The sequence below is a fragment of the Schistocerca gregaria genome, chromosome X (assembly GCF_023897955.1).
Source record: "Schistocerca gregaria isolate iqSchGreg1 chromosome X, iqSchGreg1.2, whole genome shotgun sequence".
In the NCBI taxonomy this organism is placed as follows: Eukaryota; Metazoa; Arthropoda; class Insecta; order Orthoptera; family Acrididae; genus Schistocerca; species Schistocerca gregaria.
In genome coordinates this window covers 476300889-476445067 of record NC_064931.1, presented here as the reverse complement: position 1 = coordinate 476445067, position 144179 = coordinate 476300889, and positions in this window count along the sequence as shown.

The following is a 144179-nucleotide window of genomic DNA, read 5'->3' as shown; positions in this document are numbered from 1 at the left end:
TCGCGACACCACTGGAGGCGGGCTGCACGATGTTGGGGCGTGAGCGGAAGACGGCCTAGCGGTGTGCGGGACCGTAGCCCAGCTTCTTGGAGACGGTTGCGAATGGTCCTCGCCGATACCCCAGGAGCAACAGTGTCCCTAATTTGCTGGAAAGTGGCGGTGCGGTCCCCTACGGCACTGCGTAGGATCCTACGGTCTTGGCGTGCATCCGTGCGTCGCTGCGGTCCGGTCCCAGGTCGACGGGCACGTGCACCTTCCGCCGACCACTGGCGACTACATCGATGTACTGTAGAGACATCACGCCCCAGGTGTTGAGCAATTCGGCGGTACGTCCACCCGGCCTCCCGCATGCCCACTATACGCCCTCGCTCAAAGTCCGTCAGCTGCACATACGGTTCACGTCCACGCTGTCGCGGCATGCTACCAGTGTTAAAGACTGCGATGGAGCTCCGTACGCCACGGCAAACTGGCTGACACTGACGGCGGCGGTGCACAAATGCTGCGCAGTTAGCGGCATTCGACGGACAACATCGCGGTTCTTGGTGTGTCCGCTGTGCCGTGCGTGTGATCATTGCTTGTACAGCCCTCTCGCAGTGTCCGGAGCAAGTATGGTGGGTCTGACACACCGGTGTCAATGTGTTCTTTTTCCATTTCCAGGAGTTTATGTCCATAGTGCACGTATGGTAGAAACACGGAAAACAATAATTTTCACTGCGTCGGGCACACTGTACAAATGAGGAGTTTTTATAGTTGTCACCTTAACATTGTACTCTGAACTCAATAGAACTGATCTGCAGCCAAGTTAAAGGATTTGCCGCGACATATAACAAGACATTTAAGCCGCCAGACATACTGGAACTAATGTACGAAGATTTGTGTCACGTCACAGCCGAACGATGGTGAAATGAGAACTGCACGTCGTAAAAGAGGAGGAGGAAATGTGGTTTTTTGGTTGCATAGGATTCTGTTGCTGATGGCCTAGTTGTCAACGTAGCAGTACTGAAATGCATTCCTTGGAGTTCGATACGAAAGAACATCGGAGATTACCAGACGAATGACTGCAATACCTTCCGTGGCTTCAATATTTAACTACATGGTGAAACCGCAGGAATGCGCTTTTACGTCACGCACAGCTTATTCAGAAAAGTTGTTAAAAGTCAGGAAACTTCATCACTCCTGTTTTTAATTGCAATACTATGTTAGATAAGATCGAGCGCCCAGTCACCTAAGAAGTGTATCGCCTGAGTTTTACATTATAAAATTTCCTTCCGTTTCAAAATTAACTGACATTCAAAGCTATGTAGTTCTCTGCTCGTCTGGTTTTACTTCTTTACTGCAACTCTTCACATTATTGCAGGTTAGTAGAATCACTTGCCTGGTCATTGCTGTGCAAGATAAATGTGCCGGTAAAGCTGTTGCACCGTATTAGCGCTGAATGAATGTACGCGCAACGTACTTGACTGTACTCGAATTAGCTTAAGCTCCCCGTGAAACGAAATACAATGAGGTGCCAGCAAACGCGGAATAATACATAGGGTAAAGTTTACTTGAGGTACGGAGTGTAGCATTCGTCTCATCACTTGCCTCCCGTGACTCATTCCTGCGCCCACCTGTCGCTTCGCTCGCAGCGGACTGCAGGGCTTCGCACTCACTCTTTTGTGTACCAAGTTTACAGGGTGGAAATATCCGCATTAGTCTGGCCCGCAACATACGTCGTCCTAAGATTTCCGCGTTCTTGCTATGATGTTAATTTCGTGATACAAATCCTTTACCGCGAATGGCTGAAGTACGTAGCCAGCCGCCCGTACGTAGAATAGCCATGAGTGATGGGACTAAAATCGGGACAAAATCCTCAGAAATACAATCATAAGATAAGGGTGATGAGGTCCTTCAAGTGCCCGGAAAAACTAGTCCTTGCATCTCTACTGAACGTAGTAAGTGTGCGTAAATGTTTTAAAAGAACAAAGTATAGCATAATCTACTGACATACACAATTTTTATGCAGATTATATTATGAGCCAGTAATAATTCTCAGTTGATTTGACAGAATTTATAAGAACAGTTTCCTTGCTTCCATAATTATAAAACTTTGCTTAACTCATTTGAAGTTACGAGTGCACTGTAAGATGCTCTCTACTGTTGATACAGCCAAACGATGCTGTTCTTCACTCCATTGAGCACCGATAACTGAAACAAATCTTTCAATCTTAGAATAATGTGCCCCAAGGTAAAATATATATTGCAATATATTTAGCAGTTCTGACTTTGGAGCATAGAGCTCTGAGTTTCTGAAAAATTCTAGCCAATTGTTCTGGGCGGGTAATACTGACTTCCTATTATTCTCTAAGGCTTTCTAAGCCAGCGAATTCTTCAAATGTACATATCGATCAAACGTTGCTGACTCACAGATACCTATTTCTTTTCCTTTTAAACAAACCACTCGAAAGTGTCATCTGATAGCTGATGAAACTATTTTCTCAGACAAGTAATGACAGTTTCATTAAAATCTTGTACGTCACTGTGAAATTTTTCGATGATTGGTTCAGAGCAATGATCTACGGCATTTTATTAAAAAATTCTTATTTTTCATACCAGAATAACAATTTTCTTCGTGTGGTGAAATTACTGTATTCTCAATAGTGACCCTCACTTCTATAACAGATACTCAGGTTTTCTTTATTTGCTTACTAAACAAACTCAACTGATCTTGAACAAACCAAACGTAAACCTCGTTTAAAGGATCAGAAAAAATATACCATGACATTCAGTGACTTTTCTTCTGACAAGGAAAAAGATTTCAGTTTCTCACAGTTATAAATTTTCTCTGCTGCAGACATTAAAGACAGTCATCTAGCTGTAGGGTGCGGCAATAGTTCTGACCACAAAGTTTTAAACACAATTGCCGCAATATCAACAGACAAAATGTCCGAAGCAGTTGAAACAGTGTTAAGTAAAACGTCTGCTGGACGGCCCACTCCTTCCGAGTTCTTCCCAAATTTCCTTTTCAAGCGATTTGATATGTTGTTTTCACTTCTACGGTTCAACCCCCGAAATTGGTGTTTCATTTGTAGCCGCAAAATAAGATTTCAGCGCTAAAATGCATAATCAAGCTTCATCAGTTTCGTATTTACAGCTTCACCTGCATAAATTACTGAACAACTATAGGCTTTGTGATTACCGCCATCAGTTACTAGTGCGTTAAACGGAGTTTCTTTCAAGTCCAAAGTGCTAATCGATACAGTAAGAGGAGCACGGGTATAGCTGATTATTGCTTTGGGTTTTGTTCTTGTGATACTTTGTTTTTTTAGCAATGACAGAATCGAGGTGCATTATTGAACACAGTTTCGTCGCGTAATGAAGTGACTCAAGTGAACTGTGATATTTTACAGTTCTGTATGCTGTTGTCAATTCAATGGTAGCAACGATCCTTTCCTCTCTTGTACCAAAACAATTACGAGTTTTGAACTGTGTGAGTCTCGTTGAGTTTTTTTTTTTTCGTGCTTTTGGGTCTCAATATGATGATTTACGTCAGATTTCGCACCATGCTCAACTGAAAAATAACAGTGGCAAAGTTTGCAAAATTCTTTCCCATCTGTGTTGTCTCATTTAATGAAAGGTCATATTTCTGTGTATCCATCACTGAAAAAGCTCTTACGTTTCTTTCTTGGCATCGCAAAACTATGAGAACTCACACACTGCTATAACACACACAGGCATTGCATAGCTAAACGAAATTATGGATCTCAAGTTACTAAACAACATGAGGAAGTGAATAATTGTTGTTATACGGCGTTGACAACAACAATCAATTTAACTAGGCACAGTATGAGAACAAGCTACTGAAAGTTGGTTATAAGTTATATATGAATATACTAAATCAGTAGAATAAAGTCTTCGAGTCTGTTACAAAAAAATCGGGACATTTAGAGTCCCGACTGAATTTTCCTGGGACACCAGGACAAAGAGTGAAAAATCGGGACATTCCCAATTAGTCGGAATGTATGGAAATCCTAACCCTACCTCGCTGAACCATATTAACACGAAATATGTCGACATTATTTTGTTCATTGTTATTATGATTATCTCTATTGTTATTGCTGTTCTAGCAATAATCACTATTTTCTCGCCAGCGATCTTCCTTTTTCAAATCTTTCTAGAAACGAAGGAAGGCTTTTATTATTTCTTCCTACGTATCTCTTCAAATCGTCTTGAGTCTTCTTGAAAGGCTCCCTTTTAATTTCGGATTGTGATCGTCTACTTCTCAAGTGTGTCAGTTTTCGGCACCATGATTCGCAGACATCTTTCATTAAGATACCGCCCTTATTGTCATACAATCTGGCCATTATGAATGATCTCTTGTTTTTGCTCTTACACAAATCCTCCGGTAAATTATTGCTTAAATTCGATGACAGTCATCCGGTCTGTGTTTAGATTTGTCCGCACCGTTTAGCATCATCTGCTATTTCACTGATAACTACATTAATGTTTTCCTGATCTGTTACCTATTCAGGAAATCCAATGGGTGCCAACCATTATGTCTTTCCACAGCATCAAAGCGTTCTTCGCCGTATAATACTTTATTATAACTTATTCTTATCACTCGCACTACTGGGCTTATCACTACTTTTCTGTTAAAGGTCACAAATTTTGTCTTGAATTTGCAAAGTGTTTTGATCTCACTCTTGTTCGCAACTCGTTACTTGTTTACCTAGTGCCTTATCAGAAGGCCGGTCGTGGTGGCCGTGCAGTTCTGGCGCTGCAGTCCGGAACGGCGGGGCTGCTACAGTCGCAGGGTCGAATCCTGCCTCGGGCATGGGTGTGTGTGATGTCCTTAGGTTAGTAAGGTTTAATTAGTTCTAAGTTCTAGGGGACTTATGACCTAAGATGTTGAGTCCCATAGTGCTCAGAGCCATTTGAACCATTTGAACCTTATCAGAATCAGATACCGTCTTTCTCAAATGTGAGATTTCTTTCCTACACTAGTCACCAATTTCGGTTTTCAGACCAAAAACTGTTTCGTTTACTTTCGTTACTACTGAAGGGTCTACCGTTTGTTGGATCTTTATGATTTCTGAATTAAGCCTTTCATCAATGATCTGCCCCTGCGTAGTGGCACCATTAGTATTTATGTTGTCTACTTCGGTTTTCATGTGCTCCATTTTATTACTCAAAACGCCACCTTTTTTGTCTGCTTTCTTAATCTGTTGACTATTAACTCCTTGAGTCTTAACGACATCTGCTTGAGTCCTGAGATTATTGATGCTACCTGTCCGTGCTTTCATTTGACTGTTAATGCTACTACGTTTTTGCTTTTTATTTGTGTAGAAAAAATTTTTCAACCTCAAATGTGTCCCTACTGGATCTTTTCGTATTTGCGGCTAACTGAATATATCACCCGATCCATTCACGTAACCACTATCTTCCATGTAATCTTTCTTGTTCGTTCTCTCTTTTGATTTCTGTTTTATTGGTGACGGGCTCTTCACCTGATGAATTTTTTCTGGTAGGGTTCTATGGCACCGCCGGCCGCTGTGGTCGAGCGGTTCTAGGCGCTTCAGTCTGGAACCGCGCGACCGCTACGGTCGCAGGTTCGAATCCTGCCTCCGGCATGGATGTGTGTGATGTCCTTAGGTTAGTTAGGTTTAAGTACTTCTAAGTTCCAGGGGACTGATGACCTCAGCTTTTAAGTCCCATAGTGCTCAGAGCCATTTTTCTATGGGACCAAACTGCTGAGGTCATCGGTCCCTAGGCCTACACACTAATGAATCTAACTTCAACGGACTTACTCAAAGGAAAACACACACACCCATGCCCGAGGGAGGACTCGAAGCTCCGACGTGGAGAGCCGTGCGGACCGTGACAAGGCGCCCAAAACTGCGCGTCTATTCCGTGCGGCTGTTCACCTGAATTTGGTCGCTTACATACGTAAGCCAACTGCCGTTTTACGGCGCTACTTGTGCACCCATTTCGATAACTGCTATCAGGGTCAATGATGTCTCTCGATACGCCTGGTACTCTCCTGCTCAGCTCACTTTGATCTATTAGCCATTTTAATACAGGAAATGAGTTACAAATTATTTTATTAAATCTTTTCACATTTACTATTATTTCGTTTATTGATTTTACTGAATGTTCGTGCCGCTTGCCGCTGGACACAGTGGCGTACTAAGAGTAGCGCGAAGGGGGGGAGGGGGGAGGGGGGAGGGTGCGGCCTGGGCCTCTCGTCCTATATGCCTCAAGATACTGGATACACCCCAGCATCAGACCATTTTTAATCAAATTCCAAGCAATACCAAAATGCGTTCATTAGATAAGAAGCAGTCTTTAGCTGGAGGCCTCATACGCATGCAAAATATAAACATAGGTACCTGTTAACCTACTTTTAGGCCATGGCAATCGCCTATGGGTGTGTTCAGAATCTTTAGAATTTTTGTAAAATGCTACATGAAACTTAAAGAGTCGAGAAAAATTACTAGCTTTCTGCTACACGTTTCCTGATGCCTATATTACTTTCACAGGTGTACTGTAAGTACAGTACAAAAATACGAGCTTACCAGTGATTTATTAATTTTTAACTAAAGTATTACATTCTAAAAATTACTTTTTCGAAGGTAATACATAATTATTGCATTGTTTATTTTACAAACATGAAACTTCAGCTACAATGAAGAGCCAAAGAAACAGGGCCCCTTCGAGCACGCAGAAGTGTCGCAACACGACGTGGCATGGACTCGACTAATGTCCGAAGCAGTGCTGAAGGGAATTCAGACCATGAATCCTGAAGGGCTGTCCTTAAATCCGGAAGAGTACGAGGGGATGGAGATCTCTTCCGAACACCACGTTGCAAGGCATCCCAGATATACTCAATAATGTTCATGTCTGGGTAGTTTGATGACCAGTAGAAGTGTTTAAACCTAGAAGAGTGCTTCTGGAGACACTCTGTAGCAATTCTGGAAGTGTGAGCTGTCCCAGTGTCCTGCTAGAATTGCCCAAGTCCGTCGTAAAGCACAACGGACAAGAATGGACGCAGGTGATCAGACAGGATGCTTGCTTACGTGTCACCTGCCAGAGTCGCATCTAGACGTTTCAGGGGTCCCATATTACTCCAACTGCACACGCTTTACACCATTACAGAGCCTGTACCAGCTTGAACAGACCCCTGCTGACATGCAGAAAAACGAGGATTCATGAGGTTGTCTCCATACCCGTACACGTCCATCCGCTCGATTCAGTTAGAAACGAGACTCGTCCGACCAGTCACCATGCTTCCAGTATCAACAGTCCAATGTCGGTATTGACGGGCCCAGGCAAGGCGTAAAGCTTTGTATCGTGCAGTTATCAAGGGTACACGAGTTGGTCTTCGGCTCCGAAAACCCATATCAATGATATTTCGTTGAATGGTTCGCACGCTGATACTGGATGATGGCCCAGAATTGAAATCTGGGACAATTTACGGAAGGGCTGCACTTCTGTCACGCTGTACGATTCTCTTCAATCGTCTTTGGTGTCGTTCTTGCAGGATGTTTCTCTGGCCGCAGCGATGTCGGTGTTTTGATGTTTTAGGGGATTCCTTATATTCACGGTACACTCGTGAAATGATCGTATGGGAAAATCCCCTTTTCATCGCTACCTCGGGGATGCTTTGTCCCATCGCTCGTGCGCCGGCTATAACATCACGTTCAAACTCACTTAAATCTTGATAGCCTGCCATTGTAGCAGCAGTAATCGATCTAACAACTGCGCCAGACACTTGTTGTCTTATATAAGCGTTGCCGACAACAGCGCCATCTTCTGCCTGTTTACAGATCTCTGTATTTGAATACACATGCCTGTGTCAATTTATGTGGCCCTTCAGTGTAGATTAACCAAGGGTGGAATCAGCTAGATTTTACGCTGGAACTAAGCGTGGAAAAAAAGTCTTGTAACTTTTTTTCTGCTGAACACACTCAACATTGCAAAATATTTTCCTAGTTATAGTCAGCGCCTTAAAGGGGTTCCTCCCACTCGCTCTACGGCGGTTTCGTCACTAACATAAATTACACAGAGGAACAATAAAGAAATGATTTGATGATTTCTTTCGTAAAAGGAACAACGTAGCTATTAATGAATAGCAACGAGAGCAGACAATCGTAACCTTAATGTCGAAAAATTACGTTATAGTTTGCAACTTATTAACACACCAAATGAACAAAGTAGCCGCTGCGGAACTTCTTCCTGATTTGCGTTTGAAACATTTTAGAGGAGGGGAAAACCCAAACACTCAGCTCGCACATGCACTCGTTGCCTTGGGTTTGTGTTAACTTCATTTCATTTAATTCTTCATAAAGCTCGATTAAAAAACCTACCTTGTATTATCGTGTACCTCCGACCAGTCCCAAAAGTAACCACCTGCATTTCTAATTACGTTATTGTTATCTCGAAATTTTCTAGTACATACTAACAGGATCAGCAATGTTTGGACGCTGTAAGTTCCATATCCTTTGCAAAAGTCAGATTCCTTCTTTACAGCCAGCCGGAGTGGCCGAGCGGTTCTAGGAGCTTCAGTGTAGGACCGCGCGACTGCTACGGTCGCAGGTTCGAATCCTGCCTCGAGCATGGATGTATGTGATGTTCTTAGGTTAGTTAGGTTTAAGTAGTTCTAAGTTCTAGGGGACTGATGACCTCCGATGTTTAGTCCCATAGTGCTCAGAGCCATTTGAACCTTCTTTACACTGTTTGATAGGAAATAATTGTTTTTATATAGAATGTGATGCAGTTTGTAGAACACAGCTGTTTAACAAACGTAGTAGAGCGTCGACTATACGAAGTGACTGGGGGACATGTGTGTTGCTGGGAAACGCATTTGATTCGGATAATCGAACTATATTCTTTTATTTACCAATAAAACTATATATATTTATAATAACATGAATTTCTTTTACACTACTGGCCATTAAAATTGGTACACCACGAGTATGACGTGATACAGACGCGAAATTTAACCGACAGGAAGAAGATTCTGTGATATGCAAATGATTAGCTTTTCAGAACATTCACACAAGGTCGGCGCCGGTGGCGACACGTAAAACGTGCTTACATGAGGAAAGTTTCCAACCGATTTCGCATACACAAACAGAAGTTGACCGGAGTTGCCCGGTGAAACGTTGTTATGATGCCTCGTGTAAGGAGGAGAAATGCGCACCATCAAGTTTCCGCCTTTGAAAAAGGTCGGATTGTAGCCTATCGCGACTGCGGTTTATCGTATCGCGACATTGCTGCTCGCGTTGGTCGAGATCCAATGACTGTTAGCAGAATATGGAACCGGTGGTTTCAGGAGGGTAAAACGGAACGCCGTGCTGGATCCCAACGGCCTCGTATCACTAGGAGTCGAGATGACACGCATCTTATCCGCATGGCTGTAACGGATCGTGCAGCCACGTTTCGATCCCTGTGTCAGCAGATGGGGACGTTTGCAATACAACAACCATCTGCACGAACAGTTACACGACGTTTGCAGAAGCATGGACTATCAGCTCGGAGACCATGGCTGCGGTTACCCTTGACGCTGCACCACAGACAGGCGCGCCTGCGATGGTGCACTCACCGACGAGCGGCAAAACGTCATTTTTTCGGGTGAATCCAGTTTCTGTTTACAGCATCATGATGGTCGCATCCGTGTTTGGCGACATCGCGGTGAACGCACATTGGAAGCGTGTATTCTCATCGTGAGAGGTGGTTGTTCTGGGTATTGATTTCACAGGATCTATGCACCCAAATTACATGAAAATGTAATCACATGATAGTTATAGTATAATATATTTGTCCAATGAATACCCGTTTATCATCTTCATATCTTCTTGGTGTAGCAATTTTAATGGCCAGTAGTGTAGAAATTTCGAACATCAGAAGCATCGCGCTAAGGCAGTTTTGCTACAGCGACATCTCTTCGAATGAATCCCACTCGGGAAAAAACTGAAACAAAAGTTTCAAATGAAACAGATTTCAGCGGCGCTATTGAGAATTATAGTAAAACAAAGGCACGAAGACATGTACTATAATACACACATAAAAAAGATTTGCATCACCTGTTCCCAGATCTCCTGAGGATAGACGTTGTCTGTGGATATTGTATCACAGATACAATCCGTCTGACTTTTCAGAGATGTCACTAAACCCGCCCAAAGATGTAAACAACCATGCAAGAGCAACGCGTAGTAGACGGAGGGGGCCAACAGCCTATCAGTTCCAATCATTCCACCAGGAAGGAGGTACACGGTTCTTGTTGTCTGTAGTTCAACCATGCCTAGACGGTCAAGCGTCCGCATTGTTACTCTATGCCAGGAAGGGCTCTCAACTAGGGAACTGTCCTGGTGTCTCGAAGTGAACCAAAGCAATGTTGTTCGGACATGGAGAGAGAGACAGGACCTGTCGATGACATGCCTCGCTCGGGCGGCCGAAGGGCTGTTACAGGAGTGGATGACCTCTACCTACAGATTATTGCTTGGAGGAACCCTGACAGCAACGCCACCGTGTTGAATAATGCTTTTCGTGCAGCCACAGTCGTGTTACGACTTAAACTGTGCGCAATAGGGTGCGTGATGAGCAAATTCACTCCCGACGTCCATAGCGAGCTCCATCTTTGCAACCACGACACCATGCCGCGCGGTACAGGTGAGCCCAACAACATGCCGAATTGACCGCTCAGGATTGGCATCACGTTGTCTTCACCGATGAGTGTCGCATATGCCTTCAACCAGACAAACGTTGGAGACGTGTTTGGAGGCAACCTGGTCTGGCTGAACGCCTTAGACACACCGTCCAGTGAGTGGAGCAAGGTGGATGTTCTTTGATGTTTTGGGGTGGCATTATGTGGGGCCAACGTACGCCGCTGAAGATAATGGATGGCGCTGTAATGGCTGAACGACCGACCGATAGTGCAACCATATCGGCAGCATATTGGCGAGCCATTCGTCTTCATGGACAACCATTCGCGCCCCCAACGTGCACGTCTTGTGAATGACTTCCTTCAGTATAACGACATCGCTAGACTAGGGTGACCAGCATGTTCTCCTGACATGAACCCTATCGAACATAACTGGGGTACATTGAAAAGGGCTGTTTATGGACGACGTGATCCATCAACCACTCTGAGGGATCTACGTCGAATGGCCGTTGAGGAGTGGGACAATCTGGACCAACACTGCCTTGATGGACTTGTGGATAGTATGCCACGACGAATACAGACATGCATCAACGCAAGAGGACATGCTACTGGGTATTAGAGGTACCGGTGTGTAGAGCAATCTAGAAAACCAGCTTTGAAGGTCTCGCTGTATGGTGGTACAACATGCAATGTGTGATTTTCATGAGCAATAAAAATGGCGGAAATAATGTTTATTTTAATTTCTATTCCATTTTTCTGTACAGGTTCCGGAACTCTCGGAACCGAGATGATGCAAAACTTTTTTTGATGTGTGTAATATAAATAATAAATGCTGTCTCGTACCAAGATTACGAAACTAACTTCAGTGAATCATTACCCTGTACAGCACTTATAATTCAATATTTCTTGATCATTTGTGTCTCGATGGAAGCATGCGAGCGAAAATTTTCTGAACTGAGACAAATAAAATCGAATCGAATTCGTCAGAAAAGTATTAAAATGTTCATACCTTTCAGACTCGTTCGAGAGCTTGAGTTTACGAGTTCTCCAAATGAAGTGAAAACATGTATTTATGATATAAATTGGAGGACTTTGTTTCTAGAAATACAAAGTAAAAGGTAACTTTCATATTCTATTTCTGATTATTTATTTGCAGTCTAACTGATGTTTGCCGTGCTAAATTCTCAATTGTATTGTTAGTTTCTCATCTACATAATTTAAAAGTGCTTTTAAGCAGTGCAACCTCCTTGTGCACTAGGTGCACCCAACATCTAATGTATGGCACATCTTCAATGGACACCAGCCAGTCGTATGTTGCAAATCCATTTGCTGCAGAAGTTGTTGCCCGGTATGGTACAGATATTTTAACTCATAAGGAAGTCACTTTCCCCAGTCAGTCAGCCAGTCAGTGTACACTTTCCCCTACGTATTGCAACCTATTTTCACCACACATGTTGTATTAAATTTTTCTTCTTTCTTTGATATTTGCATTACATTAATTATATTCAACTCAACTAGGCAGAAACAAATCGTATACAACTACTTTAAGAATTGTTAAGAACCCGCTTCTCTGTAACCTTCAGCTTTTTCCTTGGAAACTTCAACCTGTGAATTAGTCGAGTGTTTCGTGAACTTGTTCGCAGCTCGTGGTCTCGCGGTAGCATTCTCGCTTCCCGAGCACAGGGTCCCAGGTTCGATTACCGGCGGGGTCAGGGATTTTCACTTGCCTCGAGAAGACTGGGTGTTGTTGTGTCTCCTTCAACATCATCATTCATCCCCATGACGGTGGGAGGAAGGCAATGGCAAACCACCTCCAGTAGGGGCTTGCCTAGTACGGCGGTGCGGGTCTCCCGCGTTGTTCCCCTATGCTCTGTCAAGGTGTACGGGACTTCATCATTCGTGAAATTTGAAAAGTTGATAACTCTTTCTTCATTTCTTAAGCTTTTCATGTAAGCTGTGCAGTCTTAGAGAGTACTGTTGCAAAAATGTGCATCATTGTTTTTTTCTAAAGAATGTTGAAGAGCAGACCAGTATTTAAAAATATACTTTGAAAAAAATATTCAAAATCTAGGAGGGTATATTTAAACCACAGGCATCTCTTGTGATCGTTGCACTATAGTCTGGACTGCCAATTGTTTCAATTAAATCCTCTGTCAGCCTCAAATGGCTTTTGTGAATAGCTGATATTATTGTCGTGTTACGGATCCATCTTGTTTCACTGTCCGAAGGTGTTACTGCGTAAAGTCAAGCGCCAGCACGCCACTCGGTAATGAAAGAGAGGAGACGGCTGAGAGAAGACGTCAGCCAACATGACAGCAGCGGCCCCTACGTGGAGACGACATAAGCACCGCGACCGACTGGTGACGGACCAGTTGAATAACAACTTCAACATTAGCGAGTTCTTTAGCAGCTTCAAGATTAGCAAGTTAGATAGGAATGTCAACGCTAGTCACTTCGCTTGTACTCTCTATGTATCACAGACTTTGGGTTGTTTATACAGAAGAAGTTGATTATTTTGTATATCGCCCTTTGCTCACAACACATCTGTGTCATTGCAAAAATTAAGAATGGAATTTTATTATTGTAATAAAACTCATTAATATGACTATTTAATCATTTGTCCAGCGAACCGAGTATGAATGCTTCCTAGACACCACATATTTGGTGACGAGTTGGACGAATAGCACAGCAACAGCCCAGAGCCTGGCTGCCACAATTTTCTTTTGTCGTGGGCTTTTCTGTTTTGCTGGCGCCACAATTCAACCTTGTCTTGTCTTGCAGGGGTGTGTTTACAGTATTAACAGTGTCTCCTATAGTGCTTTTCATATTCACTGTTTCCAGGTGGACGTTGCAGAAATTTTCTTTCCTTCTGTGCTAATTTTTCTTGTTCGAATTGTCTGTTTATTGGAGTCACCTATTCCAAAATGGCCAACCCACCTCTCTCACCCCCTGCCCTGGTGCCACAGCTGCAAGCAATAGGTGCAATGCAGCTAACACAGATGTTTCAGTTTCAGACGCAGCAGATCGCCTCACTTCTGAACACGGTACAGCAGTTACTGGCAAACGCTGAGCGCCCAACAGAACAACAAGCAATACCTGCAGCTCCGAGTGCCATACCGCCTTTTCGCCAGTTTATCAAAACAGAGGAGAAATGGCTCGAGTGGTCGCAACATTATGAAGCCCACATCATTTCTGACAAAGTGTCATGTATTGTGAAACTACATTACTTTTTGTCAATGATAGGAAGTGCCGTCTTTTGCCTCATTCAGAAATGGTTCCCTAACGCCACTCTGAGTGAACTTCCGTTGATCAGGTTGTATATTCTCTAACAATTATGACCAACAAGTGAATGTGGTGGACTCTAGGTATCACTTCTTTCATTGCAAGAAAAGGTCATAACAAACTTATAACGAGTATGTGACAGATTTTCAGGGTATGATGAGGAAATGCAAACTCAAAAGCGCTTATGGTGCTTTATATTCAGATGTTATGTTGCGTGTTGTGACTGTGTACAGAGTAACTAATGTCAAACTTAGAGAACAGATTTTGAAACAGTCAGATCCATCATTTCATGACATAATGAAAATTCTCATTCAGTATGATTCAGATGCCGTGTTGGCCGATAAATCTGAGCAGCCACCAATCTGTCGGGTTGATTCGTCTCTTGTTCGCGACCAGCCCAGTAGGTGCAACAGCACATGTGCACCATGCCACATATACAGTTTTCCAAACAGGTAGCTAGAGTTAAGTCATGCCATCAGTGTTATTTATGGCACAAACGCCAAGACTGCTCGTCCAAACAAGTACAGTGTTACGCTTGTGGCAAGAAATGTCAAGTACAATCCATATGTTTACAACGGAACAAACCTAAGAATTCGGCCCACTCACAAAAATCTAGTCACAAGGCCCATGTAATCAATACAGTGTGTTCAAAGCCTGCTGCAGGCATTAGCAAAACTAGTAAGCAAACAGTTTCTTCAGTGCTTTGCCAGTCCAACAAACTTTTTGTTTAATTGCATATTAATGGAAAACTTGTGAAATACTTGATACCTATCCATTGCCACACCCAGAGGATCTCATAGACAAGATTAGGCGCTGGTCGCTACTTTCTAAAAATTGATTTGCACTATGGATATCTTCAAATACCGCTAGATGAAGAATCTCAAACCGTGAGTGTTGTGAACACTCATTTGGGCTTGTTTAAATATTTGCGTTTGCCTTTTGGCAGTACCTCTTTACCCGCCATTTTCCAAAGGTATTTGGAACAATTGACTACTCAAGTACCAAACTGTTCAAAATATTTGGACGATGTTGTAATTGCAGGTCGTACGCTTGAAGATCACAGTGCAAATTTACGTGCTTTGTTTCGTGTGTTATCTGATTCAGGACTAAACTGTAGATGGACAGGCGTGATTTTTTTAAACGTGAGTTGCAGTATCTTGGTCATGTTATAAACAGTCAAGGCGTACATGCTCTTCAGTCACCTCTGTTAACATACGTGACCTGCCAGTTCCTCGGAATGTCATAGAATTGCAGTCAGTCTTAGGGAAAACGAAATATTATATTCAGTTCATATCAAATGCTGAACAAATCGCAGCTCAATTGCATCGCTTGCGTCGCAAGAATGCCTCCTTTGTTTCGACAGATGAGTGACAAGTGACTTTTTAAAAACTTAAAGATACATTGCTCAGTGATCGATGCTTAGTTCACTTTGATCCTGACATACCAGTTGTGTTGCAAGTTGACGCTTCCGCTTAAGGAATCGAAGCAGTGCTTTCATACATAACTGGTGATAAAGACAGACCTATTGCCTTCGCATCAAAAGTTTTGTCCAAAGCTCAGTGCAACTATTCACAAATTGAAAAAGAGGCTTTGGCCATTGTGTATGGTGTCAAAAAATTCCACCACTGTTTGTATGGCAGAAAATTCTACTTACGAGGGGACATTCTGGAAGGTGCATCGAGTTATGAGCTCCCACTTCGCCTGCTTTTAGTGTGGATAGGCACCTATCATACCCTAAAATTGTAGGTGCCAATGCGGCCTCGTTTTTGAAATATTGCCTGTTTAAGTTTGGGCAGCTCTTTATATACAGAAAAGTTTCACTGTAGTGGCAAGTGAGCGCGTAGCCGAGTGGCAATGGAGCGAGGCTCCCGCACAGGCGACCCTGGTTTGAGTCCCATCTATGATACTTTTGTTTTCTTTTTTTTCAAATGCCTTTTTTAATTTATAATTAATCATGAAAATTACCCAAGGAATTGATTAAAAAAGAATTACAAGCCTTTATAAATCAAAATTACACATTGAATGTCAAACTTTGTTTCAATCTATTGCAATATTTCGAAAACGAGGCCGCATTGGCACCTGAAATTTTAGGGTTTGATAGGTGCCTACTCACACTATAAGCAGGCGAAGTGGTAGCTCATAACTCGATGCACCTCCCAGAAGGTCCCCTCGTTAGTTACGGATCACAAGCCTTTCCAGTCTTTGATTTATCCGGCGAAACCGGCTCCTGTACGAACTGCCCAAAAATTGCAAAGATGGGCTTTATTGTTGTCTCAGTAACTTTACGAGATTGTGTATCATCCGGCAGCTCAACATGGTAATACTGACGCACTTTCACGTCTTCGTATTGGCCCTGATATAGCTTTTGACGCTTCTGCTGCATCTTGTTGTCACATCGATGTTCACGATTCTGAATTGCTTCAATTCTTCCTCTGAACTACACTAAAATTGCACAGGCCACGAAAGATGATTCAGATGTGAACATTTTGCTAAAATACATTCGCACATTTTGGCCTCGCTCATTGCATAGCATAAAGAACTCAGTTGTGGGCCGATACTTTGCAATTCGGTATAGCCTCGCTGTACAGCAAGGTGTGATCCTTGTTCAGAATGACAGTGGATAGTCACGTTCGTTGATCCACAAAGCCTCGCCTTAAGAAGCATTGCAGTTACTTCACCAAGCACACTCTGAGTGCCGTAAGTCGGAATCACCATGGCAGCATGTGCACATCGACTTTGTGGGACCTTTTTGGAACATTCGTTGGTTGATTGTGGTTTCATAAAGCAGGTTTCCTTTTGCTGTGCCAATGGGCTCGACAACGTCACGTAGCACAATCCAGGCGTTGACTTCCATTTTACGGTCGCAGGTTCGAATCCTGCCTCGGGCATGGATGTGTGTGATGTCCTTAGGTTAGTTAGGTTTAAGTAGTTCTAAGTTCTAGGGGACTGATGACCTCAGATGTTAGGTCCCATAGTGCTCAGAGCCATTTGAACCATTTTAAAAACTCGAGTCTGCTTTCGGCTGCGGTGGGGCGAGGACGTCCGCTGCGCCCCGCCGTGAGCGCTTGCTTGTGTTTACCTTCTCGCGGCGCGAGTTGTACTAGTTCCAAGTTCAGTGCGACTATGGCACACACATGGCGCCACGATACGATCAAAATTGCTTTCCAACCAGATCACGCGCGTCCTCGAGCCTATGAAATAGAACAGTTCATACGCGACGATCTACGTTTAGATCCGGCGACTGTCGTCGGAATACATTTTTCTATAACGGCGAGAGTGGTTTACGTTAAAATGACCAGTGCAGAGGTCTGCGCGACAGTGGTGTCTAAATACTCGAACTCTCTCAGATTCAAACATTCTGACGGACATATCGGTGCAGGGACGGTGGATCATGCAGGCATGGGCTTAAGGACTGTGAGGGTTTTTGAGTTCCCCTTCGAGGTCCCAGAGGAAGTTGTCAAGGACGCCTTCCGACCATATGGCAATGTTATCAGCCACGTTGCAGAAAAGTGGCAAACTTTTTCGACGTATAAGGTCTACAATGGTGTGCGCCAAATTAAACTTGAGCTCAAGAAACATGTGCCGTCCTATTTGAACATCGGTGGCTGTCGTGCAATCATCATGTACGACGGTCAGCCGCGTACCTGTTCCGGATGTGGGCAGGAAGGCCATGTTCGATCGAGCTGCTTACAACGTCGAATTGCGCAGATACCAGTGGGAGCCTCCGTTTCCCCGACAGGGACGACAATCCTGCCCCTCACGTACGCTCAGACGACGATGCGCACCATAGTTGAGGACGAAACGGGCGATCAGCCACACCCATCGACGCCAGAATTACCAAGGGAGGAAGAGGAAGGACCCCCGATTCCAACCCATATGTCGACCCCTCCACAGCAACAACAGCAGCAACAGTCCCACGGACTCAAGACGCAACATAACATTCAGAACGCGATGGTTGTGGACTCGAACATTGTTCCAACCGCGGCTTTCCTAGAAGAAGGTGATACGACTCTGGATTGCCTCCCACATTCGGATACGGATGTCCACGTTCGGAAGCAACGTTCACCTCGACGACGGAAGCGACGTCGACGGACCCCTTCTGACGATTTCCTCCTACACACGGCCGGTCAAGAAGGTGACATCTCATCAGACGGCATGGATGCTGCGCCTGCTGAGGATCTAAGTGGTGTAGTTGGTTCACTTTCCCATACCACGAGTGCCAAGTTACTTCTTGCACCACAGATGCAGCAGGTAGCGTCGATGGATGGCGCTGCGTCTACCTCTACCAAAGACGACGTACGTGAGGGAGATTTAGGTGCCGATCAGCTACACAGCATGGTGTTGCAGCCACTGTGGTCGGACGATGTTGAAGAACTTCCTGAAGAGGGCACGGGTGACAGGGGAGGGGGTGGCATTGGGGATGCTACTCCTAGCATGAAAGACTCTTAATTTGTAGCTGGTTTGGCGGGGCCGGCATCTCTCGCGGTTAGCTTTGATTGCTATGGCGTCTACCCTAGGTGAAGAGGCTAGGCAGCACACCTTTCGCCTTGCCACAATCAATATCAACGCGATAAGGGCACCACACAAACTGACAATGCTACAACGCATGCTTGATGCGGTGGACGTCGACGTGGCCCTCTTACAGGAAGTATGTGTCGCTAGTTTCCCTGACTTCTACGGATATACCGCCCACATCTCCCACGCCTCTTCTACCTGTTGTGGTGTAGCTGTTCTGCTACGAGACGGTCTGACGGCTACGGACGTACTGTACTTACCGAGTGCAAGAGCCATGGCGGTAACTGTCAACGGTGTACGACTCATTAATGTATATGCCCCGTCAGGATCAGGGAGACGGAGAGATCGGGCCCGCTTTTTTTCGGAAGATATTATGCGTCTATTTATGGGCCGCCTAGACGATATGGTGATCGGAGGAGATTTTAACTGTACATTATCTCCATCTGATCAGCAGCCACATCACGTCCCGTGTGCGGAGTTGGAAATGGTAGTGCGTGACCTCCACCTGATTGACACGTGGCGTCACATCCATGGCCCAGCTCCTGGATACACCCATTATACAAGTCATTCATCAAGTCGGTTAGACAGGATTTACGTCACAAGCACCCGTTCGATGGCGACGAGAGGAGCAGAGCTCTGGCCCACAGCATTCACCGACCACACAGCCTATATTTGCACCACTGCCCTTCAACCTGCACGTGTGTGGCGCAGTGTGCCCCCCTGGAAACTGAACGTCGCCCATCTGGACGAGCCGGAATGTAAATGTGCTATCGAAGAGTCGTGGAACGCGTCCTTACAGCGTCGTGGTCGTTACCGATCGACCCTAAGTTGGTGGATTGAATGTGCGAAGCCTGCTCTTAGGCGCACCTTCATGGCTTACGGCCGGGAAGCGGCGGCATGGAGGAGGAGCACGGAAAACTTTTATTACACCATCCTGCGGGAATGTCTTGCTATGGAGCCCTCACCTGACCGGCAGATCATAGTCAATCGCGCGAAAGCGCAACTCATCTCCTTAGCACGCCATCATTTACAAGGCGCTGTTATACGGTCGCGTGCTCCAGACACGATACAATCAGAAAGGCCATCTATGCACCACGTGCTCCTAGAACGCAAGAGGTGCCGTAGGGCACTGGTAACCGACATGATAACGGACGACGGCCGACACGTGGCAGAACAAGCAGATATAGCAGAAGCCTTCTATGGGCATTACGCTCAACTTTATTCAGCAGTGCTCCCTGATATGGCGACGGTAGACACCGTTACAGCACATGTCCACGGTACAGTTCCACCAGACATGGTACCGACTTTACTGGGAGAAGTGACAGAAGAGGAAGTGCTCGACGCCATTGGTAAAGGTACTCCCCATAAATCACCAGGAATCGATGGATTACCATTAGAGTTCTATCGAGTATTTAAACAACTGTTGGTACCGTGTTGGGTTGCAATTTGTCAGGAATTGATGTCCCCGGGTATACCGTTGCCTGCATCGTTCTTGGAAGGACTGATTGTTCCCATCCATAAGCCGAAGGGACGGAATCATGTCCGCGATTATCGCCCCTTAACGTTATTGAACAGCGACTTCAAGATCTTTTCGAGGCTGCTATCAGGACGTCTTCGGGGCACACTATTTCACGTCCTGTCCAGCGATCAGATGTCCTTAGGAGGATCCAACAACATCAGAACTGCGTTATGTCGTTACAGAGATCTCATCTCCCTTGCACGGGTGAGACGTTTGCCGGCAGCCCTGGCGTCTATCGACTTTAGCCAGGCTTTTGACCGTGTGGGCCACACTTTCCTCACGGCCGTTCTACGGCACATGGAATATCCCGACCCCTTTATCACAGTGTTGACACGCCTTCTGCATGGGGCTACTTCTCGAGTTCTTGTTAATGGAAGACTGACGGCACCCATGCCGATCCGACGATCAGTACGACAGGGATGTCCATTATCAACGTTGTTATTTGCATTGACCTTAGAACCTTTGTTGTGTGGTCTCCGAGACAGGCTCACTGGGATACAGTTCGGCGGCTCCATCTATCGATGCACCGCATATGCGGATGATTTGATGATCGTCATACGAGGAGCTGACGATATGGCCGCGGCGTTGGACTGGATTGCAACCTACGGTACAGCTTCTGGTAGCCAAATCAACGTTGACAAGTCTGTCGCCTTGAGCATCGGGATTGGGCTACCGCAGGAACACATTGCTCCCTTACGCTTCAGTGATACTGTCCGCTTCTTGGGCTTAGAGTTCATGAACGACATGCGACGCGCGACGACGCTCAATTATCGATGCCTTCTTCACCAAATTAGGGCCGGAATTGCAAATCAGCGCTTGCGATCCCTGAACATTGTTCAGCGGGCGTATTATGCCAATGTATACCTTGCATCCCGCATACCGCATGTCGCCCAAACGCTACCCATTCCGAAACCCTTGGGTCGTAGCATTATGGCAGCGCTGGGATACTTCGTTACTGCTGGTATGTTACTGAAGATCAGATACGTATCTCTTACCCTCCCCAAGGGAAAAGGTGGTCTGGGCCTAGTCAACGTCCATGATAGGGCCATTGCCCTCTATGTTAGTTCACATTTATGTCTGCTACGCCGTTGTCCTACGAGCCTAACGAGTCTGGTTCAGACGGCGCTACGACCTGCTTCACTAAGAGCGCCGGTGCCACTACAGGACATCCCAGCACCCCTCTTTTATATAGGACGTTTCTATTTAGAACAAAGTTATTGCAGTGTAGCGCTCACGACACCACAAATGGCCACGACTCGACGCCTATATCACGACATGCTGCAACGCCGCCCCCTAAATGTGGTCGCACTAAAATGTCCTGACGTACGGTGGTGCGTGGTGTGGAAGACTGTACACGATGCCATGTTTGATTCCGACGTTGTTTCCCAATGGTACGTAGTAGTTAATGGGAAGCTGGTGACTCAAGAACGTCTCTACAATATCCACATGGCAGAATCTCCCAATTGTGTGGGTTGTAACACAGTAAATTCTGACGAGCACCGCATCAGCTGTGGAGAGGCGGAACCGGTTTGGCACCTAGTGCGGCAGATGCTGGCTTATCTCTTGCGAGTTAGGCCGGAGCATATATCTGCACGCACGTTATTATTTCCGGGTGAGACATTTTACCCCAAGACTCGAAGCAACTCCGTCACCTGGATACGTGGACATGCTGTCCATTACCTCTGTCGTGACGGACACAAGAATTTCCTTGACTTCTGGCTCTATTTGCAAGAAAGACATCATGCTATTTCCGGGCATACCAGATATCGACAATGCTTTGCAAACTACCTATGGCGTGCATTTCACAGCCCGCCGCGCACCTGGAATGTTCCAGGCAGCGGCAGAGGAGGTCAGAACGACCTGCAAACGAGCATATATTGAACAATCTTTATCAGTGGGCGCAGTCGCTGGGAAGCCTAACTACGACGTGGTAGCTTTCTTTTCATGTTATTTACGTTTAATATCTTCGATGGTGTCTTCATTCTGGTTTAGGTTTTCCAGGCTTGATTAATTATGACTGTTCGCACATTGATACCTATATAAATAAAAAAAAGATTAACAAAAAGTGGGCTGGAGACCTGCGTTTCCAATCCAAATAAATACACGAGAAAAAACTAAGAACAAAATGGACAACAAATAAAATATAATAAGGTATTATACCCTTTTCCTTTCTCCTTTTATTATTATTTTTTTATAAAAAGTTCAGAGGCGTATTTAATATTTCTTGCGTTGGCGAAACCTGAAGTGGTGGCGAACGGCAGTCCTAGTTAGCTTTAGGATGAAAGTGGCAGTGGCACTAGCTTTGTTTTTGTTTTTAGGCTAGATAGGTTTTGGGGGTAGTATGGGTGATAGGGGCCAACGCCTGAAGTGGAAGAGGTAATTTTCTTTCTTTATTTATATAAAAAAAGGTCGTCGGATCAAAAAAAAGAAAAAAAACGAAAAAAAATGTTGGTAGGAAAAAAAAACAAAAAAAGGAAAAAAATTAAAAAAGTGGCAATCGAGCGAGGCACCCGGACAGGCGACCCTGGTTCGAGTCCCATCTATGATACTTTTGTTTTCATTTTTTTCAAATGCCTTTTTTAATTTATAATTAATCATGAAAATTCCCCAAGGAATTGATTAAAAAAGAATTACAAGCCTTTATAAATCAAAATTACACATTGAATGTCAAACTTTGTTTCAATCTATTGCAATATTTCGAAAACGAGGCCGCATTGGCACCTGAAATTTTAGGGTGTGATAGGTGCCTACCCACACTATAAGCAGGCGAAGTGGTAGCTCATAACTCGATGCACCTCCCAGAAGGTCCCCTCGTTAGTTACGGATCACAAGCCTTTCCAGTCTTTGATTTATCCGGCGAAACCGGCTCCTGTACGAACTGCCCAAAAATTGCAAAGATGGGCTTTATTGTTGTCTCAGTAACTTTACGAGATTGTGTATCATCCGGCAGCTCAACATGGTAATACTGACGCACTTTCACGTCTTCGTATTGGCCCTGATATAGCTTTTGACGCTTCTGCTGCATCTTGTTGTCACATCGATGTTCACGATTCTGAATTGCTTCAATTCTTCCTCTGAACTACACTAAAATTGCACAGGCCACGAAAGATGATTCAGATGTGAACATTTTGCTAAAATACATTCGCACATTTTGGCCTCGCTCATTGCATAGCATAAAGAACTCAGTTGTGGGCCGATACTTTGCAATTCGGTATAGCCTCGCTGTACAGCAAGGTGTGATCCTTGTTCAGAATGACAGTGGATAGTCACGTTCGTTGATCCACAAAGCCTCGCCTTAAGAAGCATTGCAGTTACTTCACCAAGCACACTCTGAGTGCCGTAAGTCGGAATCACCATGGCAGCATGTGCACATCGACTTTGTGGGACCTTTTTGGAACATTCGTTGGTTGATTGTGGTTTCATAAAGCAGGTTTCCTTTTGCTGTGCCAATGGGCTCGACAACGTCACGTAGCACAATCCAGGCGTTGACTTCCATTTTTTGCCTCGAAGGTTTGGAGGAAGTCATAGTGTCGGACAGCAGCCCTCAGTTCACGTCAAATGAATTTGAAACATTCTGTGAACACAGTGGGATACAGCATCTAACTAGTGCACCGTTCCACCCACAGTCAAACTGCGAAGAGGAACGTTTCGTCAGAACCTTCAAGCAACTGATGACCAAACGTCGCACCGCACACACCAGGAATGAAGCATTGCAACTGTTTATCGCCGCCGGCCGGTGTGGCCGAACGGTTCTAGGCGCTTCAGTCTGAAACCGCGCGACCGCTACGGTCGCAGGTTCGAATGCTGCCTCGGGCATGGAGGTGTGTGATGTCCTTAGGTTAGTTAGGTTTAAGTAGTTCTACGTTCTCGGGGACTGATGATCTCAGATGTTAAGTCCCATAGTGCTCAGAGCCATTTGAACCATTGTTTTGTTTCTCGCCTCCTATCGTTCGCATCCACGAGATGGACCATCGCCGCCGGAATTGCTTCAAGGCCGCCGCTGCGAACACTGCTCCACTTGCTCAACCCTCCTGAGCATCCGGCGCTGAAGAAAGGCCGCAAGTGTCGGTTCGTCCCTCAAGATATTGTGTTTTTCAGGGATTTTATCAGCAGCATACTGTGGGCGCGAGGCGAGATCGTCCGTCGACTTGGTGCATGCATGTACCTCATTTCAGGCCCAGACGGACTGCAGCGCCGACATCATAATCAAATTTGCCACTGTCATGTGCACGGTGATCCTTCTGTATCTCGTCCCCCAGATTCAAGGTTCCCGAGGACAGAGTGGCCACAGCAGCCGCCGGAGGGTGTCATCACGACACCGCAGGACGGCCACACGGAGACGGAGCCTTCGCCTCCTCTGCCTCCTCTTGTTCTACCGATGGAGCTGGACCCGCCCACTCTGCAGCAGCCAATTCCTTCATCATGGTGTAGCCCTCAGGAGGTGGACGCGTACCCTTCTGGGCATTTTTCAGGAGACGTATCCACCAGAGCGAAGGCTGGATGGTGAGATACGACGTCCCGTGCAGCCACAGTTTACGGTCCATCGGAGTGTCCAAGCTCCTGCCTCCCCTTCCATTGTTGTGCTCCTTGTACGACGACGGTCTGTCGCTTTTTTTTTGGGGGGGGGGGGGGGGGGAATGTACCCTCCGCCACACACCGTCAGGTGGCTTGCGGAGTATGGATGTAGATGTAGATGTAGATGAATGTTATGGCGTAGAGTCAAGCGCTGGCACGCCAGTCGGGAACGAAAGAGAAAAGACGGCTTTGAGAAGACTTCAGTCAATCGCACGCTGACCGAACACTCTCCAGGACGACAACGCTACATCAGCGGCCCCTATGTGGAGAGGACGTAAGCGCCGCGACCGACTGGTGACGGCCCAGTTGAAATGCAACTTCAAGATTAGCGACTTCTATAACAGGTTCAAGATTAGCCAGCTCGACGCCAACTCTAGGCACTTCACTTGTACTCTCTATGTAGCACAGACTTGGGATTGATTATACTGAAGAAATTGTTTATTTTGTATGTCGCCCTTTGCTTGCGACACATCTATGCAAATGTAAAAGTCAAGTATTCAATTTTTTATTGTAATAAAACTGATTACTTCGACTATTTGATTGTTTGTCTAGCGAACCGAGTATGCATGCTTCCTACACACCACAGAAGGAATGTGTTTACCAAGACCGTCGAGAATTGCTCTGCGTTTGAATGACTGGTGGAACAAACCAGCAATACAACGAAGCAAGGAGAAGAAAATCCTTTCAGTTTTTTTTTACAAGAACAGCTCTGCTGCAAAACTAAATCTAAACAATGTGTAAAACAGAGAGTAAAACGAGTTTGGGAGATAGTTTCACGGATCTTATCATGCAGGTCATTTAATTCTGCCGGCTGAACTGAAGCTCCATTGTAGTTTGCGGCACCAGCTTCTTCTATATCTTAATTTCGAAACACGCCACTTAGCCCAGTGAATAAAGCAGTACCAGTTCTAACTTGACTAACATCAGGAAAATCAAGAAAATCTTCTTGAGCGTCTCCTTTGGAATCCACTAGTTTCACAATAATAAAGCATAGTGACATTTCTGAGACGGCTGTTGCTTTGTCGCAACAGAGTCATAAAATGTGGTTCCGTCCAAATCAGAATCCATATATTCATAGATATCTTCATTTATGCTTTCAATCAATTCATTATCTCTAGTTTTAAAAAAAAACAGAAGTAGACCCTTTTATCCCAGTGTGCTATCAAATCCTCCTTTCTGTTTAGTACAAGTTTAAAAATGGCTCTGAAATTTATGGGATTAAGGTAATTTCCCGCTTCATCATGACCTCTCGAAACCAGTTATACATTCATGATACTTCTGTTAGCTTTCAGTTCAGTATTTTGTCTGATTTCCATCAAATTTTGATTTTCATTAAGTAGCTTTAAAATACTAAACGCTGGTTCCAATAGTTCTTTTTACTACATAGATGATCCTTAGAACAAACAAGCTGTACAAACCTCTAAACAAATTCTTCAGGTTGTCGAAACCCTTAGTGGAACATACAGTTTTTCTTGTGATTAAGAGCAAACGTGACCAGCAGAATAATTCTCCTTTTGTAGTGCCAGCGCATGACCACTAGTGTTACTCATGCCACGAACTTCGCAAAGCATGAGTTTTGAGCTTGAATTCCTGAAAAAATTGTAGCTCCGGTTTGGATGCACATTCTTCAAAATTAATTGTCGTTCAGTTCCATATCTCCTTGAAAACGAAAGCTCCTGCGGGGAAGTAATGATTTTCCCACTCGAAACCATTACATCAGTACTGATAAAAGGCTGGGCTTCGTTCAGGTCCACTTCACAATTGACAACAAAAGCAGGAAAAACCTAGGAAGGCGGCACCACTGCTGCTGACCTCTCATAGCATGGAAGCGCAAGGCAACACAGCTACGACAGGTTGTATCCCCTCTTCATTTCCTTGCAGTGACGTCATCGTTACAATTAGAGCTCCTATATACACTCCTGGAAATTGAAATAAGAACACCGTGAATTCATTGTCCCAGGAAGGGGAAACTTTATTGACACATTCCGGGGGTCAGATACATCACATGATCACACTGACAGAACCACAGGCACATAGACACAGGCAACAGACCATGCACAATGTCGGCACTAGTACAGTGTATATCCACCTTTCGCAGCAATGCAGGCTGCTATTCTCCCATGGAGACGATCGTAGAGATGCTGGATGTAGTAGTCCTGTGGAACGGCATGCCATGCCATTTCCACCTGGCGCCTCAGTTGGACCAGCGTTCGTGCTGGACGTGCAGACCGCGTGAGACGACGCTTCATCCAGTCTCCGGACACTGCGAGAGGCTGTACAAGCAATGATCACACGCACGGCACAGCGGACACACCAGGAACCGCGGTGTTGGCCGGCGAATGGCGCTAGCTGCGCAGCATTTGTGCACCGCCGCCGTCAGTGTCAGCCAGTTTGCCGTGGCATACGGAGCTCCATCGCAGTCTTTAACACTAGTAGCATGCCGCGACAGCGTGGACGTGAACCGTATGTGCAGTTGACGGACTTTGAGCGAGGGCGTATAGTGGGCATGCAGGAGGCCGGGTGGACGTACCGTCGAATTGCTCAACACGTGGGTCGTGAGATCTCCACAGTACATCGATGTTGTCGCCAGTGGTCGGCGGAAGGTGCACGTGCCCGTCGACCTGGGACCGGACCGCAGTGACGCACGGATACACGCCAAGACCGTAGGATCCTACGCAGTGCCGTAGGTGACCGCACCGCCACTTCCCAGCAAATTAGGGACACTGTTGCTCCTGGGGTATCGGCGAGGACCATTCGCAACCGTCTCCATGAAGCTGGGCTACGGTCCCGCACACCGTTTAGGCCCTCTTCCGCTCACGCCCCAACATCGTGCAGCCTGCCTCCAGTGGCGTCGCGACAGGCGTGAATGGAGGGACGAATGGAGACGTGTCGTCTTCAGCGATGAGAGTCGCTTCTGCCTTGGTGCCAATGATGGTCGTATGCGTGTTTGGTGCCGTGCAGGTGAGCGCCACAATCAGGACTGCATACGACCGAGGCACACAGGGCCAACACCCGGCATCATGGTGTGGGGAGCGATCTCCTACACTGGCCGTACACCTCTGGTAATCGTCGAGGGGACACTGAATAGTGCACGGTACATCCAAACCGTCATCGAACCCATCGTTCTACCATTCCTAGACCGGCAAGGGAAGTTGCTGTTCTAACAGGACAATGCACGTCCGCATGTATCCCGTGCCACCCAATGTGCTCTAGAAGGTGTAAGTCAACTACCCTGGCCAGCAAGATCTCCGGATCTGTCCCCCATTGAGCATGTTTGGGACTGGATGAAGCGTCGTCTCACGCGGTCTGCACGTCCAGCACGAACGCTGGTCCAACTGAGGCGCCAGGTGGAAACGGCATGGCAAGCCGTTCCACAGGACTACATCTAGCATCTCTACGATCGTCTCCATGGGAGAATAGCAGCCTGCATTGCTGCGAAAGGTGGATATACACTGTACTAGTGCCGACATTGTGCATGCTCTGTTGCCTGTGTCTATGTGCCTGTGGTTCTGTCAGTGTGATCATGTGATGTATCTGACCCCAGGAATGTGTCAATAAAGTTTCCCCTTCCTTGGACAATGAATTCACGGTGTTCTTATTTCAATTTCCAGGAGTGTAACTACTTTTATTAACGTAGATTTAAAATACACTTGTCTCTCCCGCAGGCTATTGCCCATCTTTTTCGTCATTCCGGTTCACTAGGAAATCTAAACACATGAAATCCAGTTTTGCAGTAGTTAGTGCAGTTGACGGCTGAGCAGCCACCCATATGTATGACGAATTCTTCAATGCATTTAATTAGAATTCTCCACTTGCATCGTGACTTGTATGTAAACAAGTGAATAACTCATACTTTGGGGAAAACATGGTGGATAGTTCATCTCAGGTTATGGGAGTCTTAGTTACAATGGTGAACGAGTGTTTACAGGTTGCCTGTCATGTGCCAGGCGCCCTCGACATATGCTTTGCGCCTCCGCCTCTCTTATGTTAGTGATAATCTTGCTCAGTAGTGCTTGTGTTGTAGAAGTAGTAACACAAGCTAACATTTCTCACTCTCACTGAAAAATTATGTTTATGTTTATTGTAAAAATAGTTATTTTTGTGTTAGCAGAAGAGTCAACACCGTGTTACGAGTGGAGGCCGAAATGGAAGCGTTTTAGTTCACGCAGGCTGGCGTGAGGAGGGAAGAACTATACTGACGTGAGGTCTGGAACATGACAACGAATGAGACTTCAGAAAGCGGAAGTAATTAGTTTGACACTTTAATCCATTAATGATGAACGTCGCTCTTGACGGTACATGATTCACAATATTATCTGTTCAGAATACATTCTTGAAGTAATTATAGTAACTGAATATGGCGCCTTGCTAGGTCGTAGCAAATGAAGTAGCTGAAAGCTATACTAAACTGTCGTCTCTGCAAATGAGAGCGTATGTAGACAGTGAACCATTGCTAGCAATGTCGGCTGTACAGCTGGGGCGAGTGCTATGGAGTCTCTCTAGACTATACCTGCTTTGTGGCGGCGCTCGGTCTGCAATCACTGATAGTGGCGACACGCGGATCCGACGTATACTAACGGACCGCGGCCGATTTAAAGGCTACCACCTAGCAAGTGTGGTGTCTGACACCACAGTTATTAATACTACTACTACTACCACAGAGACTAGAGGAGGCCCGACCTCCCTTGCCTCCTCTGATCAGGCGTCATATTTCGGAGCTGTCCTTGAAGTAACCGATTTATAACAGTTCGTTGTGTAACTGTTGTGCCAACTGCTGCTGAAATCGCTGCTGCAGAAGCAGACGATGCGCCGGAGCCATACGTCCAACACGGTGGTCTTCCCACTCAGAAATGTAACATAGCCGTCCGGATCCTGGCATTGCGACCGTACATTCTTGTGACTACCACTGCCAGACAGCATCTTTAAAATGCAGAAACACCCCTATCATCTTACGTTTATGTCACACAGCTTCTCCCTGGAGTTACGATTTCTTTCTGTCATAGTATTCATCACCTGTTCACCGTAAAAGTACATTTCGTTCCTCACGGTAAGCCTTATAAGTAATTCTAGGTGGTCCTCGGCCTGCCTTTTGCCACAGTCTTGCTGATTACACATCGCGTGTACCCCCAGCTGCCTCCCGCTGTTAGGCCACACAGGCCCGTTTTACCTGCATCTGCACCTTGATCACTGTACTGGCATGCGTGCTTCTCTGTGGATTTGAATCGGAACACTCGGGCGCACATACTGATAGAGAGGCATGCACCTATACATGGTGCCTCTATTTGCGTCTGTGGCAAGCAAGTGCACGGCGAATAGGCGCAAGGCAAACAGATGCAAACGCACCGTTAAGTATGTGCAATTGAAACTACTAGAGAGTAGCATACAACATTATAAAGACTAGATCTTTCTGTTCAGCGATTACGCCTATATAATTCATTCTTTACAAAATGTACCCTAGAATACATAACTATCTAAACAGACTGGGGACCACATTTTGTTTTGCCGCCCCTGGCCTCTGACAGGCTTTGTCCGCCACTGTCTGAACATTCAGTGCTCGTAATACGTTTGTTGCTGTGGCCGCCCACTTTATACATCGTAGCGCCTACTGCATCGGCATCCCACTTCACATCGAACCAGCACGGGATGCCTGCATCACAGAGCGTGGATTCACCAGAGAAACCTACATCGTCTGTGTTGTCAAAACAAATGCTTACCGGCGGCCAGCACAACACCACCAGATCTCCACCAACGGCAGCCACGGACCGCTGCCCATTCGCGGAGCCTACAGAACTGCTTCATCAAAGGTCGCAGTTATCCCAGGAACTACTTTGATACGCCAGGCACATGATAGCAAATAGTTCCTACAGATACATCTACCAACGGTCTTTACAAGGCGGTACACTGCCGGCAAAAGGCAGTTCGACGTACCGCTTGATACAGAGTTGCCGCCCCAGCAGCCACGGCCAGACGCCTCTTCTAGCTGCCCGATGTCTTGCAGACGGGCTTGGTATAGTCGACGAACCTATTGGCATTGTAGAATTGTTTATTGTGTTCACTCCCCGCTAAGAGTCGGGTCTTTTCTATTATTACTTGTTATTTTGTATTTATGGCGATCCGCAGTTTGGGTCGAGTCGGTTGTTCTCTTGGAGATTGTGCTGTTGTTTCCTTTGGGTGAGTCCAATAAATTATTTTCGCAATTGTGTTTTCCGCATTTCTATTCCGTTAGAGCAATACTTAATTTGTTTTGAGCTTAGTATATTTGTTTCGATTTGTATTTTAGTGTATAACAAGCCAAAGAATGTCCCGTTATGTGGCGATAAGTATAACTCGCTGCTAACAGCACTATTAGTCTTGTCACGGAAAAGGCCAAGAACAACACTATCGGCTATTGAAGAATTCGCAATTCGCTGATAATGTTACTCCTGTGAAAGGACTACAGTTTGACGGTGATCGGCTGTAATGTAAAGGTGTCGGACTGTTTTAGTTTTTCGAAAGATTACTACTGAAATGCAGCAGTAGTGCCACAAACTGGAATCGAACTGGGGTTCGGCAATTACGCAAAAGACAACGGTCACCAACCTTATTACGCAAATTTGTACCAAGTACTAACACTGTTTATAAAGAGAATTAACTATTGTAAAGGACTTTACTTGATACTGACGTTATGTTTTCCAAATTACATACGGGACAGTACCACACTTTAGGAAGCAATGTACTAGTGATCTGACATGAACAACACAGGCGTACTAAAACAATTCGCTCTCAGCAACACTATTACTCATACATGTTAAAGCAGAAAGCTTATAAACAATGCAGATAAATGAGTCCTGGCGGTGGGGCACTGCTAATTTGGGCATGAGGATCTTATATCAGTTCAATTATTGGGAAATACTTTCACTGCAGTGGTATTCCGATCTTCAAGTTACTTGTTCAAACTGCTACTTGTTTTATCAGGGAACATTTACTTCTGTATACTGAATAAAGCACACATAAGTCATGTGGTCCTTTAACCTGCAGTAATTTGAATAGTGGTAGCACACAATTGTTATAAAATTGTTAGTTGCACTTCATTAGTACAGTAACTGTAATATGGAAAGCAAAGCTGGTCCACCAATTTGTACGGTGGGCAAGAAACTGCGTCAGTAATTAAGATCAAAGCTGACTAGTTTTGTTACAACACAGTATGAAAAACCTAAACATTAAACATTCCTCAAGCTGATCTATCAAGTTTACTAAGCAGCAACCACCCTGACTGATTAGTTTTATGCAGGTAACTTTTATACTATACTGATATTTCAATAAGAATGACATTTAAGCAAAGCACTTTAGATATTTTCTTGGCAATTCCACTTCGGTGAAACTTTAACTGTCCTTCTGCAAAAAACCGTTGACTACCTCAGAAATAGAAGTCACTGATGATAAAGAAATGTATTATGCTACAAAAGTTATTAAATGTTGTTACAATAATTAGTTATTTTTCAGTTCAATAAAATACGATTATCGGTGATATCGCAGAATTAGGAATAGGACACTGTCTAGGTGAATGACTCAGAATAAAATATGTGTCCTTAACACAAAGATTATGCAAACAATATTATTATTTGGATAAGAAACCAAATAACTGTTCCATGCAATTTTACAGAACTTAGCTGCATTTATTTGCGTCGAAGGTGCTGACTCACACGACCACCTGTGACTGCTGAAAAAAGCGGCAATAGTATCCATGGCTCTTGCTGTATAATAAGCTCTGAAAATCCTCTTTGTAGTACAGAGCTAACCAATCCGTATCTTGAATAATGAACCAAATTTCTTCCACCAACTGAGTCTTGGCACAAAAGAGCCTTGCAATTCGATCGCCAAATCAGCCTTGTTTATTACCGCTATGCAGATTTCCTAGGGGAGAGATTTCTGTCCATGTTTTACATTATTACAGTCCTAGATATCCTGTGCATGAATCAGTATTTCAAGTACAGTTTTAACACTTCATTCTTTTACATGACACTACTCTTATTTTCAAATTCATACATTAATTACAATGACATAAATAATTAATAAAACATTTAAATAAATGTTACATTAAAGAGCTTTGTGCTAGAGAAGTCACTTTAAGTAAAAACTGACAAAGAAGTTCGAAAAGATAATAGGTAAGATAGTAGGTAATATCGATGACATTATTGTGGCCGTATGATGCACCTAGATTGTTTCTCGGGTTATCAGCAGAGTCAAGGCGTCTTTCTGCTGCAACTTTCCGACAAGTTTCCTACTCGTCCTCTTCGGGCGACATGACGGGTTCATGTCCATTGGATTTCTTCATAGCCGCTGGACATCAGGCTTCTCTACTTTGCGTGCAACGGCTTTGAAAGTCGCAATTGAAAAGCGACGTGACATCGAAACAGACCGTGTCTCGTCGCTTTTCACTCGGGTACCATTAGAGCGACATTACTAGGGAGCCACTTCGACCAAAACACAGCGGAATTCTTCCGCCACGCGCTCACTACCACGTACTTCCAGTGAGGTGGAAAGTTCCACCTACAGTTAGACGTAGTAACAATAGGATGCCCCCTAACGCAGGCATCGCAAACCTATATGTGGAGCACTTCGAAGACGATGATGATGATGTTTGGTTTGTGAGGCACTCAACTGCGCGGTTATCAGTACCCGTACAAATTCCCGATTTTTTCTCAGTCCAATCTCGGTACTTTCATGAATGATGATGATGAAATAATGATGACAACACAAACATCCAGTCCCCGGGCAGAGGAAATCCCCAACACGGTCGGGAATCTAACCCGGGTCCCCGTGATCTAGAGGTATCAACGCTAGGCACTAGACCACGAGCTGCAGACCACTTCGAAGAAACGGCTCTTGAAGCTGCGCGTCTGAAGCCGGTATGTGGACGACACATTTGTGGTGTGGTCACATGCCGAAGAAAACCTGTAAGAATTTCTTGACCGCCTAACAGCATACACGACAGTGTAAAGTTCACCATGGAGGTAGAAGAAAACGGATGCCTACTTTTCCTTGATATACTGATAAGGAAGGAATCTGATGGCACGCTGGAACTTTCTGTCTACAGAAGAAAAAAAAACACATGCACATGGACCTTTACCTAAACGCCACTAGCATCCACCATCCAACTCACCATCTTGGAGTGCACAACACGAGACATATGTGATAAGGAGTGTCTGCCCACCGAGTTGTTGCATCTTCAGAAACCTTTCGCTGGAATGGATATCCGGAAACACGGATATAAGACGTGTTCTCTACCAGAACAATAAGAAGAAAGAAAACAACCTGGAAGAAGACACAAAGTGTCTGGCGTTCTTTCCGTGTGCTTGACCACCCACGGCCAAGACTGCCAGGATTTTGGAGAAAAAAAAAAACAAAAAAAACATCAGAACCATTTTCCGCTCATCGGCTGAGATCGAAAATACGTTCTGCTCAATAAAGAGAAATTAGGGCTACGGACAAGGGGAGTCTATAGTATCAGTTGCGAATATGTCAAACAATACATCGGCCAGTCACAGCGTTGTATTTCATAGTGTCGCTCAGAAGATGTGAGAAGCGTTCGCCTCAGCCAAACGGAAAAATGGAGTGTCCTGCCCATTCCCTCGACTTAAATCCCATAGGGAACTTGTCTCATACGTTGGGTAGACGTATCGAAGCACGTCCACATGCACCAACGACCATCCAGCAGTCGCCAATAGTGGCGGTGGAGGAATGGAACACCGTATCACAATAACGTCTTACCAACCTTGAGGGAGAGCATTGCAGAACATGCATTGCCTTCCATGGTGATCACACACCCTATTAAGGACCATTTCTCGCCTTTACCATGTCCAGGGAGCTATCACGAACAGCGGTGACTTCGTGTAATGCTCGTCTTTGAGTAAAAGTGTCAGCTCTCTTCGTCTCATTGCGTTTTTGTAATGGGTTAGAGGTGCAGTTTCATATTATCAACTGTTGAAAACGCTCTCTAACCTTCTTACCCTCGCTACTTCACGACCTAATCGTTTGATAACATTGGGTGTTCTACTGGATGTAATTAACTCGTTCGTTTATTAATTAAGCAATCGCTATGTTTTATCTATAAATTACGACCGCCTTTTATAAATTTATCGCAGTTTATTTGAAACCATATGCTGCAGATGGATAAGTTGTAGAATAACCTATTTCCGACTCTTCAATAACGAAAATCACACTCTGCTTATTTGTGCACAATGCTAACCACAATCACAGAAATACTTTACAGTGTGCCTAGATAGCGACCCAGCTTAAACACAGGTAAACGGAATCCAAAGACACGACACACTGTAAAATGAGCGTCAATTAACTCTTCTCTTCCTATCTGCTTTGATCTTCTTCTCGAGTTTCCTCATTGGGGGAAGTGCAATAGATGCATATCCAGAGAAGAGGTGCTACTATCCATTAAATGCCAAATCAAAAATTTATATACTTAACAACTTAAATGAGTTCTTTGATATGAAAAGTTAAGCTGGCTCAAAACTTTTTAATGATTAGCTTTAATTTTGAAAATGACGTCTAAAACTTTATCAAAACTATTAATTCAGAATACTTTTGTTAAACTTTATTGACTTGGGACATGGGGACATAGTGTCATTGTACTCTAACTCAACTTTAATCATTCACCAAGAAAAAAACTGTATGTACGTTACAGAACTTTTCAGTATGCATTTAATAGATTCATGTAAGTGTGTATGTGGAGTAAATTGAAATGGCGAAGCTACAGATAGTTAAATTGCAGGCACTGTTTTATTATAACTGCTACCTGACCAGTATAGGTAAATGGATGCTCTCACTTTGGCTTTAACACAACAGTTTTCAGTGACTGTAAAATGAGTGATTCATTAATTTTTACTGTCATAAAATAATTCTGCTAAACTTCGCTGGTAATCTGTGAGCAATTCTTTCAAGATTATAAAACTGAAAAACTAATGAAATTTCTGCTTCCTTTTGCATTCTGAAATATTTTTACTATTTTTTATTATTGGCTGTACTTAGCTATTGTCACCGTGGTAGCTTTAAATCAGCAACAACACTTTTCCCAACAAATATTGCAGTAACACTTTTCTTACTTTGATGGCTAGCTAGATGTTTACATAATGGAAGGGAAATATCTTATTCTGCCTAAAATTATGCCACAGTCTTGCCTTACTAAGTCCGTAGTCGAGAGTCAAGTGCTCAAATAGTGTTTCCTTTTTATATATAGCTAAATCTGCTTTGTTCATGTCCGTTAACTCATTCCTCATTCAGTGATCATTCTGAGATTTTCCACTCGTCTTGAAGTACGTGTTGTAAGATATTTATTAGAGGCTGGGAAATAATATTTAAAGCAGAATAATCTTCTTGAACATCCTACCGTAATTTTCTTCTTGCCTCACAGCCACACACGAAGACACACATTACTATACTTCCACACGTAGGCTTTACTTTGTCCACAAAATAACATAACTTCCCACTGCTCAGTGTTTTACTGAGTCTGTATAAAGCACTTTCAACATAATCAAGCTGCTAAGTGCTCACAATTATGAATTTTAATTGCGAGCATTCAGTGGAGATGTTAAGTACTCTACGCTATAACACCAACTGCGTCTTTGTTTCTTTCTGCAAAATGGGGAGCTCCCTAAGCTCCCCGTCCCTAGCGCTTTAAAGGCGTAGTTACATACAACCAATATCGATCGGCTGGTACTTTCCACGAGTTTCTACGAAGTTACTTTCTTTGCCATATAATTCAATAAATTCACTTAGGAAAAATGTCATCCAAACATTTGTGAAATTAATTAAAAAAGTACGTAGAAAAATGTAGAAGGAGGTGAATTTAAAATTTTATCCGAAAAAATGTTCAAGGTAATTTATGGTTTTTGGTTTCAGATTGGTATATATCCTTTACAATTTCTTTAAATTACCTCTTTTACTGTACTGTTGCAGTCCTTTCTATTTAGGATCCAGGTTTCATTGAGCTACCTTACTTGGCAATGACAAATCATCAAGTCATGCGGAACTTACGTTTGTCCTTACGTTTTTCACACCAGTGGAGAACCGTTTCACTAGAGGACGTTCGGGGAGCAATTCAGTGTTTAAAGAGTGGCGAAGCCACCGACGCGGCAAGAAGCGCACAGGCAGCAAGTGTCATATATGACAGCATTTTTGAAAGAATGTCTGGCGCAAGGAAGGGTGCTTGACTAATCGAAGACCGCTGATGTAACACTTTCAAAAAGAAAAAAATTCTCGCTACGTCGTAGTAGCATCCAGGCACCTTTCGTTCAATTGTTGTGACACTTCCTTTTCGCAAGGTTCGGGGAGTTGAGATATAGTTTTGGCTGAGTCTGTTACATTACTGGAAGAAACAGAACGTTCAATGGACCATCCAGGTAGTTGCACCAAGAAACATCACAAGAGGGAGACCACAGAACTCTACCTGTGAGCCTACCTTTGGGACGCATTCACTGTGTCAATACTTGAGCTACTGGAACTAAATTAAGAAGGTATAGAAGTTCTGAAATATGCAGACTAAAAGAAACCATTGCATTTTTTGAGAAGTAGGTTGTCAAATTACGGAACCCAAACTTTAGCCTGAACAACGTGTCAGTCAAAAGGGAACAGGTTATTACCTAGACGTGGGTCTAACTTTTAAAGGACCACGTAAAGACAGTGACCAAAAGGGCAACAAAAATATGCACAAGATTGCTAGTACATTCATAGTTCAGTACTGAATACTACACGAAACAGTCAGACAGTATGATGAGGCTATCCTCATAGCTGAAGTTTCATTAGGAGCCAGTGACTGGGCACATAAACTGAGGTTGGGAAAGCTGGTCAAAATCATGGGAAGAATGTAGAGGAGACTCACAGGCACATACATGTCAGCGCTAACATAGCTTTTACTAGTAATTCTTGGAATATGCTCCATACATCTGCAGATTAGAAGGAGAGGAGCCATTTGTTGAATTCGAAGAGGAAACAGAGAAAATACGGACCATAACTGATGAATTATTGGACAGCATAGAGCCGGTACGGAAATGCGCAACGTATGTGAACCAATACATTTCCTGGCTAAAGGGTACGTTTACTTCTGCGAAATATGGGCATGGCCCCCAGCCCTCACAACTATACACGTTTAAGTGTAAAGACGACCACAGGCGTGTGTGCGTGGACGAGGAGGGGCGGAGGGAGGGGGGACTAGTTATTTTGGGAACCCGGAAGACGTCATTATTCTTTGTAAGAACACAGACCGTGGTACTGAACGTTACAGATTTGCTGTCTCAGCAATGACGATTTACGAAATACTGCAATTGGAAGAGGCGTATCGAACTTCGCAGAGTCTTGCAGATACTCTCTCGCAGGCATTTCTCACAGCAAGGGTTGCGAGGTGATATGCCGATGGCGGCGGTGGCAGAAAATTCGAACGTTTGACACTACAAGGACACGACTCGGTCACCGCGGAGATTATGACAATCTTGCACAAGGACTGCCACAAGACCTAAAGCGAAATGTGGCCTCTCTGGGACCTCTCAGATCGTGGTAATCTGCCGAAGGATAATTCCGAGGAGTCTGTCGGCGAAGCGAGAGACAATGGCGACATAGACAACTGACCGTGAAGAGGAGAGCTGCAAGTAGAGAAGATGTGAGTGAAGAATCGCGGTTCTGTGATAAATGCACATACCTTCATCTGATCGCTTCACAGTTCAATGCAACACTAGAACATGCAGTGACTCCAGTGGTTACAGACTGGTTTATACGTTGACAATATTCTTTACGACAGTTGTTTCTTTGATATTAAAATATCTTTAAGAGAATTACATTCTAATTTACGTTTTGGGTAGCTTTCCGGGCTCTTTCATTCCCAAAATATCCAGAAATCAACGTAGCAGTCTCCGCTTTCCCACAAGTTTCTTTGCAGTACACGAAATGCCTAACTATTACAAATTTAGTATGACCTTTCATAATATAGAAATGGAGTACCATGCTTCTTGATAGAGCGAAGGGCAATATGCGGGAGATCCGCACCGCGGTAATATGCTACGTCCTAATGGAGGTGGTTTGGCGTTGCCTTCCTCCGACTGTAATGGGAATGAATAATGGTGATGAAGGCGACACAAAAACACCTAGTCATCTCGGGGCAGGTGAATATCCCTGACCCCGCCGTGAATCGAACCCAAAACCCCGTGCTCGGGATGCGAGAACTCTACCGCGATACCACGAGCTGCGAACTTTCATATTATAACCTATATAAAAGGAAGCAGAAAGATTTAGTGCAATGGTTAAGGCACTGGATCAGCTGTTAGCCTTCGTGTGTGAAGCACCAAAAGGCTAGCAGGTCACATATTTAGCTTATTCTGTCTTTTTTTTTTACATAGTTCAGATCTGAAGTTACTAGCAGTAGGATGGATAGGATGTGTGCGTGCTGTGTGGACGCAGGAGGAGCTGGCCGCAGTTCGTGAACAACTGAAGAGCTTATGGCTACCGTAAGTCACCTGTAGACTGCGGCCTCGGAATGTGGCTTCAGCAGAAAAACTGGCGCGTCACATGGGACACTTCAGATGTGGCTTGCTTAGCCCACGGGCTCCGCTGTAGTGGTATCTCCCAGTGTACTTGACGGGGGGGAACCGCGATGACTGCAGCGTGAGTGGCGGCTTATTACGCGGTTGCGTCGTTCGATGCGGTTGGGCCACCCTCTCCCCAAGGGGAGTGGCGGGTTCAGCGGCGTTCGCGGCGCAAGAGGCGGAGGGTCAATGTGGAGGCTGGCCGTGTGGCATCGCCCGCTCTGCCTGTGAGTGGACATGTGGCTGCTCCTTCAGCAAGGTCCGAGCAGGCACATGGGGGGAGGGTTTTATTAGATATTGGGAGCTCCAACGTTAGGCGGGTGATGGGGCCCCTTAGGGAAATAGCGGAAAGGTCGGGGAAGAAGGCCAGTGTTCACTCTGTCTGCTTGCCGGGGGGTCTCATCCGAGATGTGGAGGAGGCCCTACCGGCGGCGATAGAGAGCACTGGGTGTACCCGACTGCAAATTGTTGCTCATGTCAGCACCAATGACTCCTGCCGTCTGGGTTCAGAGGTCATCCTCAGTTCGTACAGGCGGCTGGCGGAGTTGGTGAAGGCGGAAAGCCTCTCTCGCGGGGTGGAATCAGAGCTAACTATTTGTAGTATCGTTCCCAGAACCGATCGCGGTCCTCTGGTTTGGAGCCGAGTGGAAGGCTTAAACCAGAGGCTCAGACGATTCTGCGGAGAGCTGGGGTGCAAATTTCTCGACCTCCGCTATCGGGTGGAGAAATGTAGGGTCCCCCTGAATAGGTCAGGCGTGCACTACACGCCGGAAGCGGCTAAGAGGGTAGTGGAGTACGTGTGGAGTGCACATGGGGTTTTTTTAGGTTAGAGAATTCCCTCCCTAGGCCCGACAAGACGCCTCCTGAGACGCGGCAAGGCAGGAGTAGGCAAAATGCAACAAGGAATAACAATATTAATATGCTTATAGTAAACTGCAGGAGCGTCTATAGAAAGGTCCCAGAACTGCTCTCATTAATAAACGGTCACAACGCCCATATAGTACTAGGAACAGAAAGTTGACTGAAACCAGACGTAAACAGTAATGAAATCCAAAACTCGGATTGTAATCTATACCGCAGAGATAGGCTGGACAGTGAAGGGGGAGGCGTGTTTATAGCGATAAGAAGTGCAATAGTATCGAAGGAAATTGACGGAGATTCGAATTGTGAAATGATTTGGGTGAAGGTCACGGTTAAAGCAGGCTCAGACATGGTAATTGGATGTCTCTATAGGCCCCCGGGCTCAGCAGCTGTTGTGGCTCAGCACCTGAAGAATAATTTGGAAAATATTTCGAGTAGATTTCCCCACCATGTTATAGTTCTGGGTGGAGATTTTAATTTGCCGGATATAGACTGGGAGACTCAAACGTTCATAACGGGTGGCAGGGACAAAGAATCCAGTCAAATATTTTTAAGTGCTTTATCTGGAAACTACCTTGAGCAGTTAAACAGAAAACCGACTCGTGGCGATAACATATTAGACCTTCTGGTGACAAACAGACCCGAACTATTTGAATCAGTTAATGCAGAACAGGGAATCAGCGATCATAAAGCGGTTACTGCATCGATGATTTCAGCCGTAAATAGAAATATTAAAAAAGGTAGGAAGATTTTTCTGTTTAACAAAAGTGACAAAAAGCAGATTTCAGAGTACTTGGTGGCTCAACACAAAAGTTTTGTCTCAAGTACAGACAGTGTTGAGAATCAGTGGACAAAGTTCAAAACCATGGTACAATATGCGTTAGATGAGTATGTGCCAAGCAGGATCGTAAGAGATGGGAAAGAGCCACCGTGGTACAACACCCGAGTTAGAAAACTGCGGCGGAAGCAAAGGGAACTTCACAGCAAACATAAACATAGCCAAAGCCTTGCAGACAAACAAAAATTACGCGAAGCGAAATGCAGTGTGAGGAGGGCTATGCGAGAGGCTTTCAATGAATTCGAAAGTAAAGTTCTATGTACTGACTTGGCAGAAAATCCTAAGAAATTTTGGTCCTATGTCAAAGCGGTAGGTGGATCAAACCAAAATGTACAGACACTCTGTGACCAAAATGGTACTGAAACAGAGGATGACAGACTAAAGGCCGAATTACTAAATGTCTTCTTCCAAAGCTGTTTCACAGAGGAAGACTGCACTGTAGTTCCTTCTCTAGATTGTCGCACAGATGACAAAATGGTAGATATCGAAGTAGACGACAGAGGGATAGAGAAACAATTAAAATCGCTCAAAAGAGGAAAGGCCGCTGGTCCTGATGGAATACCAGTTCGATTTTACACAGAGTACGCGAAGGAACTCGCCCCCCTTCTTGCAGTGGTGTACCGTAGGTCTCTAGAAGAGCGAAGCGTTCCAAAGGATTGGAAAAAGGCACAGGTCATCCCCGTTTTCAAGAAGGGACGTCGAACAGATGTGCAGAACTATAGACCTATATCTCTAACGTCGATCAGTTGTAGAATTTTGGAACACGTATTATGTTCGAGTATAATGTCTTTTCTGGAGACTAGAAATCTACTCTGTAGGAATCAGCATGGGTTTCGAAAAAGACGGTCGTGTGAAACCCAGCTCGCGCTATTCGTCCACGAGACTCAGAGGGCCTTAGACACGGGTTCACAGGTAGATGCCGTGTTTCTTGACTTCCGCAAGGCGTTTGACACAGTTCCCCACAGTCGTTTAATGAACAAAGTAAGAGCATACGGACTATCAGATCGATTATGTGATTGGATTGAGGAGTTCCTAGATAACAGAACGCAGCATGTCATTCTCAATGGAGAGAAGTCTTCCGAAGTAAGAGTGATTTCAGGTGTGCCGCAGGGGAGTGTCATAGGACCGTTGCTATTCACAATATACATAAATGACCTGGTGGATGACATCGGAAGTTCACTGAGGCTTTTTGCAGATGATGCTGTGGTGTATCGAGAGGTTGCAACAATGGAAAATTGTACTGAAATGCAGGAGGATCTGCAGCGAATTGACGCATGGTGCACGGAATGGCAATTGAATCTCAATGTAGACAAGTGTAATGTGATGCGAATACATAGAAAGATAGGTCCCTTATCATTTAGCTACAAAATAGCAGGTCAGCAACTGGAAGCAGTTTATTCCATCAATTATCTGGGAGTACTCATTAGGAGTGATTTAAAATGGAATGATCATATAAAGTTGATCGTCGGTAAAGCAGATGCCAGACTGAGATTCATTGGAAGAATCTTAAGGAAATGCAATCCGACAACAAAGGAAGTAGGTTACAGTACGCTTGTTCGCCCAATGCTTGAATACTGCTCAGCAGTGTGGAATCCGCACCAGGTAGGGTTGATAGAAGAGATATAGAAGATCCAACGGAGAGCAGCGCGCTTCGTTACAGGATCATTTAGTAATTGCGAAAGCGTTACGGAGATGATAGATAAACTCCAGTGGAAGACTCTGCAGGAGAGACGCTCAGTAGCTCGGTACGGGCTTTTGTTAAAGTTTCGAGAACATGCCTTCACCGAAGAGTCAAGCAGTATATTGCTCCCTCCTACGTATATCTCGCGAAGAGACCACGAGGATAAAATCAGAGAGATTAGAGCCCACACAGAAGCATACCGACAATCCTTCTTTCCACGTACAATACGAGACTGGAATAGAAGGGAGAACCGATAGAGGTACTCAGGGTACCCTCCGCCACACACCGTCAGGTGGTTTGCGGAGTATGGATGTAGATGTAGATGTAGATGCAGAGAGTCCAAGTGGAGCCTGTCCGTCTGTCCCCGCCCATTCTTCCTCCCCTTAAGGAAATAACATTCAGGACCAGAACAAATTCCAATGTGGGCCTCATCCGAGATGCGGAGGGGGCTCTGCCTGCTCCTATCGAGAGTGCAGAGTACAGAAGTCTGCCAGCCGTTGCTCATGTCGGCACCAATAACGCCTGTCGCTTGGGTTCTGAGAACGATCTCAGTTTCTACAGGTGGCTGGTGGAACTGGTGAAAAGTGCTGACCTCGTTAGCAGGATGCAAACAGAGCTCATAATTTACAGCGTCGTATCCAGAGTCCATTGGAGTCCTTTGATTTGGAGTCGAGTGGAGAGTCTCAACCAGAGGCTCCGTCGAATCTGTGACGGTTATGGATGCAGATTTCGGCACCTGAGATTTTTTTTAATCCTAGGTGACAGTTAGTTGTACTCTGATGAGCACTTGCCAGCTGCGTTTCAGCAGGCGAAATCAGATAGTGTTCAGAGTAAAGACATTATCAAAATTTTATCCGTAAATTGTCGAAGTATTCGTAACAAAGTTCCCCAAATTGCTGCCTTCCAGGTGATTTCTTGTGTTCAAATGTTTCTCTCGACCGAGATCTATCTGAAACCAGAAGTAGAAAGCTCTGAGATATTTAACAAGTTATGGAATGCATAAAGAAAAGACAGATTAGGGAAGTGTCCATTGCAGTTGATAAAAATATTGCCTGTATTAAGGGAGAATATGAGTGTGGCAGTGAAGTTACTGTGCGCGTGTAACAGATGAAGGTGAAATCAGGTTACAACATTACGACAAACGTGACTTCAGCCGGCTTGTGGGCACTGAAAAAAATCAGTGATAAAGGTTGCCGCAACCGCCTCGGCCATCTGTACACGATTCACGGGTGACGCAGATTCTCAAGCACCGTGCTGTTCATAGCATTCGCTAAGTCCCGCAAAGGTTCGGCAGATTTGGTGCGTCTTCAGGGGAAGTACCTACAACTGTCCTCGCTCATATATACGTATATTGAAATGTGCTTTAATTGTTGGATGTTTTTATCGGCCACCCAATTCCACTGTGACATTTTTAGAGTCATTCATTGGAAGTCTACGCCCAGTAGCGCCTAAATACTCAGTTCATGCAATATTAGTTGAAGGTGACTTTCAACAACCGAGTATAGACCGAAAAGTCTACGGATTCACAGCAGGTGGTAAGGACAGACAGCTGTGTGAAGTACTTCTCAACAAGTTTTCTGAAAACTGTCTTGAATAACTACACTCCTGGAAATTGAAATAAGAACACCGTGAATTCATTGTCCCAGGAAGGGGAAACTTTATTGACACATTCCTGGGGTCAGATACATCACATGATCACACTGACAGAACCACAGGCACATAGACACAGGCAACAGAGCATGCACAATGTCGGCACTAGTGCAGTGTATATCCACCTTTCGCAGCAATGCAGGCTGCTATTCTCCCATGGAGACGATCGTAGAGATGCTGGATGTAGTCCTGTGGAACGGCTTGCCATGCCATTTCCACCTGGCGCCTCAGTTGGACCAGCGTTTGTGCTGGACGTGCACACCTCGTGAGACGACGCTTCATCCAGTCCCAAACATGCTCAATGGGGGACAGATCCGGAGATCTTGTTGGCCAGGGTAGTTGACTTACACCTTCTATAGCACATTGGGTGGCACGGGATACATGCGGACGTGCATTGTCCTGTTGGAAGAGCAAGTTCCCTTGCCGGTCTAGGAATGGTAGAACGATGGGTTCGATGACGGTTTGGATATACCGTGCGCTATTCAGTGTCCCCTCGACGATCACCAGAGGTGTATGGCCAGTGTAGGAGATCGCTCCCCACACCATGATGCCGGGTGTTGGCCCTGTGTGCCTCGGTCGTATGCAGTCCTGATTGTGGCGCTCACCTGCACGGCGACAAACACGCATACGACCATCATTGGCACCAAGGCAGAAGCGACTCTCATCGCTGAAGACGACACGTCTCCATTCGTCCCTCCATTCACGCCTGTCGCGACACCACTGGAGGCGGGCTGCACGATGTTGGGGCGTGAGCGGAAGACGGCCTAACGGTGTGCGGGACCGTAGCCCAGCTTCATGGAGATGGTTGCGAGTGGTCCTCGCCGATACCCCAGGAGCAACAGTGTCCCTAATTTGCTGGGAAGTGGCGGTGCGGTCCCCTACGGCACTGCGTAGTATCCTACGGTCTTGGCGTGCATCCGTGCGTCGCTGGGGTCCGATCCCAGGTCGACGGGCACGTGCACCTTCCGCCGACCACTGGCGACAACATCGATGTACTGTGGAGACCTCACGCCCCACGTGTTGAGCAATTCGGCGGTACGTCCACCCGGCCTCCCGCATGCCCACTATACGCCCTCGCTCAAAGTCCGTCAGCTGCACATACGGTTCACGTCCACGCTGTCGCGGCATGCTACCAGTGTTAAAGACTGCGATGGAGCTCCGTATGCCACGGCAAACTGGCTGACACTGACGGCGGCGGTGCACAAATGCTGCGCAGCTAGCGCCATTCGACGGCCAACACCGCGGTTCCTGGTGTGTCCGCTGTGCCGTGCGTGTGATCATTGCTTGTACAGCCCTCTCACAGTGTCCGGAGGAAGTATGGTGGGTCTGACACACCGGTGTCAATGTGTTCTTTTTTCCATTTCCAGGAGTGTAGTTAAACACACACGCAAAGGAAACATTTTAGGTCTTTCAGCTACAAACAGGGCGGGCTACGTCGAGAGTTTCAATACAGAAACAGCGATTAGTGATCATCATAACGACGAGCCGGACGCTGTGGCCGAGCGGCTCTAGGCGCTTCAGCCTGGAACAGCGCTTCTGCTACGATTGCAAGTTCGAATCCTGCCTCGGGCATCGATGTGTGTGATGTCTTTAGGTTAGTTAGGTTTAATTAATTCTAAGTTCTAGGCGACTGATGACCTCAGAAGTTAAGTCGCATAGTACTCAGAGCTATTTGAACCATTTTTGTTAAGCCCCATAGTGCTTAGAGCCATTTGGACCAAAACGACGATGGTTAATAAAATAATAAATCCGTCAAGAAGGCCAGCAGAGTGTTTATTCTAGAAAAAACAGATAAGCGGTTGTTAGCATTCCACATAGACAACGAATGGACATCATTTAGCCCCAGTATGACGGACGTAGAAGGATTATGTTTAAAGTTTAAACTGATTGTAAATCGTGCTCTGGAGACGTATGTGCAAAGTAAGTGCAGTAACGATGGAATGGACCCTCCGTGGTTTAATAATAGAATTCGGATAATGTTGAGGAAACAAAGATTGCTGGGCTCTCAGTTAAAAAAGACCGCGCAAGTGTTGACAGGCAAAAGTTAGTAGAAATACGTGCGTCCGTAAGAAGAGCAACGCTCGAAGCGTATAAAAACTTCCATCGTCATACCCTAACGAAAGATATTGCCGACAACCCGAGAAAATTCTGGTCCAACGTAAAATCGCTAAGCGGGTCGAAAGCTTCTATCAAATTACTCGACCACGGTCACGGGTGGCAATAGAAGACAGCAAAAGGAATGCTGGAGTTTTAAATTTCAAATTTCAGAAATCATTGTCGCAAGAGGAGCGTATAAACATTCCGTCGTTTGACTTTCGTACAGGGTCCCGCATGGAGCACATAGCAAATTGGCATCCGTAGCGTAGAGAAGCAACTGAAGGAGTTGAAACCAAATAAGTCGCCAGGTCCGGATGAAACCCCAATTCTGTTTTATATTGACCCATTACTTACAATGCATTTACAGCGAATCTCTCGCCCAGCGAATAGCCTCAAGCGAATGGAAAAAAAGCGCAAGTGACTCATGTATATAAGAAAGATAAAAGAACTGACTCGTATAATTACAGACCAATACCCTTAACATCGGTTTGCTGCAGAATTCTTGAACACTTTCTGAGTAAGAATCTAATAAACTTCCTTGATACAGAAAAATTTCTGTCCGCAATTCAGCACGAATTTAGAGAGCCGTCACTCGTGCGAGACTCAGCTTGCCTTTCTTTCACATGCTATGCTGCAAACCACGAGTGAAAGACAATAGGCAGATTCCATGTTCCTCGATTTCTGGAAAGAATTTGATATGGTGCTCTACTGCAGACTGTTGTCGAATATCCGAGCATGCGGTTTAGGTTCCCAGATATGTGACTGGATCGAAGAGTTTTTAAGTAATAGAACCCAGTACGTGGTCCTCGACGGCGAACGCTCATCAAACAAGGGTCCAGTGTATCGCCAGGGGTGTTCCAGGGAAGTGTGATAGGATCGGTATTATTCTCTACATACATAACTGACATGGTGGACAAGGTGGGCAGCATTTTACGACTGATTGCTCATGGTGCTGTTGTGCACGGGAAGGTGTCGTCGTTGAGTAATTGTAGGAATATGCAAGATGATTTAGACAAAATTTCTAGTTCGTGAGATAAACAACAGCTTTCTCTAAGAATAGAAAAATGTAAATTAATGCAGATGAGTAGAAAAAACAGTACTGTTCGAATACTGTATCAGGAGGGTGGAACCTGACGCAGTCGATTCGTCTGAATTTGTAGGTGTAGGCATGCAAAGGGATATGAAATGGTATCAGCATATCAGATATACAGTAGGGAAGGTGAATGCTCGTGATCTGTTTATGGGACGAATTTTAGGAAAGTGTGGTTCATCTGTCAAGGAAACCGCAAATAGGTCACTAGTGCAACCCATTGTTGAGTACTGTTCGAGTGTTTGGGATTTCCACCACGTCGGATTAAAGGAAGACGTCGAAGCAATCAAGAGGCAGGCTGCTAGATTTGTTGCCGGTAGGCTCTAATAACACGCATGTTTTATGCAGGTGCTTCAGGAACTCAAATGGGAATTCCTGGAAAGAAGAAGACGCTCTTTCCGCTAAGCACTATTGCGCAAATTTGAAGCGTCTCTGCATGAGCCTCTTCATCATTTTGTTTAACAATTTAACTTAATGTACCCACCTCTCGAACCTCAGTTCTGGGCGCAAACTGTAAATAAATAAATAAATAAATAAATAGATAAATAAATAAGAAAGGTTGAGGTGCTGAGTGTGTCTACAGTGGCTACAAGGTGTATTAGGGTAGAGTGGGGCCAGTTGAGCAATTTTTCAATAGATTGGTTCTAGCTCCTCAACGATAAGTCTTAATGGTTTCTTATGCATACTGATGGGTAAGTAATTTATCCCTCTGCAAAAGTGTCCATAGTAATTTGTTTCTAACAAACCACATTTAAGAGCTAGAACTGTTTATATGCAAACAGTCAAGTACGCTCAACGAATCCCATAGGTGAGGTAAGTTGAGCAAGGGTAAGGGGAAAATTGAGCATTTAGAAATCTAGCCAAACCATGGGTTCAATGTAAGCTAGACACGAAATAAAATTTCTGTTTGACAATCAACGTTTTATTTACAGTATTTTAATGAAGTAACGGTAAAACTAAAAGTAATTTTCTTTTAATAAGAAACAAAAAATAGAATCAACAAAATATTAACTTATCTTAAGATTAACTTTTGGGTTAGACTCAGTCTTTCTATTCAAAATCAGACTTGAATATTTATGTAATTATCAATACAGATTACATTGAAAAGAAAATATTAATAAGATCTTGGAAACTTAATCGTCGTTGCCATTGGCGCAATTTTCACAAATGAAAGTAAGGTCAGCGTCTGGCGCACCTTTTAAATATGCCCATTGCCTGCAAAGTCGACACTGGATCCATGTTTCCCCTGGTAAAGTTGCAGAATAGCCTTCGCAACACATCAGACAGAAACAGTCACCATCGTTGCTTTCCTCACTTGACTGAAGTACTTTTTTAGAAACACTCTTCTTTCCTTTTTTACGTATTAGTGCTCTTTCTGGTCTTTTTAATTTTTGTAGTGGTTTTATTTTGTCCCTCTTGCATTGCGATGTTTTCTGGAGTGTCTTTTAGAACACAGCTTTCCTCTTTCTTCTATTAGTTTTGGTTGTTTTTCTACGAGCTGCTTTTGGATATGGTCGAACAAGTTCTGGAGAAAATATATGCGTTAGGTCGAACAGCTCGTTTTCTTTATTGCTTGTACGAGGTTCGGGTTCAGTTTGGCTGGTGGACGTAAGAGTGGGATTAGTTTCAGCATTGGACATTAGGCTTATAGCTTGCTCTGGACGATCTTTTTCTAGCTCGACAGTTTCTGGATCTGGAGGGTCGGTTACAAATGATGGTGATAACTCATCCTCACTAAAAATGTTCGCATTATACGAGAAGATGCCAGTCTTACGGAACCCGTTGACAATATTTATACTTGTCTGAGCCATTGGCAACAAATCAGCGACAATTTTTGGTGTATCGTAAATAGTTAGGATCTAACCCGGGTTATTTCGTAGCCATGTATCTTGAGCAGCAGCGAAATCCTTTTTGAATGGTCCAAACACTGAGACATCCAATGGCTGCAACTTGTGCCTACAGTGCGGTGGAAAGGACAACGTTATAACTCCTTTCTCTTTGGCCAAATTTAGTGTCATCACGTTCAAATGAGAGGTGTGATTATCTAATAGTAACAAAACACGGTGCTCCATGGACGGTTCCATATGTTTTATAAAATGTTGCATAAACTGATGGACTTCTTCGTCTGTAACCCATCCAGTGGCATTGCCTGCTCCTATACAATCAGAGGGACGGCCATTAAGAAACTCTCTCTAAAAAAAAAATTCTGGGAAACACAAACATAGGAGGTACTGAATTTACATAAGCAAATACAGCAATACTGCAGTTACTACTTTAACGTTAGTCCCTCGCTCCTCAGAAGGCATGGCGCCGACGTTGCGTTTACCCACGGCAGCTATAATTTTATTTGTCTTCAGGACATTGGACTCTCCTTTTTCATCTAGATTCCATATCTGGTGCACTGAATCTATGTTTACTTATTACTTCAGCTAATTTTTCAAAAAATCTTTCACATTCTCTGTACGAAATAATGTTGCCCTACCGAGGCTGATAGGTTCTGGTTTTCGAATGGATAGCTCCGGATTTCGTTTTAAAAATATTGTAAGCCATTCTTTTCCGGCCATCTCATTTGCAGTCTAGGGGGATCGAATTTTAATGCCAAATTGAGCAGCACACTCGTAGGCAAGGCGACGAACATCTTTTGGGAGAATATCCATAGAAGATTAATGCCATTTGTGACAAGTAATTTTTTAAAGAATCTTCTTGCGTGGGAGAAAATACTTGCCTCGGTGTTGCATAACCCATGGATGAATTACCACCTTCAATTCATTTCTTCAAAAATCTGGTCAAAGTCATTCATTTGATATCTAATTCCTTGGCACCGGCATTCATACTTTTTCCCTCACCATTGGCGGCCTTTACAGCGTCATTTAAATCTTCAGTAGTGTAAGAACCCGTTGTAGGCTTTCTTTTATAGGTCCTCATCCTAAAACAAAATAAACATAAGCAATAGAAGTCCACGAAAGCGTACTCGAGACACGACTGAAGAGCGCGCTGTGGCTCCGTGGCCTATATAAGTTGGCCGATGGCGCTCATTGACTGGCGCGGCTGTCGTGTCTCCGTACGAAGCGATGTGGCGGCAACTGCAGCGCTCGCCGGTTTGACTAGTGCTTTCTAGCGGTCGTCATCGAAGTCCATGCCATGCGGTAGGCTTTCCAAATCGTCGGACCGGGATACCAGATTACTTTCGTTCTAAGTCATGGGGTTAGCTAAACAACTATTGCTCAACTAATCCCAACCCAAAAATTTAAAACAAAAGTGAGGTTATGAAACAACGGTTCGAATTATATCCAGAACTGTTATACACATCAAAAAGATATTGGCTGGTACAGAAAAAATATTCCGTTTTACGATTATTTTACTGTTTGATCACAAAATAAACAATACACGAGTGTACTTCACTCGATCGACAAGCCGCCACTGGCGGTCCCTTCCCACGACCGCTTCTTTCCCCAATTTGATGCATTAGGGTGCGGTGAAAAGTTTCCGAGCTATATTGATTGCCCAACTTACCCCTATGTTCAACTAGCTCCTCCTTACCCTACCTTTATATCCCCTCATATTTTACTAAGATTTTTGGTAATTACCGGAGTTCCACAAGCATATTCAATAAATATATGTGCAGTATGTCAGTCTATAAATCATTTTCTCCTCTCACCTGATGAATGAAAAGTATGAAGGAGAGTGTACAAGGTAAATTTCAGTATCTAGGCCTGTGGGAATAAAAGTAGTCTGCTACTGTGGCTGAATAGCCAAACGTAAAAGCACGTACCAGATCGCAATGAGGCTTCTGTTCACCTTGTACGAAGCCCTTGTACAGGTCGGTACCACACTGTGAGGAAGTCCTTAGGCACTTTCGGAAGAACGAAACGCGTGGGCTCCAAAAGGGTTCGTTCGGCAGTATTCCAGGAGACGCGAGGTGGGCGGCACCGACTCAGTGTTAGGGGGCCCAGTCGTAGTTGATTCATTATCTAATTCTTGTAGATTTCAGCTCTAGTCAAAATCAAAGTCATACTCTCATCGCTCATCACTCTTTGAGCGGTACATGGAATTTTTCTCGCTAATTTCTACCGACCGCCAGACTCCGGTGATACAGTTGCGGGACAGTTCAGAGAAAGTTTGAGTCTCGTAGCAAATAAATACACCACTCATACGGTTATAGTTGGTGGGGACTTCAACCTTCCCTCGATATGTTGGCAAAAATACGTGTTCAAAACCGGTGGTAGGCAGAAAACATTTTCCGAGATTGTCCTAAATGCTTTCTCCGAAAATTATTTCGAGCAGTTAGTCCACGAACCCACGCGAATTGTAAATGGTTGCGAAAACACACTTGACCTCTTAGACACAAACAATCCAGAGGTGATAGAGAGCATCATGACTGATACAGGGATTAGTGATCACAAGGTCGTTGTAGCTAGGTTCAATATCGTTTCGTCCAAATCCATCAGAAACAAACGCAAAATAGTTTTATTTAAAAAAGCGGATAAAGTATCACTAGAAGCCTTCCTAAAAGACAATCTCTATTCCTTCCGAACTGACTATGCAAATGTAGACGAGATGTGGCTCCAATTCAAAGATGTAGTAGCAACAGCAGTTGAGAGATTCATACCTCATAAATTGGTAAGAGATGGAACGGATCCCCCGTGGTACAAAAAACAGGTCCGAACGCTGTTGCAGAGGCAACGGAAAAAGCATGCGAAGTTCAAAAGAACGCAAAATCCTGAAGATTTCGGACGCGCGAAATTTGGCACGGACTTCGATGCGAGATGCCTTTAATAGGTTCCACAACGAAACATTGTCTCGAAATTTGGTAGAAAATCCGAAGAAATTCTGGTCATATGTAAAGTACACAAGCGGCAAGACGTAGTCAATACCTTCGCTGCGCAGTGCCGATGGTACTGTTACCGACGACTGTGCCGCTAAAGCGGAGTTATTGAACGCAGTTTTCCGAAATTCCTTCACCAAGGAAGACAAATGGAATATTCCAGAATTTGAAACACGAACAGCTGCTAGCATGAGTTTCTTAGAAGTAGATACCTTAGGGGTTGCGAAGCAACTCAAATCGCTTGATATGGGCAAGTCTTCAGGTCCAGATTGTATATCGATTAGGTTCCTTTCAGATTACGCTGATACAATAGCTCCCTATTTAGCATTCATATACAACCGCTCGCTCACCTATAGATCTGTACCTACAGATTCGAAAATTGCGCAGGTCGCACCAGTGTTTAAGAAGGGTAGTAGGAGTAATCCATCTAACTATGGACCTATATCATTGACATTGGTTTGCAGTAGGGGTTTGGAGCTTATACTGTATTCAAACATTATGAATCACCTAGAAGGGAACAATCTATTGATACGTAATCAGCATGGCATCAGAAAACATCGCTCTTGTGCAACGCATCTAGCTCTTTATTCGCACGAAGTAATGGCCGCTATCGACAGGGGATCTCAAGTTGATTCCGTATTTCTAGATTTCCGGAAAGCTTTTGACACCGTTCCTCACAAGCGACTTCTAATCAAGCTGCGGGCCTATGGGATATCGTCTCAGTTGTGCAACTGGATTCGTGATTTCCTGTCAGGAAGGTCGCAGTTCGTAGAAATATACGGCAAATCATCGAGTAAAACTGAAGTGATATCAGGTGTTCCCCAGGGAAGCGTCCTGGGACCTCTGCTGTTCCTGATCTATATAAATAACCTGGTTGACAATCTGAGCAGTTCTCTTAGGTTGTTCGCAGATAATGCTGTAATTTACCATCTAGTAAGGTCATCCGAAGACCAGTATCAGTTGCAAAGCGATTTAGAAAAGATTGCTGTATCGTATGGCAGGTGGCAGTTGACGCTAAATAACGAAAAGTGTGAGGTGATCCACATGAGTTCCAAAAGAAATCCGTTGGAATTCGATTACTCGATAAATAGTACAATTCTCAAGGCTGTCAATTCAGCTAAGTACCTGGGTGTTAAAATTACGAACAACTTCAGTTGGAAAGACCACGTAGATAATATTGTGGGGAAGGCGAGTCAAAGGTTGCGTTTCATTTGTAGGACACTTAGAAGATGCAACAAGTCCACTAAAGAGACAGCTTACACTACACTCGTTCGTTCTCTGTTAGAATATTGCTGCGCGGTGTGGGATCCTTACCAGGTGGGATTGACGGAGGACATCGAAAGGGTGCAAAAAAGGGCAGCTCGTTTTGTATTATCACGTAATAGGGGAGAGAGTGTGGCAGATATGATACGCGAGTTGGGATGGAAGTCATTACAGCAAAGACGTTTTTCGTCGCGGCGAGACCTTTTTACGAAATTTCAGTCGCCAACTTTCTCCTCCGAATGCGAAAATATTTTGTTGAGCTCAACCTACATAGGTAGGAATGATCATCAAAATAAAATAAGAGAAATCAGAGCTCGAACAGAAAGGTTTAGGTGTTCGTTTTTCCCGCGCGCTGTTAGGGAGTGAAATAGTAGAGAGATAGTATGATTGTGGTTCGATGAACCCTCTGCCAAGTACTTAAATGTGAATTGCAGAGTAGTCATGTAGATGTAGATGTAATTTCGGATCATTATGAGCAGTTGCATGCAAGCCATTGTTCTGCTCTACCTCTGTTCAGACATGTTGACTCGTGATGTATCTTCTCAGTTCAGTCTGATTTAGTTTGCTATTGATCTCACGAGTATAGTATAACTGAACAAAATTCTGAAACTTGGCTAATTTAGATTTCAATTGGTAATCTAGTTACCACGTGTCTCTGTAGTCTCAGCATGTGCTAAGTACGGATCTGAAAGCCTTAAGTTAGCAGATCGTATCTCACAGTAAGATACCCTGTCCAGTTTGGTTCGCTATTTTGAATTGTAGCACTCATTTTATCCAGAATTTCTGTTTGTGACTACCACGTGTCCGCGGAGTGTGAGAGTCCTTACATGTCACAGTCACTGATTCTCGGGGTAAAACTTCCAAATTAGTGTCAGAACCTCTTTCGAGGTCCTACTATTAACAGTTTATTCTTATCGCTGAATCCTTGCTCACTTGCTTCGTGCACTCAAGACAAGGGAACGACCGTTTTCCAACCACGTGCACACTGGTGAAGTTTTTCTTCATTCTTGTATTTGTCCTGAATTGCTATTATATGTGTTTAAGTGCGTGAATGTCAAAAAATTATTCAAATGACTCTGAGCACTATGGGATTTAACTGCTGTGGTCATCAGTCCCCTAGAACGTAGAACTACTTAAACCTAACTAACCTAAGGACATCACACAACACCCAGCCATCACGAGGCAGATAAAATCCCTGACCTCGTCGGGAATCGAACCCGGACGCGGGAAACGAGAACGCTACCGCACGACCACGAGCTGCGGACAAGTGTTATGAAAAACAGCAACCATCACTCATTTATTAGTTGTTTAGCTTATTATTTTGTTCACTTGTTCTCGAAGAAACGTGATATTTTTACTAGAGCACATGCTTACGTATTCCCTCATCAGTCACCGACCGGTATCTGAGGCCAGCTGTAGAACGATTGTACTGCCGCCAATCTAAATTTTGCGTAAGGACCATGAAGATAGGATGCAATAAATCAGGGCTGGTACGGAGGCTTTTAGACAGTCGTTTTCTCCTCGCTCTTATGTGCTAATGGAAAGGAAGAGAAAATGAGTGGTATTGGTACAAGTTACCCTCCACCATGCACCGTATGGTGGTTTGTGGAGTATGTATGTAGATGTAGGTATTGAGAAAGAGTGGAGTTCAAATTGCTGTACTACTATCCAGATGATCTTTATCTATTATTTGTGGCCGAGCGGTTCTAGGCGCTTCAGGCTGGAACCGCGCGACCGCTACGGACGCACGTTCGAATTCTGCCTCGGGCATGGATGTGTGTGATGTCCTTATGTTAGTTAGGTTTAAGTAGTTCTAAGTCTAGGGGACTGATGAGCTCAGATGTTAATTCCCATAGTGCTCAGAGTCATTTGAACCATTTTTTTCTATGATTCCCGTATATCACTTCGGTCGAAAGCCATCAGATTTTTTTTTTAACAATCAAGACCAGTTTCATGTTTGTCCTGGTCCAGTCCGACTATGTCTTCATTTCCATTTTCTTATTTTCTGTATTATTCAATGCACTGTCAGGTTTACGCATGTACACATGCGCAACACGTGCATTATTCTCTGTATTATTCAATACATTGTCAGGTCTACACATGTACACATTACACCATGGGTTTTAGGAACTGTCAATTTGAAACACACATTCACTTCTAAGCATTATCAAACACTTCACATTACAGCTGTATTGTAGCACCATTTCAAAAATGTGTTGCTCTTCCTTTCCAGGTTGTTGAATTACACAATCAGAAGAAAAATGGGATCTTGGAAGACTCACTGTTTCACACGATTTGTTTAAACCCCCGGTAAACACTATACGACCTGCCGGAAAGCGCCGACGGTAGTATTCTACAGCAGCTGGTGCACTACCTTCACAGAAGCCGTAAACATAAATCATACTTGCATATTCTTCATTGGTGTAGATGTGTGCCATTTTAGCTAGCGCGTATACAGAATTAACCTTTTCTTCTCTCTGATACACTCTGAGTCCGTTGCAGTACTTCGCTGACAACACACCATATACACTCCTGGAAATTGAAATAAGAACACAGTGAATTCATTGTCCCAGGAAGGGGAAACTTTATTGACACATTCCTGGGGTCAGATACATCACATGATCACACTGACAGAACCACAGGCACATAGACACAGGCAACAGAGCATGCACAATGTCGGCACTAGTACAGTGTATATCCACCTTTCGCAGCAATGCAGGCTGCTATTCTCCCATGGAGACGATCGTAGAGATGCTGGATGTAGTCCTGTGGATCGGCTTGCCATGCCATTTCCACCTGGCGCCTCAGTTGGACCAGCGATCGTGCTGGACGTGCAGATCGCGTGAGACGACGCTTCATCCAGTCCCAAACATGCTCAATGGGGGACAGATCCGGAGATCTTGCTGGCCAGGGTAGTTGACTTACACCTTCTAGAGCACGTTGGGTGGCACGGGATACATGCGGACGTGCATTGTCCTGTTGGAACAGCAAGTTCCCTTGCCGGTCTAGGAATGGTAGAACGATGGGTTCGATGACGGTTTGGATGTACCGTGCTCTATTCAGTGTCCCCTCGACGATCACCAGAGGTGTACGGCCAGTGTAGGAGATCGCTCCCCACACCATGATGCCGGGTGTTGGCCCTGTGTGCCTCGGTCGTATGCAGTCCTGTCGCGACACCACTGGAGGCGGGCTGCACGATGTTGGGGCGTGAGCGGAAGACGGCCTAACGGTGTGCGGGACCTTAGCCCAGCTTCATGGAGACGGTTGCGAATGGTCCTCGCCGATACCCCAGGAGCAACAGTGTCCCTAATTTGCTGGGAAGTGGCGGTGCGGTCCCCTATGGCACTGCGTAGGATCCTACGGTCTTGACGTACATCCGTGCGTCGCTGCAGTCCGGTCCCAGGTCGACGGGCGCGTGCACCTTCCGCCGACCACTGGCGACAACATCGATGTACTGTGGAGACCTCACGCCCCACGTGTTGAGCAATTCGGCGGTACGTCCACCCGGCCTCCCGCATGCCCACTATACGCCCTCGCTCAAAGTCCGTCAACTGCACATACGGTTCACGTCCACGCTGTCGCGGCATGCTACCAGTGTTAAAGACTGCGATGGAGCTCCGTATGCCACGGCAAACTGGCTGACACTGACGGCGGCGGTGCACAAATGCTGCGCAGTTAGCGCCATTCGACGGCCAACACCGCGGTTCCTGGTGTGTCCGCTGTGCCGTGCGTGTGATCATTGCTTGTACAGCCTCTCGCAGTGCCCGGAGCAAGTATGGTGGGTCTGACACACCGGTGTCAATGTGTTCTTTTTTCCATTTCCAGGAGTGTACAACCACGCATTCAGCGAGATAGTTTAATAGCGTAAAAATATTCTGAGCAGAGAAGCTGAAAGATATGTGGTAGGTTGGGTTAGAATAAAACTTGAAAGAGGCTGGGTGGGTAAGACACGTACGTGCGCCCCAATACCCCAAAAACAAATGTATGTTGAATGTGTTCTACCTCAGAAAACATTAGGATTAGAGCATATGTCCTTAGGTAGATTTTGCATAAGTGTTCCTGTTACATCCCTGAATATTGTCCATTCCTCCTGGGATCCCCCGTATATTAAGGACTATTCATTATATGTTTGTCTTGCCTCTGATGTAATTTACTTTTTATACTGATCATAAATATTTAAAATGTGTAAATTCTTGGTTTTCAACGGGAAAGAGAATCAGAGAATCTCTTAAACAGTTCTGTCACAGTGGAGGAAGGCAGCTGAGAGTTAACCACTGTGAGGGAGCCAATATTTGTGTGCTGACATTGATAATTACTCCCCATTTCTACAAACGTTTGGGAAAGATATCTAGTTTTAAAACATTAATAAATGTATCAGTATATGCATGTTGCAGAAATCGCTATAACACGTGACTGGAAACTTTTACCTCAATACATTCTCAATTTATAAAAGAGTGTGATATGTTAGATCATTTTGATAAAAATACAGTTTTTCAGTTTTATTACTAGGAAAAATGTGAGATTAATTTGCGAGAGCTTTTGGGAGTATTTTCGTTCAGATTATCGTCAGGAATAATGATTTTTCTTTTTTACTGAGGCTCATGCTAAAAATTTCGCGTTATAAGCCAGGACAGATACCCTGTAGGGCCGCTGTTAATTTTCAGCAAATGCTCCGTTTTAATAACCTTGCAGATGATGGACATTAAATCCCAACAATAAAGCCAGGGATGTCACCTCTTTGTGACGTGATGAAATGATTTCTTGGATTTAAAAGCACAAGGTTCATCCTGTAAATTCATTGCTACCTCCTGTATCAGCCGTCGTTTATTACGACGTGTCAAAAATCGAACATTCAGTTTGAAACATTAATCCTCTCTCCCACGTAATATCGATTTAAGCTACGTTCACTGGCCGTATGCAATATTAGTGTGTATTACCAAACAAGGGGGCTCATTTTCTACTGTCAAATACAACATCGTAATGATTGACGATGAGAAACGCTGATAATGTTGAAGAGTCATTTAACTCACAATTTAATTTAGAGTAACAAGGTCTTCAAACTTCTTCTTTGTCAGAGCTCATATACGAGTTTCTCTTAGACGTAGAATTTGTTTAGATGAAATTTTGAGACGGATGAAATATAACTTTCAAATGACTCTGAGCACTATGGGATTTAACATTTGTGGTCATCAGTCCCCTAGAACTTAGAACTACTTAAACCGAACTAACCTAAGGACATCACACACAGCCATGCCCGAGGCAGGATTCGAACCTCCGATCGTAGCGGTCACGCGGTTCCAAACTGAAGCGACTAAAACCGCACGGCCACATCAGCCGGCAAATATAACTTTCCAGTGCCATAATAGTTGATCTCAGAAACAGTAATTTTCCCTAAGGGAAATTAAATTCCTCTTGGAAAAATCGCATGCACTTGTTGGCTTGTGTGATTTGGTTGGTTTGTAGATTAAAGGGACTAAACTGCAAGGTTATCAGTTGCTTCTCTGGTCTTGTACCGTAAAGGACCATTAGTGAGTATCTTCTCCCTGTTTCTTTCACCGCTTTGATATTCCTGTAATTATCCTTCTTTGGAGAACGGTGAACTGCCTTCTTTTTACTTAGTTGTTTATTTGAAAAGACTTTAGCTTCTTAAACACTGTTTCTGTTTTTAAGTTCTTTAAGAGCCCTGACATTTTACATTAATCCTTTCACTTCCATTCTCATAAAGTTCTCCGGAGCTTATAACATTTAAGAACATAGTGGCGTTTCTCTAATATTCTGTGTATCATTAATAACCTGAAAATGAAATATTTTTAATAGTATATTCATCAGTGCCTACATTACGTGAAGTTTACATAGTGCATCCGAGCAAGAAAAGTACACAAGTCAAAAAGCGGCAATTTTTATTTTTTATCACTGAAAATAGGCGTGAAGTGTCCCAACGTGCACGGAAAACGTGACAGATCGTCTAGCAATTTGTCCACTTAAGGGCAGTTGTGTCAGTTTTGTTGTAGACAAGAGCACTGTCACTTCAGCGTCGCTACTGCAAGTGTGCGTGGGTCATTTGATAAGAGCAGCACATTCTACGTTGTGAAACTTATCAGGTGTAATGTGCGTTGAATGTAATTTTTAGAATAATTGATTATTCCAATGTCTGTGTTCATACAGTATCTGTGTCTTACATTGCGATGTCCTCCATACGTGCATGCCGACATGACGATTGCAGTTGTTGTGAATATCAAGAAATTACGTGCATTGCAGCGTACAAAAGAAAGGACATTTCTGCTATAAAGGAATTCCATATTTCTCGGCGAAAAGTATTCCTACTTTACATAAGTCCGTTTATGACTATATTTTTTCGCAAATTGTGTTCATTAAATTGTACTTAATTGACGTTAATTTTTAAAATGTTTAATTTTCATAAATGACAATACTGCATTTTGTGTTTTTCGAATACAACGATTTCTACTTGTTTTTCATTTTTTATTTTAACTTAAGTACCGATTTTGCTTTGTGGAGTTTCAAATGTTATATTATATTACACTAAGTAAACTATGTATATTATTTGAGATGGAAAAGCGGCCAAAGTATTACTTGAAGGATCATACCAAAAACAAAAAGGTTTCAGAAAATCAAGAAAAGTGACATAACTCAAGGAATTAATTAATAATTACTAGATAACATCTTACATTCTACGACAACAGAGCTAAATATACATATCACTGTTGTGAAGACTATAATGGAATTTAGTGTCAAAATTACTTACTTGGAATTTAAAGGACGCTTGTAATACTGCAGTTTAAGTTTTATATAATACTTTAAGTAATTTTTTCTCAAGTAGTGCATTTTTGTGTGTCACTGTTCTTGCCGGTTAGCAATATGAAGGTCATATACACTACATTATACTAAAGTGTAGCAGTGTTGGCTCGAAAGTTGATATAATTTTTTTGCCGATCTCTTCCAGTCGTATTTGTAGACCTTCTGAGATGTTTCGATTATAATCATAATATGTGACAGAAGAGAGAGAGAGAGAGAAAGAGAGAGAGAGAGAGAGAGAGAGGGAGAGAGAGAGAGAGAGAGAGAGAGAGAGGGAGAGAGAGAGGGAGAGAGAAGAAACTTTTAGCTGCCAAATGGAACAAAAATGAGCAATACAATGACTTATCATGTAACAGATACAGGTAACACAATCAGCTTCACAATACTTTTGTCAGGCAATCTTTTGTGTTTGCAGAGGTTCTTTCATCTGAAGAGCGATACTTTCCAGAGCTCCTTTTGTGTTGTACACTGTCGATTCTAAAAGTACCGAGACCGATTTTATTCCTGGTGTATAAGCCACCTCAGCATAATAACTTCAGTGGCAGCTTGAACTAACAACTCTAAACAACAGAAGTGCATTCGACCAGCCAATTATGAGAAGGAAATGTTATTGTGCGTGCGAAATGAATTGGCAGCTTGATGCGCAGTCTCCTGGCGAAGCATGGGAGAGCGGCAGTGGTGTGGGGTCGCTCAGAATGCAGTAGGAGAAATGGCGAACGCTGGGGAGGGGGGGGGGGGGGGGGAACTGGCGTCCTAAACTGAAGCTTACGTTCCCAGTATTTGTAAATATCAAGTGAGGCCCCTCCACGCTACGGAGGAGCTTACACTGTCTCACCTCTTGACATTGTAATCCCTGACACAGAACTCGTTAGAGCCTGTGCTATGGTAAGTGAGCGGGATTCACTTTATGAGAAAGGATTTTCGCATAGATATCGACCGCGTCTACCTGAAGGGTGGCAAATCAGACTTACATCCAATCTGTAATAACAATGATATGTCAAGTAAGTTCGAAATGCAATCACACGTGAGGATGGATCAAAAGCAAACCAAAGGATGCTACCAATGCGACAATAATACGGCTGCGAGCCTAATTAGGCTGTACATGTTGGTATACATTTATGCAAAACAACAAGTTGTAACACTGCATAATATAGCAGAATTTTAGAACTAGAAAATCTATTGAACTGATAGTTTCGCGTTCTGTACTGATATGGAAAATTATGAATACATAACACTACACTATAATGTTTACTACAAAACTTTGTATTGTCTATTAATCTGATAAAAATCGGGCATAGGTTACCCTAGAAATTGTACTTTCATGCCACCCGCAATATATAAATTTTGATAAAGGTAAACCACTGGTAAATTTTGACTTTTATATTGACTTTAACTTTTGCTGGTCAAACCAATTTAGAACACTTCAGAATTCAAATGATAGAAAGGGGGACCCTGAAACTGTTATGATCGCTGTATTTAAAAAAAAAAAAAACTGATTACTGAATTTATTATTCATTCAAGATTTCCAGTGTATAAGTTACTACTCTTATCATCTTATTTACTGCTCATTTAAATGCCTTTAAATCTGTCTCGAAATAATAAACTTAATTACTACATCAATACTAAAGTTATCTTTCGACTTCGTTAGACCTTTAGAGAACAAGCAGATACTCGGTACATAAAAACGTGTATTGTCTTCACGTATGTTGTTCAAACACCCATAGCATTTCTCGTTTCACGAGCTACCTATGGCAGTTAAAAATTACGGTCTTGCACTGAAAAAGTCTGTTCTTACTAGAATAACACGGTAGATAATGAAGTTTTACATAATAACGATATGGTGAAATACTATCCTCTCTGTGGGCTATCATGTGCCAAAATCTTACTTCGATATCTGAAAGCGTATGAAATATGAGAACTCTTGAGGATATTTCACTACGGCTTTATCAATGGTGCGGGGCGATCGCAAACGAATGTGCTACATGAGATCAATTTTCTCATGATTGGTGACAGATAGACACCTCCACCCAAGTCTAAAGAAAAATTCAATATTTTAGCCAAATTTCCTTTTTCAACAACATATTGTGTAATAGGCACCAAAAGCAAAATCAGAACGACCTCTAATTTTCATTGCACACTTTTCCGAATTTCGAGTAGTGTCTTACATTCAAGTAAATATCCCAAAAAATAAAAACGTTAACGAAATGATGGTCACGTCATCATGAACCTGGCGTATAAAGCTATAAGTAAAGCAAAAATGATTTTTTTTTTACAAAATAGTTTCTGTAAAATCCTTTGAGAAAGATTGCACGTTGGGCGTCTCGATTATGTCATCACTGATCGGCCGAAAGTTGGAAAACACTTATTGGTCTTCCCATACGAACAAACGAATGAACCCGCCCGGCGCTTTGGAAGAAAACTGATCACTGCACATCTCCCACTGTATCCTGCGCTAGCTGTAGTAGTGGACGTACGACCGTAGTGCGTCAATATTATTGTGTTACAAATCACAAATCGCAATGGAGCTACATTTCTAAATCAAGTGTTCAGGACATTCTCCAGAATGTTTTAAAGAAGAGAAAAGTGTGTGCAAAGTTGATCCCGCGTGCCATGACTCCCGAACAAAAACAATTATTTTCGGAAAAAAAATCATCACTGATGAGGAGACTAGGTGTTATTCGTGCAAACTGACCAAAAAAAAAAGTGCAGAAATTCACATCCGCCTCAACTGAGGGATATAGCCACGGACATTTCAACTTCGACTATACACAGATAAAAAAAAATTTTTTTTCATCACCCCAGTTCTCAGAACTCTTGAAAATAGACGTTGACTGTGGATATTGTATCACAGACACAGTCCCTTTGACTGTTCAGAGATGTCACTGAACCCTACCAAAGATGTAAATAACCATGCATGAGCAGCGCCTATTAGACAGAGGGGGTCCGACAACCGATGAGTTCCAGTCATTCCACCAGGAAGAAGGTACACGGTTCATGTTGTTTGTAGTTCAACCATGCCTAGACGATCGCGTTTACATTGTTACTTTGTGGCAGGAAGGGCTCTCAACAAGGGAAGTGTCCAGGCGTTTCGGAGTGAACCAAAGCGATGTTGTTGGTCATGGAGGAGATACAGAGAGACAGAACTGTTGATGACATGCCTCTCTCAGGCCGCCCATGGGCCACTACTGCAGTGGATGACCGCTAGCTACGGATTATAGCTCAAAGGAACCCTGACGGTAACGCCACCATGATGAATAATGCTTTTTGTGCATCCAAACGACTCCAACAGTGCGCATGATGCGCAACTTCACTCCCGACATCCAAGGCGACGTCCATCTTTGCAACCAAGACACCTTGCAGATGGGTCCAACAACATTCCGAATTGACCGCTCAGTTTTGGCATCACGTTATCTTCACCGATGAGTGTCGCATATGCCTTCAACCAGACAATCGTCAGAGACGTGTTTGGAGGCAACCCGATCACGTTGAACGTCTTAGACACACTGTCCAGCGAGTGCAGCAAGGTGGAGGTTCCCTGATGTTTTGGGGTGGCATTATGTGGGGCCGACTTACGCCGCTGGTGGTCATGGAAGGCGCCGTAACGACTGTACGATACGTGAATGCCATCCTCCGACCGATAGTGTAACCATATTGGCAACACATTGGCGAGGCATTCGTCTCCATGCACGACAATTCGCGCCCACATCTTGCAGATCTTGTGAATCACTTCCTTCAGGATAACGACATCACTCGACTAGAGTGGCCATCATGTTCTCCAAATATGAACCCTATCGTTCATGCCTTGCATAGATTGACAAGGGCTGTTTACGGACGCCGCTGAGGGATCTACACCGAATCGACGTTGAGGAGTGGGACAATCTCGACCAACAGTGCCTTGATGAACTTGTTGATAGTATGGCAACGAATACAGGCATGCATCAGTGCAAGAGGACGTGCTAGTGGGTATTTGAGAAAGACAGATTAGACACCGTAGGAGGTGGTGTCTTCATTGCAGTTGACAAAAATATTGTGTCTACTGAGGTCGAATTAGAGTGTGATTGTGAAGTTATCTGGACACGTTTAGCAGGGCTAGGGGAAATAAAGTTAATTGTGGGGTGTTATTACCGGCCACCAGGTTCCCCCGTGACAGATCTAGAATCATTCAAAGGGAGTCTGTATTCTCTATCGCAGAGGTACCCCGATCATGCTATATTAGTCGGATGCGACTTTAACCTACCTAGTATAGACTGGGATGTCTATGGATTCATTACAGACGGTACAGACAAGCCGTCGTGTGAATTACGTTTGAACACATTACACGAAAACTGTCTTGAGCAGCTAAATCGACAGCCAACGCTTAATGGAAATATTTTAGATCTGGTAGCCACGAACAGACCAGCCTCATCGACAGTGTCAGTGTTGAGACAGGAATTAGTGATCATGATGTTGTCATTACGACTGTGGTTACGAAAGTTAAAAAGTCGGTCAAGAAGGCTGGGAGAGTATTCTTACTAGAAAGAGCAGATAAGCAGTTGTTAGCATCCCACTTAGTAAATGAATCGACTTCATTTACTTCCGGTACGATGGACGTGGAAGAATTATGGGCAAATTTTAGACACATTGTAAATCACGCATTACACAAGTATGTGCCAAAAAAGTGGGTTACGGACGGAAAAGACCCACCGTGGTTTAACCGCGCAATTCGGAGAATGCTCAGGAAGCATAGGCAGTTGCACTCGCGGTACAAGAAAGATAGGAAGAATGAGGATAGGCAAAAGTTAATAGAGATTTGTGCTGCTGTAAAAAGAACGATTCGCGGAGCATTCAACCACTACCACCGTCATACCTTAGCAAAAGATCTTGCTGAAAACCCAAGGAAATTCTGGTCTTACGTAAAATCCGTAAGCGGGTTGAAGGCTTCCATTCAGTCACTTACTGATCAGTCTGGCCTGGCAACGGGAGACAGCAAAACGAAAGCTGAAATTTTAAATTTACCGTTTGAGAAATCTTTCACGCAAGAGGATCGTACAAACATACTGCCGTTTGAATCTCGTAGAGATTCCCGTATGGAGGACATAGTGATAGACATCCCTGGGGTTGTGAAGCAGCTGAATGGGTTGAAAATAAATTAATCGCCAGGTCCTGATGGGATTCCAATTCGGTTCTACAGAGAGTACTCTATTGCATTGGCTCCTTACTTAGCTTGCATTTATCGCGAATTTCTTGCCCAACGTAAAGTCCCGAGCGGCTGGAAAAAAGCGCAGGTGATGCCTGTATATCAGAAGGTTAGAAGGACGGATCCTCAAAATTACAGACCAATATCCTTAATACCAGTTTATTTGCAGGATTCACGAACATATTATCAGTTCGAATATAATGAATTTCCTAGAGACAGAGAAGTTGCTGTCCATGCATCAGCACGGCTTTAGGAAGCATCGCTCCTGCGAAACGCAACTCGCCCTTTTTTCACAAGATATCTTACGAACCATGGATGAAGGGTATCAGACAGACACATTATTCCTTGACTTCCGGAAAGCGTTTGACTCGGTGCCCCACTGCAGACTCCTAACTAAGGTACGAGCTTATGGGATCGGTTCCCAAGTATGTGAGTGGCTCGAAGACTTCTTAAGTAATAGAACCCAGTACGTTGTCCTCGATGGTGACTGTTCATCGGAGGTGAGGGTATCATCTGGAGTGCCCCAGGGAAGTGTGGTAGGTCCGCTGTTGTTTTCTATCTACATAAAAGATCTTTTGGATAGGGGGGATAGGAAAGTGCGGCTGTTTGCTGATGATGCTGTGGTGTACGGGAAGGTGTCGTCGATGAGTGACTGTAGGAGGATACAAGATGACTTGGACAGGATTTGTGATTGGTGTAAAGAATAACAGCTAACTCTAAATATACACTCCTGGAAATTGAAATAAGAACACCGTGAATTCATTGTCCCAGGAAGGGGAAACTTTATTGACACATTCCTGGGGTCAGATACATCACATGATCACACTGACAGAACCACAGGCACATAGACACAGGCAACAGAGCATGCACAATGTCGGCACTAGTACAGTGTATATCCACCTTTCGCAGCAATGCAGGCTGCTATTCTCCCATGGAGACGATCGTAGAGATGCTGGATGTAGTCCTGTGGAACGGCTTGCCATGCCATTTCCACTTGGCGCCTCAGTTGGACCAGCGTTCGTGCTGGACGTGCAGACCGCGTGAGACGACGCTTCATCCAGTCCCAAACATGCTCCGTGGGGGACAGATCCGGAGATCTTGCTGGCCGGGGTAGTTGACATACACCTTCTAGAGCACGTTGGGTGGCACGGGATACATGCGGACGTGCATTGTCCTGTTGGAACAGCAAGTTCCCTTGCCGGTCTAGGAATGGTAGAACGATGGGTTCGATGACGGTTTGGATGTACCGTGCAATGTTCAGTGTCCCCTCGACGATCACCAGAGGTGTACGACCAGTGTAGGAGATCGCTCCCCACACCATGATGCCGGGTGTTGGCCCTGTGTGCCTCGGTCGTATGCCGTCCTGATTGTGGCGCTCACCTGCACGGCGCCAAACACGCATACGACCATCATTGGCACCAAGGCAGAAGCGACTCTTTTCGCTGAAGACGACACGTCTCCATTCGTCCCTCCATTCACGCCTGTCGCGACACCACTGGAGGCGGGCTGCACGATGTTGGGGAGTGAGCGGAAGACGGCCTAACGGTGTGCGGGACCGTAGCCCAGCTTCATGGAGACGGTTGCGAATGGTCCTCGCCGATACCCCAGGGGCAACAGTGTCTCTAATTTGCTGGGAAGTGGCGGTGCGGTCCCCTACGGCACTGCGTAGGATCCTACGGTCTTGGCGTGCATCCGTGCGTCGCTGCGGTCCGGTCCCAGGTCGACGGGCACGTGCACCTTCCGCCGACCACTGGCGACAACATCGATGTACTGTGGAGACCTCACGCCCCACGTGTTGAGCAATTCGGCGGTACGTCCACCCGGCCTCCCGCATGCCCACTATACGCCCTCGCTCAAAGTCCGTCAACTGCACATACGGTTCACGTCCACGCTGTCGCGGCATGCTACCGGTGTTAAAGACTGCGATGGAGCTCCGTATGCCACGGCAAACTGGCTGACACTGACGGCGGCGGTGCACAAATGATGCGCAGCTAGCGCCATTCGACGGCCAACACCGCGGTTCCTGGTGTGTCCGCTGTGCCGTGCGTGTGATCATTGCTTGTACAGCCCTCTCGCAGTGTCCGGAGCAAGTATGGTGAGTCTGACACCGGTGTCAATGTGTTCTTTTTTCCATTTCCAGGAGTGTAGATAAATGTAAATTAATGCAGATGAATAGGTAAAATAATTCTGTAATGTTTGAATACTCCATTGGTAGTTTAGCGCTTGACACAGTTACGTCGATTAAATATTTAGGCATAACATTGCAGAGCGATATTAAGTGGGATAAGCATGTAATGGCAGTTGTGGGTAAGGCCGATAGTCGTCTTCCGTTCATTGGTAGAATTTTGGGAAGATGTGGTTCATCTCTAAAGGAGACCGCTTATAAAACACTAATACGAGTTATTCTTGAGTACTGGTCGAGCGTTTGGGACCCTTATCAGGTCGGATTGAGGGAGGACATAGAAGCAATTCAGAGGCGGGCTGCTAGGTTTGTTACTCGTAGGTTTGATCATCACGCGAGTGTTACAGAAATGCTTCAGGAACTCGGGTGGGAGTCTCTAGAGAAAGGAGACGTTCCTTTCGTGAATCGCTACTGAGGAAATTTAGAGAACCAGTATTTGAGGCTGACTGCAGTACAATTTTACTGCCGCCGAAAAAAAAAAAATGGTTGAAATGGCTCTGAGCACTATGAGCACTATGAGTCCCCTGGAACGTAGAACTACTTAAACCTAACTAACCTAAGGACATCACACACATCCATGCCCGAGGCAGGATTCGAACCTGCGACCGTAGCGGTCACGCGGTTCCAAACTGAAGCGACTAAAACCGCTCGGCCACCCCGGCCGTACTGCCGCCAGCTTACATTTAGCGGAAACACCCAAAGATAATATGAGAGAGATTAGGGTTCGTATAGAGACATATAGGCAGTCACTTTTCCCTCGTTCTGTTTGGGAATGGAACAGGGAGAGAAGATGCTAGTTGTGGTACGAGGTATCCTCCGCCACGCACCGTATGGTGGATTGCGGAGTATGTATGTAGATGTAGATGTACCAGTATGTACAGCACTCTGGACCACCACACTTTGAAGGTCTCGCTGTATGGTGGTACAATATGCAATGTGTGGTTTTCATGAGCAATAAAAAGGGCGGAAATGATGTTTATGTTGATCTCTATTCCAATTTTCTGTAAAGGTTCCGCAACTCTCGGAACCGAGGTGATGCAAAACTTTTTTTAATGTGATTTATGGTACACGGTGTCCTTGTTTTAGAATACTAAGAGACTAATGATCAAATTAGGTCCCAGAAAAAATATTGTACTTTCACTTCTTATGATTCCACCCTCTACTCCCCAGATTTTTGCCAGAGTGTGTCTGCGAAATTATTCTCAGTTAAAAAGAATAATATAGAAGTAAATTTTTGATTCATGGTATATCACACATGATTCAAGATATCTAAATAGGTTTCTCGAAAATATTCTTAAGTGATAGTCATAAATTTTTTCCGAGAATTTAAAGTAGTTGTTTCGCCAAATGGATTTATCACTATTCGTAAAGGTATTCAGGAAACTTGAAATGAAGAGGATTATGTTATTGTAATTTGCTCAGGGGCACAGTTTGCAAAAATAGTGCGTAAGTGTTAAACCAATACTATATTATCCTTCTTATGCTATTCTTACCTGCTAGTGGAAGTGCACTATTTGATTTCTCTTTGCCTTTTTTTCTTATTTTCTAAGAAATAGGTGAAAAATTTCTTTGAAAACGCTGCCAATAGTTATGTAACTATAGTCCTACACAGAAGCGTCAAAGAAACTGGTATAGGCATGCGTATTCAAATACATAGATATGAATACGGCGCTGCTGTCGGCAACACCTATATAAGACAACAACTGTCTGGTGCAATCGTTAGATCGGTTACTGCTACTACAATGGCAGGTTATCAATATTTAAGTGAGTTTGAACGTGGTGTTATAGTCGTCACGCGAATGATGGGACACAGCATCTCCGATGTAGCAATGCAGGGGGGATTTTCCCCTATGACCGTTTCACGAGTTTACCGTGAATATCAGGAATCCTGTAAAATATCAAATCTCTAACATCGCTGCGGCCGGAAAAACATCCTACAAGAACGGAACCAACGACGACTGAATAGAATCGTACAATGTGACAGAACTGCGACCTTTCCTCACGTTACTGCAGATTTCAGTGCTGGACCATCAACATGTGTCAGGGTGAGAACCATTCAACGAAACATCGTCGACATCGGCTTTCGGAACCGAAAGCCCTCTCGTGTACCCTTGATGACTGCACGACACAAAGCTTTACACCTCACCTGAGCCCTTAGACTCCGACATTGGACTGTTGATAACTGTAAAAATATTGCCTGGTCGGACGAGTTTGGTTTCAAATCGTATCGAGCGGATGGACGTGTACGGTTATGATGACAACCTCTTGAATCCATGGACCCTGCGTGTCAGCAGGGGACTGTTCAAACTGGTGGAGGCTCTCTAATGCTGTGGGGCGTGAGCAGCTGGACTGATATGGGATCCGTGATACGTCTAGATATGACTCTGGCACATGACACATACGTAAGCATCCTGTCTACTCTCCTGCATACAGTCATGTCTATTGTGCATTCCGACGGACTTGAGCAATTGAAGCAGGATAATGCGAAACACCATACGTTCAGAATTGCTACAGAGTGGCTCCAGGAACACTGTTCCGAGTTTAAACACTTCCGCTGGCCACAAAACTCCCCAGACATGAACGTTATTGAGCATATTTGGGATGCCTTGCAACGTGCTGTTCAGAAGGGATTTCCACCACTCATACTTCTACGGATTTATGGACAGCCCGCAGGATTTGTGGTGTCATGTCTCTCCAGCACTACTTATGACATTAGTCGAGTCGATACCAAGTCGTGTTGCGGCACTTCTATGTGCTTGCGGGGACCCTACACGATATTTGGAAGGTGTACCAGTTTCCTCGGCTCTTCAGTGTATATTAAGAGCTCTTGAATCTGGGTGAAATGCTGTTCAGCTTTAAACAAACGAGGTTTGATGCGATATTTTCTTAGACAAAACTGGATGGTGTTAATTATGCTCAAAAAGACTAGTCACTTTCGATACTCCAACTTATCGACAGTCTTGTTTCAATAGGTTAAAGTGTGTAACCGAGTGACGAGATGCAACTGTCAAGATACTGGACTCGTTTAGAGCGTGGTTTCAGTAACTAAATTGCTTCAGACAAATACCTGGATGATTCCTTTGAACAGTAAATAACAGATTTATTACTCCATCCCTCCCCAGTATGAGCTAGTGAGGTCAGCTGGACTTGTAAGGGAATGCGTAATTTCATCTCTTTGCTTCTCATGTTAGATCGGTCCATGTTATGAGAAGTACCCTTTTTGTACGTGTCTTATGTTTCCCGTCAAGTTTTTGACGAGCGATAACTGTAGGAATGATGACCCCACTGAGGAGGGTGGATGTGAAATTGTTAGAGTACTCATTTAACTTTAAACGAGAATATTATTGACAGAGTTGAAGCAATTCGACTGTACCAATTAGTTTTTGATACTTCGTTTCGTGAACTGCCTCACCAGATAGTCTTTTTCTACGATGGAAAATTTCTGCAAGTGATACAGCAACCAACCTTTCACATGGGAAAGCAAGACAATCGTCGGAGTGTTGAGAACTGCAACGTCGCCCATAAAGCGGCTGATACAATTCTGGGATCCCTGTCGTAATGAAGGCTAATCAGTGAGCAGTATTCCTTAAAATTGTGCATTAATTGGCAGAACCACAATAATATATACCCAGAAATTGCGGCTTTCGGAGCCATTAGCCTTCTTCCGACAATACGGAACAAGCAGATCACTCATGAAAGTCTGCGGAAATTACGTTGTCAATCAGTTGTGTGTATTCCCTAGTATTTTATATGAGTGATTTATTTCCTTTTTCATCTGAAGGTAGTTGATGGCGACTGAAACCGAGAATTTCTTTTGAAATGTTGTATACTTATATTACTGTCAGTGAATATACAATTTTGAAAATGATGCAGTTTCGGCATTCGCCACTGAAATCGACATTCTCAGGAGATCTTTACATCACCACAAGGACAGTCGGAACTTCCCCAGTACTTATGGCAGTCGCCATCGCAGCATTCGAGAGGTAGTATACTATGGCTGGCAGATGTAGTAGTTACACCTGGGCTACCGTGTTGTACTACATTAAAAGAGCTCACTGTTAATAAATACTGCATGCAAGAGAGATTAGGGAACTTCGGCGTTGACTGGAGAGCAGACACAGTACAAAAAGTGACGTCCGCTCGGCTACCTCTAAACTTGATTCTGCCTAGTATAGTTATAGACTCCGGAGGAAAAACTTACAGACTGCTGGGACGGGAGGGACTCGACAAAGTTCAGGCGAAGAAAAGAAAGATATGAAGTATTTGTGAGTACGTGAACAAGTGGCATTAAACCAGAATAACTCTCACCAGTGGCGCAAAAATGATGAACACTTGTTCCTGAAAGAGTGCAGAAGAGGCTAGAGCAAAAACGGAAGAAAGAAAAAAGCGGTTCGCCGATACAAGTAAAGATATTTCGTCTACTGATTTGTCTAGTTGTAGGCTTCAGTCATTTGTCGACTACGCTGATGAAATTCTTCACCTACCGATGATATTCCCGACGAAGTTACCAGAGAAGTGCTACACCGTGAACCTTATATCGGAGAGCACCTACAACTGTTTCGCATATGACGTTGTCGGATGCCATGGAGCTACATATCTGTGGAAGAAGGCATTGTGGTTTGCGACAGTCACACTACTGGTTACTACAAGCAGTTCAGTCACTCCACTTGGTCCACCGACGCGAAGAACAGCGTTGTTTAGCGGCATCCAACAGTGAGGGCCAACACTCACTACCTCGTGTAGCTGCAAACAACGCGCAACTCAGTGGGCCAACTAGCTTCAAAACTTTGACGAAATAAAAATAGAAAAACGTGCGAGATCCGACTTCAGTCACGCGAGGTCTCGTGTTTACGGCACTAGTGCATACTGTTTCAGTATTGTTGTGCTGTTCTTGACGCTGGTTGATATGATACAAGTGCCGTGACAGTTGCTGTCAAACAATGAATCGGATAACGACACATTCTTGAGATATTGTTTGTTTTGCCTGTTTAATACGAGGGTTGGTCAGAAAGTAAGTTCCGATAGGTCGCGAAATGGACACCACAGTGAAAACCCGATGAAGTTTTGAACAGATGTCTTGGGTAGTGTCTCTAGTATGACCGGCGATCGCAACAAGACACTGTTTTCAGTTGTGAGCGCACTGTGGAACAACGATGTCTCCCGCCAAGTAGGAGGTTCTGCTGAGAGGCTTCGCCTTAATGAATGCAACCCACCTAACACAACTGCCATGCACTTCCCACTTCATGGCAACTCTCAGTCGCATTCTCCAGGGCCAGTGAAGGCGCTCCTGCAGCCTTTTCGATGGGAAGTGTTCGATCACTCACAACACAGCCCTAATTGGCTCGTTCTGAGTATCATCTCTGTTCACATGAAACGCTGGATACGAAGACAACACTTGGGTGCAGGCTACGCGCTACAGACCGGCGTAGAGCATTAGCGGAAAGCACAGGCGGCTGCCTTCTATGACTGTGGTGTTGGAAATTTGGTGTAAGTCTCCGACAAGTCGGAGCGGCGACTGGAAAGTGGAGCTAACTCTAGCACATAAAATGTTTCTGATTTTCACTGTGGTTTTCATTTAACGGCCGATCGGAACTTACTTTCTGAACAACTCTCGTGTGTGACAGATCCTGCTCTGTTGTCAGGATAAAATAAGATGGGCAGCATTCCAGAAGGTATGTTTATGACATTTTAACCGGTGTAATGACGTAGACTGAGGTGAGCCACAGTATAGCGATATGCACACATACAGGTAGCTGTAGTATGGCGTACACAAGATGTAAAAGGGCTGGGTATTGTTGAAGCTGTCATTTTTACTCAGGTGATTCATGTGAAAAGGTGTCCTAATTCATTATGGCCCCACGACGGGAATTAACAACAGACTTTGAAAGCGGAATGCTTGAAGGAGCTAGACAGATGGGACATTCCATTTAGGGAATCCTTAGGGAATTCAGTATTCAGAGAGCCACAGTGTCAAGATTGTGCTGAGAATATAACATTTCAGGCATAGTCTCTCACCGCAGACCACATAGTGTCAAAAATGTGCTGAGAATACCAAATTTCAGGTATTACCTCTCACGACGGAGAACGCAGTGGCCGAAGGCCTTCACTTAACGACAGAGAGTAGGGCGTTTCCGAAGAGTTGCCAGTGCGCACTGTGAGAAATAATCGCAGAAATCAATTGGAAGGGAGGGGGGGGGGCGTACGACGAAAAAGGCTCCGTTGCAACAGTGCTCCGAAATTGGACTTTTATGGGTAATGGCAGCAGACGACCGACGGACGACTGCCTTTGCTGATAGCATGACATCGCCTGCAGCGCCTCTCCCGGGCTCGTGACCATATCAGTTGGGCTCTAGACTACTTGAAAATCATAGCCTGATCAGATGAGTCCCAATTTCAGTAATTAAGAGCTGATGGTAGGGTTCGAAACTGACGCAGACCTGGCGAGGCCATGGACCCACGTTCTCAGCAAGGTGGTCCCTGAATGTCGTGGGCTGCATTTACATTGAATGGACTTGGTTCTCTGGTCCAACTGAACCGATCATTGACTGGAAATGGTTACGTTTGGCTACTTGGAGACCATTTGCAGCCATTCGTGGACTTCACCTTCCCAAACAACGATGTTGTGTCACCAGGCCACACACACACAGAAGCTAAAATAAAGTTACTTGGGATGCTAGCGCCTGCATCGACACATGGCACATTATACAGCGCAGCATCTGGACCAGTTCACGTCGGGCAAGACTGCCAAATTACTCGATACGATTTATTAAGACCACACGCAGTACGTTCACATTGGTCACTCACACAACTAAAGATAGGATTTAGGGAAAAAACCTTCCCTATTCCACATGTAAGTTCACTGGATCATGGCGTTACTGCCTTTAAAGGTCAGTTTCAGAGAACAAAGTCCACTCCTGAAATTCCGTACAACTCAGTTACTTTGTAAATAAGTTTACCAAACAAGAACAGATCTACTCCATCATAAAACTGAGTCTTCAATTCGAATACGAGACGTGTTTACGTCGAACTGGAGCCTCATGGTGTACACAGAAACAAACGTGGTGTACCAGAGTACGAGCTACTAAGTCCGTGAGAACGAAACACAAATTCAACGGTAAATGAAATAAGATTTAGCACAAGCACTCCACAAAGCACACGACACATTCATACATAGCACTCTAAACTAACTAAAGCTGTACGTCATGTGGTGCACCGCTCGTCCACGCCAAGTTACAGTTGCACAAAAGATCTCATCGAATAAACTGAATAGTACCGAAATTAACACCGTTCTCTGATTGAATTTGTTTGTGCGTCCTGATTATCAATGCCACGCACCAGACTGACTACCGGAAACTCAAACAAAGCTCTCACACATTTCAACTCAGCAAACAGAGATGCTACTCAGAGCATACCTACACACCGGCGTCTTTGGGAAGAGTAACCTAATCGTCTCTTCCTCCCGGGATCCGGAAGGTCTCAAGGAGCTACCTGTACCAACCTCACAATGAGTGCTGACCAGTGGCCACTAATGCCTCTCTGACCCAACGTAGCCATATTCGAAGCTCTACACAACGGTTGGCTACACTGCTCTTAACATTCATAGAACCATATAGCGGCTCACATAGAGCCGTCACAACAGTCTATTTATCACAAGTTTTTGACGAACACTTTGAATGATTTATTTCTTATTTACATTTTTTGAAAATACTTGATCATACAACATATATTTGACTTCGTGCTAGATGTATGGGCAGGCATGAACTGACAGTCAAGTCGCGGCTGTACAGACAAAATTGTTCGAGGAGATAGGCAGCCCTTTTCTGCTGGTTGCTACTAACGAAAAGCAATTGTGATTAATTTTGCCGAAATTGTGGATGAGGTGAAACAGGCTCAACGGCAACGCGGCCAATTTGTCGTTGGCAATAAACAATGGTTGGACAGATCAATTACATTTGTGATGAGCACCGTCCGCGGCCGGATTATCGTTCATTTCAGCGTGTTGGGCTTTATATCAGCGTGAAAATATGAATTTTGCATTACAGAATGCTATAACTGGAGAACAGCAGGCCAGACAAAGCTTTGCAAGGAAGACGCCTGATCGGAATCGTTCCCCATTTGACGACAGTACCGAAGTAATCAGCGTCACAGGATGTAGGAACTCAGGTCATCTACCATCGCACTAAGATGGTGTAACCACGTTCTTCGTGCGGATGTTGCCCTTGCAGCCTCCAGTTTATTGTAAGTAGTTACAAGTTCACCAGAGCGAGCGGCCGTACCGTATAACAGGAGGCGTAATCTATAAAGATGCGCAGAAACCAGGGCTAATCGAGACCAGATATCTGCCGTCTTAGCTATGAATCTACTTTCTTGAGTGAAATGAGGAAAGCAACATATCTGATGGTACGAGATGTGACGAATAAGAACCACCGTACGTTCATGTATCCATCGTACACGGAAGTATTGTCAGCTAAAACACATTGTTATCCACCGAAATCGAGTTTCACGCTAACTGAGAATACTGCGGAAATGCAGCTGCAGATACTGGTGAGCTATATTTCATTGAGGTTTAGTGACGTGAGGGAAAATAAACTTAACGCGATAAATTACGACTTCCTTGACAAGTGTACCTTGATCTGTAGGAGACGTCAAGTACACAAGCAAAAGTTTGTCAATGGGAACAACAGAGATGCAGATGTGTTCTTCACTTCGGTCATATCTTTGTATTTTGCTATTGTGCTTGACAAACGCGATAAAAATTTTATTTCCAGAAATCCGAAGCCATCGTCGACGCGCTTTTGCAGACCGCTACAACTGCAATTTTTGAAGGAGCCTGTTCAGCAACAATATGTTGAAAACCAGATTGAATTTCTTGTTCCGTTGCATACTATTGTCAATGACAGGAACATGGTGTTTAAATATCAGCTGGTTTTCACTACAGTCAACAGGAATGTGAAAAATGCTGTGACGGACACTTTATCGGTTCGATGTTGTTGTATTTGTAAGGTGACATCGGAACAAATTAATAATACTGATTTATTTGTGACCGAGCGAGGTGGCGCAGTGGTTAGCACACTGGACTCGCATTCGGGAGGACGACGGTTCAATCCCGTCTCCGACCATCCTGATTTAGGTTTTCCGTGATTTCCCTAAACCGTTTCAGGCAAATGCCGGGATGGTTCCTTTGAAAGGGCACGGCCGATTTCCTTCCCACTCCTCCCCTAACCCGAGCTTGCGCTCCGTCTCTAATGACCTCGTTGTCGACGGGACGTTAAACACTAACCACCACCACCACCAATGATTTATTTGTGGATAAGGAGATCAACCCCGCAAAATGTACTCTCGAAATATCTCCACTCCATGCCTGCACGAGGTTTATGAAGCGGTTTTAACGTTTACCTTTCAAGAATGTCAATGACGAAATGGAAAAAATGACAGGTTCGGTCTGTAGAGCAGAAACAGAGTATCGTGGTTCGCAAAGTGAAAGGTCAAAAGAATTTCAAACACAATTTTCGTCTGCTGATTGACGTTCCGAAACAAGGTTTGGACACAACAAATGATAGTAATACCGCTAGGCTCAAAATGGTTCAAATGGCTGTGAGCACTATGGGACTTAAAATCTGAGGTCATCAGTCCCCTAGAACTTAGAACTACTTAAACCTAACTAACCTAAGGACATCACCCACATCCATGCCCGAGGCATGATTCGAACCTGCCACCGTAGTGGTCGCGCGGCTCCAGACTGAAGCGCCTAGAACCGCTCGGCCACTCCGGCCGGCATACTGCTAGGCGCTTTGTGGACGAAGTGCCCTTAAACGCACAAATTATGTGGACTGATGGAAAGGGAAAAGTAATCTTGCAAACAATGTCAAGCGGATATAGTATTGATAGCGGGAAATTTAAAGCGTGTTGCTTGAATGTGGCCGGACCGAATGTAGATTTATACTAGTCAGTCCTCACAGTGTTGATGCACAGATATGCCATAATGGAGGTTGCACCGTTGCTCAGTCGTCGGTTATCTGAAGGTGCGTAGGAAGCTCGGAATAAAGATACCTGGCATTACCGAGAAGATTTCAAGCGTAAATATCCCCGTGAGAGGAGGATGCATGATGTATTCCACCGGCTTCTGGCATCTTCGGATCCACTCATCTTGAGCTTCCAGAAAATGACAATTGGAGAAAATAAACAGATACCACATGACGTAATGGATCTGCTTTTCGAACATCTCCTATTGTAAAACTCGACAGCGATCCTTCTGATAGCGGGAATGACCCAATCCACGAATGTTACCAGGATTTCATCTACACCTTTAATCACATGGTTACTCTGCAATTCACAATTAAGTACATGACAGAGGGTTACGGAACAACCTTCAAGCTATTTCTCTATCGTTACACTCTCGAATGACCACGCGGGAAAAACGAGCACTTGAATCTCTCTGCGTGAACTCTGACCTCTCTTATTGTATTATGATGATTTGGATTTCTCCCTACGTGGATGGGTGCCAACAGTTTATTTACGCAATCGGAAGAGAAATTTTGTGATTGAAATTTCACAAGAAGATCCTGCCGGAACGAAAACGCCTTTATTTTAACGATTGCCACCTCAATTCCCGTTACATTTTCGTAACATTCCCTCCTCCGTTTCACCATAATACTACAAGAGGGAAGACAAGCGTGGTCTAAACAGTCCCTATACTGGGCCTGTTGCACATTCGAAGTGTTCTGCCAACAAATCGCTGTCTATGGTTTGCCTTCCCCACAACATTATCTATGTGATCGTTCCAGTTTAAGGTATTTGTAATTGTAGTCCCTAAGGATATAGTTGAATTTAAAGTCTTTAGATTTGTATGACTTATCGTGTAACCAAAATTTAACGGATTTATTTTAGTACCCTCCGCCACACACCGTCAGGTGGCTTGCGGAGTACGGATGTAGATGTAGATGTAGATGTAGCCACACTTTTCATTATTTAGAGTAGATCGTCACTTTTCGCACCACAAATATATCTTGTCTAAACCATTCTGCAATTGATTTTGATGATCTGATGACTTTACTAGACGGTAAATGACAGCATCATCTGCAAAAAGTCTGAGGGGGATGCTCAGATGGTCTGCTACGTTGTTTATGGGGATTATGAATAACAGAGGAGCTATGGAACTTCCTTGGTGAACGCCAGATATTTCTTTTGTTTGACTGGATGGCTGCGAACTGTGTCCTCTCTGACAGGAACCCACGAATGCAATCGCAAAAGTGAGGCGATACTCCGTAGGCCCGCCATTTCACTAGAAGTTACTTGTGATGAACGGTGTCAAAAGCCTCTTGGAAATCTAGAAACAGAGGATCAATTTGACATCCCCTGTCGATAGCATTAATTAGTTCGTGTGCATAAAGAGCTAGTTGTGTTCCACACTAACGATATTTTCTAAATCCGTGCTGTTTCTGAATAAAGCGTTTTCTTCGAGGTAATTCATAATGTTCGAACACAGTATACGTTCCAAAATTGTACTGTAAATCGACGGTAGTAAAATGGGTCTGCAGCTCAGCAGATTAATCCTACTTAATTTCTCGGGTAATGGTGTGACTTGTGAAACTTTCGAGTCCTTAGGTACGAATCTTTCGACAGAAAAATGTAAAATGTAATGTAAAGTATTTCAATAAAACACTGCCGACTTCCAGTTCGTTATGAGCGACTTCAGAATACTATACACCCGATGTTTTACTCTAATTCGCAAAATTTATAATTTTTTCCAACATTGAATTGAATTATTCCGACATCGGTTTCGTAATTAGTGACCCCAGAAATCTTAAAGGAACAAAGTTTTGTAGGATTTGATATCCATTTTTATTATGTACAGGTTTCGAAGCGGGTTTGTCGAGAGCACGGGCACTGAGCTGCTTCTTCTTAACGCTGCCGCACTCGCAGATGAAGTCAGCGCTCCTACACTTAAATAGTTCAAGGAATCTTTCCCCCTGGGGAAACGCTCTGACTTAATTTTGTTACTTTACTTGCTATTTTCAAAGTAAAAAGTGTTCATATCATAAACTTACGTGGTTCCCTATTACCCTATTTTCATAACCTAATCATATCTTAATAATATATTTGGCTCGTCGACAGCTGTCTAGCATCGAACACAAATTGGGTGTGTTGATGAAAACGTAAGCTGGGGAAACAATACACTACATCTGCAGGAACGTTTTGTTTCAGCCACTTTCCTCATACAAATAATGACAACCTTGGAGGCATAGCAATCTGTAAATAACCATCTTTTGCATACTTTCATTCACTGCTATTCTACGGGATAATTTTCTGGGTTAACTTAGGCAAAAAATTATTCATTGCACAAAAGAAAGTAATTGGAATGACGTGTTGAATTCACCTCCTTTAGGTATCTGTTTAAACAATTGGAAATATCAACACAACCCTGCGTGCATTTATTCACTCATGCAATTTGCTGTCAAGAATACGTTGCTGTTGGAGATTAATAGAGACATTATCCAGCTCAACAGGAAAAAGGATGTTCGCACTTTCTTCAAATGAGTCTGACTTTGGCATAGAATATAGTGCAATGATGAGTCATAAAATCTTCGAGAATTTACCCACTGAAATAAAGATGTCTAACAGACAGCACAAGTGTTTCCAAGTTTAAAGAAGTCTCTCCTTTAAAACTCCTACATCATACAAGAATTATCTGCAAATGTGCAGCATGTAGTTATACGTCTATTTATTTAGACGACTCAGAAGTAGAAAGACTGGATTCTTTAAATTTACAATTGTATGTAAGGAAATAGGATAAATTTATCCATATACACATACTCAAAATTGAAATAAAAGTCTTTGCCCAGAGACGAGAAACTGATACAGCATTTTCTTGTGAATTGAACAACATCTCCTCGTTGCAAGTATCAGGGCGACATACACACTGACACAGATATTTCGTTGTCAGTGTTGACCCTTGTATATGTATCCTCATTTCATTAGGTTGTCCTCAGATTTGGCATCCCCCCTTCTTAACCCGTTCAGTGCTCTCCATGTAGTCTAGCCCAAATTCTGTTGGACTGGTAAACATTCTGCTGGCTTTACCTCAGTTTGGAGATGACTTATTTTCGCTACCCACAGATTTCCTCTGGCTCTTTTGGATGATCTATTTATGGATGATGTTGCTGTAAAAAGCTCTTCCTAGATTTCAACCTAGGTCTTAGTGGAGTGCATCCATGATGTCGTTGTAACTCATTTTCTTCGACTTTTTTCCTTTCGATAACAGTAGTTACCATCAGTTTTAATGTTTTTCACAACCAGCTTTGAACATCATACGTGCAAAAATGTAAAAACTGAAGGAATAGAGGCCGCCCGCTGTGGACGCGCGGTTCTAGGCGCTACAGTCTGGAACCGCGTGACCGCTACGGTCGCAGGTTCGAATCCTGCCTCGGGCATGGATGTGTGTGATGTCCTTAGGTTAGTTAGGTTTAAGTAGTTCTAAGTTCTAGGGGACTGATGACCACAGAAGTTAAGTCTCATAGTGCTCAGAACCATTTTTTTGAAGGAATAGGAACTCTTTGTCGAGAATACCAGTATGATATCATAGCTAGTACATCTACACTCTGGGAGCCATCCTGCGGGGTGTGGCGTCGGGTTCATTGTCTACCACTGTCAGTAGCTCCCTTTCTTATTCCAGTTGCGAATAGTTCTCGGGAAGAACGATTGCTGGTAAGCGTCCGTGTGGGCTCTCTCAAGTTTTATCTTCACCGTCTTCTCTCGAGATGTACATAGCAGGAAGCATCATATTTGTTGACTCTTCTAGGAACGTTCGCTCTCACAACGTCAAAGATAAACTACACAGTGATGCAGAACGCCACTCTTGCAATGCCTATTATTGGAGAATCCTCTATCGATCCCCTCTAGCGCAGATTCCATACTGACGAACAATACTCAAGTATTGGTCGTACAAGGGTTTTGTATAGTGATGGGGCAACCAACCGACTGACTATTTTCAACAAGCGACTGGCTGGTTGTTTATTTCTTAGGTAAGTATATTTATTCAGTCGAATAAAACAACGGAAAGAAACTAGTCTCCGGGTATGTTGTCACTGTCAAAGTTTGGGGTGAGACAACCGACTGACACAAGTGTCTGTCGGTTACGTAAGTTAACGTGAATGTTCTCGCTCAGTCTCTGGGTTTGAATGATTTCGCTTTCTATTTATATTTATTTTTGCCCTTTTCCGGGGGGGGGGGGGGGGGGGGAGGGCGCGCCGGTGGGAAGGGGCGACAGTCGTTTTGTGGCGGGCGCTGCTGCTGCCAGTGCCAGGGGTGCAGCCGGCGCGAGGTGGTGGCGCGGTGACCGGGGTGTGCGCTGTATTGCTGAGACCTGCGCTAGGGGTGGCTGGCTACCTCCTCCCCCCGTCTGCCACCCTGGCCCTGGCGGCAACAGGATGCTGACGTAAACAGGCTGCCTGATTGATGAAATTGGATGGATGTCACTCAAACAGAAATTCACCTAAATAATGACCATTTCCATTTCATATTGGACCTGAAACACATGCGATACCGGAAGATTTAAAGATAAAATTCCCAACAGAAGAAATGAAAAAAACGTAAGTTGCCAATGTGAAAACAATATAACAGATACAGAAATGGTTCTTCTACTTGAATGAGAAACTTTTCGATTTCTTGAACTATGTAGATCGGAAGTAGCACGTAATCTGGAAAAACAGTCTGTGAAAGACGGGTTTAGCTATTTCAATTTCTTTGAGTCAAAAAATAACGTCCAAAAATCAAACAATGAATGGTGACATCAGGCTCTAATAAAAGCCAAGCATTTTAGGGTTTATGGCGAGGAAGAAAAAAGAAAAAAAAAACCGCCTGCTGATATTTATTGGAGTAAGGTACTAAATTATAAGGTCATCATCGCAATTTTATTTACGGAAACCTCGAAGTGGTTATTCCGCTTTTACTAGCACTTGAATCTTAAAACACTGAGGTAGGAAGATTATTTAATGTTCTCAAAAAGTAAAATCAGATTTAAGAAACAAGCCCTTAACGGTTTGCTTCGTACAAACCGGAATGCTGGCAAACAATTGCTCAATTTTAGAACCCAACAGTGTCATACTAAACTCAGCGAAATGCTGTAAACGTAGTGCATCAGCTTCTGAGCCTGTAAATGTATAAATGTTTTGTATTGTGTAATTAAATAAGTGAAAGAATATGTCGGCTTTTATTATAGTTATACGCCATACATCTAGGGTTTTATAAAATTTTGTAGGGTATTGTACCCCCCCCCCCCCCCATGAACCATGGACCTTGCCGTTGGTGGGGAGGCTTGCGTGCCTCAGCGATACAGACGGCTGAAAGCAAGGGGAAACTACAGCCGTAATTTTTCCCGAGGACATGCAGCTTTACTGTATGATTAAATGATGATGGCATCCTCTTGGGTAAAATATTCCGGAGGTAAAATAGTCCCCCTTTCGGATCTCCGGGCGGGGACTACTCAGGAGGATGTCGTTATCAGGAGAAAGAAAACTGGCGTTCTACGGATCGGAGCGTGGAATGTCAGATCCCTTAATCGGGCAGGTAGGTTAGAAAATTTAAAAAGGGAAATGGATAGGTTAAAGTTAGATATAGTGGGAATTAGTGAAGTTCGGTGGCAGGAGGAACAAGACTTCTGGTCAGGTGACTACAGGGTTATAAACACAAAATCAAATGGGGGTAATGCAGGAGTAGGTTTAATAATGAATAGGAAAATAGCAATGCGGTTAAGCTACTACAAACAGCATAGTGAACGCATTATTGTGGCCAAGATAGATACGAAGCCCACACCTACTACAGTAGTACAAGTTTATATGCCAACTAGCTCTGCAGATGATGAAGAAATTGAAGAAATGTACGATGAAATAAAAGAAATTATTCAGATAGTGAAGGGAGACGAAAATTTAATAGTAATGGGTGACTGGAATTCGAGTGTAGGAAAAGGGAGAGAAGGAAACATAGTAGGTGAATATGGTTTGGGACTAAGAAATGAAAGAGGAAGCCGCCTAGTAGAATTTTGCACAGAGCACAACTTAATCATAGCTAACACTTGGTTTAAGAATCATGAAAGAAGGTTGTATACGTGGAAGAACCCTGGAGATACTAAAAGGTATCAGATAGATTATATAATGGTAAGACAGAGATTTAGGAACCAGGTTTTAAGTTGTAAGACATTTCCAGGGGCAGATGTGGACTCTGACCACAATCTATTGGTTATGACCTGTAGAGTAAAACTGAAGAAACTGCAAAAATGTGGGAAATTAAGGAGATGGGACCTGGATAAACTGAAAGAACCAGAGGTTGTACAGAGTTTCAGAGAGAGCATAAGGGAACAATTGACAGGAATAGGGGAAAGAAATACAGTAGAAGAAGAATGGGTAGCTCTGAGGGATGTAGTAGTGAAGGCAGCAGAGGATAAAGTAGGTACAAAGACGAGGGCTGCTAGAAATCCTTGGGTAACAGAAGAAATATTGAATTTAATTGATGAAAGGAGAAAATATAAAAATGCAGTAAATGAAGCAGGCAAAAAGGAATACAAACGTCTCAAAAATGAGATCGACAGGAAGTGCAAAATGGCTAAACAGGGATGGCTAGAGGACAAATGTAAGGATGTAGAGGCTTATCTCACTAGGGGTAAGATAGATACTGCCTACAGGAAAATTAAAGAGACCTTAGGAGAGAAGAGAACCACGTGTATGAATATCAAGAGCTCAGATGGCAGCCCAGTTCTAAGCAAAGAAGGGAAGGCAGAAAGGTGGAAGGAGTATATAGAAGGTTTATACAAGGGCGATGTACTTGAGGACAATATTATGGAAATAGAAGAGGATGTAGATGAAGACGAAATAGGACATACGATACTGCGTGAAGAGTTTGACAGAGCACTGAAAGACCTGAGTCGAAACAAGGCCCCCGGTGTAGACAACATTCCATTAGAACTACTGACGGCCTTGGGAGAGCCAGTCATGACAAAACTCTACCAGCTGGTGAGCAAGATGTATGAGACAGGCGAAATACCCTCAGACTTCAAGAAGAATATAATAATTCCAATCCCAAAGAAAGCAGGTGCTGACAGATGTGAAAATTACCGAACTATCAGTTTAATAAGCCACGGCTGCAAAATACTAACGCGAATTCTTTACAGACGAATGGAAAAACTGGTAGATACAGACCTCGGGGAGGATCAGTTTGGATTCCGTCGAAATGTTGGAACACGTGAGGCAATACTGACCTTACGACTTATCTTAGAAGAAAGATTAAGAAAAGGCAAACCTACGTTTCTAGCATTTGTAGACTTAGAGAAAGCTTTTGACAATGTTGACTGGAATACTCTTTTTCAAATTCTAAAGGTGGCAGGGGTAAAATACAGGGAGCGAAAGGCTATTTATAATTTGTACAGAAACCAGATGGCAGTAATAAGAGTCGAGGGGCATGAAAGGGAAGCAGTGGTTGGGAAAGGAGTGAGACAGGGTTGTAGCCTCTCCCCGATGTTATTCAATCTGTATATTGAGCAAGCAGTAAAGGAAACAAAAGAAAAATTTGGAGTAGGTATTAAAATTCATGGAGACGAAGTAAAAACTTTGAGGTTCGCCGATGACATTGTAATTCTGTCAGAGACGGCAAAGGACTTGGAAGAGCAGTTGAACGGAATGGACAGTGTCTTGAAAGGAAGATATAAGATGAACATTAACAAAAGCAAAACGAGGATAATGGAATGTAGTCAAATTAAATCGGGTGATGCTGAGGGAATTAGATTAGGAAATGAGACACTTAAAGTAGTAAAGGAGTTTTGCTATTTAGGAAGTAAAATAACTGATGATGGTCGAAGTAGAGAGGATATAAAATGTAGACTGGCAATGGCAAGGAAAGCGTTTCTGAAGAAGAGAAATTTGTTAACATCGAATATAGATTTATGTATCAGGAAGTCGTTTCTGAAAGTATTTGTTTGGAGTGTAGCCATGTATGGAAGTGAAACATGGACGATAACTAGTTTGGACAAGAAGAGAATAGAAGCTTTCGAAATGTGGTGCTACAGAAGAATACTGAAGATAAGGTGGATAGATCACGTAACTAATGAGGAGGTATTGAATAGAATTGGGGAGAAGAGAAGTTTGTGGCACAACTTGACTAGAAGAAGGGATCGGTTGGTAGGACATGTTTTGAGGCACCAAGGGATCACAAATTTAGCATTGGAGGGCAGCGTGGAGGGTAAAAATCGTAGAGGGAGACCGAGAGATGAGTACACTAAGCAGATTCAGAAGGATGTAGGTTGCAGTAGGTACTGGGAGATGAAGCAGCTTGCACAGGATAGAGTGGCATGGAGAGCTGCATCAAACCAGTCTCAGGACTGAAGACAACAACAACCGGGTATTGTAGAGATAATTCCGAAAGAAACTAGGATAATACCACAATCATATGTGGGAACACTGACCCGAAGTCACAATGGTATCTAAACACCTCTCCCCAGTGAGAATGATATGCTTCTTGCTGGAACTTTCCTATCCAATCACACAACTGGTCTGATATTCTGTACGCTCTAATTTTGTTCATTAACAGGCGGTGCGGAATCTCATAGAATGCCTTGGGGGAGTACGTGCAGAGGAACAAATGATTACAATTTCAGAAAAGTTGAAGGATTTATTCAAGAGAAAGAGCTTGACAAATAGAGCAAGCCAATAACGCGATGGCCTTGCACTAGCGCTTATGCAAACAGTTATTCGGCTTATCATTGATCGACAGAGTTGTAAGTTCTTCCGAGGGATATAGTGCAATATTCTGTTCATTGGCGCGTTAGCTCGTCAAAATCCCGAGCTGACTGGAGGGCCCTGCCCTTAATGCTTCCGTCCCTTCAGATAAATTCCTTCGTGGTGTTTCGTCTTTTATGTTTTAAAGTGTACGCGAGCATAAAAGTTCCAAAATTCTGCAATAGACAGATGTCATAGATATAATCCTACATCGAAAGACTATATCAAAATGTTATTAGTAGTCACAATCAAGCTACAGTAGTCAATTACAAACAGTGTTGTAAGGTGCTTAAAATGTTATTAGGTAGGCAAAGAGCATGTGGTGCGTAAACAGAATAGATAATTCACAGAATAAAATTAAAACTCTATGGTCAGTAAGGAAGTGTCTGGTCAGCAGCACAAAGTCGACGGTATAAAGTCAGCTAGTAGTAAAAATATTTCTGTTATTGATAAGTCAGATAAGCCTATGTGTACAGTGTTTAACAATCTCTTTCTGAGAATTGCTGGTGATTTAAATAAACTTTGGTTTCTACAGGGAATCATGTAACTCTCTTGGAAAGTGCCTTTCCGAGGTCGATATCTGAAATACTCCTCTGTGATGCTGACAAGGGGGAGATGGAGTCGATAATTAAATTACTGGAGACTAAGGACTCTCATGGATATTATGGAGTGCCTAGCAGAATATTGAAGTACTGTGCTGTGCATGTCAGACCTATACTTAGCCATATATGTAATTTTTCCTTTAAGACTCGTCAGTTTCTTGAACGATTAAAGTACTCAGTAGTAAAGCTGCTTTATAAAAAGTGAGAAAGGGATAATGTAGACAATTTTAGACCTATTTCTATGCCATCAGTGTTTGCTAAAGTTATTGAAAACGCTATGTATATAACGGTAATTGATCATTTTACTTAACATAATTTTCTGTCAAATGTACAGTTCGGTTTTAGAAGTGGTTTAACAACTGAAAATGCTATATTCTCTTTCATCCTCGAGATACTGGATGGATTAAGCAAAAAGGTTTCGAACGCTAGGTATCTTTTTTGATTAACTAAAGCGTTTGATTGTGGTGATCACAAAACATTGGTCCAGAAGTTTGACAATCATGGAATACGTGGAGTAGCTCAAAGTTCGTTCACCTCTTACTTTAACGACAGATTGCAAAAGGTCATTATCCACAGTGTTGAGAATGACTATGATGTGGAGTCTGAGTGGGGCACGGTCAAAGGTAGAGTGCCCCAGGGATAAGTGCTGGAGCCACTCCTATTCCTTATTTATACATATGACATGTCCTCTAGTATTACAGGTGATTCTAAAATATTCTTCTGTTTGCTCATGACACTGGCTTGGTAGTAAAGGATGTTGTGAGCAACACTACCACTGTTTGAAATAGTGCGGTTCATGAGGTAAGTTCATGGCTTGTAGCAAATCAACTAACGCTAAATCACAGTAAGAGTCAGTTTTTACAGTTTCTAACACAAAAGTCAACAAAAGTTCAAATTTCTAGGTGTTCAGATAAATAGTGAACTCTCGTGGAAAGCCCACGTTCAGGATCTTGTACGAAGACTTAATGCTGCCATTTTTACTATTCGATCGGTATCTGAATTAAGTGATAGTAACACACGAAAAGTAGTCTACTTCGCTTATTTTCAAAAGCTTATGACGTATGGTATTATATTTTGGCGTAACTCTTCTCATTCTCAAAGGATATTTTTGGCTCATTAGTCTGGGTATTTTGACATTGGCCTGCCAATATTCTTTACTGTCGTTTCTTGTTAACAATATCAGCTTATTCCCAAGAATTGGCAACTTTCACTTGGCTAATAGTAGGCAGAAATCCAATCTACATTTGGATCGCACTTCCTTGACTCTTGTGCAGAAGGGTGTGCAGTATACTGCTGCATGCATTTTCAATAAGCTACCACAAGAATGAAATATCTTAGCAGTAATACACGCGCTTTCAAATCGGATCTGAAAAGTTTCCTCATGGCTCACTCCTTCTATTCTGTTGAGATGTTCCACGAAAAATGACGACCTCATAAACTGTGACTGTGGCTATAATCTTAGCAAGGCTTGGGAACCAGCGATTGGGTTAATCAAGAGTAAATCGAGCAAACGCATAGTTGTGACGACCACGGCGGACAGAGCCATCACACCGACGTCATCTCAGACGCCGTCGCAATCTGTTCCACCGCGCTACCGTGGCGCCGCGGGCGGAGGGTATTTAAATCGGCCGCCGCCGCGATCGAACCCAGTTCCCCCTGAGTAGCGATAGCGTACGGATCTCCATGCCGGCGCGTTCACAGGAGCTCAGTCCGTCAGTTCACCTGATGATGGCGACATGTTTGATCGCCGAAATATTGTGCCCGTTGGACACTATAGACCGGCAGTACACCCGTGGATATTTTGATTATCAAATACGCTGGGAGAAACTCAAGAATCACATTCTTTATCTGAGTTGCTATGACGAATGCTACCATATCTGGAATCTGAACACACCTTATCGGACCTGTGGAGGGATTTCTCATTCCTAAAACACCCTCATGTGCAAGCCACATGTACTCCACTACCTTAGTATTCGCTTCTTGCGAATAGGGTAGGCCTGCCCTGCTAAGGGGAACCCTACAATTCTCTACCCGATAGCGGAGGTCTAGAAATTTGTATCCGATACCGTCACATAATCGTCTGTTCGACTGAGCCACTGTTTTAGACCTACCTTTCTGCTCCAAACTAGAGGACCATGATACGTTCTGGGAACGATGCTGCAAAACTGCTTCCATCCTGCGCGCGAGGCTCTGTCTTCCCAAATAAGCCAAACGCCTGTAGGAACCGAGGGTGGACTCTGAACCCAGGTGGCAGGTGTCATTCGTGCCAACATGAGCCACGATTTGCAGCCAGAAGCACCCAATGCACTCAGTCGCTGCTGACAGAGTCACCTCTACATCTCGCACGAGGCCCCTCCCCAGCAGGCAAACGGAGTGGACACTGTCTTACTTTCCCGGCCTGCCCGCTATTTGCCTTATGGGCTCCATCACCCGCCTAACACTGGAGTTCCCAATGACAAATAGTCCCACCCTCCGCACTTGTCCTGACCTCTCAGGAAGATCGACCAAATTCCCAATATGCGATGCACCCCGTGCTCTATCAGTAGCTGGCAATACCTCGAAACCCTGTTTAAGGCGTAAGGGGACAGCCGTGCGGCCGGTACCGATTTGCGCCTTACGCTCAGAGATTCGTGTTCCCGCTGCTGTTCGCCTATCACCGTCAGGTAAGTGTCGATTGGCTGGGACGTGAGAATCGGAGAACGTAGTGCTATCAAGGATTCCAGGCGACGCTATAGGCTTCATAGTTGTCACACAATTTATCTCAGATGCCCCAATGCTAGCAGCCAATGCAGCAGCCTGAAGTCTGTAGACCATGGTCAACACAGCTTCCAGCCATTTACAGACAGTGTACAATCCCCCTCCCCCCTGCATCTGCACACAACAGGAACACTCCTTAACCATTGTTAATTAGTTATTGTTTGAACCACAGGTAATGTAACACTATCCCAAGAAAGTGAACTCGCTGTACACAAACAGCGGAAAAATACTCAAACTCTTACAACAAAAGTAAATAGCACTGCTGAAACCAGCTAAATAATCAGCTACTAAATGCCTTTTATTATGTTTCACTTATGTATTCAAATGAAACCTGAATACTGCAGTGCGCCAATTTACTGACCAGAGTTAATGTTGTTTTTAAGCTAGCAGTCGGCTGCGCTCCGTGATCTTGAACTCCATGTTACATTCCATTCTTACTATTGTTTGTCGAGAAGAAGCAAGTAGTATCATTACTTATGGAACTGGAGATGTACTGGAAACGGAGGTGTAATTATATTTAGCGTTATCGATGCCATTGCTCCTTGTACAAAAGTTGCTGAATTACACGTAGTAAGCTTAGCTAGATTCTTTACGCCTCTTTATTCTTTCTAATTAATTCTTTCATTATTTTGGTAATTTATTCTGGTATGTAGTGAATGAGAGTTCGATAAGACTTCTACCGAGCCTGCAGATGATCATTAATTAATTTCATAAACCTGGCATAAAAGTCGCCGATTTCTACCATCCAAATCGCATTACGCTGAGCGCAGCTACATTCCGGGCACTACTTTCTTTACAGGAATCAGAATTTTCACTACTGTTATTTCGTTGGAATTATGAATGATTTCAGAATCAGTTTCAATTTAGAATCAAAAGACAATACAAAAACTTAATTAAATTAATCATCCTTCAAAGACAGGAGTTAATTTACTGTTCACTTCTATTAAGAAGTAAGTAAGAATCCCGCTAAACATAAGACTGTATACAATCTGTGTACAAATGACTTCCTGAATAGCCATAGGGTCACAACTCAAAGAAGATCGAAGGTACATGGCATGAATCGTGAACCTGAAAGACCGAACCAATAGTATGGTACCGCAGTATTAGTTAACCATGGCTTTCTACAGCTTTTACCAAGGAGAATAATATTGAAATATTGGGTGTTGAACTAAACAGCCGTATATGCGCTACACAAACCAGTCAGAGAACCCAGTCCATCCTAGCAAATTTTAGCTGTCACAGTGAAGAAATTAATTTTTTTTCACATCTAGTTTGAGCCAGCTTTCTGTCCTTAATGCAATGTGGGCATTGTTATTGCTTATAAGCGATATTATTTCCTGGAACATTCCATACGCTCCTGCAGTTAACTGATTCCATGCTAAAATATTCTTTCTCTTAGTTGTTATGACGAATGCTACCCTATCTGGAATCGGAACACACCTTATCGGAAATTTGGAGGGATTTATATAAGGGGTATAAGCAGCAGATGCTTGCAGTGTAGCTTTTGCAATGTGCAGTTGTAGTCAGCCCAAACAAATACTGCACATCCATCCTCCATGCGACGCCCAGCGTCAATGGAAATAGTCGTTTTGTTTCCCATTGCAAATAAAATGACTTTTAAAGCGGAATTTTGCGTCCCCATTCGATCTAGAGGTCCCAAATTAGTCTAGTGCTATACTAGTTTTATTGATTGCGTGTTAACAGGAACACTAAAACATGAAGAATATCAAGCACTCGTGCAGTGACTGAGCATTTCTGCTACATGGCAGTAACAGTCAGCGATGAGCACGGCCGCACACGAGTCGCTGCTGGAGTATTAGTTATTCATCGTGTTTTCTGTCCCTGTTGATACGTATCGATAAAATTAATATCTCACTAGACTAATTTGGGACCGCTCTATCGAACGGCGGTAAAATACCGCTTTAAAAAATAATTTTGTGTGCAACGTGAAACAAACGGATGCATCCTGTCGACGGTGGGCGTCGCATGAAGGTAGTAATGTGCAGTATTTGTTTGGGTGGATTCAAGTTACACATTACTAAAACAACATTGCAGATATCTGTTGAAACACTGGAGAAAACTCGCGTTACGACTCCTAACAGGGAGAACCAGTATATAGGAAGTTACAAAACGACACTGACAAATATCGAGGGCCTGTAGAGTGTGTCTTGAGGAACAAATTGAGGATAGGAAGACGCGTGCGCGACTTACGTGTTGGAGCTCAGGGTCCGATTTTTGCTTCTAGCAGGCAGAAGTTCTTTTTTTTGTATTGCCTTAGACAATTATGTGTTTATGTTGAGATAAGATTTATTATTTTATTTACCGGCCTCCCGGTCTCCGCTGGTTAACTGCGAAGTACACTACAACAAAAACCTACCATATTGCGTCACAAGTAAATGTGTATCAGCTTCCGAATAGTGTCTTTACAAGTAAATGACCCACGCTTTCTTTACAAAATTAAGTCTGTGAAGTAATAAAGAATGGACAGTTTGCTTTCTTATAGCGAGGAAAATAGTTTTGTAATTTCTACGTTTACAACAGGTCATATTTGCAAAATGTGTTCGAAACTGGCACCGTTTGCTTGGATGCAAGTACTGCATCACTCAGTCATCCCTTCCTCCACATGCTTAAAGTACCGCTCTGTATTTTCGATTTACGTAGCGACAACAGCTATGCGGGGTATTATGTACATTTGAAACTTTACTAGGATACAGTAAACCAGGTCCTTCATACGGCACCAAAAGAAAAAAATCCAGCGGGTTTAAATCTGAGGATCTTTCTGGCCAGAAAATTGGTGCATGCCACCCAGTCCACTTATATGGATGCAGATGAGTTAAGTAATTTGTTGTTGCGGTAGCATAATACACTGGAGCTGCATCCTGTTGTAGTCACATGTTTGCTCAATCTTCCAGACAGACATCTTCACGTAGCTCTGGCAGAACTTCTTTTAAAAAGACTGAATAATTACTGCTATTTATATTATGAAGTGCAATGTTGTGCCCTATAATTTGATTTATTAACCTAAAATTTTTTGATACAGAGCCAGATAACGATCTTAAGTCGAAGTCACTTCCGGTGTCATGTCACAGTTCCGGCGTCAGGTTGCACACTTGAGCCACTTTGATTCAATGTATCCCGTCCCGCTGGGGAATTGATCAACCTCAACACTACCCAGTCCTCCACTCTCTCCCCTTTTCTACCACTCCTGCTACTCCTTCCTAGACCGACCCCCCTCCCCATGAAAAATGGACATTGCCGTTGGTGGGGAGGCTTGCGTGCCTCAGCGATACAGATGGCCGTACCGTAGGTGCAACCACAACGGATGGGTATCTGTTGAGAGGCCAGACAAACGTGTGGTTACTGAAGAGGGGCAGCAGCCTTTTCAGTAGTTGCAGGAGCAACGGTCTGGATGTAACACTAACCATAACGGCCTTGCTGTGCTGGTACTGTGAACGCTGAAAGCAAGGGGAAACTACAGCCGTAATTTTTCTCGAGGGCATGCAGCTTTACTGTATGGTTAAATGATGAGGCGTCCTCTTGGGTAAAATATTCGAATCTCCGGGCGGGGACTACTCAAGAGGCCGTCGTTAGTAGGAGAAAGAAAACTGGCGTTCTACGAATCGGAGCGTGGCATGTCAGATCCCTTAATCGGGCAGGTAGGTTAGAAAATTTAGAAAGGGAAATGGATAGGTTAAAGTTAGATATAGTGGGAGTTAGTGAAGTTCGGTGGCAGGAGGAACAAGACTTTTGGTCAGGTGAATACAGGGTAATAAATACAAAATCAAATAGAGTTAATGCAGGAGTAGGTTTAATAATGAATAAAAAAATAGGAGTGCAGGTAAGCTAATACAAACAGCATAGTGAACGCATTATTGTGGCCAAGATAGACACGAAGCCCACATCTACTACAGTAGTACAAGTTTATATGCCAACTAGCTCTGCAGATGATGAAGAAGTTGATGAAATGTAAAGATGAGATAAAAGAAATTATTCAGGTAGTGAAGGGAGACGAAAATTTAATAGTCATGGGTGACTAGATTTCGAGAGTAGGAAAAGGGAGAGATGGAAACATAGTAGGTGAATGTGGATTGACGGAAAGAAATGAAAAATGAAGCCGTCTGGTAGAATTTTGCACAGAGCATAACTTAATCATAGCTAACACTTGGTTCAAGAATCATAAAAGAAGGCTGTATACATGGAAGAATCCTGGAGATACAAGAAGGTATCAGATAGATTATATAATGGTAAGACAGAGATTTAGGAACCACGTTTTAAATTGCAAGACATTTCCAGGGGCAGATGTGGACTCTGACCGCAATCTATTGGTTATGAACTGTAGATTACAACAGAAGGAACTGCAAAAAGGTGGGAATTTAAGGAGACGAGACATGGATAAACTGACTAAACCAGAGGCTGTACAGAGTTTCAGGAAGAGCATAAGGGAACAATTTACAGAAATGACGGAAAGAAGTACAGTAGAAGAAGAATTGGTAGCTCTGAGGGATGAAGTAGTGAAGGCAGCAGAGGATTAAGTAGGTAAAAAGACGAGAGCTAATAGAAATCCTTGGATAACAGAAGAAATATTGAATTTAACTGATGAAAGAAGAAAATATAAAAATGCAGTAAATGAAGCAGCAAAAAGGAATACAAACGTCTCAAAAATTAGATCGACAGGAAGTGCAAAATGGCTAAGCAGCGATGGATAGAGGACAAATGCAATGATGTAAAGACTTATCTCACTAGGGGCAAGATAGATACTGCCTACAGGAAAATTAAAGAGACCTTTGGAGATAAGAGAACCACTTGTATCAATATTAAGAGCTCAGATGGAAACCCAGTTCTAAGCAAAGAAGGGAAAGCAGAAAGGTGGAAGGAGTATATAGAAGGTTTATACAAGGGCGATGTACTTGAGGACAATATTATGGAAATAGAAGAGGATGTAGATGAAGACGAAATAGGACATACGATACTGCGTGAAGAGTTTGACAGAGCACTGAAAGACCTGAGTCGAAACAAGGCCCCCGGAGTAGACAACATTCCATTAGAACTACTGACGGCCTTGGGAGAGCCAGTTCTGACAAAACTCTACCATCTGGTGAGCAAGATATATGAGACAGGCGAAATACCCTCTGACTTCAAGAAGAATATAATAATTCTAATCCCAAAGAAAGCAGGTGTTGACAGATGTGAAAATTACTGAACTATCAGTTTAATAAGTCACAGCTGCAAAATACTAACGTGAATTCTTTACAGACGAACGGAAAAACTGGTAGAAGCCAACCTTGGGGAAGATCAGTTTGGATTCCGTAGAAATATTGGAACACGTGAGGCAATACTTACCTCACGACGTATCTTAGAAGAAAGATTAAGGAAAGACAAACCTACGTTTCTAGCATTTGTAGACTTAGAGAAACCTTTTGACAATGTTGACTGGAATACTCTCTTTAAAATTCTGCAGGTGGCAGGGGTAAAATACAGGGAGCGAAAGGCTATTTACAATTTGTACAGAAACCAGATGGCAGTTATAAGAGTCGAGGGACATGAAAGGGTAGCAGTGGTGGGGAAGGGAGTGAGACAGGGCTGTAGTCTATCCCCGATGTTATTCCATCTGTATATTGAGCAAGCAGTGAAGGAAACAAAAGAAAAATTCGGAGTAGGTATTAAAGTCCATGGAGAAGAAATAAAAACTTTGAGGTTCGCCGATGACATCGTAATTCTGTCAGAGACAGCAAAGGGCTTGGTAGAGCAGTTGAACGGAATGGATAGTGTCTTGAAAGGAGGACATAAGATGAACATCAACAAAAACAAAACGAGGATAATGGAATGTAGTCGAATTAAGTCGGGTGATGCCGAGGGATTTAGATTAGGAAATGAGATACTTAAAGTAGTAAAGGAGTTTTGCTATTTGGGAAACCAAATAACTGATGATGGTCGAAGTAGAGAAGATATAAAGGAAAGCGTTTCTGAAGAAGAGAAATTTGTTAACTTCGAGTGTAAATATAAGTGTCAGGAAGTCGTTTCTGAAAGTATTTGTATGGAGTGTAGCCATGTATGGAAGTGAAATGGCTCTGAGCAATATGGAACTTAAATTCTATGGTCATCAGTCCCCAAGAACTTAGAATTACTTAAACCTAACTAACCTAAGGACAACACACAACACCCAGCCATGGAATACACGTTAGAGACAGGGAGTTTGAGTGGATACCTCGATTAGTGTAGCTGACGTTCCTAAAAGCTTCAAACGCCAAAAAGTATGTGTCGAAAGAGAAGAGATCATATGCTGAAATATTACATATGATTGACACTGATAGATGAGACAACAGTCCAAAAAGGATGATTATAAAGCACGAACAGTAGAAAACACATAAACATTATTAGACCACTGTTAAGAGGTGTTCAGAGTCATATCAGAGGCACTGACATTCAGTAGAATATTACTTCTGTAGTACATATATTAAAACGACCCCAAAGAAATTGTAGACCGACTATGACTAATGACAGAATCAGTCACCGCAGAGAATACAGCTCGCATTAACCAAATAATATAAATCGTTTTGGAGCCCTGAGAGAGACACATTATTGAATAATGGAGAAAATATAGCCTATGAACTCCCATATGTGCTCTCAAAACGTTCCATTGCGGATGAGTCATAATAAGTGGTTTAGATGAATTATGGCAGGTCAATTTTGTGGATATGGGGGAATATTCATGACTGAATAAAGGGTTGATTTATAGTTTAATGATCGTAGATACATATTACAAATTCGCCTGCGTCCTTCGCGTGAAGGAAAAGACTGAGAGGGAAGCGGTGCAGGTACCTAAACAGTTGCTGCAGACTAGGACAGATCGGTGTCCTGATAACCTACAAACCGATCACAGAAGTAAATTTCACAGTAAGCATTTCATATAGGTAATGGAGAGATACAAAATAAACAATTTCTCAACACTCTCCCACATCAAAGCAAATAATGTGGAGTGTCTCAGCATAACCATTAAGAACCGTACGTCGATGCTGTTTAATCTTCGTCGTTCTTCGTCAAAGAACTGCAGGGTGTTGTTACACAGAGGATTTGCAGAAAATTTCTGAACAAGATGTGTTTCTTGTACAGCATGTTATAATATGTCACAGAAAAAAGGCCTTAGCAAAATTGCTTGGCATTCCGTCATTGCAAAACAGTTGGGCTAACGCGCACGATTTGATATATAATAGGATGTGCAAACCTCAGACAGTGAAGCAGCATAACATGAATGTTAGTAAGTGCATCAGGGGTGGTGGTGGTATTCTCGACAAACTGCCATTAGAACTTCATACTCCTGCATACAACTTCTGTGAACCTAGGATGAAACTAAAATATCGTGTGGCTTGTGGCTATAATGGGATTAATTGACTTGAAAAAGCCTGCAGGAGCATAATTTGGCATACCCTGCAAATCAAGGTGTGACAGAACGTCTCGCTGCGGATCGAGTTTTAGTCAGTAAAGCTAAGCAATTATGTCGTAGAAGAGAGACTGGCACATAACAACATACTGCGGAATTTACAGGGGAAAAGTAATACGTACCGAATTTAAATTCTATGCTGGAATAAACTTCATACAAGCATGTACAGTGTAACACAAAAGAAACTGGTATAGGCATATTCAAACAGAGATATGTAAACATGTAGAATATGGTGCTGCTGTCGGCAACGTCTATATAAGACAAAAAGTGGCTGGCGCAATTGGTAGAACGGTTACTGCTGCTACCACTGCAACTTATCAAGATTTAACTGAGTCTGAACGTAGCATTATAGTCGGCGCACAAGCGATGGGACACAGTATATCCGAGGCAGCGATGAAGTGGGGTTTTATCGTACGACCATTCCACGAGTGTACTGTGAATATCGAGAATCCGGTAAAACATCAAATTTCCGAGATTGCTGGAGCCGGAGAAACATCCTGCAAGAACGGAGCCAATGACGATTGAAGAAAATCGTTCAACGAGACAGAAGTGCAACCCTTACGCAAATTACTGCAGATTTCAGTGCTGGACCATTAACAAGTATCAGCGTGCGAATCATTCAACCAAACATCGTCGATATGGGCTCAGCATGTACGTTGGACAGACAATTCGCACGGTTGCGGAGCGTTGTACTGAGCACAAGCGCCATATAAAACAAAGGGAGCTTGGCAAGTCGGCCATAGCGGAGAAATGCCTAGAAAACGGACATAAAATATAGTTTGAAAATACAAAAGTAATGGCTCATGCGTGTACATATTGGGACTCCGTTATACAAGAGGCGGCCGAGATTCGCTTAAACAACAACAATTTTAACAGAGACCAGGGATACACACTCAGCAGGGCATGGAGACGGGCGTTGGACATCGAAAGAAAGCAGAGACAGATGCGCGACGCGGGAGCGGCAGTTTCAAACGGGGCGCCTGCCCCTGACGCCACCTGTCGTCACCGGTGCTGCCACGGGAAATAGCTCCGCTAGCTGCCCGGGTCGACGAACGCGGGCGCGCCACATAGGATCGATCTCATTGGCTGCTGATGATGTCACCATGCCTATATAAGTGAGAGACCGTAACAGCCCCGACACTCCAACCCCGATGTTATCCTCGCTTCCCCCAACCTCCTTGGTCGCATCGCCGTTGATGTCCTCGATCCCGTCGGTAGTGACCATCTCCCTGTCCTTCTCACCATCTCCTCTTCCCGTCCTGCCACTGCAGCCACCCGCCCAGCTGCCCCTCCAAAGTCTGTCCATGACTACCACAGTGCCAATTGGGATGCCTACCGGGAATCCATTGTCTTGCAGGTCGAAAGCCATGCCCTCACCTTTCACCACCCTAATGACATCAGCCATGCCTCTTCCTTCCTTCAGAAGCCCATCACTGATGCTGTGGAGGTTCATGTCCCTACCAAACTCATCCACTCTCACCGCCCTATGCTTCCTCCACAGGCCATCCTTCTTCTGCGTGAATCCCGCAGGCTCTACCGCTCCTTCCTCCGCACTCGTGACCGGGATACTCTCACCCGCCACCAGCAATTACAGCGAGATATCCGGAACCTCCTCACAGCAAAGAAACGCCAGGACTGGCGCCAGACATGCACATGCCTCAACACCCTCACTGTCAACTCCTCCAAGTACTGGTCAGCCTTCCACCGCCTTACTGGTTGCCATCCCACCACGCATTACCCCATCCTCCATGACGATCAACCATTTCCTGACGACCTCAGTAAGGCTAACCATTTTGCTTCCCTCCTATCCGAGGTCTTCTCCATTCCTGACGATCCCCATTTTGATTACTCCCTCTTCCCCACTGTCCTTGACCGCACTGATACCTCTATCCCTCCACTCGCCCCTAGCTTCCAGTACTTGGATCGGTTACCCCCTCAGACATCAACACTCCCATCACCGCACAAGACATCACACTCGTCCTCCACTCCAAATGCAACACTGCCCCTGGTCATGATGACGTCACCTACCGTCACCTCAAGGAATCCCCTCCATCCTTCCTGTCTGTCCTTGCTACCCTGTACGATGTCCTCCTCTCCACTGGATTTTACCCTGACCTGTGGAAGACTTCCCGTGTCCTGCTGTTCCCTAAACTTAACAAACCCCCTCTGATACCTCTTGCTATCTTCCAATTTGCCTCACCTTCGTGTTCAGTAAGGTCTTCGAGGCCATCCTCTCGTCGTATTCACCGCCACCTTAACCAGCACCACCTCCTTCCTCTTACCCAATATGGCTTCCGGCCTTCCTTCTCTGCCGACGACCAGCTCCTTAACCTTACCAATCTTCTTTCCCTCCAACTTAACTCCCATCGCTTCGCTATCTTTGTTTCCCTTGATCTCCAGAACGCCTATGACCATGTCTGGCATCCTAGGCTCCTCTTCAAACTCCAGACCAATGTTCTCCCCATCAACTTCTTCCGTCTCGTTGCTTCCCTCCTCTCCCATTGTCCCTCCTATGTGACTATCCACAATTCCAACTCCCGTACTTTCTACCTCTCTGCAGGCGTGCCCCAATGATCTGTCCTTTCCCCTCTTCTCTATCTCCTGTACATTGATGATATGCCCAAACCTCCTCCTCCTGTTTATTTTCTCCAGTTCGCTGATGACACCGCCTTTCTAGCCCTCTATCCTACCCTTCAACGGTCCCAAAGTACTCTCCAAACCCATCTTGACCAATTCACCGTTTGGTGCAACCAGTGGTTCCTTCATGTTAATCCCTCCAAGACCCAGCCGACCATCATAGGCTGCTCCACCCGCTCCTTCTGCCTCCATGATTTCTCCCCATCTTCTTACCATCCAAAAAAAAGCTCACAACCGCCTCTGCCTCCTGAAACTCCTGTCCAGCCGGACGTGGGGTCTGCATCCTTCCACCATCCTTCACACCTACAAATCCATGATCTGCCCCATCCTTTGTTATGCCAGCGTCGCTTGGATTTCCACCCTTCCCCAGTTCTATAAAGCTCTCCAAATCCTCGAACGCCATGCACTCCGCCTCGCCTTCCACATCCGCCTTTCTGTCCCCCATGCGCATCCTCTAGGACCTCATCCCCTTCCCCCATCTTCTCCTTTTCCTTGAACACATCCGCACACTATATATTGTCCGCCACCTTGATCCCCTCACCCCCTGGTGTCTCCCTTCCTCTCCACCCCCAACCAGTTGCCGCGCCTTTACTGTTATGTCCCTCCCTCTCTCCATCTCCACACCCTCCATCTCCTTTCCCAACACAACCTCCACCGTCTACCCCTCCCAGATGGTGAGCTTCGCCCTGACATCTACCCTTCCTACCAACTCTAATCCCCTCTTCCTGCCTCCTCCTCAAGGCTCCCTCTCCTCCCCCTCCCTCCTCCTGAGCGGCTTTCCCCTCCTACTACCCCTCCATCTCTTGTGCCTCCTTTCAGTGTCTCTGCGCTCCCTCCTGCCTGGTCTTCCCTTTCCCTCTCCCGTCCCACGTGTCTCCTGCCTCTTTGTGAACACTCGGTTGCCCCTCCTCTCTTCATTCCGCCGCTTCCCCAGCTGCCCCATGCTCTCCCCTCCTTTTCCATCCTCTCTGACCTTTCCCTCGGCAGGTCCCACATGGTAGTTTTATTCTTCGTTGTGTGTGCTCCAAGTGGGTTTTTAGTGTGTTGTTTCTTGGTGTTTTTAATACTGTGGCCAACTTTTAACATGTGCATGCGCATTCAGTGTCTACTCTGTGTTTTAAAAATCGCCGACTGCGTTTTTTAACTTTCTGGTGACTTTTTTAACTGACCCCATGAACGCCTCCATGTCAGTGTATTTTTACCTCCATGTTCTCCCCTTACTCTGTTTTATGTTCCCCTTTTTTTCGCCTTGTGATGTAACATTTCATTCTTATTTTAGTTGTCATGTCACTCGGCTAAAGAGCGGCTGATTGTGCCCCTCACAGCCCTCCCCTGCCCATATGGGTCAGGGGAATGAAATCACAATAAAGAAAATAAAAAAACAGACCCAGCCTACTCCCCCTCCCTCTCTTTTGCCCCCTTTTAGTGTCTCTGCACTCCCTCCTGCCCTGTCTTCCCTCTTCATCTCCCACCCCACGTGTTTCCTGCCTCTCCGTGTACCTGCTGACGCCCCTACTCTCTTCATCCCGCCGCTTCCCATGCTGTTCCTTGCTCTCCCCCCATTTTCCCTCCTCTCTGACCTTTCCTTCGGCAGGTTCCAACTGGTAGTTTTATTCTTCGTCGTGTGTGCTCCAAATGGGTTTTAAGTGTGTTGTTTCTGAGTGTTTTTAATACTGTGGCCGACTTTTAACCTGCACATGCCCATTCAGTGTCTTCTGTGTTTTAAGAATCGACAACAGTGTTTTTTAACTTTCTGGTGACTTTTTCGCTGTCTCCCATGAACATCTCCATGTCAGTCTATTTTTACCTCCATTTTCTCCCTTTACTCTGTTTTATGTTCCCCTTTTTTATCGCCTTATGTACGTAACATTTTATTCTTACTTTAGTTGCCTTGTCACTCAGCTGAAGAGTGGCGGGTTGTACCACTGACAGCCCTCCCCTGCCCATATGGGTCAGGAGAATGAAATCACAATAAAGAAAAAAAACAGCCCCAGCATGTCTCAGCCGATACTGGAGTACGCTGCCGTGGTGTGGGGCAACGCTGCTGCCATGCACATCGTGTGCACCTTGCTCTTCACAAGCCGCCTCGCTACGCAACGAGGCTGCGTCACAAGGAAGTAGGCATACCGCTACTGCGGTATAGCTTCCGGCACATCGCCAGAGTGTTCTACAACGCTGCACAACACTCTGGCAGTCGCCTTATTCGTGGGCTGGGCCATCAGGTCCACCACAGGCCGACAACACTTTGGCCCGCCCTCCTGCGGAATTAGCCAAATTCCCGCGGTGTCGATGACGCCAATTACAGCGTCTCCCTAGTATGAGGCGCTCCCTGAGGATAGCTCAAACAGTTAGGAAACTCACTTCAACCCTGAGGTCAAAGCAGGAACAGCAGCTACGCTGCTTACACTGCCCCCAGACCTGGCAGATATTGCCAGTGTTTTTACAGCAGCAGCAACAGCCCCAGTACGTTATCTCCGGCGGTACCTCGAAAGAGTACCATCGAAATTTTAGGTTTTCCAGGGCCAGCCAGCCAGCCAGCCAGCAATACAGCCAGCAGCAGCAGCCGTTCAGCCAGCAGCAGCAGCGGTGCACCAGCAGCAGCAGTGCAGCCAGCAGCAGGGGTCCCAGCAGCCCAGCAGCCCAGCAGCCTCTGTGGTCGCCACCCTTCGGCGGCAGTGGAGTGGGTCTTCGGCCCCAGCAGCGTTTTGTCCGTCTTTGTCCATCTTCGTGAGTTCCTAGTTTTCTTCTTTCGTTTTGTCCAGTCCTGTCCTGTTTTTTTCCTTGTTTTCCTGTTGTAATCTTCCCTGGCTTTACCATCACCTGTGCCACCACCTATGTCCGTCCTAACGCCCCTATTCCTTTTGACTTCCTTTCCCACATTTACCACACCCTCTCCTCCTACGTGATCACCGCCGATCTCAACATCCATAGTCGTCCCACTTTACCCCCACAGGCTGTCCTCCTCCTACGTGCATCCCGCCGTCTCTACCGTGCCTTCCTTCACACGCATGACCCGGACACACTACGACGCCACTGGCAACTACAAAGACACGTCAAAAACTTACTCGCAGCCAAGAGACGCCGGGACTGGCGATAGACATGCACCCGTCTTAATTTTACACTTCCTATCAACTTGTCCAAATACTGGTCCGCCTTCCGCCACCTTACCGGATGTAACCCTCCCCCTACTACCCTCTCCTTCATGATGACTGACCTTTCCCTGAAAACCTTAGTAAGGCCAATCACTTTGCCTCCTACCTTTCCGATATCTTTATCGTCCATGACGATCCCCAGTTCTATTACTCCCTCTTCCCAGATGTCCATGATTGAACTGACACCTCTGTCCCTCCACTCGATCCTGGCTTCCAGTACGTGGACAACATTCCACACAATGAACTCACTGCCTCCATCACCACTCTAGATATGATCCTTACACTTCACACGAAAAACAACACTGCTCCTGGTCATGAGCCTGTTACCTATCACCACCACTGTGGAGCTCCCGTCTCCTTCCTCTCCACCCTGGTCAGGCTCTATAATGTGGTTTTGTCCACCGGCTACTACCCCGACCTGTGGAAAACCTCCCATATCCTGATGTTCCTCAAACCCGACAAACCACCATCCGCTGTCTCCTCCTACCATCCCATCAGCCTTACCTCGGTCTTTAGCTAGGTCGTGGAATCCATCCTTACCCGACACATCCACCAGCATCTCCCTCCAGCACCGCCTTCTTCCCGGTACCCCGTGTGGCTTTCGACCGCCCTTCTCTACTGATGACCTTCTCCTTCACCTTACTCATCTCCTCTCCAAACAGTTCAACTCCCGTCGGTCCACCATCTTCCTCTCCCTTCACCTTGAGCGTGCTTACGACCGTGTATGGCATTCCAGTCTCCTCTTCAAGCTCCAAACCTTCGCCCTTCCTATCAAATGCATCTGTCTGATTGGGTCCTTTCTTTCCCAACTTCCTTCCTATGTCACCATCCATAACACGGATTCCTACACCTTCTACCCCTCCAACGGTGTGCCCCCAGGTTCCGTCCTCTCCCCTCTTCTCTACCTTCTGTACACAGTGGACATGCCGCCGCCTACACCCCCTGTCCACCTTCTCCAGTATGCTGATGACACCGCCTTCCTCGCCCTTGCCCCCACCCTGCAACGCTCCCAATACTTTCTCCAATCCCATCTTGACCAGTTCACCACTTGGTGTAACCAGTGGTTGCTCAAGGTCAATCCTTCCAAAACCCAGGCGATCATTCTACGCAAAACCACCCTTCTGTCTCCTTGATTTCTATATCACCATTTATGGCCATCTTATCGCCCTCACACCCACCCTCAAGTACCTTGGCGTCACCCTTGACTGTCGCTTCTACTGGATCCCCCATCTCCGGACGATCCAAGCCAAGGCCCGCTCCTGACTCCATATTCTCAAGCTCCTTTCTGGCCACACATGGGGTCTGGAGCCCGCCACCATCCTCCATACCTATAAATCCCTCATCCGCTTCCCCTCATACCTTTTACAAATACCTTCAAATCCTAGAACGCCATGCTCTCCGCCTTGCCTATCGCATCTGTTTCCCCTCCACCATGTAGATCCCGTATTACCTTATTCCGTTCCCACACCTCCTCCTTTCCTTCGAACAGATACGGATCCTCTACACCTCCGGTAAACTTGATCCCCCTCACCTGCATGTCTCTGCAATCCTCTCTCACCCAAGTGCACCGTCGCGCCTGTATTCCCACGTCCCACCTGCTCTCCATCTCTCCACTCTCCATACCCTCGACAAAGGTGGCTTCCACCACCTTCCCTCCCTGATGATGCCCTCATCCCCTCCATCTACCCCTCCTACCAACTTTGATCCTCCTCTTCCATATCCTGTGTTTTTTCCTTAGGGCACCCTCTCTCCCTTCTCTCCCTCCTCCCTTCCTCCCTTCCTCCCTTCCTCCCCACCTCCTCCACCTGGGCTTCATCTAACCCCTGTACCTTCTTTCTTCACCCCCACCATCTCCTCTGCCACTGGCATCTACACTCTCCCCTCTCCCTCCTCCTCTACCTTTCCCCTTTTGGCAGGTCGCCGGACTCGCACACGTCAAGTGAACATTCGCGCGCCGGAGATCATCGCCATCGGTTCTGTGTGTATGTCGTCGTGTTAGTGCTTCAGTGTTTTCACCACCCACGCTCCATCGTTCACGTGTGCCATCGAAATCATCAGTGTTCGTGTACAGTGCTGACCGTTTTTTATTTATTTTTCTACGCCTGTGAATGCCTTCATGTTTTTTGCTCATGTGTCTACTGTCTTTGTCCGCCGTTATATTTTGTGTTTCTATGTCTTCCTTGATTGTATTTGTACTGTCTGTGGCCGAAGAGCGGCGTACTATTGCCGCTGCCGGCCACCTTTTTATGTAAGGTGTTGAAATCACAATAAAGAAAAAAAAAGCCCCAGCAGTCAGTGAACTCCTGACGACGATGGCGGAGATGGCCATCGAAAGCTCGAGGATTTTATTCGAATTGACGCGCCTGGAAAACCGAGAACGTTTTATTCATGTACGCCGTCGCGAAAGATTCCGAGGGCACTCAAAACTTATGTATCCACATCACATTTGCATCTGAATGGTCTCCGAAATGCAGAGTAGTTCACTGATGGATCGGTAAGTCATCACTTTAGTACGTAAATCCTTCTCATAATGCTTATGGAGTTGTTTGAAGGTAATAATTGTGTCAATATGAATGCCAAACATGAACTGATACTCATTAAAAGTGCTACAGGTAATAATACGTACATTCAAGATGCGCAAGCAGCAGGAATGAAATTGTTTTGGATAAAATGAGTAGAAAGTACCGCTCGTGTCTCTATCAGATGAAGACGATGGAAACTCTTATGAATATCCTGTACTGCCGATAACTTCAAGACAGAGCTGGTCAGTTAAGACGTCTCATCAACTTTAAGCTCCTCTATTCATTATTCTGGGGCTGCTAACAGGCAGGAGGGGGATTGTGAATAAGGATTCCAGTATATTCAATAACTATCCTAACCAATTCAAAAGTGTTCCTGCGTTAAGGATTTTACCCACACAATAATTCATTATTTTACTGGAACAATGACATTATCAATCTAGTGTCCAATATGTACTCAATATTTTGCTCTTCTTACTAAGAGGGTGATGAATCTGAATGTATGTTCATCACACAGAAGTTTAAAGACTTAGCAACAGTTGTTATGATTGAATGCTTGAAGTGAAATGAGAGTATCAAGAGAGGCCCTATAGACACCCGCATATAATTTGAATTACCACACAATTACCTTCCAAACACTACGGCAAGCATGTTTTGTTGCATGATCATGTTATTAATTACTCGCCTCTTACAGGAATTGTGCAGTGGTTAGTATAAATGCCTCGGTGCTGCTTCACACCAGAGGCATTCCATGATGGAACTATGAATGTTCGGTGATGAGCACGTTTTTTTACAATGAGTGTGGCAATTTTTATGTAAAGACGCGTCATTCATTGCACTTGACAGTGCAAGACTGCAGGAAAAGGTATAGTGCACACACAAGAGATTGTATATGTGATTCAGGAAATACAAAAATAGTTTTAAGCTGGATTATCAATAACTGTAGTCGACCATTTTTTCTAAAAAAGAATATCTTTTTTTGCTTTTTTATTCACAACCTTTCCCTGTACCTCTTACAGGGTTGAAGTAAGTATTCATTACGCACTGCCCACGTGGTTTGCTGAGTATCCGGCTTATACTTCTAGACTTCTCCGAAAGGAGCCACCTGTTAACAGCAACCTGCATCCAACGGTCCACACAGGCCTCTCTGTACACATTTAGTGACCAGTTACTTAATACGTGAACTGATATACACTCATCACTGGTAAGTGTGTGATCTTCATCATCACTGTGACACCTCTGTCACAATTACGTTTAAATGCAGTGTTTCACGGCAAGTACACCAAGTCTTCATTCCTTCGTGAGCAGAGCACTCTCTAGTCCTTTTCAATAGGAACTGCTATCCCCTTATTATTTTCCTCCCTTCCTTCGTGCACTTTGTCAGCGTTCTGTGATCCATGGTTCAAAATGGTTCAAATGGCTCTAGGCACTATGAGACTCAACATCGGAGGTCATCAGTCCCCTAGACTTAGAACTACTTAAACCTAAATAACCTCAGGACAGCACACACATCCATGCCCGAGGCAGAATTCGAACCTGCGAGCGTAGCAGCAGCGGGGATCCGGACTGAAGAGCCTAGAACTGCTCGGCCACAGTGATCGGCATGTGAGTCACGAAGCAGCGTTTTGACTGTGATGCTAAAGCGCCACGGACTGTATTCTGATAGTGATTCTGCGTGTATGTGATGGTGATTTCTGACCGTGTTGATGTTGTTTATTGTGTGTGTCTGTTTCCCTTTTTCAGCTGCAATCTAATGACTAATGTCTTCCTCTGTTGCAGATCGAATCATATCATCACCCCTGATAGGCGACAGTGTTCTTGAGAATTTGGTGATGCTTCTTGGTATTCCAGAGGACGGTGTCTGGACATCTGCTGAATTAGGTGAACGTAATTAGACTTTTTCCTTCCCCTCCCTCTCCATGTGTGTGTAAATAATGCAGTTACATAACGTTATGCTTTTTTTATTTTTATTGCAGAATTCCCTAATGAGATCTTGGCTATGAGATTGGATGAGGTACCGCTGAGTCCTATAACTACTAATTTAACATTGCAGCAGGTCATTGTAATTGATTCAGATGATGATGATGATGATGATGATGATGGTGGTGGCGGTGGTGGTGGTGATGATGAATAGATAAGATATCAAGAGACCCCCATATTTGTTCTGACACCCATCTCCATTGTGCGCTTATGGAGGATGACACTAGTGTGTGATAAGAAGTTCTTTCTGTTGTTCTTGTTGTTTTTCTTCTACAATAATAATATGCTTGTTAGTCAACACAGATGCATGCAGTACTAACGTGAAATATTCTTATGTGTTTGTAGGTGCACCTGACGAGAAAAAAATTTATCCACCCAGTGCCACAGCCTATGATTGTGAATCCATCTCCATTGTCCAGCATTAGTTCATAGAGGGTGGGGTGGGGGTGGGGGGGTGAGTCCATGACGAATGCATGAGTAACAGTTCTTTCTACACTTTTATAAGAATAATACACATTTTACCCAACACAACTGCACACGTGCATTACTTCTGTGAGGTGTTCTAATTTTTCTAGGTGCACTCGACGACAATAATACCATGAGTGAAGGAAGTGTCGATCTGCAGGCAGAATTTTATACAATACTACTAGCGATAGTCGCTAAAAGTCTACTGTTGATTGGTTAGGACATGGCTAATTTTAAGATGAGTAGAGCCGTTATATATGCCTATATACTCATATATCTTTATTTATGTATGATACTTGATATTTTCTTTCTTTCATTGGAGGCGATATGGAGGATATATTGGAATGTAGGGTTGCTCTTGCTCTAACAGCAACAACTGACAAGTCGCTGAAAATGATGGTACACACACATATACAGATGTGTTATGGTCCAGTGCTTTGTGGCCCATCATCTGTGATGCAGTCCAGGCCTTCGACACCTCAAGCTCTTCCATCATAGACATCATCGCACGCAGTTAAAACTTCCTCCTATGTGCAGATGCCTGGGCCAAACTCCCTGTACCCTGCCCCATTACGCAAACGTTGACATCAGGCATCGCCATGACACTGTGCTAGCTCTAGCAGCAGCAGCATCCCTTCCCACACTGCTATGGGTCACCAAGTAAATTCTGCGGCCACATTAGACTACTCTATAGTTGTTGACACATTTGTGGACAGGATAACTCCGCGAATGCAAGCTACCAAGAATCTGCCACTTTCTATAGTACTTGTCAAACTGTTGCGGAGAAAGGGCTCCCCACATACATATACTACCTGTGGTATCCTACCATTAATTCCAAAGGAATTATTCACTGTGAACTGACACTCTCGACCTCCCCCCCCCCCCCCCCATCTCCCAAAAAGAGGGCAGTGATGCTACGAAATTTGCCAGAAAACAGAAAACTGGTGTGATATTACGGGGCGAGTCAATCACAAAGTGTTTTGGAACTGATAGGAAGAGTGACATACTGGGGCATTTCTCTCACATGCTTAGCCATATACTCCATCTTGATACACACTCACACGACTTTGATCCACTTATTGAGGGGGGGGGTCAAGTTACATACCTCTTCTGAAAGATATTGCTGCTAAACACGCATGAATTAACATGCAGAATCTTGATGAGAGGCATGTATATTGCTCTGCATAATTGCTTCTGACTAGCGACAGAAATTATCCTAAAATTGCACATGTACATGCTAAACACCTGATGCCAAGAGACATTAAAACTTCCGAGGCATCTCATTTCCCCAAAAAGTCCAAGACGTACCACAATTTGAGAGACAGAACACTGATTATTGAATTCACATACACACGCTCCATGTTGATGATAGCAAGCCAGCAGAAGATGACCATGAACATAATGTGCAGACAAAGGAAGTTAAGCCTATATCAGTGGACCACATTACTTATTAAAATTAGCTGGTCACTGCCCCAAACACGTAGATTTGTAGCTATTCTCTGAGAGTGAGAATCAACACTATTTATAGACAGAAAAAAGTGTGTCTCACGTAGTATCATCTCACTTGAGTAAAGACGGATGGGAACAAAATTTACACTGAAGATGCCTGAACTCTTTTGCAAAGGCACCTCATTGAATACTCGAGCCAGTAACCAGTATGTGAGGGAATGCATATCAAGGATAAAAAGTTCTAGTGTTTGAGGACGTGCACTACCAGGAGCAATTTCCCTTCTTTGTTTACACCGAATTCGAGAGCCACCTAGCTACCATGGCACATTGTGAAAGTGACCAAACTCCCTTAAATACGACCTTCAAATAACAACATGCACCATATTCATGAGCATCTCAAGTTGTATGCTTGTATGACTCAAGTTGCAACAAATTCGGTCATACATCGGGGATAATCCTGCAAGATGATTACTCGCTGAGTTCAAAAAACGTGTGTGGGAAGCTGATGTAATTTATGGCAGCTATGTTCCCACTACCAACTTGAAGGGCAATGTTGCCTTATGCCAGATGGAAGTTGGTAGTCGTATTTGTGGGCTCCCATTAGACAGTGAATTGTAAACTCCATGTAGAGATCATTGTCATCTAATGGGGAAGATCTGTGCCCATCTCACAATGGATGCTATTAGAATTACTAACTCCCATTGCATATACCCATTTTCTTTCACAATTTGAGTGGGTATAATCCCACTTTCTCCTTCAGCACTTGGGGGATTTCGGCATGAAGCATGAGAATGTCAGTGTTATTCCTGATACCGCTGAGAAGTTCATTTCATTTTCCAAGAGAATCATTCAAAAATATTTCTCCACTTCACGGATTTGCTCTGCTTCATGCACGCATTTCTGCAGAAACCTGCTGATACGATGCATCAGGAGGATATGCATATCACCAGAGCTGGATATCATGATGATGCAAAGTTTCAGCTTGTGATGAAGAGGGGTGTCTTTCAATATAAAAACCTTGATTTGGAGGAGAGACTCCACAAAATCCGACATACCCCATCACAATTACACTCTCCAGTAAACTAACAGGAACTGCCATATTGAATGTGGAGTATGAGAGGAGTTTGGCAACTCTGATTTAGGGGAATATGCTCGATTATAAATGAACACCGAGGTACAAATTGTCGTGGACCTTTACGAGAAATTTAGGAGTGTATGTCTGGGCACATATACTCTGGGTCATGCCTTCTGTTTCACTGCAGCAGATCTTTTAATGGGATGCAGTTTTATGAATAACATGTGACAGATCCAGATGTTGGCTAATGCTCTTCTTTGAACACAATATTCATGGAATACTAGGCCAGCAAGTTTCCAGGTATGCCAAGGGAAATAAAGAGTAGAAGTGAGGAGGACTACAAGCAATCTGACAATTTAACTTACGTTATTTACTTGAATATAAACAGCCTATATGGGTACACCATGCAACAAAGTCTATAATTTGGAGAGTTGCAATTGCTTCCTGAAGAGGAAATCGTCAGATTGAAGGAATGAATTCATGATGCGGTGAGTGAGAGACGTGTTCAGGAGGTAGTACTGCCCTATCCCACCCATTTGCATGAGGAGCACAGCGACCTGCCACTGTATGTGGAGTGCCTAGTCCCATGAAAAGATTTCGTCACAGAGCTGTTGACAATAATGTGGAATAAGCAGCAATGTCTGAGGTAAAAGATGGAACTTGTTAGTGTCACCTGTAACACCCCCTTCAAGCAGTGCTGCTGGTTGAAGGACAACAAGAGGGCTCCCATGAAATGTGTCTTAGAAAAAGATTTCAATAAATTAATGAACAATGGAAACTATGAGAGAATAACATGAAATTCGTTTAGTTCACTGGTGCAATGGACGTTATGGCGCTAGAGATTACATCATCAGGCAAAATTTAAACAGGTCACCAACTTCAATGATGAATTAGTCGCTATGGTGGTGGCCAAGGTTACAGTACAGTTCACGATGGCTTTCTACATCGATATATGTGAATAAGAATTCGACACGTCTTGATATGTGGCCAATAACCCTTTTGGAGCAACACTGCAAAACAGGAAGCTTATCGGAATGATGAGATTTGAGGTGAATTGTTCTCAGATTGTGGAGTTTGTGGGGCTTAGATGGAATGTCTGCATACCTTGTAGCTATAGGTGCCCCCTGGGGTAGGCACATTGCATGGCTTTCAAGGCTCTCATTATGGAGGATTACAAGAGGTTTCTGCTTCAGGGCGTTGGCACCACTCAACATATGATGCACCAGGTAATCTTTTGATCATGAGGCTACATAGTACACACTGCTCTGCAGCTGAATATAATGCTCTCACATCATGACAACAAATGGTTCATCTGTGGGGATTGGAGTGGCACCCTCTCATACTCATGCTATTTATTGAGTGGTTGTGTGGTTGTGTGTTTAGTTATTTGAAATAGTTAGTGTCAGTCTGTAAGTGTGTGTGGAATAGTTGGGTGAAGCAAGAGTCATAGTTGTGTGTAAGAGAGTATGCATGGCTGGTTGTACGTTTCGTGCATGTATACCTCATGTACAGTATGTACTAATATTGTATATATTTGTATGTGTATGTGTATGTGTGTGTGAGTGTGTGTGTGTGTGTGTGTGTGTGTGTGTGTGTGTGTTGTTTTTTTCCTTCATCTGATGTTGCTAGTCCTTGATTCCCACACATGTGTATTGTATAAAGAAAAATATGATCAGAAACCAATGGTTAAAATGTGAAATTATGCAGATATAGAAATAAAATATAAATATTGTACATATAAAAATGTAAATATTGTATATAAAAAGAAAATGAGAAATATAGTATTTAAGCTCTTCAAAGTTTAGCGTTATGTACTTGATTGTCATAAGTCTTGAGTAGAAAATAATAATATTTTTGTAAGTAAAATCAGTATATATATATATATATATATATATATATATATATATATATATATATATATATATATATATACAAGAAAAAATGGCTGTCTAAACACACAAAAAATTATAAATAATTGCATACAAGAAAAATGTAGTACATGATCACAGACAAATAGCTTTGAAAAGAAAAGAAAACGTTGCTATTAAGCAACAACGAATCACTGCAGAAAAATTTTATTGCAAAAGATGTTAAGTCCATGGTGCTCAGAGACATTTTAGCCTATAAAATATTACGAATTTTTAATATCTTTGTTATTTTCTCCAAAACCAAACCAGCTACTGTGGAATTATTGTTAACTTGTTTATAACAAATCGATAACTCTCCCAGTGGCGCACAGACCTGAAACAAATAGGTCTACACAACAGAGCTACGTACAAAGGATGATAAGGAGGAGGGGGAGCTTGAATATTATTTGTTCAAGGGGAGAGGAGAATTTCACATTATTTTACTGTGCTCTCATTGGTCTAGAGGTGTCTCACCAATTGTGTATCACGTGACCAATATCGAGCTTATGACTTGGTCTATTTGCCTATGATGTGTGGGTAGGACGAGGCCTCCCTTGGATGACCTTTGTCAGTTTTCTGTGGGAGGGAAGTGGAGGTGACCTTGAATATAAGTCCTCCAACTGCGCAATCTGACAGCAGAAGTCTTTATGAGTGACCCTGAGATAAGATCATTATCTGCTCCTGTACTGGTACTGATGGCCTTCTGAGGATATTAAAGTCTCATGTGGTACCCATGTGCAGCAGCTTAGATGGCTTTTGCAAGCCAGTCTGAAGTTGCTTCTTAGCTCTATAGACCACAAGCGTCTCATATCGTATTCTTTGTCTCGACTTCCTTCACAACACTTCAGAACTTTGTAAATAGTTCTTATTTTCTGTTGTTTACACTATGAGCGTGGAGATGGACATCCGAGGAGAAATGGTCAATATTCCACGATATTACAGGAAGCAAAAAATCTAATCAACGTGTACTCTAAAATGCATCCCTTAAGAGCTATGAACACATTTTCCATGTCTGATACCGTGAAACAAATATCTTCTCTCAACTGAAGACAAAGTCACTAAATGAGTCAGTCCTCATGTTTCGACACTTTATTTTTAAAAGTTCGCCTTGATTACGGAAATTGTCAAATGCAAAATTACTAGTTCAGACCACTGCCATCTTCATATCTGTTACAAATAGAAAAACAGTATGGTAACAACCGAAGCATAATCAGCTGAAGCAATTTCTACAACAGGCCTAGTGACACAGAAGAAAAATAAAATCTACTTACATGATTAACAGCTATGTGTAACAGCCATGCATGCCATAGAGACATTTTGATGTAATTATCAACGACCATCTATATATCTGGCTACATAGTGAACACTGGTAATGGCTCTGGTACATCGTGTATGTGGACAAATAACTGAGGCTAGCAAGGGTACGAATTCAAGGATGCATGAGTAACCGGTATAGTAAATTTAACAGTTAAAATGCAATATTAGTAGTCATTAGTTAAAATTATTTCACGTGGTCAAAAGGGCGTTTGGCAATAAAACATGAACTCACATGCAATATCTGGAAGTAATAACCATACTTACAACCCACACAAAACGTGTACAGAGAAATAATAGAAAACTAATAGCCTGGCAAAGTAAATAACAGGAAATTATGCAAATGTCAGAATAAAAAGTTTGAAAGTAATATCACATCTATAAATCGAACTTTTCAGCATGACAGGCCAATGTTACGGAACCGAACGATAATTAAGAGGACAATGACTGTTCACAAAAGTGTTCATAGTTGATGACACATCTGGAGTGTAATCTCAGTAGTGCCGCCTCGTGTCTACTCTATAAAAAGTTTTTGTTTCTCTGTGGTGAAGCTCGTGGAAGGTGGCCCAGTGTCCTCGCCAGAGACGGCCCGCTGACATGAGTGCACGCAAAGCTGCTACGCAGCGCAACCCTGTTCAGACTACTAGCTATCTGAATAAATCAAAATGCTAAATGAACAGAAAGAGTTTGACTGCTTATTTCGGTGTATTCAGAAACCTTCTAGTTTGAGAAGCATGGCCCGCTCTAGCAGTTTTGTGCGCGCTGGCCACCAGCGGCGAGGAGACAGGGCGTTATTCCGCAAGTTCCGTCTCAGGAAAACAAAAACTTCTTACAGAGAAGTCACCAGGCAGCACCACTGAGATTCCACTCTGAATGTGTCTTCGACTATCGATGTCTTACATAATAGTCATCGTGCTGTTGATTATCTTCACCGTTGTGTGATTCTGAAAGGTTCGATTTATATCTGTGATGTCACTTTTAAACTTTTCATTCTGACTTTTACACAATTATGCCTTATTTACTTTGCAAGGCTATTAATTTCCTGTCATTTATCTGTACACATTTTATATATTTAAGTGTCAGACACTCTTTTAACAATATGAAATAAATGGAGGCGTCTGTTGATGCCTCATTTGTCCCTGGCATGTAGAGAGCAGTGAAATTCTTCTGGGAGAGTGTTTGAAAAACGCAATGAAAAGAATTTTAATAAAATTTTCTATCAGAGTTTTAAAAATACTCCAAAAATGGCTGCATGTTGTAAAGAATTGAATCAAAATCCACCTCTAGGAAGAAGTTGTAGCATTACAAAGCGTCTGGGACTGCTGTCAGGTAAAACCAACCCACGTAAGACAATTTCCAATATACACTAGAATTTCACATCCATGGACTCCGCATCTCAATTCGGCCACTTTCACGATTTTAAATAAAAATGTCTATACCACAGCATACAAAGAGGTAATATACTCGTTCGAGGATATCATTCTCAACGATAAATTTTAGCCTATAAAATCAGTACATCTGTGGATGGGACCACCACAGAATGTGCTAAACGCCTATGTTGCATGGAATCAACTAAATAACATTATACAGGCTTCAACAGACTGTGAGAGCGTGCAGGATAATGCGTTGTACTTATATGCTAAAGAGAGTAAATGTAGTGTGATATCAGTTGAAAAATACCCTATCTTCGTCACAATATGACAAATACAGAAATGATTGAAAATCTGGATGTTTTCCTGAATGCTCAGATTGTTTTCATGAGTATCTGACTGACTAATTTATCTTCGTTTTATTACCACGTTTTATTAGATGATTTTCTTGTCAGTCTGTTCGAACAAACTGTGCAGTTTCCAGATCTGCCAGGAAGTTTCAAACTGTGTAGTTGATTTTGAACTATCTTCCCAATGAGCTAGAGACTTGAAATTTTAAACCTAGTTCAGAACTGGATGACAATGCAATATTAACTTATTTACTTGTCAGTCTGTTTGCGAGGGAAAACTGAGGGCGTGGAAAAGTTTGGTAACAAATGATGTCAAGGCTGCCATGCACAACTGGCATTTGTGTGGGTAGTATCTAAATGAATTTTAAGGGTTATACACACGGACATTTAGAACTGAGCAGAGAGAAGGGGCAACATGACATGGATGGTGAGAGTGGGGAGGATTAGATGGCCCGAGAGAGGATGTAGGAGGATATGGTCAGAGAAAATGGGTAGGAAGAGATAGACACAGACAGAAGGTAGGAGCAAGAAGCCATAGAGAGGTGGATCAGGAGGTGGACAGACAGAGGAGGAAGACGGAGATGGTCAGAGAGAGTGGGATAGAGGCAATTCACAGTGAGAGGGGATGGAGGAGATTTGTTTCGTATATGTGACATATATGTTGAATGGCAAAGCTGCAATTATAAACCTAGTATTAAAATAAAATACAAAATCATAAGTTTCCCAGACCGACACAAATTTTCATTTGTCATGAACAGCATATGTCAGTCTGGATTCGCAAAATCTAAATCCATTTTGTAATACATAAAATTAATTTTGCTTGCACTTTTATTTTATTTTTAGGAATATAACAATTAAACAGAGTGATATATTGTTAGTAGGTACGTGTAACACTATTCTATTTCAGATATGATCAGGTTAAAAGACATTAACATGATCCTGAAATTTAACACACGCCTCTCGTAAATATTTTTATATCCTTCGAAAAATTTCACACACAAGACTAAAAAGCACAAAACAATTACGCAAATAAAAATAAATATTGAATATAACACGTTTATAAAACGGACTAAAATGTATAAAATAGTATCTCCTACCCCATACATATCTTCAGCCCCTTAGGGATACTCCTGAAAATCTGTAATTGCGAATTTTCGATAGCTTCGGAAATGCTTGTAAGATTTCAAAACAGAAACGTGGGACGAATGCAACAAATAATAGTAGGAAGAGGAGTTATTCATTCATCGGTTAGTACGTAGTGTAATAATAAGCTGGTGAACTGTTAGTGAATAAATTATGTATTGAATGCGCCCAACGCTTTTTGGTTTAAATTTTCCAGATATTCTCATAACAACAAAAATTCACTCACAAGTTTTCATGATTGTTTGTATGGGTTCAGAAATCTGTAAGGGCTAGTAGAAATTAATTTATACTTTTTGTCCGATTTATAAACGCGATATACGAAAAAATAATTTTATTTAAATAATTATTCCTGTCATCAGCTATTTAATGACACTTTACTTACTGTTCTACGCACCTTTTTAGTTATCACTTTTAACTTAAATTTCTGCAAAGTATAAATTAAAACAACTAAATTCTATCAATCGATCACAATCTTCTTGCATTTTTTGTCTCTCACGTGACTGCATCGAAGGTAACGTATGAAAAACGAAAGATAAATTAACGGAACTTTACAACTGGGAACTCACCAACCAATTACCCTGTTGCTGGGAAACGGAGAGTCACATGCACTCAAGATGTGTATCCTCCTAACACTGTGTGTGTTCGCCCATCAGTACTTCTACCGGGCTGTCTTCTGACAATGATCTCTCGTTATTTTCTACTGTGCTCAGAACTATCGTTCAGTTGTAAGCCACTTGTGGATAAGTTGCTCTGATGACTACTTTTACACGACGGAGGGAGTAGATGGAATAGTTGTGTAAATGAGCACCAAGAATGGAAAATCGAACGTTCTACAACCCATTACCTCTCCGCGAGCATCGAAAGAGCATTCAGGAATTTGTGGCACAAGATACGAACGAGATCTACCATAATACTTACGTATCAAATTTTGTGACCACTGAAAAATTTCTCAGGGAGCTTATCACTTGGTGAAATCAATAGCATCATCCCGGAACTAGCCACCAGTAGCCCACAGAAACAGAAGTAGCAACCAGTTGCGGGTAATATCTCAGCTTTAAGAATAATCAAAGTGATGATCTGAATAAAATTAAGATACAGCAAGAAGAGCATGTACCATCAATTTATGTGCCATATCTGTCGCTCTAAAAGTTTTGGTGCTTCTAGAAGATATTAATTTCACAATATCGATGTCCTTCAAGAATAATTGGTACTGAATTTCTTCACACAGCTTAACAGTTGCTTGCGGAGTAACAGATGACGCAGGATTTAAGAAGCAGACGAGGCGAACGTCAAGGTGAATGTGGGATCGCACTAAAGAGCGTACCTGATGCATCAGCAAGATACTGAAGATCATTTACGCTTATGATCAGAAAAGCAAAAAACCTTGGATGACTAGAGCTAGGACGCTCGTATTCACAAGACTTGTGCATTAGCTTTTTCTGGAAAACCATTAACATTTGAACAGCGTCGGCCCGTAGATTCAAGGTCAACTTCGATATCGCGGTGCAACACAGCCTACCCGTTAAATGTGCCTGCAGCTTCGGTTGTCGCTATAAAGCAGAAGTCATGGATCAATGTGACTTGAGCAGACGTGCAGGTCAGGTGGCATCACCCAGACCAGCTCCGGTGAAGATCGGTACCTCATCCGATTGGCATTGCAGGACATGCGTCCTCCTCGGCTCTGGTGTAACATTGGAACAGTATAAGACATCACATATTATCCGAAGTTGCAGTCCGTCGCCGTTTTTTTCGGCATGGGCTACGTGCGCGTCGTCCACTTCTGTGGACCTGTGACGAATGTGCAGATACATGCTAGACGGCAATGGTGTACCGGACGAAGTCACTGGGGACAGGAATGGCATCAGAAAGTATTTTAGAACGAATAAAGGATCTGTTTGTTTGAAAGTGATGGCCGCATTTTGCTTCGCCGCAGAGACAGGGAGCGGCATCCCAGTGACGGCATTCGCACAAGACAAACAGCGCCAGCTCAAGGTCTTATGGTGTGCCGTGCTACTGGGTGCTACAACAATTCACAGCCGATGCGTGTCCAGGGCACTGTGACCAGTGTGACCTACGTGCATGACATCCTGCGACCCACAGCCATACCCTTTCTGCACAGCACCACAAACACCATTTTCAGGAAGACAGTGCACCACCAGATGTTGTTGCACTAACACGTACCGTGTTGGTATCAGGATATGAGCCTTTTGCCCTGGCCCGCAGGATCACCAGACTTGTAGCCAATCGAAAATGTGTGAGATACGGTGATACGGCGGCTGCAGGGCTGTGACCCAGAGCCAAACACCACAGATGAACTTTAGAACTAGATGAACGCAGCATGAATGGCTATACGATTCACCTCTTACACGCGTCGATGCCTTCACGTATGGAATAAGTTATCAGGGTCCATGGCGGAGCCTGTCCCTGCTAGGCAACAGGACGCATGCTAAACCGAGGCGACTGAAATGCTAATCATTTCTGAAAAATATACTAACGTACATGTCCAATGAATACGAACGTCCTATCTCCAATCGTTCAAGATGTTACGTTTTTTTTGTGAACATGAGTGTTCAAAATTGTAATAGACAACAGACATCAGAGGAAATCCTGGAAAAATCCTATTGCCGAGGCAAATGGAGAAGAGGGTAAATAACATTGGGGAAAGAAAGAAACAGGTTTCAGACAAAACGACAGATGATAAAAAAGATGTGTAAGCTATGACAAACGAAGATGCTTTACTGTCCTTGGAAGAGCGCACCACACATTTCATATGTGAGCCAAATAGCAATTTCTCGCTACAATTAAGAGTTCGTTAAGACAGCTCTTCCAAATAAACTGTATGCCATCTCTGTTGGCAGGCGGAGAAAAACCCATTAACTGTTCCCTTTCAGAACAAGAAGGGTCCTCAGAGAAAGCAGTTCCTCAGTTCTTCAACGTCTGCTAGCAGGGCACAACTCTTCCACGTTAGAGTTGCTCTCAGTTCTTCTTTAATGAATGGGGACTTCGATAAATTCCGAAACACTTTCTTGCACATACCTTCAGTAATTCATAATTCAGTTGTTCATGACGGTTCTTGTTCTATTAGACACTCAAAATTGAAGTTATAAACATTATGTGGTTTCGAGAATTATGCACCATGAAATTTATTCACGTGTAGGTTCTGTGTGTAAAATTACGGTGCTTTTGGTAGACAGTATATTCAGTAGCACTTGTATTTGGTACCCTTACGGTTATCTTGCAGCCAATTGAATAACCTGAAAATAACTGGAGAAGTACCCGTAAAGGTGTTTTGTGCTGCTGAAACTTCTTCATGATAGAACGTGCTATACAATTTGTAAGCATTTTTAAAGTCTTTTTCCTAATGTCACAGTAGAATAAAGCAAATTACATTAATCGTCAAGTGACAGTTAATGGCAGATACTAACATCTCCTGTTCTTTTACAGTACACTGAATACTTTGATTAACTTTACGTAACTTTTCACATATTTGTATTTTTATTTAGCTTAGAACTTGAAATAAATATAAGTTGGGAAAAATGAGAACTACAGTACAGAAGGCACGACAAACTGTTTAAAATATAAAACAAAACAAACTTCTTGGAACGTATTTCTGCTTCGGTCAACTTAAATAACATCAAAGTACTGTTCTACTCTGTATCACATTTTCATGTGATTCCTGAAGACAAAATATGTGTATGTCAGTGTGTCATAATGATATGCATACAGTCTACATTCTCAAAATTGGTCCACAAGGCATTGTACAGCGCGCAGTGCTTGGTACAAATATCACTAACTTTCTGTTCTAGACCATAAGCATGCTGAGCGAGACAAAAATGAGTATACATATTCCTCCGAATGCTCCCTAAGCGGTTTTATCAAACTCTCATGTTCGCTAAACGAGATGTACACTAGTGGAACAGGATTGTACCACGTTCATCGCTGAGTACTGATTCTCAAAATTTGTCGCACAATATTTCTTGAGAACGACTGGACGTATCTTATGAATTTTTCTTTTTACGTTCCATGAGTACCTTCACCTCAGCTTCATATGGAATGTACTGACATGTTACCACTCAACTGTCTTGTCTCTGAATTCGTAAGCGTTCTGCTATTGTGCCTATTTGATAAGGTGTCCAAATGTTGTAGCAATATTCACAATTAGTCACCTCCTATCTCATATGCGGTTTCGTTCAGAGATGCGGTGCATCTTCTCAGAAACCTTACGACAAATTAAGTTATCCATTCGCCTTCACATCATATCGCCTATTAACATCTACCTTCAGTATTGTATTACGTACATCATCAGTGAACAATTGAATTGCTTTGTTGACCCTGTATGATACGTCGTTCATCTGTACTTAGAGCATTGGAAGACCTATTACTGTTCCTCGGGACGCATCCACTGTTACTTTAGTTTTCTGTTGAACATTCACCGTCCATTGTGACTTACTGCCTTCCATTAGATAAAACTTCATGGAGCTAAACACATGTCTCTCAAGACACTTAGAACGGTAGTTTCCTTGTAATTTGTCGACGAAGTGGTACGGTGTCAAATGCCTCTCCAAAATCCAGCCAGAAGCAATGTACGTATTAGTCGCATCTCTCATTTAGAAACGCTGTTTCACACTAACGACTTTTCCTGAATCATTACTGATTCTTTAAGAGATGGTTTATTTGTTTCAGATAAGGCATAACGTTCGAACTTTAAAAATATGTTACTAAACTGATATTCCGGAACTGAGGTCCAGTTGTAGGTTGCCTATCTAACATCTTCCAGGGTAAACAAAAATTCGATCTTCATTGTTCCTCGTAATTGTTGACGGAATTTAAAAACCTAAAATACTGTCATAATCTACTCATTAAGAGATAAAATCTTAGCTGAAACGTTTAACACAATGAGACAAGAGTCAAATTTTGAAACGGTGTGTTCGTGTTGAGGCTGTAGAGCCGATGGCGTGCAAATACTCGGATTATATTCATGCAGTGTTGGAGAATGAGAGCACTTAGCGACTTGCAAGAAACTTTACACATAATTTCAAATCTTTACAAAACTTTTAGCACAGACATCCCCCAGAAAAATGAATGGAAAAAAATTTGTCACTTACTAAAATTTCGCTTTTCATGCAGGAAAACAGCAGTGTTATTTTTCAACGCTACCAAAATACACAAATTTGTCCTAAATGTGGAGTATATGACGGTGCAACAGTGACATTACGCTGGCATATGCACCGCAATTATGACATACATACACTGCATATACGTCGTACATATGTTGTGGTGAGTTACAAATGGCTCTGAGCACTAAGTGACTCAACTTCTGAGGTCATTAGTCCCCTAGAACTTAGAAATAGTTAAACCTAACTAACCTAAGGACATCACACACATCTATTCCCGGGGGAGGATTCGAACCTGCGACCGGAGCGGTCTCGCGGTTCCAGACTGCACCGCCTAGAACCGCACGGCTACTTCGGCCGGCTGTGGTGAGATATTTTGATAGTATAAAACAATGACATCGTAGCATAATCAACTAAATGTTAGCCGAATGGTGCGAGATCTGGAAAATTGTAAAACTGGTAACAACTTTATGTGGTTATGTGTGACTCTGCCTACTACGCGAAAGATGCATGCTGTGTAAATCATTAGTTACCTGGCGGTAAGTGTAGGTCTCTGCTCAAACAGCGCTCAAGCAAGAGCTAATTACCATGTCACAACATAGCCTTTACTCAAGAGTATCTTAATTATTTATCAATCATGTACCGTTGCTCTCAGCCAATATGTATAGGGCTGCACTGTTGTTAGACAATTGGCTCTCTATTCTTGGTCTGTGCTTTGTGTTGAGAGGATTATGGTAAGAGTATCGAAATTTAAACCGTTGGTATGATAAAACTCGTCTTACACTGCCTTCTGTACGCGTCTACATGAAATATTTTACTGAACTCGCATTTCTGTAAGCCTCAGCCTATCCGTTCACACATTAATTTCCATCAAGTCAGTGATTGCTAAGAATACTGACTGTTACAGGATATGCCGAATTGGTGAAATAAGAAATTAAATACGTAAGGACTGCAGCACCACGGAAATGACATTGCCTTTATGTGCTGTATATGAAAAAAATTACTCCTACTTTCTCCTGCCTTAATATAGCGCTTACGTGTCGTATTCGTTGGAATCAGTGTAGTTCATCAAAGGTGCATGGGGACAGAACGACAGAAAATAGTCAATAATTACAATAATGATTGACTGGGTAGTGCACCTACACACCAGTAGAGAAACTGAGGAGTCTTATTGAACACCACAGAGTAGCTGTTCTATAAGTTATTACTTAGCTGACACCTCATGGAAGCACACGATAAACACCGTTTATTAGCATTACAAGAAAAACACTTATATGTTCTAGCACAGGATCTGACAAGTGTATAACTATAGATTTTTTCACTCCCGGGCTTGTAATTTGATATATAAATTTATTTACATGGTTTTACTCTACAGTGGGAGGTCATCCACGTCAAACGGTCAATCCAAACTGTCTTTTCGTTATTCATAAGTCCCATTGTTGTTTTGAGATGATGAGACCTGTGTGTACAACTGCGTAAAAATGAATCGGAAACACTCCACATTCGAATTATGTCCCACTTTTTCAAATGTAACGATCAGAAAAAAAGCCAGTTGAGCTTTCCAGATAATTAAGAAAAATAAAGTTATTTCCACCAGAATACAGCTTGTGCCGTGCTCCTATATACGCATCAGCACCACAACTTAATGTAGACCTATATATTAACATAAAGAGGGAGTCCACAGCACCAAGACGTCCTGCAGTCTGAATGCATTTAGAGCGGTGTTACGTCCTCCATTTGTCTTTCAGCCACGCCACATGCATACAGCGGTGTCACCAGCCTTGACGATGAGTGTCAGATGGCATGTGTGGATGGCCGCCAAAGATCTTAATGCAGTGCGTTCTCGTTCCATTTTAGTGATACGCCTTATTGTGTAAACTATATGTGCTAGGACATGTATATGAGAAGTGAATCTATTGTTCGAATCAGAAAACCTTTGATACACACTCTATTGCATAAGAGTAGTTCGTAGTACGCTTTTGAGACTGCACTGCATCACAGCATACATAAACCACGAAGAATCTGGGACATTCGTGCAGAATTAGCTAGCGTTTCTGTCTCGTAGTTGTTCAAACATATGTATATGTAAATACTGGACTGCTTTAGCATCCCCGCAGTAAAACATAGATTTCCCTAATATTTTCTGATGATGGTTATACTCTACGTCTAGTAACTGAACCTGGTAAATGTCCAAGGGTGACGAATAAAACGTATATTTTTTACACATAACACACCACGAAAATCTGAAATGGTTATCAGGATCGAATATAAGAGGTAATAACGTGTATTTTTATGAATTCATGGTGACATCATCGTATCGTGGTGAAAGTCTAGCATATTTAAACATATAATAGATATCTGCTATAGTGTAGAGCACAAAGGTAGCATATCGAAAAACGACGTGACGGTCATGTGACCAGCTTATAAGTTCTTAATAGGTAATGAATTAAGTCTGCTCGACGTGTTGACTCGTTTAGGTATCAATATCTTTGCAGCAAGACAGTCAGTTCTCTAGAGATGCACAGCCATTGTTTATTCCTGTTATTAGATTTTGTCCTTATCCTTAAGACAAATAATGAAAAGCACTGGGAAGATGGCGTTTTTGCCAGCAGTAGTAAGCGTGAGTCGGAATCGAGACTGTTTACAGCATTACGTCATACAAGAGAAAATCGTACCTGCATATAGTTTCAATTATTTGAAGAGGAAATCGAGACACTGCTGTAGTACATATTGCCACATATTGTTGATATATTTCATCTACATCTACATACATACTCCGCAATCCACCATACGGTGCGTGGCCGAGGGTGACTAGTACGAAAACTAGCATCTTCTCTCAATGTTCCACTCCCAAACAGAACGAGGGAAAACTGACTGCCTATATGGCCCTGTACGAGCCATAATCTCCCTTATCTTATCTTTGTGGTCTTTCCGCGAAATGTAAGTTGGCGGCAGTAAAATTGTACTGCACTACTGCACTGCTGGAGCACCAAAAATGGCGTTGGCATGACCAACTATCACCTTTGTCCCCTGTAACCAACAATAAACGGTGGTGAAATGCACCAAACTGCTAGCGTAAACAAATTGATAGGATCAGCTGCCTGACGTTAAGGATAACACACAACCTCTTGAGTAATTGCACTTTAACATGCTTAGGGACACTGCCTCTACTAGAAAGAAAGATGAACTTTTTCTACCCACTTGAAGACTCATTGTATTTATAGTTTAAATATTGTTGAGATTATACAATTTGATGCTGCAGTGTGTGTGACGTCACAGCATATTCCGCTCGGTCTAAGGCGCTGCAGTCATGGACTGTTTGGCTGGGCCCGGCTGAGGTTCGAGTCCTCCCTCGGGCATGTGTGTGTGTGTGTGTGTGTGTGTGTGTGTGTGTGTGTGTGTTTGTTAGGCTAAATTAGGTTTAGTAGTGTGTTAGCTTAGGGACTGATGACCTTAGCAGTTAAGTCCCATAATATTTCACACACATTTGAAAATTTTCAACATATTCCGCTGAATGGTGTAAGTTTTAAAGTAAGATACTTTGGCATTATTGTCCTCTGGGCAAACTGTGTGCCTGATGACACCTAAAAATGTAAGCACCCCATAAATATCGATACTGTGTAATGCATTTACATTAAATATTGTGGTACTGTGAATACGCGTTAGCGATTGTGTATGTTACATTACTTGTTCAGTATAACGTCTCCGTTAGGCAGTTCGCATGTTTTTCTGCCCCTACACACAAATGCGTTTCTACTGAGTTGGTGATTACTAAAATTACTGTCTCAGGCACAAAATCCGGCCACCAGTTGGCCGCCGCGGGCAGTAAGGCGAGTCTTTTACTTGAGGGCGCCCAATAAAACCAGCGGCCCCTAAGAATTTTAAGTCCTGCCATATGTACGATTTGGAAACATTGTAGAATGCGGAAATGTATGGACGAAGTGTTGTCACCTTCTCGAGCTGTTCAGTGCTATATGAGTGGTCTAGTGGTAAACGTCGCAAAACGTTGGCACCAAGTCGCGAGTTAGAATCCACATACCCACGTAATTTTTAAACCGCACTTTGGGTGTCTGATAAAGTTATCAGTCTGATCGAACAACAAAAATAAGTCGTTTCACTTTGTAACTAAACTGTTACAGCAAAAACTTCCGGACACAATTCACAAAACAATCGATGGCTGCATCGAGAAGAGAATGGTATACATTCGAGAGTTTTCTTGCCCTACTGCAGCGACTGGCTACATGTCCGACAGAACACACACAACTCAGATATTTATATTCCTGTAAGAGCGCGACGGCTCCTTGACATTTCTTCAGAGTGGGCGTAATAGTGACGTCCGAGCTTCTACGGGAATCAATAATTTGCAAGTAGGGTGTTACTGCACGAGGGATTATGCATTGCAGTGGGCGATAAGTTGAGAATTTGGGCAGGGCAGAAAGTTTGTCAGGGTTGCCGAGGTGGTTGACCATACTGTATCTTTACCGTGACGATGACATACGCTTTCTCATTTTTGGACGTTCCTTTGGGAACGGTTCACTCGTCTACGACGCCAACCGCGTTACCGCCAATACTTGGCTAGTTGTCTGGGTTGTGTCTTTTTGGAGCCTCCCTAAAGTTAGAGTGTGCCGGGTATCAGAAACTAACCTTATGTGTATGTCAATTTTACGAAACGGACAGTTATCAGTGACAGAAGCATATGATACCTTTCTTTGTGAAGACTTGCGTGGGCCTAATAAGAATCCGTGGGCATGTTGATAAATGGTGTCCGAAGGAAGATTGCATCATGACTCGGAATAACACAGGCACGGCAATATCGTATTTATCCGACGCTACCGAGCATGTGACATTCAAGTAAAATGCCTCCCATGTACGAGAATACACACAATGGGTGTACGAGTACAGGTTGTGGACTCATTGTTGACGGTGTATGAAGTTTGGGTGTCGACGTGAGTCGTGCTCAGGTAGCCAAAAGTTAAGGCGATCGTTCGCGATAAGCGGGAAATCCGGTTTCGAGACTCACTCCAGCACAAATTTTCATTCCCGTGGATCCATTATACAGCTAATCGTTGTACATATTCTCAAGTGCGACTGCATTTCTTGCAGAAAAGGATCAGTACTGTCGACCATATCCAAGAGGTAGGTATACTAATTGAGAAATGTACGTGGTATTGTAAGAGGTCCATAATTAGAGAACTTGTTGCTAGCGCACTCGAGCTGATGTAATTTCGATGTATTGCTCACGCGCTGCCTGCGATATGTAACCTAGAAGAGAATCTGAGACCAAAGAGCAGTATTGACTGCAGTAGGAACTGTGTAGCAGTTGCAGTTAGTGTAACCTCCCCACAAAAATAAAATAATATGAATAATATTCTGATTTAGCGTAACTACCCAACAGTGAAAATATAATACAATGTGACAAACCTATAACCTTTCAATAATTGACAGTCAAGTTAACCTGGTAAATTTTGGACGTCAGCAATGCTGCGTCATGGCCCTGATACATCATTCTGAATAAGCTGAAAAATCTTACCTTAATTAGGTCGCCGGGTAACGCGTATATATTTTTCCTGGCGCAGCTAAGTGCAATGCTGGCCGATAGATTTGTCTTATATAAAAGGGAAGAACTGATTTTTCTTTTCAATAATCGGGATGGCCAAGGATTGGAGAAATTATTGAATTGTTTGAATTGAGATTAATGTCAAAAGTTACTTTTTATGAGAAAGATTATTATTAACAGATCTTTTTTTAAACATTTACATGGGACTTCATTAACAATACTACATATGCGCGAGGCTGCTTTTACCTTATCCTATAACGCTCAGGCTCTGCCATCGCTGCACACGACCGGCCCAGCCAACACGATACACCAGACACGACTGCTCGCTAGCAACAACTAACTGCAACTGCTACACAGTTCCTACTGCAGTCAATACTGCTCTTAGGTCTCAGATTCTCTTCTAGGTTACATATCGCAGGCAGCGCGTGAGCAATACATCGAAATTACATCAGCTCGAGTGCGCTAGCAAGTTCTCTAATTAGGGACCTCTTACATAACCCTCCACTGGGGGGCAAAAATTTGGCAGCGATAGTGAGTCAATTGGGCTTGCCATGAGCAACAAATTTTTCTATAATCTATTTAGTTTACTAAGGCTACAATCACAGAGTATATACATCATTGATAAGTACAGAACATATTAAGAAATTAGAGTGCACATGCACTGAGTACAAAACATATTCAGAAATGACAAAGTATTTGCGCAATGGGTACAAAATATATTAACAAAATAGAGTTCACACGCACTGAGTACAAAGCATATTCAGAAATGACAAAGTATATACACAATGAGTACAAAATATATTAACAAAATAGAGTGCACACGCACTGAGTACAAAACATATCGTTTTACAAGAATTTAAATGCACTGTATAGCCTTTACTATTTTACAGGAACTAGGAAAGGAATGGGAAGGATTGCATCATGGTTGTAGCACAGTAGGTTGCACGTAGCTGCACTGAGAGTCCATATCTTTCTACAGAAGCACAACACAAAGTGAGACAATCTGAAGTTCTCTTCCCTGAAGTATTTATCAGTGTAGCCAAGACACTGAAGTGTTGTATTAATATTCAATGTTATCATTTTGGTAGTACATTAGGTACACCAAACAGTGGGACATAATAACATCTCCATCGTTCAAGGTGGTGGACAGCTTGATATGTCAACACCATATTTTTGTAGAATCCATACTCTTACAGCAATGTAGAATTAGTGCAAAAACCAATATAGTGCTCCATGATATGAGGATGGACAAGATAAACGGATATTGCAGTAATTAGGTCAGAAGGTGAAGGACACATTAAGTCTTATGCTAGTCATCATAGAATTACACTAGTGTATCAACCGATATGAACAATATTGAGTATTACGAAACACTATTCATAACTCATCTGACTGAATCAGTGGCATTCATTGGCAATTTACAAAGTATTCATATAGTGTTACAAAACATTATTCAGTGTTATTCACAAGTCATCATTTAAAACAGGAGCTATTGAGTTACTGACATTCATTGGCTAGTTACAAAGTATTCATATAGTGTTACAAAACACTATTCAGTGTTATTCACAAGTCATCATTTAAAACAGGAGTTATTGAGTGTAGCATCAAGTTACTGGTGTTTATATACGATATCATGTAAGTGACATAAGACATATTTAAAATGTAAGACATTGGAACTATTACTCAAGGTCGGTAGTCCGATAATACATAGACATAATGGAATCAATACACAGAAAATTTGCATTATCTTTAGAACTAAAAATATACCTTAAACTGGTAGCATTATTTAGTTGTATACTGGTAATATTTGGGACTCATAATATTTTTTTTTTTTTTTTTTTTGCTAGCAATGCATTGTACTGGGATCGATAATTAATTGCTGGGGCATGAAAATATTTGCTTTTGACTTATTGCTGGAAATAAGGATTATTAACGTCATTCGTCATGAGTCAGCTGTAACAAGGTTATGAAACAATTACAGTATATGTGATAACATTCATAAATGATAAGACACGACTGGGAAAAAAATGCAAGTACTAGAACAGGTTAATAACTAACTACTTATAGCGTATTACGTAACGAAAAGCTTCTCCTGGAAAAAATACAAAAAGGATTATTGGGCTGAAAGAAGAAATGCATATTATGCTGAAAAATAGTGAACTTCGAATTAACAGGTAATGAAACATGTACTTAATATGTATGTACTCTAGCTGTCAAAAGGAACTGCAACAAATACTTAAATAACTACATAGCATTTCTTAACTAACAGTAAATATATAAGCTTCATCATTATCATCATCTGCAAAGAAAAACTTCTTTATTCATATTATCATATTCTTCATATAACTATTCATCATCATTTATTATCATCTGCAAAAAGTAGACACTTCATTATGCATATTCATATTACCATTTACTTCATGCAACTATTCATTATCATTCATTACTTCATATAGTATAGAGTTTCTTACTTCTAGCATATTTCATCACTAAAATTAACATCTGTAGTTCTGTCTGACAGTCTGCATCAATCGCCTTGTATTCTGAAAGAAAAATAATTAGTCAAGACTGCTATCATACGATGTGTACAGTATATTCTGGTTAATGCTTGTTAATTCTGATCCATTTACTCTTCATGACAGTATATTGCATTTTCTTTCCTTCATTCTGATGGTAAAATTTCCATTTCATAGTAAACCACTGCGGTTGTTTAATTCATTTCTTTTACACGGTATTGCTTTCTAAAAAATGATGAATAAGAATTAATATCTTGCATTTAGTTCATATACCCATTAAATAAAAACTTGTTTCTAGTAATATAATTAAGCATACAGCATAGCATGACAGAAAACGTATTAGGTCAAAAACATAGACAGTTTTCAAATGCAAAAAATGTACACACTGTATCATAATGTAGTAGCAAAAAATGTAAAATAGTCAAGATGTTGAGATATCATAATGCAAAATGTCAATGTCAACTGGTGTTTGTTACATCTTAAACATTTCATAGTGCATACAGACAAAAATTCTTCCTTCGATAGGAAAACAATCATACATACACAAAAAATCGAAAATGTGCACGGTCTGATATATAACGACAAGAAAAGCGACCTGCTAACCTTACCTTGCCGGGCACTTGCCAGGAAAAAATATGATAATCATCAGTAAGTGTTCATATCAGTATAATTGCGTGAGTGGTCATATAAATATCAGGAAATGGCGGTACAGTGTGATAAATCGTAAAGTATGTTCATTCAATAAAGGGTTTAATATTGGAAATATGGTGATTGCCCTTGCTTTTTCTGGTTCTCAAAGCTTCAACATGTACCACATTGGGATGGGGAATGCTGCGAATTCTGTATGGACCTGCGTAGAGAAGTTCAAATTTACTGCATCTACTCTTTCCTCTGTTGGATAAATAGTGTGTACGTACTAATATCTTCTGTCCTATGTGAAAGTCACGGCGTGTACAAACCTGTTTTTGCTGTCTTCTCCGGCGGTCTGCGGCACGTTTGATGTTGTTGAGCGCAATCTCAATTATTTCATGGTGGCGTAGTCGACGAGATGTAGGAAAGGATACTAATTCTTTAATTTTGATAGGTGGTTCAACATTACTCAATATAACAGTCGGAGATAGCATAGTAGATTCATTTGGTATGGAGTTAATTACATCCTGGAATGAGTGTATGTGTGTATCCCAATCAATATGTCTTTTATGGCAGTACATTCTACACAGTTTACCAATTTCTTTCATCAGTCGTTCACAAGGGTTCGAAGAAGCGTGATACTTGGATATATAGATCGGAGAAATGTTTCTAGCTCGTAACATACGTGTCCATATCGCAGATCGAAATTGTGGTCCATTGTCAGAAATTACTTTCAATACATGCCCTACATGAAATAAAAAATGTTTTACAAATGCATTTGAAATAGATTTAGCAGTAGCTTTGCGTAATGGAGTGAAGGTAACAAATTTCGAAGTGAGTTCAACAGCGACAAAGATGTAGCAAAAACCTCAATTAATTCTGGGAATCGGTCCAAAAATGTCTACAGCGGCCATGTGTCTCAATTTAACAGGTACAATGGGATGTAACGGAGGAATATGTGAAGTCGTGTCTGATTTAGCTTTCTGGCAGATTTTACATGACGCTAAAACTCGTCGAATACGTTTCTCTATGTTGGCAAAATAACAGTTCTGTCTCAGTATAAGAAAACATTTTCTCGCTCCATAATGTGCGTAACTTAAATGAGTATACCAAATTAATTTGTTAACAAGTTCGTCAGGAATGCATAATAACCAGTTGTTGCCGTCAGGGTGAGAGGGGCGAAACAGAATGTTATTGCGTACCGTGTAATGGTTTCTAATGGTAACGTTATTCTTATCTTGCCAAAGGTGTTTAATTTCTTTCCATACGTTGTCTTTACTCTGCTCTTGTGCTATATCTCGTAATGACGATGAAATGAAATTTTGAAATGCGACTTGTTGAATATACATGAGGCTAGAATTCGCTTGGCAGAAGTTGGTTGCGATGTCTTGCTGATTGTTGCAGAGAGAACGGGATAGTGCGTCTGCTACAATATTTTGTGTTCCGGGAATGTGAACAATTGTAAAATTAAATTCCTGTAAATACAGTTTCCATCTGCTTAATCTGTCATGTGTAAATTTAGCGGAAAGTAAAAACTGGATAGCTCTATGATCTGTGTAAACGGTAGTATGTCTTCCATAAAGAAAATGCCTAAATCGGGTAAATGCCCATACAACACATAATGTTTCAAGTTCTGTAACAGAATAATTGCGTTCAGCAGGTGACAGAACGCGACTTGCAAAAGCGATGTTTTTAATTACTGTATTATCGTCTTCTTCAATTTCCTGAAAAATGTGTACGCCTAAAGCTGTGTTAGAACTGTCGGTGGCAATGGAAAATTTCTAGCGAGATCTGGGTGTGATAAAAGTGGTGCATTCAACAAAGCTTGTTTCAGATTGACAAATTCAGACTGCGCTTGGCTATCCCAGGACCAAATAGTGTTTTTACCCGTCAGTTGGCATAATCTAGGGGTGTCTAAAGCAGAGTAACGAATAAATTTACGGAAACAGTTAATTAACCCCAGAAAGCTGCGTAGTTGTTTCTTCGTCGTTGGAACAGTAATGTCACGTAAAGCTTGAAGTGTTTCTCGGTCAGGCGCTATGCCTTCTGCTGAAATTACATGTCCAAAAAATTTTATAGAAGTTCTGCCGAAGTGCGTTTGTTAAGATTAACTGTGAGTCCTTGTGCACGAAAAGTTTGCAACAGTTGTTCCAGAATCAAATTGTGTTCAGACCAGTTAGCTTCTGCAATACGAATGTCGTCTACATATGTTGTGATTCTGTCTTTAAGTTCTGTCGGAAGTATGGTATTCAAACCGCGAATAAATGCTGCTGAAGAAATTGTTAAACCGAACGGTAATTTGCAAAATTGATAACAGTCACCAAAACAGAGAAATGCTGTGTACTTTCTGCAGTTCGGATGGAGCTGAATTTGCCAAGATCCCGATTTCAAATCTAATGTGGAATAAACAGCAGTACCATGAAATTTCTGTAGAAGTTCTTCTAGTGTCTGTGGGCGATCTGTTTCATTAATAATAATGTCGTTGATGTGACGTGAATTAAGTACGAGACGAAGTGAGCCATTATTTTTCTTAACAATATGGAGCGGGTTTATGTACGGACTAACTGCTGGTTCAATAATACCTTGGTCAAGCATAGTTTGCAATTCTTTCTTAACTTGTTCTCTGTGGATATACGGAATGGGATAATGTTTGGCTTTAAACGTGTCGTGCTGTTTAACTTGAAATTCATACATGAAACCGGACATAGTACCAGGGATGTTGTCAAAAACTGGAGCTTGCTGTAAAAGAATTTTGCGTAGTTGCGTACGTTCGTCGTCTGTATTTGCGCTGGTCTGTTTAACTTTATCAGAAATCATTTGCATAACGTCATAGTCGGCATCGTCTGGTATATTATAGTTGTGTACGAACGTATCTGTGAACAATGCGGAATGACAGTTTATGTTACGTGATGCAGAAATGACCTCTTTCCGATTAATTGTTTGTTCTTCTGCAGATAAAGCGTGCTGAAATTCTAATGCCAGTTGCAAAATTTTCATCCTTTAACATTAAATAGGAATTTTGAAAGTCAATAATTGCGTCGTGTTTTACGAAAAATTTGTACCTAAAATAACGTCTGTTGTCAATAAGGGAACAATCCAAAAATTTGAGTGGAACGTATGACCTGCAATACAAAATGATAAGTGTGTCTGTAATTTTACATCTATTCCTTTACCATATGCTGCTCCTTTTACTTTAGTTTTGGCTAATGGTAATATAGGATAAGTATTCTCTTTGTTACAAGCGTTGAAAGTTTCTTCATTTATAACTGACGTAGGTGATCCAGAGTCGATTACTGCCGAAAATGTGGATGACCCAATCTTTACTTCAATGACAGGGTGGGAAATGGTTTTTTGAATAACTGGTTTTTCATGCAAAAGAGTGTCTCGGATGTCGTCAAAAGTAATAACATTTTCGTGAACAAGAATCTGTGTATCAAAAGTATTGCTTACATCGCTGGAAGGTTCAATCTGTGCTGTATCTAGTCAAATTCTATCTGACGTGCTGTTATTTGCGGGAGGATGCTGTGGCATTTCCACTATTTGTACTGTTCTGTTATTTCTCCCTGACGTATTACGTTCGGGATGATATCTAGTGTCTCGTTCATTCATGATAATCTGTTGTCGCGGATGATTCTGCTGCTGGTAAGACCGACTGTTACGCTGAAAACTGTGCTCATTACTTTACGTCTGTCATAATAATCGTTGCTATACGGCGCGTTGCGGTAGGAATTGAAATGGTGTGTTCTCTGTACGAAGTGATTTCCTTGTTGCTGTGTGTTACTATTTGGTGGAGCCGACGCTATACGTGTAGGCGGCGAAACATTAAAGCTTGGTTGACCTTGCAGACTACATTATTGGTTAGGTATGCTAACCGACTGGTTTTGTTGATGTTCTGGCGAAAAGCCTCTATTGTTGCCAAAATGTCTTTGCTGTTGCTGATAACTATGAGGATACTGATAATTAAAATTTTGTCTGATCTCAAAGTTCTGGTGGTTGTCATTCCTGGACCGTCTATGACCTTTTCTATTAAAATTGCGTGGCTGATCGTCATTTCCGTATGCTTGTTTGCCTTGGTTATGATGTGAAAAAATTTTTGTTAATGAAGGAATAGTCTGATTGCTGAACTTCCAAAAGCTGTAACAGATCTCTGAATGCCGAAATATTTTCTTTCTGCTGACCTGTTAAAAGTGATACTCATCTACATCTACATCTACATGACTACTCTGCAATTCACATTTAAGTGCTTGGCAGAGGGTTCATCGAACCACAATCATACTATCTCTCTACTATTCCACTCCCGAACAGCGAGCGGGAAAAACGAACACCTAAACCTTTCTGTTCGAGCTCTGATTTCTCTTATTTTATTTTGATGATCATTCCTACCTATGTAGGTTGGGCTCAACAAAATATTTTCGCATTCGGAAGAGAAAGTTGGTGACTGAAATTTCGTAAAAAGCTCTCGCCGCGACGAAAAACGTCTATGCTGTAATGACTTCCATCCCAACTCGTGTATCATATCTGCCACACTCTCTCCCCTATAACGCGATAATACAAAACGAGCTGCCCTTCTTTGCACCCTCTCGATGTCCTCCGTCAATCCCACCTGGTAAGGATCCCACACTGCGCAGCAATATTCTAACAGAGGACGAACGAGTGTAGTGTAAGCTGTCTCTTTAGTGGACTTGTTGCATCTTCTAAGTGTCCTGCCAATGAAACGCAACCTTTGGCTCGCCTTCCCGACAATATTATCTATGTGGTCCTTCCAACTGAAGTTGTTCGTAATTTGAACACCCAGGTACTTAGTTGAATTGACAGCCTTGAGAATTGTACTATTTATCGAGTAATCAAATTCCAACGGATTTCTTTTCGAACTCATGTGGATCATCTCACACTTTTCGTTATTTAGCGTCAACTGCCACCTGACACACCATACAGCAATCTTTTCTAAATCGCTTTGCAGCTGATCGTGGTAATTTAGAAATACATAATTGGATAAGTGCTGATTCACTGTATGACTCACTTAAGTATTGGTTTTGTTGGACCATGTGCTCAAAAAACTGCGTGACAGTGGGAAAATTTGAGTTCTCATAATTTGATAAGCTAATTAATTGATCCTTGATTCCGCGCTGTGTCGTCTTCGAGCAGTACGCTGACAGAAAGGCATTCTGAAATTCTTCTACCGAGTAGCACTGTCTCGCGATCGGTCTCATACGAGTTGCCGGTTCGCCTTCCAAAAAACTGCAAATAAATTCAAGTTTGTGCGTCACGGGCCAAGTTGGTGGAAAAGCAAAGCTAAATTGTTGTATCCAATACAAAGGGTGAATCTGTGTTCTGTCATTTTTAAATACCTTAAATTTCCTAACGGACAGAAAGTGCTTGTAATCAAAATTTTCGTCTCTGAATGTCTGAACAGGTTCAGGACTGTATGATAATTTGTTTGTCTGTGATTGTTCGGAATCTAAGTCACGTACTCTCTGTAAATTACCTAAATTGTACTGGCTGTGTGAGTGTGAGAAATGTTCGGAAAGTGGCGTATGCCATCTCCGTCAATTCGTGCTGTAAGGATGACAATTTTCTACGTAATATATTATTGGACGAACCTATCTCACTAATCGTCTGCTGTAAATTTTGGAATTCGGGTGTTTGATTAAACGAAGCTGGTGACGTATCGTCTGATTTGGTGTCATTGTTATTTTCGATAACGTCAATACGACTGGCCAATTCATCAAATTTTTCAGTCAATGCTTTAACCTGATCATCATTTTTAGTGTCACAAGCATTAATTGGTTTTTGGATTTTACGGGTAGTTTTGTTCAATTTCTTAACGTCTGCTTTAATGGCATCGGGATCCTGTATTAATTCTAATTGTTCAAGTCTGTTGGTCATTGTCTGAAAGTCTACTGTGTGTGTGTCTGTTTTTGTTTTAAGATCGGAGATTTCATCATGCAATTCGGTGTTCAACTGTTTAATAGTATTGATTTCGTCTGATACTGTAGCAATGTTATTGTCTACGTGTGTCTTTGCTTTCGTAAATAATTTACGCTTATCTTCCTGTCTCTGTGCAGTAATTGTTTCCATGACTTGTTTCTTTACTTTGTTCTGTTCCTATATAAATTTAAGGTAACGCGTTTCACTGTTTTGTAGGTGGTGATTGAAACGTTCGTCAATTAGGCTGTTCTGTTGTTCGAATTTCTTGTCTACTTTCGCGTCCAGCGTGTGTGAAAGTTCTGCTGACATTAATTTAAACTCGTCGCGTAACTGTGTTGCGTTTTCAGAACATTGTTTAGCGACTGCACTAATTTCATCTATAAGTAATTTAGTTGTGGGTGCATGTGTATTACTTAATTCTTGTGCAACGGATCTAATTTCTTAACTACTATTCCTAGCACAAGCCTTAATTTCCTCACGTAATTGTTCTTTAGTATCATGACATTGTACGGCAACGGCTGCAATCTGTTCATTAATATGTTTAAAGTTCTCAGTAACTTATTTGATCGACCTGTCGTGTTTTTCATTCGACTGTTTGGAATTGTTGTCTAGTTTTTCATTAAGTTGTTTTTCATTAATTTGTTGTTTGAGATTTTCATTATGTTGTATGTTCGATTCATTAATTTGTTGTTTGAGATTTTCATTAAGTTGTATGTTCGATTCATTAATTTGTTGTTTGAGATTTTCATTAAGTTGTAGCAATAATGCCATAAATCAATCCATGCCAAAATTAGCTGCTGTATTCTCTGTGCTGTGTGATAGTGTATCTGCATGTGTCACGTTTTGTATAACCATTTGGTCATTGTCTGATTCACAAAAAGGTTTGCTAATCGGATGTGCTGTGTTGGTCACTACAGCGGAATCAAATAAATCTGATATACTTTGTGTATATTGGTCACCTTCGTCAGAAACAATTATCTGTTCGCTACGTAAATTTTGCAAATCAGGTGTTTCACACTGGACAGCGTTCATTGTAACGGAACGTGCCGCGTCATCAATTGTCGTTAAATTAACAGAGGACACAATTGAATTTGTTTGCTCATCATTAGCATCAAAATCATTACTAGTGATCGACACACACTGATTATCTGTAAGTAGAGGATTATCACTATTACACTGAGTGTCGCTAGTATTATCAGTCAAATTATTCGAGTCAGCTTTTTCACTCCTTGCACCTCGCGATGCACTGTTAGCAGTTTTGCGCGGCATTTTCACAACTCTAAGTTAAGCACAAAATCAAACAAAGACAAAGCAAAAATGGAACAAATACAGTTACAACAAAGAGCAATAAATTGCCGATGATCTGTGAAAGAAAAAGTGACAAATTAGTAAATGCGTTGCGCCAGATGCTAACTACTTTTAATATTAAGTAAATAAGAGGAGATATATAGCTGACCACTTCACAAAAATACGATCCTGGCAGGGTCGCCAAGTGTAACCTCCCCACAAAAATAAAATAATATGAATAATATTCTGATTTAGCGTAACTACCCAACAGTGAAAATATAATACAATGTGACAAACCTATAACCTTTCAATAATTGACAGTCAAGTTAACCTGGTAAATTTTGGACGTCAGCAATGCTGCGTCATGGCCCTGATACATCATTCTGAATAAGCTGAAAAATCTTACCTTAATTAGGTCGCCGGGTAACGCCTATATATCTGCTCCTATTAGATATTTTTCCTGGCGCAGCTAAGTGCAATGCTGGCCGATAGATTTGTCTTATATAAAAGGGAAGAACTGATTTTTCTTTTCAATAATCGGGATGGCCAAGGATTGGAGAAATTATTGAATTGTTTGAATTGAGATTAATGTCAAAAGTTACTTTTTATGAGAAAGATTATTATTAACAGATCTTTTTTTAAACATTTACATGGGACTTCATTAACAATACTACATATGCGCGAGGCTGCTTTTACCTTATCCTATAACGCTCAGGCTCTGCCATCGCTGCACACGACCGGCCCAGCCAACACGATACACCAGACACGACTGCTCGCTAGCAACAACCAACTGCAACTGCTACACAGTTCCTACTGCAGTCAATACTGCTCTTAGGTCTCAGATTCTCTTCTAGGTTACATATCGCAGACAGCGCGTGAGCAATACATCGAAATTACATCAGCTCGAGTGCGCTAGCAACAAGTTCTCTAATTATGGACCTCTTACAGTATAATATCACACGTCACATGGCGTTCGTGGTCAGCCAGAAGGCGTTTGACACGATCGAAACCCGGGCATTGTTAAGGGCGGTGGATAGAGCCAGGGTTCTGTGTTGGGTGCAGGTGTGTTGACGCTATTCACACGTTTTTTAATAATTAATTCTTTCACGGTCAGAAAATAAGTCCGGGCTGTACTCCAGTTCATAGTGGCACTGTTGAAATAAGGTAGTAGTAGTTAGGCATCTTGAATCTCGCTGTATGGATAGTCTCTGCAAATTCTAGAACCATCCGCCCATCTGTGATGTGACATTCTTCCACTTCTTCTTTAGCCGCTATAAATTCACTCCTGGACAGTGACCTAAAAATTTTCATGTCGATCTTTTCTGAGTGGCTGCAGCCTGCTTTTTCCTGCAAGTTGTTGGATATCGCGTCTCCATCTTGACAGAGGAAGTTTGACACTTCTCCTTGACTCTCTCTGATGCCACTGCATCAGTGTTGTAGTGAATTTGAATTTTTTAATGATAACGGATACTATACAACGGCAATTTAGTCTCGCTATCGGCTCGAAAACATCATAGACCGTTGTTCTTTTCCTTATCTCTTAATTCTTGATTCTGTCTCTCAGACTCACTCCAAGCATTGCCCTTTGACAGACCCGGAACCGATTTGCGCTCCTTGATGTAAGTGTAATTTGGTTGAACTCTTATTTTCTTACTGACAGGATGCTTCTGTCATAAACCTTCCCTTTTTTAAATTTGTAAGGATACTCGAGTTGCAAATAATGTAATCTAGTTTCCCGAATGCCATCCAGGTGAAGACTATTCGCTGGGTAATATCTGCCGTCTGGTTATCTTTTCCAGGATCGATTTAATGCCCCAGATAAAGGTATTCATTTTTTTTACTTCCAGAGCATGATTTTCGATTCAGGCCGTAACATTGGGTCGGCTCTTGACGTTTATATTTTGAAGCTTAATTCTGAGGCCTAAAACTTCGAAAGCACCTTGGGTTCTTTTACAGTTCGTTCGATTTGCAGCGCAAAGGTTGTTCATACGTTGTTCATGTTGATGCCTTTATGTCCACAGGACAGACACATTAACACATCCTCAGGAGGGAAGATGAGTAACTTAGGTAAGATTGTGTTTCCTTCTCTGATGGCACTTCTCTCGGGAACCTCTCCAGCGATCCAATCTCTGTTTATTTTCACATGTAGAATGGCACTCTCGGAAATTTTGCGGATTAATTTGGTGTATCTATAGTCAATATAGGCCCTGTTCATCGGCCTTAATACTGTCCAGGTATTGATCGTGTCGAACGCCTTCTGGTGCCTATGAAAGCGATGTGCCGTGTAACGTTACACCGCGTGCATTTTTCTATGAGTGTGCGTATTGGTTAGATGTAGTCAACAAGACTGACCTTTTCCTGAATCCCGAATGTTCGACTGGCTTGTAAAAGTCTAATTCCTGACTCAGGCGGTAAGTAACGATATTTGTTAGCAGCTTGTAAAATCTACGTTAAAGACTCTTTTTTATTGTGTCCCACTTTTCGGACACTGAAGTTTCTAGTAACAATACAGTTAATTAGAACATTCTGAATAAGTAATTCTTTATTAGTTATAACTGAAACTTATGTTTCCTCGTCAGGCCGGGCTCACGTAGACTTGCAGTTCAGAACAAACTACATGAGCCACGATTATTGAATGGTGAACTGATACAACTTCAGAATAGCCTTACTGTGTGTGAAGCCATAGAAGTCAGCAGATAGTACAAGTTCGTAGACACTTGTTGACACAGTTCGGATAGCGATGGCACGTAGGCACAGTTCTTGAAACATGGAAGTCTCTTCACTCTCCGACTGCGATGGTGGCAGCGGCGCCATGCCGATTTCCATGGGCGTCTCCCGCTGCAGAGACGACCATACCGCCGGAGGAGACGTCTGTGACTGTGGCGGTATCTGCTGCATGCCCTGGATGCGTGCTGGATATGTGAACAAAAAGGGGACGGCAGAATATCCCTATTGGATTGGTCGAAGCTTGTTTAGATGCCGCCTGTGCAACCCTGTCGGGCTATGGATGATGTAGATAGAACGGGACAACACCTCAGATCCTACATACCGTTCTCATCTGTGACTCCTGTCAAACATGCGAAAGAACACTGGTTGCTGAGGCCGAATCTGTGACTCAGAAGGAACGACATGAGATCTCTGCAGTGGACTTTCCATCTTTGGGCAGGGTGCGATACGACGACAGAATATCTTTCAAAGACTGGTCCCATGAATGGGTGCCTCACATCTTGTCCATTAGTGATTTGAATATCCATAAGAAGTGTTTGACTTCACCATTCGAGTGCGGATGAAATGATGCTGTAAGGAAATGCTGGAAACCATCGTATGCACAAACTGTCAAACTCTCGAGGCGTGAACAGTAGTCCATTATCAGACTATCACCTCAGGTAAGCCTTTAGTGCAGAAGATTGAAGTAATAGCTGATACTGTGCTGAATGAAGTGGTAGACGTCAATGGAAAGATAACCGGAAACTCGCTGTACACACTGACAACCATTAGCCAGTGTGTGTTCCAGTATGGCCCAGCCAAATCTATCTGCCGGTGTTGCCAAGGTCCGTCAGTATGTTGCTGTGGGGCAGTGGATTGCTGCTCTGCACACATTGCACAATGTAAAGCCATGGCTTCTATTTGTGCATCTATTTTCGGCCATGTACAATGCCGCCTTGCCAACTGCTTGATGTGAACAATACCCCAATATCTTTGGTGCAATAACCAAAGAACTTCCCAGTGGAAGGATTGACGGGCTATGACTCTTGCATCGCTACTTTCATTGTCAATCAGGAGGACGCTCGCCTGTACAGACATGGCACGCCGATGGACAAAGTAGGGACGAATCATCGGATGGCGGATCTCCTTCATACTCCGCAGTCATCCACGACAAACAAACTCGAGAACCATCTCTAACGCTGGGTCCGATGCGTCTCCTGTGCCAAACAGTGGAAGGTGCCTGGAAAATCTTCCAAAATCCGGATTTTTTTCTGAATCAATGTGATGCCAGGAATCCTCGGAGGAATCAAACGCAGAATCGGAGCTAATAGGGATCTTCGACAGGAGGTCGGCGTTGGAGTGTTTGGTAGTGGACCAATACGTTTACTCGTAACCGTTGTAACTTCTGGGCTGTAAGAGCAGGGACAGGGTGGAACGACCTGTACAGAGCAGTCAAAGGTCTGTGGACTGTAACTAGAGACAAGCATCGGCTTTCTCATGTTGACGTCCTTCTCATGTTGGCTGTAGTAGCGTTGGGCCTTGGTCATTGTATTTTATGTAAGAGCAGTTGGCCTGTCACTGGAGTCCATTGGGTGTGAGAGCACCGCACCAGTGCCATAGAATGAGGCATCTAATGCCAGAACGACAGGCTTGCTGGATTCGAAGTGGACCACACACCCAACACTTAGCAATGCATCTTTCAGCCAATGGAAAGCAGTCTGACATTATGCCAGCTATACGAATGGAACGCCCTTGTGGCGCAACAGATAGACAGGCGTCGCGATCTGAGAGGCATTCGCGATAAAATGGAAGTTACAGATTAGCTTTCCCGTTACAGCTTGCAATTCTGATACATTGGTTGGGGCAGGCAAGTTGTGAATGACCACTAAGTGCGCCACTGACGTACGGTTCCGTACGCATTAATCACATGGCCAAGATACTAAGTTGAAGTGAGAAAGAAGGAACAAAAAAATTTGTGGTAAGGTCTTATGGGAACAAACTGCTGAGGTCATTGGTCCCTAAGCCTACAGACTACTTAATCTAACTTAAAGTAACTTACGCTATGCACAACACACACACCCTTGCTCAAGGGAGGACTTGAACCTTCGACGGAGGCAGCCGCACGGGCCGTGTCAATACGCCTGAGACTGCGCGGCTCCCCTCGTGGCAAAAGAAGGAACATTTAGAACAGTTTAATGTAAATCCCACCTGGGACAACACTGGAAACAATGGCTTTAAATTCTGTAAGTGTTCTGCTTGTGTACGGCCAGAGACAGTTATATAATCTAAATAATTAGAATAACAAGGCACTTGCGCCATCAGCTGCTCAAGGTGACTTTGGAAAATAGATGGGGTGGAAGCGCTACCGAATCGTAACCGCTAAGACTGGAATAATCCCTTGTGTACGTTGACCAAAAAAGTCTTCTTTGTCTCTTCATATAAAAGCAGTTGCAGGTAGGCCTCTTGGAAATCAACGTTTGAAAGGAAATGATCCAGATTTAATTTGTCCATCAAATCTTTAGGGAAGGCAACGGAAAAGAATCAACAACAGTTTGGGGGCTGACGGTTGATTGAAAGTCTGCACAAAGTCTAAATGGTTCAAATGGCTCTGAGCACTATGGGACTCAACTGCTGTGGTCACCAGTCCCCTAGAACTTAGAACTACTTAAACCTAACTAACCTAAGGACATCACACACATCCATGCCCGAGGCAGGATTCGAACCTGCGACCGTAGCAGTCCTACGGTTCCGGACTGCGCGCCTAGAACCGCGAGACCACCGCGGCCGGCACAGAGTCTCAGCGCACCTGATGGTTCAGTAAGGACCACCAGGGGTGACTCCTATTACCGGTCCGACATTGGTTTGATGACGTCACTGTCCTGAAACAGCTGCTAATCTGCAACAAACCGGTCCCATAATCCATAAGGGACACCACGACCACGAAACAACTTGGGTGGCACATTGTCTTTCAATGTCACGCTGGCCTCGAACCCTTCGACCTTGTCTACCACGGAAAAGAGAACTGCACCTGTCACGTAATGCATCAGTATTGGCCAGAAACCCAGATGAATTAATCTGCAAGATCTTCAAGTGAACTGACAATCCGAAAAGGTCAAAGCTATCCATGCCCAAAACGTTAGTAGACTCGCGAAAGCACAACACATGAAATAATACTGTTTTAGTAGCACCACGAAACGTGGCTGGTAAACTGCACACTCCAAGAACTGGAAAGGTTGTCCATTGTACGCTGACAACGAGTTACGTGGTTGCTGAAGCTGCGGGCTACCTAACCATTCATACATAGTGCGGTTGTGCAGTGTAACAGTAGAGCCAGTATCAAACTGGAAATTAACGCACTAGTTGAACACACATGACTGACCATACAACTTACTAGATTGCTGATTGATAAGCTCAGAGCTGGTGCCCTGAAAATCTGGCGAAACAAAAAAAGGATCGGCCGACTGTTGTGCAGCAGACAATAAAGACATAATTAAATTCACTGTCTGACATGGAATGTGAAAGCTCCCTAACACCGCCGGCCGCTCTACCCAAGCGGTTCTAGGCACTTTAGTCCGGAACTGCGCTGCTGCTACGTTCGCAGGTTCGAATCCTGCCTCGGGCATGGATGTGTGTGATGTCCTTAGGTTAGTTAGGTTTAAGTAGTTCAAAGTGTAGAGGACTGATGATCTCATATGTGAAGTCCCATAGTGCTCAGAGACATATTCCCTAATACATCTACACTCCTGGAAATGGAAAAAAGAACACATTGACACCGGTGTGTCAGACCCACCATACTTGCTCAGGACACTGCAAGAGGGCTGTACAAGCAATGATCACACGCACGGCACAGCGGACACACTAGGAACCGCGGTGTTGGCCGTCGAATGGCGCTAGCTGCGCAGCATTTGTGCACCGCCGCCGTCAGTGTCAGCCAGTTTGCCGTGGCATA